This window comes from Urocampus carinirostris, chromosome 11 (assembly GCF_059441175.1).
Source record: "Urocampus carinirostris isolate Australia breed hairy pipefish chromosome 11, RoL_Ucar_1.0, whole genome shotgun sequence".
NCBI classification, from domain to species: domain Eukaryota; kingdom Metazoa; phylum Chordata; class Actinopteri; order Syngnathiformes; family Syngnathidae; genus Urocampus; species Urocampus carinirostris.
The window spans coordinates 34267566-34372511 of record NC_142359.1 but is presented as its reverse complement, the minus strand read 5'-3'; the positions used below and the strand labels follow the sequence as shown (position 1 = coordinate 34372511).

The 104946-nt window shown below is 41.7% G+C and overlaps 7 protein-coding genes across 13 annotated transcripts in view; 4 read left to right on the top strand and 3 right to left on the bottom strand.

Annotated features, from left to right (window-relative positions):
* Positions 1–3409, top strand: part of f13a1b (coagulation factor XIII, A1 polypeptide b) — a 7062-nt gene extending 3653 nt beyond the window's left edge. For both annotated transcript variants that reach the window (XM_088347771.1, XM_088347772.1), the window contains exons 8-15: positions 1074–1212; positions 1386–1489; positions 1565–1653; positions 1886–2039; positions 2113–2388; positions 2459–2619; positions 2686–2822; positions 2895–3409. In XM_088347771.1, coding sequence (XP_088203897.1) covers positions 1074–1212; positions 1386–1489; positions 1565–1653; positions 1886–2039; positions 2113–2388; positions 2459–2619; positions 2686–2822; positions 2895–3036 — 1202 coding nt within the window. In that variant the 3' untranslated portion in view covers positions 3037–3409. The remainder of the gene's footprint in view (positions 1–1073; positions 1213–1385; positions 1490–1564; positions 1654–1885; positions 2040–2112; positions 2389–2458; positions 2620–2685; positions 2823–2894) is intronic.
* A 140-nt stretch (positions 3410–3549) lies between these two features.
* On the bottom strand, positions 3550–12264 carry trmt10b (tRNA methyltransferase 10B). Of its 2 annotated transcripts, none has more exons than XM_088347773.1 (8): positions 12205–12264; positions 11905–12045; positions 9717–9819; positions 9527–9657; positions 8208–8360; positions 6469–6547; positions 6332–6399; positions 3550–4725 (listed from the first exon to the last, which is right to left on the bottom strand). In XM_088347773.1, the coding sequence occupies exons 2-8, from the start codon at positions 12034–12036 to the stop codon at positions 4471–4473; spliced, it is 921 nt and encodes a 306-aa protein (XP_088203899.1). In that variant the 5' UTR covers positions 12037–12045; positions 12205–12264; the 3' UTR covers positions 3550–4470. The 2 variants fall into 2 exon arrangements, with proteins under 2 accessions (XP_088203899.1, XP_088203900.1); XM_088347774.1 differs by having other exon boundaries at positions 9729–9819.
* Positions 12265–14414: 2150 nt separating this feature from the next.
* Positions 14415–40368, top strand: intu (inturned planar cell polarity protein). 2 transcript variants are annotated; one of them, XM_088348705.1, is made up of 15 exons: positions 14415–14636; positions 18313–18490; positions 18566–18684; positions 20134–20223; positions 20322–20399; positions 20477–20651; positions 21724–21777; positions 21851–21913; positions 24035–24214; positions 32585–32677; positions 33622–33840; positions 35024–35109; positions 35178–35367; positions 37652–37782; positions 37858–40368. In XM_088348705.1, the coding sequence occupies exons 1-15, from the start codon at positions 14614–14616 to the stop codon at positions 37967–37969; spliced, it is 1791 nt and encodes a 596-aa protein (XP_088204831.1). In that variant the 5' UTR covers positions 14415–14613; the 3' UTR covers positions 37970–40368. The 2 variants fall into 2 exon arrangements, with proteins under 2 accessions (XP_088204831.1, XP_088204830.1); XM_088348704.1 differs by having other exon boundaries at positions 35021–35109.
* ino80b (INO80 complex subunit B) lies at positions 37415–45962 on the bottom strand. Its single transcript, XM_088348706.1, has 5 exons — positions 45686–45962; positions 44721–44904; positions 44498–44652; positions 42628–42800; positions 37415–38585 (listed from the first exon to the last, which is right to left on the bottom strand). Exons 1-5 carry the CDS (start codon positions 45723–45725, stop codon positions 38115–38117), a joined length of 1023 nt encoding a protein of 340 aa, XP_088204832.1. The 5' UTR covers positions 45726–45962; the 3' UTR covers positions 37415–38114.
* Positions 45963–49434: 3472 nt separating this feature from the next.
* On the bottom strand, positions 49435–59310 carry bcl6b (BCL6B transcription repressor). The gene is made up of 11 exons (XM_088347029.1): positions 59209–59310; positions 59053–59133; positions 58808–58986; positions 57186–57407; positions 56665–56842; positions 56373–56551; positions 56225–56307; positions 55330–55425; positions 55120–55250; positions 52812–52949; positions 49435–51572 (listed from the first exon to the last, which is right to left on the bottom strand). The coding sequence occupies exons 3-11, from the start codon at positions 58972–58974 to the stop codon at positions 51432–51434; spliced, it is 1335 nt and encodes a 444-aa protein (XP_088203155.1). The 5' UTR covers positions 58975–58986; positions 59053–59133; positions 59209–59310; the 3' UTR covers positions 49435–51431.
* trip6 (thyroid hormone receptor interactor 6) lies at positions 52783–89335 on the top strand. Of its 3 annotated transcripts, none has more exons than XM_088347027.1 (11): positions 52783–52940; positions 56684–56864; positions 71595–71805; positions 75533–75636; positions 75712–75822; positions 79994–80485; positions 80596–80692; positions 82022–82191; positions 83504–83682; positions 86655–86775; positions 87241–89335. In XM_088347027.1, exons 2-11 carry the CDS (start codon positions 56856–56858, stop codon positions 87370–87372), a joined length of 1626 nt encoding a protein of 541 aa, XP_088203153.1. In that variant the 5' UTR covers positions 52783–52940; positions 56684–56855; the 3' UTR covers positions 87373–89335. The 3 variants fall into 3 exon arrangements, with proteins under 3 accessions (XP_088203153.1, XP_088203152.1, XP_088203154.1); XM_088347026.1 differs by having other exon boundaries at positions 75709–75822; XM_088347028.1 differs by lacking the exons at positions 52783–52940; positions 56684–56864 and adding an exon at positions 67757–68006 and having other exon boundaries at positions 75709–75822.
* Positions 89336–97398: 8063 nt separating this feature from the next.
* LOC148357155 (uncharacterized) lies at positions 97399–102402 on the top strand. Of its 2 annotated transcripts, XM_088348248.1 has the most exons (17): positions 97399–97483; positions 97556–97599; positions 97670–97759; positions 97841–97965; positions 98024–98161; positions 98223–98291; positions 98869–99039; positions 99226–99322; positions 99392–99582; positions 99672–100016; positions 100076–100193; positions 100264–100469; positions 100547–100664; positions 101591–101763; positions 101821–101888; positions 101967–102262; positions 102328–102402. In XM_088348248.1, exons 1-17 carry the CDS (start codon positions 97461–97463, stop codon positions 102357–102359), a joined length of 2304 nt encoding a protein of 767 aa, XP_088204374.1. In that variant the 5' UTR covers positions 97399–97460; the 3' UTR covers positions 102360–102402. The 2 variants fall into 2 exon arrangements, with proteins under 2 accessions (XP_088204374.1, XP_088204375.1); XM_088348249.1 differs by lacking the exon at positions 102328–102402 and having other exon boundaries at positions 101967–102267.
* Positions 102403–104946: the final 2544 nt, after the last annotated feature.

Here is a 104946-nt window from a genome sequence, read left to right as displayed (position 1 = left end):
GAACGAGATAGGTTGAATTTGTTTGTAAGTTGTTTCAGTGCTATATTTTGTATGGAATGTATGTTTAAGGTTTATATGAGTATCTTTGATGCTTGTATAAGTAACTTGTATTGTTTTGTACTAAAAAAATAAACATTTCATAAAATAATATACTCTATAAAGATGAATAAAGTTCAGTTTAACTTACTTTTGGAAAATGAACTTCAAGAGTTAGGCGACTTCCTTGGTGGTAAAAAGTGGCCAAAAAAAAGCGATCCAACCATTTTCTCAACAGCATCAAGCTTGAATATTCCACTTTCATTTCAAATGAAACGGCTTGTCTCTTCTTTACACTTTCTACCAAACATATTGATATATAGATAGATAGATAGATAGATAGATAGATAGATAGATAGATAGATAGATAGATAGATAGATAGATAGATAGATAGATAGATAGATAGATAGATAGATAGATAGATAGATAGATACTTTATTCATCCCCGAAGGGAAATTCACACTTCCAGCAGCATCCCTGAGCTGAGAACAGTACAATAATAAAGCCAAAACAATAAAATGTCAAAGTTCTTAGCGCTGGAGATACAGCATATAATGTTTACACACGAACTAGGAAGAGGAAGCGTATTTCTTCTTCAGGGTGGATGCTGGGTGACCTCTCACAGCGCCACATGCCGGTTGCAGCAGAAAGAAGCAGTACAGTACTGTCCTGTACTCGGAGAAAGGTGCAAACAATACAAAATCTAACTTACAGCAATGTCCGGATATTTTTCAACATTCCGAAAAAAAATGTTCGTATCTACCGTTTTTCATAGGTCGAATGGTCGTAAGTATAGGAGCGTCTGTATACTTTTATTTCGGGTCAACTTATCATGTAAAATTGCCTTTCTTTCATAATGTTATACTTATAAAAATCTAACATCTAAAGTAATAATGTTATGTGTTTTAATACACATGTCATTGCAAACAAGACGCTCCATGTTGGTCGTTGTAGCGGTTTTGCTTCCCTGACAACTTTTTGTGAGGCCAGAGATGGATGACATTGACCACATACAAAACGCTGCTTTCCTACTCAGTCCTACGCTGCCTTGGCATCCCGTCACGAGTGGTCACCAACTATTTCTCAGCCCACGACAACGACGGGAACCTCAGATCCGACATTATCCTGGATGAAAACGGCCGGATCGACCGTGGGCGGACCCGCGACTCCATCTGGTAGCTCTCCACTCTCTTCCTATCTCAAATTGTAGCGACAGTTCTGGGAAATTTCAGAATCATAACACAGTTTACGATATAAAATTGCTAGATTAAGGTGTCAGAAGTTAATCACAGGAATATGCTCTGCTCTGGTGTCCATGGATCTCTTTCTTTACCTTTGCTGGTGCCAGGAACTACCACTGTTGGAATGAGTGCTATATGTCTCGACCGGACCTCCCGGCGGGCTTTGGAGGCTGGCAGGTTGTGGACGCCACCCCGCAAGAAACCAGCGACGGTACCCACCGGTGTGTGTAGTCACATGTAACCTTCCATTGGTGACTCTGGTTTTGCTCCCGCTACTCCTTTCAAGGCTTGTACCGCTGCGGCCCGGCTTCCGTCCGCGCGATCAAACACGGTGAAATCTGTTTCCCCTTTGACGCTGCCTTTGTGTTTGCAGAGGTGAGTCGCTCACTGACTTTTCAAAGCTTGATGCTGAGAAAAAACAGCACCCAAATAAGTACACACGTGAGACTGAATATTCTTATTTGTCCGGAAGAGTCCACATCCTGGACCGGGTTTTCCCAAAAATCACCAGTTGAACTCTGTTTCCTAGAGGGGTCCACTCAATTTTGTTACCAGCTGTATTGATTGAGATGGTTTTGTAGCCAGTGCCTCTCTGATGCCCTTGCAGGTGAACAGCGACATGGTGTTTTACTCTCGAAGGAAGGACGGCAGCATGGAGCCGGTCAAAGTCAACCGCACCCATGTTGGTCGCTTGGTTCTGACGAAGGCTGCCGGAGGCTCGGGTCACCGTGACATCACAGATATGTATAAGTTTCCAGAAGGTGAGGAGCAGCTGCCGCTTCCTGTTATCTTTACCTTCCCAATGACGGCTCGCTGTTTTATATTACTGGAAAGGCAGCGCAGAAGAGCGCACGGTTCTGGAGAAAGCCGAAGGTTTCAGCTGCAAACGGGAAAAAGCAAACCTGGCGTCTGCGGACATCAATCTGGTTATATCCCACATGGAAGTCGCCCTGGGGCAAGACTTTAACTTGACACTGAAGGTGACCAATCGCAGTGGGAGCCGGCGGACGCTTGAAGCATATGTCAGCGGCAGCGTGGTCTACTACACGGGCCTGGTCAGCGCCGAGTTCCTGTTCACCACTCCTACTGTAACCATGGATCCTCACGGCAGTGAGTCCACTTGGAAGGTGCGGGGGCGGAGTGGAGTGCACAGTCAAATACGATAGTTTCTCCCCAACAGGTGCCCATGAGTCAGTGAGCATCCGAGCCCAGCATTACATGAAGTCACTGGTCGAGCAGTCCAACCTGCACTTTATGGTGACGGGCAAGGTCACTGAGACAGGACAGATTGTCAGTGCCATGAAAGTGGTCCGCCTACGTGGTCCCCGACTTAGCGTCAAGGTGCAGACCCAAAGCTGGGCTTTCAATCTAAATTCCACAGGTGCATCCATTTCGCATGTTTTGCAGGTTGTGGGGCCCGGCAAGCTTAGCGAGGAAATGATGGCTACAGTGGAGTTCACCAACCCTTTGAGTGTCAGCCTGGAGGACGTCTATGTGCGCATGGAAGGGGCCGGACTCATGCTGCCTAGGACCAAGTACTACAGGTGAGGGCATCTTCCACGTGGCCATAGCAGTGCCCATGCTATATGCTCCCACCTCCACCATCTCACCTACAGGGTCATCACGGGAGGCTCCTCACTCATCTGGAGTGAGTATTTCACCCCGCATAGGGCAGGCAACAGCCGGCTGATTGCTACCTTGGACTGCGCCGCCCTCCGCCAGGTGTATGGCGAGGTCACGCTCACCATCCAGCCTTGAGGAAAGATCATCAGAAACCAGTGTTCGCCACTAGTTTCTAGGTGTGTTGTCATGTAGACCAGTTTCATTTAACGTTATTCTTCAAAGTGCGCCTGCAGCACCAACGTTTAAACCTCCTGGCTTTCTTCTGGTAGTTTCTAGAAAATTCTGCACTCAAGCCACGCCATGTGAGGACAAAATGCTCGTCTTGTCAGTACTCATTTGATCTCTTGTAAAGTACTTTAGAATCTTCCTTGTTAAATTAGAATTCTGATCTGAAGTGTGTTTCTTTACAGTAGCTATGCCTTATCTTAAAGTATTCACGCACGGTTGTTTGCAAACATGAAACTGGCATATTCCCTTGAATAAATAAAAGGCTTTCTAGCAGCTGACAGTTTTTGGGAGAATTTATGTCCCCCAAAAATCCACTTTCCCCGGGGTTTCTACACATCTGGAGTGCAGAGAAGTTCAGACTTCTATGCACTTACTTGCTGGTTGCTCTACATTCATTCCTACAAAATGTCATCACAGAAGTTAAACAACATGTCTATTTTCAACCAAATGACAAATACAGTGAAATACAGAATGAGATACAGAACCGTTCTCTTTGTCATATAGTTTCCAATCTTGCAAGTTGAGTCAAAAGCAGAGGTGGGTAGAGTAGCCCAACATTTTACTCAAGTAAAAGTACTGTTGCACAATGTGCCCTTTATCTGGGCAACAAAAAAAGAGTGCAATAAAACACAGCATCCATTTATATATAAAAAAGGCAACCTTTTGAAAAGGTAAAGTAAATAAAACATTGATCCAGGTCAAGTTTGATTTCTGTGCCATTTTTTCTCTTTTAACCTTTGGGACACACGCACACAAGTATGCGAACTGCCAGGCTTGTGACGCTGCGCCTTTAAAAGGGGCAGACCTTAGGCCGCACAGCTCGCCCTCATTTAGGGGACCCGGGAGAGAAGAAAACAAGAAAAGGAAAATGCGCCTACTTACATGGGGGGATTTCTTTTTTCACAAATCTACTTAAAGTCTATATCTATCTATTTATCTTAAGTAAAAGTAAAAAATATAGTGATTTCAAAACACTCCCAGAAGTACCAAATGGACCATAACTTATTCAAGTAAATATAACAGAGTAGATGTAACTCATTACTGCCCACTTCTGGTCAAAATCAATTAGGGGAATAGTTTTCTGGATGGTGACTAAGTACCAAGGGCATAGTTTTGGCATGCAATGATGGAACATGTATGACAAATATTATGTCCCCAACAATATCAAACAATAACTGTTTTGTTCCCACCGGATTAACTTCATGACTTTTCAGCCAACATCTTGTGTTGACCATGCACACCATTCACGCCGTAAGTCAGACAATAACAGTTTTTCTTCAACAGCAGCTTGATGTAAAAAATTAAAACAAAAACAGGAAAAAAAATATATTCAGATCATCGTCACATGGTGACAGCCTCAGCAGCACTGTCGCCGTACGGCACCACGGCGTAACCTTTCCCCCGGGGGAAACATTCGTCCAGTGCGCGTGACCAACTTCCCGTGGAGCGCATGGCCAGCAAAATGTCGAACACTTGATTGATGGCCAGGATCTTGGAGTGGAAGTTCTTGTTGTTGGGCGTCTTGCGCATGTACTCGTCTATTGGGAGCCTGGCCATGCCCACGCCCAGCTCTTTGGCCCTGGATAGGCTCAGCATCTGCACCCAAAGTCACATCAAAATGTCTGTCATCTATAGTTTTGGTGAATAAGCTGGTTCTATGAATTAGAGCAGTGGTTCCCAAAGTGGGGTTCACGGACCGTCAGAATGCCCGCGACATGTTGTCTGTGACAGAGTAATAATATATATATTTTTTTTTTATGGAACATAATTATTTATTTCTTCTGTCTTGCTATGTCCCACATCCTATCTATCCTATTTTTATATTATCAGATTATCTGGGGGAAGGAGAAACAGTCAGCTTCTTGGAGAAGTTGGCATTTTGTGCTAAACTGATAATTTCCCAGCACTTGACAAGCTCCAGCACCATTTGAAAACACAGCAGGGAGGTTTTGACCATTATTTTACACTTCATGAATTGTCTGGAAAGAAGCCTTTTGGCTTTTATCTTGACACGGACGGAGACGACAGAAAAGAGGGACTCATCGAAAACTCTGTACTTTCAGAAGCCATCAGTCAGTAATTTGACAACAAGACAAAGACGACCTTTTGCTGCGAGGGGTTGGAACTGTTTCCAAAACTCGTCAAATCAGCCATGGAATACTATGTTCCTTTTGTTACTCCGTACAAATGTGTGGCAGGGTTTTCAACTCTATTAGATGTGAAGACAAAAAAAAAACAAAATTGTCTGGAAAGTTAGGATATTATAATTGCCCTTTGCAGTGTTGAACCATGTATCAATTTATTTTGCAAAAAAAGCAAGAGCACCACTAAAATTGAGTATTTCATTGTACTAAAAGGGCATAACTGTAAAGCACTACATTGTTGACGAAAGTTGAGTTTGGGGGTCCGGAAGCTTTTTAAACGACTAACTGGGCGGCAGTAGCTCAGGAGGTAGAGCGATCGTTTTAGGATTAAGGGATCCCAGTTCGAATCCCGGCTTGTCCGTGTTACATGCCGAAGTGTCCTTGGGTAAGACACTGAACCCCCAATACCCCCAATAAGCAGGTTAGCGCCTTACATGGCTGCACAGATCACGGCCGCTATTGGGAAATGTGAAGCACAATGTAAAGCGCTTTGGGAAGTCATTGACTTGAAAAGCGCTATATAAATGCAGATCATTTCATTTCATTTCATTTCATTTCATTTCATAACTGGGGATCCGGGCCCAGGTTGACTTTTGGAACCACTGAACTAGAGGTAAGATCTTAAGCCTAAGCCTAAACCTGACCTGAGCGGAAACTTGAGTGCGCCCTAAACTGTCAATCATTAGTTCGGGTTTGGCCTGCGCTTCTTGCTCGCTGCTCTTTTAAAAAATTCTATTATCCTTCCGTCATTCTTCTTAGTTTATTTTTCTTTGTGGAACCCTGAAAGCCCTGCTCAAATATAAAATATTAAAAATCTGGTTTGCTGCGGGCTCGGTTCTTCAAATCAATTTAATTTGTCAGGCTCGGGCTGGTTCTGGCTTCAATACCTGCAGGCAGTGTCGGTCCATCTGGATTTTTTCGAACCTAGCTTACCTCTACTATGAATAATTATATATATATATATATATATATATATATATAATCATATAATTATGAATTTGAACAGGTAGCCAATATACTGTTTGCATTTACAGGACATAACATGGGTTCATTGGCACCTTTTGCACACTTTCATCCACGAGACCCCCTAGGACGTACACCTTGCCACACTCCACTCGCTCTAAAGCTGAAAGGACATGTGGACGTCAGAGCCTGCTCGTCTTGCGTTCGTTGAGCGACTTTACGAGCCAACAACCCTTTTCGGCATCAGGCGAGAGGTAAACGATACTGGCCGGGGGGAAAATGTCCAGGCAGCTTTGCTCCGTCCTTTCCATCTGTAAGAAGCAATAGCAATTGTTCAACTTCAAACGTCTAATTCTTGTCTTTGGCCTTTCTTGGCTCGAATTTACACAATACTTTACTTGAAAAGCACAAGTTTTGACGCATTAAGATGACACAAAGGAGTGCTAAAGCATTGCATTTGTGCAAATTAAGTACTATAACTCATTTTAATGGACAGAGACTCCTTGATTTGGTCTTTATTGTCATTGATATCGTGTCGTGCATTGTGTTCTGTTAGACAGCACTCTGAGGGTGCTCCGTGTTAGATGGGTGTGACTGTGTGCGCGACTATGATAGTGTATGCTGTCAGGTGAACACCGGGCGGGCACTGCTTCCGTAAACAAACTGGGAAGCATAGCACCTGCTAGCTTTTAGCAGCTCTTTACATTGAAAATAAATGCAGAAATTAAAATGGACTCGTAGAAAAGTCATACGAGCGCTACAAAATATTGATCATCATCGTGTTCTTTATGTATTATCATCGGGTTCCGGAAGTGACTGGGCGGCGTCGGTGAGAAGGCAAGAACGGTGCTGCTGGTCCGGCCAACTGCTAACAGCTAGGCTAACAAATCTCCCAAACCACCGCGGTGGACCCTGCATCTTTCCAACGCCAAGTCCATTAAGCATAAAACCGATGACCTGAAGCTACAATTCGTGGGATACTGTTACATTTGAGAGTTTTATTTTATTTATCGCAGAGATCTGGCTTAATCCAAGGACACCCAATAATAGTACGCAGCTAGACAGCCTATCTCTAAATTTCTTTCTCACACTGAAAGGACAATCCCTCCATTTTTGTTTTCCTTTCAGATATTAACAATAAAACCATTTATTCAACTGCAATTATGTGTTGTGTGTTATCATTTGTAGCTTTATACTTGTTATTTTGTTACAGTCGTAACATTCCAGTCGGTAATGACATCATCTTGAGGTAAGTAATAACCCTTAGGGGGCGTTTATGAATGTGCAACGCTACTTCACGGATTTTCACTTATCTAGGGTGGTTCTGGTCCCATATAACCGCAAAAACCGAGGGATCTCTGTAGTTCTTTACCACTTGGATGTCCAAGGTAGTAGTGCTGCACAATTTTGGAAAGAAAGCCAATTGTGATTTTTTTTTTTCAGGGCAGCATTTTGATTTAAAAGCGATTTTTGATTTTAAAAGAAAAGTGAATTTTCTGTGCTAGTTTTGTTTTTGTTATGTGCAACTTCAAAACGTTCTACTTGCTGACGCCATCTTCTGCCTGAAATAAAAAAATGCTGGAATAAACTCATTCTTTTTCATATGTTGGTGGGTTTGGCTTTGCGTTTGGACTGAAAAAGTCATTTACTTACTTTCACCATTTTCATCCCGGAATAAAAGAAAACTACAACCACATGCGTGAAAGCACCACACTAGTTAGTCGGGCACACTGGTTGAAAAATACTGCCATAATTAATCCACCATTAGCCCAATTAATGGGTAATTCTGGGTTTCATTGAGAAGATGTCTAATATCTTGTGACTTTGGCCTTGTTCGACAAAAGTTCTTAAAGGATTTGGTGGGACATGAGTAGTCACCATTTTTGGCGAGTGGCAAAACTTGGGACTTTACCAATAGAATAGGTTAAGACTCAAGACGTAGTGATTTTGTGTGTCTAGGCGACGACTCACCGCATAGTCGAGGAAGCCGGCATTAATGCGCACACACTCGGCCAGGAGCCGGCTGTCCTCACCAAGACTGGTCAGAAACAAATTGAATGGTTCTTCAGCCCGTTTGTTGGATCCATACATCCGCCGTAACTGGGAAGCCAAACGACTCGCCTCCTGCAGCAGTCCAACATAAAAGGTCTTGACCAACTAGAAAAATATTTCTAACCCCAAAACTAGGCTCATCATGGAAGCAGCAAACTTTCTCTTGAAGAAAAAAAAAATGACTCATGAGGGTCTAAATTTGTAGCCCAGGCCAAAAACGGAGTGAATGGACTCTTTCATAGCTTACGCCTAACGTCACAGTCGAAGGTGGAAGCAAAATAATACTTGCCCTGGTTAGATGACAGAGGATAAGAACGCTGGTAGTGGTCGTCAAGTTGTGTGTTTGTGTGCCAGAATCGGAGAAAAAAAACGTTAGTGATCGTAAGTTTGAAGTTTTACAGGATCCCAGCATCAAACGGAAAACATTGAATAGAAGCACTTATGAAAAATGCTCAAGTGCACACTTGATATAAAGTAAGAGAAATGAAATGTTTATAATTGTTAATATCAAGTCCATATTACTTATTATATTGACAAAATATCTAGTCATTTTCTTAGCTTTACCTAACTGTTAGTGTGTATCTTAAGTGCCAAAGGTAGCCTTGTAAACACTGCGTGGGTCGAAAACAAAAACAGGCATGCATTGCAAACAATCGTTTGGCATACAATCCAAGTAATTTATGAGAAACATTTACTTATTAATGTATTTAATATCTATTTTATATACATTTTATTGTATACTCAACGATAGTTGGTAATGCATGCCTGTTTTTACTTTTGACACACAGTGTTTACAAGGCTACTGTTGGCAATTAGGCTACTTGCTTTAAGTTTGCTAAAGCAAAGGAAAAAAAAGAAATTTTACTGATATAATAATTAATATGGACTCGATAGCAACAGTCATAAACATTTAATTACTCTTACTTGATATAAAGTGTGCCCTGCAAAGGTGAGCATTTGCATTAATCCAATCTTTTTGCTTTAATGCGCTAATCTCTCTTATTTTTATCAGGTGTGTCCGCTGGGATCCTATAAAACTTCAATTTACAATCACGAAAATTTTTTCTCTGATTCTGGCACACAAAATCACAACATGACGAAGACTAGCAGCTATACTAGTGTTCTTCTTCTGTCCTCTCACCAGCACAAGTAGTCTTCTGCCTCCAGGCTAAGCCCTGAACACAGGATACGTCACAATGTTTACAAACAAATGAAAGGGTCTATTGAGTTTCAAGCACCTTACTGGACATGAAGTGGCTCATGCTAAGGTCAATGCAAACTTTGAAGCCACTGGAGCGAGCCTCAGCCAAACGCTCCATGACAGTGGCCTTGGTGACCCGCTTGCTGAGCTCCCCCCTGTCTGCCTGGCCTGGTGTACAAACAGATAGTTAGTGATCATCAAAGACACAACGCCTAATTTTCTTTTACCAGAATGCCTACTAAGCTTTCTCCTTTCTTTCTCCTCTTTCCTTTTACTTTTCCTGGCGGCCAGCTTTCTCTGCCAGTTCCGCTGCTTCCTCAACACGTTTTTCTGAGGCATGGCAATACACAAACAAGCATTCAGCTCGGATAAGGACCCTTTGCACGTGACGTCACAGTGCATTTCCCTGAGCTATGAGTGCCATGGCAGACGGCAGATGAACCCTTGCACACAGCAGTTAAATGAACAGTTGAGTTGATACAAATATCTACAACTACGACAGAAGAATATAACCACTACTTTTAACATGGTGATGTCTTGTTGTATGATAGGCTGTGAGAACCGGCAAACTTCTAAACCCAATTTGGCATTTTATCGTATCCCTTTTGACGAAGACATAGGACGACGATGCATAAAGCAGATTCTTCAGCGCATTTTCTTTCACTCTGCAAAGTTGGATGATTGGACAAAATTTTGGGAATAATAATAATAATAATAATGTCTAAACCCCCTAGAGCCTGTGTCAACAAATATACATCTTTAAACTGGTCTCCCTCCCGCAATCACTTAAGATCCTTGAGGCTCATTTTGACCTTACTTTTTTCAAGAATAATGATTTTAAAACAAGGTGCAATGTCAGAAAAAAACTGCAAACAAAAAGTTTATGGAAGTTTTTCCCTTTAGCGCAGTGAGCGCGTGAGACAGGGGAGCGGGCTGTGTGTGCATTGCTCCGCCTACCCAATCTAAATGTTCTGTGTGATTGGCTAGTGTTTTTGTATATGAGCTTCCACATAAAGGATTCTGTAGAGATGTACTGCCAAAACGGGGTCTGTTGGGGTCACACCTTGACTATAGATAAGACTGTGCCCTTTATGTACTGATCCAAACAGTTCCAAAGCTTAGTATTGCTAGGGCTATGCACGTACATTACTCGAATTTGAGCTTATCAAAATTTAAACGCTATTGAGGAAGTTTTTCTTCAATTATCATTTTATCTCCGGGCCATATGTACTCATGAAATTAGCCATATATGTCTCGCGATCCATAGGTTCCCGATTCCTGCCTTAGCATATCTTCTGAATGTTCATCTTCTGTTTTATCCATTGAGAATTTGACAATTCAATTCAACGTTATAAGCTTGATGGTAGAGCACTTAACAGTTTTGAATACATGCATATTGAATTGATGTTGAAAGGTATAGCTTTTTGTTGTTGCCAGGGTTGGGTAGGGTTACTTTAACTTGATTACTTTCAATTACTTTTGGATTACTCCAATACCAAATATGCTAATAAAAGACAAAAGAAACTTAATATGAATAAAATTACTAAATTTTGTGCAGGCTTGGGGAGTAACGGAATACATGGAACGGCAAAAATGATGTTGGCAAGCTGTTTGGATTTATTTTCATTTTGTTTCTGTCGCATTTTATGTTAGTTTTGCCGGAGATCAAAGAGATCAAAGCCAGGAGAGAAAAATTACCACGTATTGTGAGTCATAATTTTATTCATATTTAGTTTCTTTTGTCTTTTATTAGCATATTTGGTATTGGAGTAATCCAAAAGTCATATATATATATATATATATATATATATATATATATATATATATATATATATTTATATATATACCACAGCCATATCCCCCTAGTGGGAGGTGGCTAGAGTCATTTCTGACTCTTTTAGGGAGATTGATTCAGAGGAAGGGATTCCCAGCCCCCTCGCTCAACCCAACTGAGGTGTTGGGAGGCATTAGGTGACCAAACCCCCCAATTCCAACCCCTAATGCTGAACGCCAAGCAGGAGCCAACGGGTACCAATGTTTAAGTCTTAGGTATGACTCGGCCGAGGTTTGAACCACAACCTCCCAGTCTTGGGGCGGGCATACCCCCAAGGCCACCGAGCTGGTTTAAATCCAAAAGTGATTGAAAGTAATCAGGTTAAAGTAACCCTACCCAACCCTGGTTGTTGCTGTCGACTGTTTGTGAGTCTCACCCACGGGGAAACTGTTTATTACGGCTTACTGCCGTCCGTCATGGCGTTGTCACGTGGTTAGGTCACATGTGTGCAAAGGGTCAATAAAATAGCATCAGACAATGAGAAATCTGAGGTTGAATTTCAGTCTTGTGAATTATATCGTTGGGTGGACAGTATTCGCCTAACATGCAGCTTCCTGCTGCGAATAAAAGCGAAAACTTACAGAAAAAGGCGGAGTATCTCTCCCTGGCGTGTCCTCCACATTAAGCACATCGATATGGAGCAGCTCCATCGTCTCCAAAAAGCCCCTGGTCTGCTCCTTTTCACTCGGATCGGATGCAACCTCGGTCATCATGTTTGCCAACTAAACGAAAAAGAATCCATCTCGGATAAACAATGTGCATACAAATTAGTAGAAGTGTATATATATATATATATATATATATATATATATATATATATATATATATATATATATATATACACTTTGGCAGATAACAACAAGTAAGTGAAATATACTTACACGTTCCTGGAACAATTCGAATGTCGCACGTATATGACGTATTACGCATTCCCCGGCCAATCAAACTTGTTGGACTGGAAAAAAAGTCGGGTTGTTAACCAGTTTATCTCTATTAAGAAACAAATTGAGAGAAAATCCATTTAAAATAATTCACTGGATTTACCCCGCCAAATTACATAATACAAAACTGTTTATGACCGATATTGACGTTCACTGTACATTTTGTTCCACTGACCCTGAAATTGTGTAACTCATTTATTTTGACTCTCCCCTGAGGCCAGGAGCGTTTTTAGGTTCATAGCTTTTTTTTGTGGGTGGGTGGGGCAAACTACACTTAATTGGTAAATGGTAAATTGTCTGCGTTTTTCTTGGGCTTTTCAAGTCAATGAAGACCTCCCAAAGTGCTTTACAATGTGCTTGACACTTACCCATTCACACACACACTTACACACCAATAGGGGCCATGCAGGTTCACAAAACTATATACTATAAACTATAATATTGACACACACACACACACACACACACACGTATATATATATATATATATATATATATATATATATATATATATATATATATATATATATATATATATAATAATAATAATAATAATAATTTCCTTGTATTGTCATTCTGTGTAACAATGTACACAGAACGAAATGTCGATTGCACCTGACCCGATGCAGCCCCAGCCAAGAGAGGGCGCCGCCGACCACTTTTTAAGTCTTAGGAATGACTCGGCCGGGGCGCGAACCCGAACCTCCCAGTCTCAAAGCGGGCGCCTTATATTGTTCCCATTGTCCCTTTGTGTGTCTGCAACAAAAGTACAGTAGTAAGAAAATACTACAAAATAAACTACAAAACTAAATATTAAGTTTAGTGCTTAAAAGCTTAAAAACAGGGTCTAACATATTATTTTGTCTTCAATCTGATTCGAAAGAATACTCTAGAAATACTACAAAAATACTAATACAGTAACTATATGATACAAAATCACAGTTACAGAAATATTACAACAGCAACACAAAAAAAAACCAACTACAGTAGTATTAAACAATATTTAAGAAATACTACAAAAATACTCGTATGGAAATACTTTTACATATACGACAGATATACTACAAAAAAATGCCTTGCATGGCTGACGCTACTATCGGTGTGTGAGTGTGTTAATGGGTAAGTGTGAAGCACATTGTAAAGCACGTTGGAAGGTCTTCATTGATTTGAAAATCGCTGTATAAATGCAGACCATTTACATTTACAGTAATAATATAAAAATACAACATAAATATTACAAAAATCTGAATGTAGAAATACTGCAAAAATATCACAAAAATACAAATCAAGTAATACAAAAAAAAACTAAGGATATACTACAAAGATTTTACTATGGAAAGACTCCAAAACTACATCTGCAGAAATACTACAAAAATACTACAAACAGAAAACAGCAGTGTGCCCTGCGATTGGCTGGCAACCAGTTCAGGGTGTTTCCTGCCCACTACCCGGAGATGGTTGGGATGGGCTCCAAACTATTTTGGAAAGATATTGTACTAGACATACTATATATGACTGAGAGACTTAAGTTAAAACCAACAGAAACCTTTATAGTCAATCTTATCATCACCATCATCATAGCGAAATTCTTACATTCACAAATGTAAATTCACTGATCGGAAAATCTCCATCATTGCCTTCCAATGAAGCAATGCATGCTGTTCATTAGGTTTTCCCAGAACCAGGGGGCCATCAATACCAATATTTGAAATCATTTTTGCACTTTTATGTAACTTTCCTTTTCCCCCCTGGCATGGTATTTTGGTTTGTTGTACAGTTTGATAGCATTATTTAAAAATCACTCTGTTGAATACATATATCAGCCATTGTTTAAAAAAAAAAACAAGTCTTTATCAGTTGTTTTTTCTTTTAAAAAAAACAAGTAGTAAAATAAATACTAAGTCCGTTTTTTGGTGAACCAAAATTAACCCGACCTTGAGAATTTGGACGCTATGTGTTCCACAAAGAGTTCTACTTTGTGTCAGGTTTTGATAACAACATATAAACTCAAATGATGATATTACATATTTAATATATAGTATTTTAATTTAAAAGGACCAATTAAGGGCCAATTTCCTTTAAGTGTTTTGGGAATCAATACCACCCGCCTGATGACGTCATCAATAATCGACTGTCGTTTCCTATGGCTTGGTACTGTACTGAACAAAAATCCGTTTGTTTTTTTTTTGTTTTTTACGAACGAATCGTTGTTAACAAGTTTCTATTTTTTAATTTCCCAAAAGAAACTTTGGGGAAAATTTGGTCTCGTATGAAGCGCTCCAAACACACTTTGCGGCAGTAATTTGTTTTGCTGACTGGCCGGAGTCAGAGGTCGCCAGAAAAGGCAACATGCCGCTCTTCTCATCGATCAAGTGAGTATGAACCTAATAATAACGAAACTAACCATCATTACATGTAACAAAGATAGCTGAATAATAATTCTGAACCATGTTGTCAAGAAACACTGCTTAAACGTTAGAGTTGGGGTGCATAGTTTGAGGTTTCCTTAAAAAGTTCAAAATTCAAAAATTTCCATGTAAAATGGACTGCCTTTGTATAGCGCTTTTAACCCTTAACTGCCCAAGTATCAAACACGGAGCTTGGATTTTTTTGTTTGTTATTTTGGCCATGTAAGAGTCAAAAATCATGTTATATGTGATTACTTTGGGACCTTTTTTCCAGAACAATCCAAACTTTCAATATTTTTCAATATCTACCCTAAATATGTGTGAAGACAATGTAATAACGGTTTAGAATGAAAAACAAAACAAAACGCGGACTTTGATTTTTAAACATTATAATGAAGTAGAGACTGGAACTGAACATGGACACATTGTAAAATTCAGATTCAGATTCAGATTCAGATCTACTTTATTGTCATTCTAGTACACGTGTATACAGAACGAAATGTCGATGCATCTGACCCCCACAGTTTCCTTGAATGTACAGATATAAATAATGTTGTATTGTATTTTGGCTACGTATAGTATTTTACCATAGTGCCGATAGTGCAAGAAGAGTAGCTAACCAGATGTGCAAAATGGGCAGTCAGGTTAACAAGTCAGGTACACAGTAACATTAACACTGTAACAATAACGCTGTAATTACAATAGTGCAGAGAGCAATGTGCAAGGAGTGGCAAGCTATAAAAAAAAAACTGCCAGTAGTGCAAAAAGTCAGATTAGCAGCCGTTTAGATTTAAGTTAACTATATGTTAGATTGACCATTTAACAGTCTAATGGCCAGGGGGACTAGACTATTGCGGAGCCTGGTGGTCCTGCACCGCACACTGCAGTACCTCTTCCCAGAGGCTAGCAGAGTGAACAGTCCAACATGAGCTGGAAATATGAACTGTCACACATACATGCAAAAATGATTTGGGGTCTTACTTCCTCAATTTTCCATACATTTCCACTATTTTCACAATGACCACGCGTATTATGGGCCTGTGTGGTAGATGGTGAAGCAATTCTTGGAGACAGAGACCCACATTATGCATCACCCGTCAGTAACCCAATTCATTGTCCCTTTGACAATCAAAACTAATAAAGTCATCTTCGAAGGAATTATTTTTAATAGGTTACAGATAACAAAAAATGCTTTACAAAACAAATTACTCATTATGCCCCTTCTGTGTCATTTCTTTCCTGTGATCAGTCCGTTGCCACACGCGAGTTTCAATTGTGGGAAGTTGCTGCCATGTTTGTGTTTTGGAGAACTACTTTGATTCAATGTTGCAGAGTTTCGTTAATTCAAATTGTGCTTGTTAAATGGGGGCGCTGGCGCCACCATGGTAATAAGAGGTTTTTATCAGTCACTGAAGACCTCCAATGAGCTTCACAGTGTACTTCAAACTTTACCCGTTCACCCACAAGTCAAGTCAAGTCATTTTTATTTGTATAGCCCTAAATCACAAAGAGTCTCAAAGGGCTTCACAGATTATTACACTATATTACACAGACTATTTTTCAGCCGACGAGAAGAGTAGGTTATTCATATGCTATGGAGTAGAAGTGAGTTTTAAGCTTAGATTTAAACATTTCCACTGAGGTTGCAGATCGGATATCAGGGGGAAGAGCATTCCACAGCACCGGTGCCCGGATGGAGAACGCTCTCGAACCAGCAGAACACTTCTTTGCTCTTGGGATCACCAGAAGACCGGCACTCTCAGATCGTAGGTTTCGGACCGGGACATAGGGGCAAATCAGATCTGAAAGATAAGAGGGAGCAAGTCCATGTATGATTTTGTATAATACTAAGAGAACCTTGAAATCAAATCTAAGGCTAACTGGTAGCCAATGCAGGTTAGCCGAAATCGGTGTTATGTGATCGTACTTTTTTGTCCTAGTTAAAAGCCTCGCTGCAGCATTTTGTACCAGCTGAAGAGACTTGATTCTAGACTTCGGGAGACCAGAGAGTAGTGCATTACAGTAATCGAGACGGGAGGTAACAAACGCATGAATTATAATTTCCGCATCCGACCGAGACAGTATTGAACGGATTTTAGCAATGTTACGAAGATGGAAGAAAGCGGTTCCAGTAATTTTCTTTACATGCATTTCAAAGGATAGATCAGGGTCAAATATGACAACAAAATTTTTAACTGAGTCACTCTGTGTGATGTGACATTTGTCAATGTTCACAGCAGTTTTTGAGAATAAGTCACGGCATTTAGATGGACCAATGACTAACATTTCGGTCTTTTCAGAGTTAAGACGCAAGAAATTGAGTGACATCCACTCTTTTATCTCAATGAGGCAGGCCTCCAAATTTCCACAGTTAAGTGTGGGAGATTCCTCCAACGGAAGATATAGTTGAGTGTCGTCTGCGTAGCAGTGGAAGCTGATATTGTACTTGCGAATAATATCACCTAATGGAAGCATGTGAATGCTGAAAAGAAGGGGGCCAAGCACTGAACCCTGCGGAACACCACAGGTAACATTAAAGGGCTCAGATGTCATTTCACCATATTTAACACAGTGCGTCCTATCTGAGAGGTAGGATCTGGACCACGAGAGGACGGTTCACACCTGCACCAATTGCCAGAGGCTTCCATGCCCATTGTGGCCTTATGGGTTCAGTGTTTTGCCCAAGGACACTTCAACATTAAACTCTGAGGACCCAGGGATTTAACCTGCAACCTCTTGGTCACAAGATAAGCGCTCTACAACCTAAGCTACTGAGCTTCTGTGTTGACAATGCCCATCTGAGTTCAAAGAGCCTTTGTATATTTTTTCCTACTGCACCTATCTGCTTTTATCTCACTTTTATAATTGGTGTTCCGGCCACAAATCGCATTATGCCAGAGGGAAGGAAGCAGGGGAGATTGGGAAGATGAGAGTGATTCCACGCATGTGCTGGCGGTTTTTGCTTTCTTCCCGGATGAAAATGGTGAAAATAAGATAAGCACCGTTTCAAATACACTCCAAATGCCAACCCAAATAATTTTTCCTACTTGCACGCGCAATAAGATGGAGTTAGCAAGAAGAATATTTTGAAGTTACATACGGAACCTTTAATGATTAGCACATTGTTAGGAGGTTACTTTAATTAACGAGGATCGCTTACTAAAAGGAAATGTATTACCCAAAAATCCCTAGCATGCAATATCATGAATATACAGTGTAAATGGTTTAGGGCACGCACCTTTTTCAACCACTAAGAAAATCGTTTTTCTAGAAAATGACTATAGTGAGCTATTTTCAGAAAAGACCTGTGAGAACCATAGCTGAGGCTAGAGGGCATCCTGCGGCTAGCAGGAACTACGTTGAAAAGCCAGTTTTGGGTCAAGCATTGACCCTAAAGAGGCATAGTCTATTTCGGCACAGGCAGATTATTTGGTTCTTGGGTCCTTAAACTGCCTGGGTCGTTGAGGCACCACTTCCTGTGTTATGTCTTGGGCAAGTGCAGCCCATCCCCTCCAGGCTGTTGTTTTGGGTTTTCTCCCCTCCATGAAACACTGGTTTCCGTGTTCACTAGTAGCAAGAGAATCCTCCTGATCTGACTCAGATACAGCACCTTTATCATTCTAAACTTACTTTATTCCAGTGATCAGGAACCCAAATGGTCGGACAACGTCCGAAAAAATGGCAACCGAAAGGAGAGCAGCATGGGAGACAAGGTTTACGTGGCCAATGCTCCAGTTGAGGCAGGATCAGAAGCGCTTACGCCACATGCCGTCATGTACCGGTCACTTCAAATGGACACTGAAACGCTCCAGGACGAGGTGTGTACAGAGGTGCCTCCGCAACAGAGTTTTGTATTTGGTGAATTGTGGCCACCTTTGTTGTGATGTGTGCAGGAGGAGATCCTGTACCAATACCCAAAGTCAGGAGCAGCTGCCCAGCTCAAGGGGGCCAGAGGGATCTTCTTGACGCTGTGCGATATGCTGGACAGTGTAACGGGATCTCATGTGGTCAGGTAGGGAGGAGGAGGGCACCTTGCAGATGTCGATCAATTACCAGGCAGGCCGATTATCGGCATCAATATTTGGGAATTTGTCGGGTATCTGCATTTTTATTTATCCGAAAGGCCGATTATTTAGTCTCAGATGCAGTCGAGCCTTTCTCTTACTTTCTTCCCTCCCTCTGTCTGGGACCCTACCCACCCCGCGGCTTCTGATTGGATTAGCGATCGGGGGCAGAATCACTGAAGCAGGAAGTTAGAGCAAACAGAAGCAGCTCTTCGAAGTCCTGAGGCCAGACATGGCTGTGAATCAAGACCACTGATAATATTGAAATTTTAAAAAGTGATTAAGAGATAGCATGAAAAATATAGGTAACTTGTTTTAGGGAAGCACGTCCAAGTGGAGACTGATATCTTAGCTCTTATCATATCATTAGTTTATCAATTAAGAGTGTGTGTTTTGGATTGGGAGAGAGCATAAAAAGCCAGCTAAAGTGGAATGCTCAGTGCTTAGCTGTTTACACAATATTAGTTTGTCAATTTGGCTCTTAAACACAATATGTTAACCCATTTTATAACAATGACACTAAAGTTATATTCTATTCCAAACAGGAGTGCCCACACTTTTTGATTTACCAGCTCGGTTAAAATTTCAATGTACTTTTTGTTTTAAGTTAATTTAAGTCATGATGGTTGTATTGACATTTTTATTTATTTATTGTAAAAAAAATGGGGAGCTATTTAAGTTTTTATGTACCTTTATAAGAGTTGTTGCTAAGCTTAATTTTATTTCTTGCACTGTAAGTTTTTGGTGTGAGTGAAAGTCATGTTTGCTGTGTTGAAATTCTAATTAATTTACTGTTAAACCTTTCAGAGAGCTATTAAAGGTTCATATGAGTCAATAAGGGCAGCACGGAGTCGAAGTGGTTAGCGCATGTGCGGCACAGTTCATGTCATGGGAACCTCCTGCGTGGGTTCAAATCCAGCTCCAGACTTCCTGTGCGGAGTTTGTATGTTCTCCCCGTGCTTGCGTGGGCTTTCTCCAGGCACTCCGGTTTCCTCCCACATTCCAAAAAAAATGCATTTCAGGTGAATTGGCCGGTCCAAATTGTCCCTAGGTGTGAATGAGCGAGTGAGTTGTCTGTCCCTGTGTGCCCTGCATTGGCTGGCAACCAGTTGAGGGTGTCCCCTGCCCACTGTCCGATGATTGCTGGGATGGGCACCAGCACCCCCGCAACCGAGGATAAGCGGTGCAGCTAATGAGATGAGATGAGATGAGTCAATAACAAAATTTTCTTTGTTTCTTTTGGCATTACTGAAATTCTTATGCCAATTTTTAAGCTTTTACAGCAATGTATATTAGCTCCAAATATCTGTTATCGGCTTCCTCTTAATACTCATAAACCGTATCATTCGGTCCTTAGCATTCTTGCTCTCATCCGACCCGTTCTTTGTGTCTTTCAGCTCGATCCTGATGCTGGAACAACATCTTGTGCATGTGGGCTACTGGAAGGAAGACCACGCTCTACTGGTGATCGGAGTTCCTGCCCAGACGTGAGCGCTTCTTGAAAGGCTTAAACCATTCATGGCGGTCGGGTGGATGCTTCCTTTTCGAAAGGCAATGTCTAAGAAGATCTCAAATGTCCTGCCAGGGTTCCGTTGTTGTGTCTGCAGTGGCTGATGGCTGACACCGCACATACGTTACGAGTCATGTACGGCTCGCTGAGCAGGTGGACAGGGCGCGTTGGACGGGTGGCAAGCACTCCAGGCGTCTGGTGATACCAACCATGCCTTTTATCATTCGCAGAGCTTTTGGAAAGACGGAGCATGTGCCACAGCTGGACCGCTTCTTCCGCTCTTTGTTTGGTCGGCTGATACGAACACCATCCTCTCTCACAATGGCACTACCCGACATCTCCGATGACGTCTTCTTGGAAAGGCTTCCAGCTGTGCGCTGGCTCACGCTCCCAGTGCCAATCAAAGTTAGTCAAGACCTCGCTACACCATTATTTTTCAATGTGATTTTCATGATGTCATTTTGAATTGGGATTACTGTAATCCCTTGCTGAATCGCTGTTCACTCATCACGGTTTCGCCGCTTTGAGGATTTAGAATAGTTAAACCAGGGGTAAGCAACCAAATATGTTGAAAGAGCCATATTGGACCTAAAAAAACCCAAATTAGACCAAAGCCATAAAAAAATAAAAGCCTTTTATAAACTTTAAAATGAATAAAACGCATGCTGTATGTACCCATATGAGCTATGTTAGCCTTCTATCATAATGACTAAGTTGGATGCAACGCATCCTCTGGATAATGATGCACCACGCCGTAGGATATCACCTCAAGTTTAACTTCATTACAATAATAATGAATTACAGGATGCTTTGTTGCTTAGACAAAATTTAAAAATGCAATAAAGAAATCATCACACGACTCATCACAGGCAATTGAGTATTCCGGCACTAAATATCCTTGATTTGCTGCCCGGTGATGTGGTTTGCCATCTTTTCTATGTTAACGGCCTTTTCCTTCACTGTCTTAGTGGAGGGAGGCAGTAACAAAAAAAAATGCTCGTCCACATGATGGCGACAAAAAATCAACCGGAGTAAAAACGGTGGCATCCTGAAATCATTTCCATCCTTAAGTGTAGTTTATGCAACATTACAGTTTTTTTTCCCAAAAACACAAATAAATAGATAAAAATAAAAAAAGTTTATGAAGTACTGTAATTTTGATCCTGTAAATTGGGTGTGTTCTTTGCTTTTAATGTATATTAGAGCATTAAATAAATCACTAAAGGTTGTTACTTGACTGGTTTTGCCCCCACTGCGAAAAACAAGGGATTACTGTACATCCTAAAAAAAATAGCAGGCCTCGCCTGACAAAATAGTCATGAAACTAACAATGCATGACCTTATTGTCATTGAAGCCAATTACCGTACAAGGTATTTCAACTGTCTCCTTTTATTGGCTGATGTCATGATGTCTGGTGACTATTGTTCATGGAAGCATGAAGTTGTATGAAAGTTGCATCAGCTATTTTCATCTCAGACAGATTTTGACTCCATTCTCACCGACATTGAGGCCTTTGATTTTGGTGCATTGGTAAGCCACACCGCCTTTTTTCCATGCTCAGCGTACACTTCTGCTTGACCTTATCGCTTTTATCACCTGCCAGTCTGAGGACAACTTTGGCCTGAGGCGTTTCTATTCAATTCTGGGCTCCTGTGTCTTCTACCAGGTGAGTTTTGCCCCGCAGTTTAAAATTGTTTTAATGAGAATCTTTTTGAAGTGTAGAAAGCAATGTCCAGTTTATGTTCAGAAACAAAGAACCAAGAAAACTGGATTGAATCAATTGAAGTCAAGTCACGTTAATTTATGTACCCCTAATCACAAAATGTCTCAAAAGACTAAACAGGCCCAATTCCACCATCCCCTGAACTGAAACTGGCATATAGGCTAAGGAATAACTCGGTTGAAAAAGTGGGGAATATGTAAATTGTTCAAGAAGTTGGGGACAGCAGGCGACACCGCTTCCCATCTCAGCCAGCTAGTCAATGCAGATGATGACACACTTAATTTCCAGGTGCTGGTCTGCTGACGCATCCCGATACGTCCCTCTCCCTCATTCTGCCACCAGCCAGGCAGTCGGAAAGGGCAGGGAAAGAAAAGTATGAGGTCGGCATCAATTAAAGCTATAGTATAGAAGTGTATCTTAGGTCAAGTTTTGTGGCAGAGCATTCCACAGCACAAAGGCCCAGATGCAGAACTCTATCGATCATACAGATTTCTTTCTGGAGTCAAAGTAGACCAGCATTTTCCAAGCAAAGTCCAAGCAGGAACATACGGGGAAATCAAATCAGAGAGATAAGAGGGAGAAAGTCCATGCAAACCTTTTGTATGTTATTAAGAGAACTTTAAAGTCAGATCTTAAACAAACAAGAAGCCAGTGCAGGTTAGCTAAAATTGGAGTGATATTTCTTGTCCTAGTCAAAAGTCTTGCTGCCACATTTTGAACCAACTGCAAACTTTAAATGCTTAACATTGAAAGACCAGAGATCAATACATTGAGCAGTGTTTTTCAACATGTTTTGAGCCAAGGCACATTTCCATCCATCCATCCATCCATTATCTGCACCGCTTATCCTCCGTAGGGTCGCGGGGATGCTGGAGCCCATCCCAGCTATCTTCGGGCAGTGTGCAGGGGACACCCTGAACTGGTTGCCAGCCAGTCGCAGGGCACACAGCTCATTCACACCTAGGGACAATTCAGACCGGCCAATTAACCTGACATGCATGTTTTTGGAATGTGGGAGGAAACTGGAGTGCCCGGAGGAAACCCACGCAAGCACGGGGAGAACATGCAAACTCCACACAGGAGGTTCGATCTCACGACCTCAAAACTGTGCCGCACACGAGCTAACCACTGCCCCGCCGTGCTGACCGTTTCGAGTCAAGGCACATTTCTTGCATTTAAAAAAAATCCCGCTACACACCACCTGCTGAAAACCTAAAAAAAACTTATATTAACAATATAAATGTTTTTTAACATTAAAGAATGACTTAATATTTTAATTTCTTTAACAGGAAATCAAATAAATACAAAGAGTAAAGTATTTTTTTTATTCTTTGTAAAAGTCTGTCATTGCATACGTGTTAAATATTTTTCCATGAGAGCCTGTTACACTCCGTGTGTCCATTTATTTATTATAAAAGTATTTTATAATCATATTTCATATTTATACTCAGAGTGAAACTTGGGCCTGTTTGGATGAATACAGTGCTGATATCCTGGCAATTGATGAAAGACACAATTGAAACTCCACAATTATCAGTCTGTCACTAATCTGCAATTAGCTACCTGCTGCTGTTGCTGCCGCTTATGGTATGGAAGTGTACCACATGATTACTCTGCCGGGCTCGAGACCGCGCATGCACACAAATTGGATAATTTCCCACGGCACTCCTGACAATATCTTATGGCACACCAGGGTGCATGGCACAGTGGTTAAAAAACATTGAATTACAGAAATCAAGCCGAGAAGTAATGAATGCATCTCAATTTCGGAGTTTTACTGCATTTGGCGAATCTTCACAATATTACGAAGGTCAAAGAAAGCTATTCTAGTAATGTTTTTGACTTGTAACTGAAACAACAGATTAGGATCAAATATGACACCTTTATTTTTGACTGAGTCACTCTAGATGAACTTACATTTGTCTAGATTCAGGGCAGTCTTGTCTAAGTTCTGAATCGATTTCTTTTCAACCAACAAAAATTGACTTCTTTCATTCAGGGTGTTTGTTTAAATCCAGTAAATAAAAAGGATATTCAGGTTTGGCTTTGGTTTGTCGCTACCAGTCCTATCTGATTGCCAACCACCTGGCCAGAGAGGACCTGCTGGATTTGTGTGTGTACATACGGCATGAGCGTCTGCTGCCTGCCTCCTCCCGCAGACGAGGATGCCGGCCACTCCTCTGGCGGGAGCTCTTTCTTTCCCGGCCCCTCCCAGGACGATGTTTCCTCCTTGTGGTCAGCCAGGTAAGATTCAATTTCAAAATTTGGGCCTAATATGCCAAGAAACAGTGGATTTTCTTCCTTACAATACTAATGTAACCGCGGTGTGCGTGTCCCACCAAAGATCCACATTCACGCTGGACTGGATGATGAGGTTTTTATTATTACAGTTTCTGCAAATGGATGAGTCACAACATTAGCTTTTTCTGCTGGGTCTGATCTCTTTGATCTCTTTGTAGTACTCTGGTAAAACTGACAACAAACCCCGCCTCCTGGTCACATGTTAGAAGCCAAAACCAGACCCCACCCCATACCAGCAGATGGCACTGTTGGACTCAGCATTGCAGGACATTTACCAAAAACTATACACATATTTTAGCAGGAATTTCAATAAAATAAAAGTTATTATTACACCCGTTACATACACCCCCCTGAAATTCTGCTAAATATGGGAGTGCTACACTAAACAGAAAAAAAAATCACAGCCAAAACGGCAAATACTGATGAAAAAGACACGAAAACTGGTACAGTATTACAAGGAACAAACTGAAGTGCATGTCAGTTCTAAAACTCTCCCAAAAAAGGAGTGTGAAAAGAAAGGAGGCGATCAAACTCCTATCTAAGCACAGACTCAAAGATGCCTGTTACATCTCTGAAATATCAAACATTGTTCCTGTAGTTGTAAGTGCTCACATAGGCACAATTCTTGTTTCTTACTCAAGCTTTGTTACTTAAACTGAAAGTGTATCTCTACTGAACTTAAATTAGGAACTAGCAGATATTGCAGACAGAGGATTGTCACCTACCAACTGGTCATTCATCTGACAAATTAGACGACTAGGAGGCCTGATGGACTGGCGGACCCTAAGACCATAACGGTCAGGTTGACCACAATTAACCTGAGCTTGAAGGTCTGGGACAGTCAAGTCTAAACAGTCAGTATCAGGGGAGTCTGCGTCCGGATGTTCAGGGTTCAATGGGGTCTCGTCTGGGAGACCCATACCCAAAGGGATCATGTTTTCAGAGCACTGTGATGGGCTTTCCGTATTGTCACTTGAAGTATGGTCAACATCTTGTTCGGGGATGTGCTGACTTCCTCGACTGGATGTATCAACACTGCGAGAGTCGGACTGGGCATCAGATCTGCTGTCTAGTGAGTTATCCTCTACCTCTGGATGAACTTGCTCTTCACCTGCCTGTATCACCCAGTTTACTGTACGGACATCAGTGTCTTCAACCGCGTCAGGTAAATCAGGGCATACATCACTTCCATGCATAGCAGCGTCAGACTCTGAGTGTTCAGATTCGCTGGCCAGATCATCCTCTAAGGGCAAGAAGCTAACAGAGAGCAGCAAATTCCTGTGAACTACCTTTTCTTTGCCCGTCAGACAATCCTTGACTCTATAGACATTGAGATCAGGCTTGAGTGATATGACTTCATACGGGGTCGACTCCCACTTGTCTGCAACTTTGCGTTTCCCCGGGACACCTCTGTTGGCGATCAACACACGGTCTCCCACAACGAGGGGTGATCCTTTGGCCCTACGGTTGTACAGCTTGGCATGACGAGTCTGTTCTCTGAGAGTATTCCTCTGTACAATCTGAGCAGCTTCATGTAGATCTTTCTTCAGATGGCGTACAAAGTCAGAGTAGCTGACAACAGCATCATTGGTATTAGCATGTTGAAACATGACATCGACAGGGAGACGAGGGATCCTACCAAACACTAGGTAAAACGGTGCAAACCCTGTTGTCTCATGCTCTGTGCAGTTATAGCAGAATGTGAGCTGCTGCAGCATTTGTGGCCACTTTGCTTTGGGCTGAGGGGGAAGGGTTCTGATCATATCTCCCAATGTTCGGTTGAATCGTTCTGCGATACCATTTCCCATGGGGTGGTACGGAGTCGTATGGGATTTCTGCACCCCTGCCATCTCTAGAAGCTCTTTGATCAGTTTGCTCTCAAAATTAGCTCCCTGATCAGAGTGGATACGCCGTGGGAAACCATAGACAAGGAAGAAATCCTGCCACAGACGGCGAGCAACTTGTTTGGCGGTTTGATTCCTGCAAGGGAAGGCGTGCGCCATCTTGGAGAAATGATCAGTAACGACCAGGACATCTACAGACTTGTTCTCTTGCTCAGCAGTCCAAAAGTCTATACAGACCAACTCCATAGGCTCAGAGGTGACTATGTTCTTGAGTGGTGCACGGTTGTGTGGTTCCGGTGTTTTCCCTACTACACAACGCTGACAGGATTTGACATAATTCACAACATCACGTTCCATGCCATTCCAGAAAAATCGTTGCCTCACCAGAGACAAAGTACGGTTCTGGCCTTGGTGACCTGCTGAGTCATGTAAACCTTGAAGGACTTTCTGTTTCAATGAATCAGGCACCACAAACTGGAAGATTTTCTTGGCCATGTGAGGATCTTTCCTTATTTTGTAGAGCATGCCATTCTGTATGGTGAGTCTGCTCCAATGTTTCAGTAGTTTCATCACACTAGGCGACTCGACAGCTCTCTCACGCCTGGTAGGTCTCTTGTGTCTATGCACAAAGTACATGGTTCTGCTTATTGTGTTGTCCTGTTCTTGTAAACCAACAAGCTGACTCTGTGGGAGTGCCGTTGACTGATCTCCCTTCTGCAGAAGATTGAGGTTGGCATCTGTTCCCATCACTTGACCCACGCCACCAGTGGACTGAGCACTGAAGACAGCAGCAACTTCTTCTGATGTCACAGAACCATTGGAGCCTGATGGAATTGCCCTTTTTACTGACTCGTCTGATGTCCCAGCAGTCTCGTCTACAACAGCGTGACAATTGTTGGATACTCTGAACACCTCTTGCACAGTACTGTTGTTCACCCCGTTGACTTGGTCCAAGAGCGAAGTATAGGGCTCGGTAACAAGGCGATGACCCACACATGACCGTACAAATGGCTCACGGCTCAGAGCGTCGGCTACGATGTTCTTTGGGCCGGGAATGTACTTCAGGTCAAAATTGTATGCAGCAAGCTTCGCTACCCACCGCTGTTCACACGCATCAAGTCTTGGTTTGGTCAAAATGTATGTCAGTGGGTTATTGTCGGTCCACGTGGTAAAGTGTCTTCCTTTCAACCAATGGCTGAATTTATCACATACCGCCCATTTCAAGGCAAGAAATTCGAGCCTGTGTGCAGGGTAGTTGAGCTGGGAGCGAGAGAGCGTCTTACTTGCAAAGGCGACTGGTCTGGCTACTTTTCCACCAGGTGGCAGCTGTGACAGGACTGCTCCAATCCCATCAAAGGATGCGTCGACAGCCAGAATAAACGGGGCATCAAAATCTGGGTGGGCCAGAGTGACACCTGTCACAAGGTCGTGCTTCAGTGTTTCAAAGGCGTTCTGGCATGCATCGGACCAATCTGCAGGCGTCAGCTTCACTTGACCTTTCTTGCGGGCTCTCTTGCGCTTATGCTTGTCATCAGATTCAGATGTGAGCCTGAACAGAGGTTTTGCCTTCGCAGAACATGCTTCAATGAAGCTTTGGAAATACATCACCATGCCTAGAAAAGATCGGATTTTACTAGGGCATGGCGTCTTGCCATCCGACTCCATTAGATCAGCGACTTGTACGTCATTTATCGCTCTCACCTTCTCGGGGTCAGTCCGAATTCCATCCTCACTGATGACATGCCCAAGAAATTTCACAGTCCGTCTGAGGAAAAAACACTTTTTGGGTGCGAGCTTGAGGTTGTGTTCCTTGAGGCGAGTAAACACCATCTGCAGGCGTTGGAGTGCAACTTCCTCTGTGGGGGCAAACACCATCAGATCGTCGAGGTAACATAATAGGCTCATGAAATTCTGATCACCAAATATCGACATCATCATCCTCATAAATGTTGCTGGGCTGTTGCAAAGTCCCTGAGGGAGCCGGTTGTACTCGTGAAGCCCGAATGGTGAGGAGAATGCCGTGTACTTTTTGTCGTCAGGGTGCAAGGGGACATTGTAGTAGCCTGACGTCAGATCCATTGTGGAGAAAAAGGCATTTCCCCCAAGTGCGGCCAAAGCATCAGCTTGATGCGGTAGTGGGTAGGCATCCTTTATGGTTCTTGCATTAAGCCTTCTGAAATCAGTACATACCCTTAGTTCTCCATTCCGCTTCCATATGAGAACAAGCGCAGATGCATAGTCGCTAGTCGACTTCTGAATAATTCCTTTCTCTTCCATCTCGTTCAGAGTTGTCCTCAGTTTTTCATACTGACTTGGTGGTATACGTCTGTAGGGTAGACGGAACGGCTTATCATCAACAAGGTGGATACGATGTACAAACTCTTTGGCCTCTCCACAGTCCATCTTATGGCGAGAAAAGATTGACTCGAATTGTTCGATGATATGAAGGAGCTTGTCTTTACACTGCAGCGAAACCTCACATGACTTCAGGTCAATGTCTTGCAGTCCCAGAGCTTCCAATGTACGCATCATGTCCTCTTCTGACCTGGGTCGGACCTCTTTGCTCTGTACACTCTGCACGTTGCACTTGACCTCCTCTGCATTGGGCAGGTCTTCCGCTGCGATACAAGGAGACACATCTGCAATTTTCCTGTTTCTCCTCAGCACCACAACTCTGTCCGTGGGATTAAAGACTTTAACAGGCACCCATCCATCTCCCCAGAGTGGAGTAACAACTCGTCCGACAAGGACTTGTCTGGGCCCAGCCTTTGATTGGGTTGGCTCAACGACCACTGTACTTCCCGCAGACGTCCCGGCCAACTCAGGTAACTTGCCCCAAATAACGTACTCGGTCCGTGGATTCAGCGTCACGCAACTCTTGATTTTTACTGTCCCTACCTTGTCTGGAATGCAATCACCTCTCCATCTCTCTGTGTTGGAAAGCATTGACAGGAATTGACTGTGGTTATCGGACAGACCGTTGTCAGGAGTGGAAACTAATCTCCAATAGCCATCAGTACTTTTCAATTGAGTCAAAATATATTTGATGGCATTGCTGCCAAAGATCATCTGTTCTGTCTGGCCTGGCACCACCATTACTGGTATTATCATTTGGCACCCGTAAACTGTGACGTGAATGTCGTACATATCTCTGGGAGAAACTTGGTGTCCACCGCAGCCTACAATGACATAATCATCGGCCGTGTAACTCATCATATCAGGGAATTGCTGCAAGAGGGACTTAGCCGTGTCCTCACTTACTGTACAAGCCATCGACCCACTGTCCAACAGCGCTCTGAAAGTGGGGCCTTCTTGCACAAGTACAGGTGTGTAAAACAGTTCGTCAGTCTCCGCTATTCTCTGAAACCCCTGAAAGATCAGCTTCTTCGATGGAGGTATCTTGTTGCTATACATCTCATAAATTGATTTATTATCTTGCATGTCAGGCTTCACATTAGTGGTGGGAGGTATACTCAGTTGATCTGCACTGTTCTCCCCTAAGCGCAGATCAGTTAGTTTCCCTGAGGCAGCGGGACAACTTTCGTCACTGGACAATCACGTCGAGAATGCCCTGGGGCATGGCAGTGAAAGCAAACGTTTTTGTCTCGGCAATGAGAGAGAGCACTGTGTTCGACCTCTTTGCAAATGATACATGGCTTGGCAGTGAAACCATTGATTCTGGCTCCAGGTCGCCTGGTTGGAGCTCCCCCTCTCTCTTGAAACTGGTTCGAGGTAACACGTATCAGAACTTTCTCCAACATACTAATAACGTCCGTTAGAGAGACATACTGTGGGCTCGAAGTCTGAGGTGGCTCGTGCACGAGGGTTGGACCATGGTTCACCTCAGCTTTGTGTACTGCAATTTCCGCTCTATTCGCAGGTTGTTGTAGGGAATTTGCTTTGTAGCTCTTCTCAGCGTGGTATTCATTCAGCACCTCTAGTACCTCACATGCTGACCACTTTTCGATGGTTTTTGATCTGTAAGTGAGTGCCAGTTCCTTGCATGGGCAGTTCCTAATAAACATGCGAGTAACCTCTATTTCAGGGTTGTCAAATGTTTTGCCCTGCTCACTCAAGCACTCAGAGGCAAGGTCAGCTGCTCTGTTTAGTCTCAGCCAGTAGTCATAGGGGTCTTCCTGGTCTTTGGGCAAAGTTGAATAAAAGTCAGCTAAAGGGACAGCAGAGTACTTGGTACAGCTAAAGTATTTCCTGAGAAGACTATAAATCATGTCAGGGCGGGTATAGACGTCTATATTACTGTTTCTAATGCCAAACCTAACTACATCTTTAGCTTTTCCTCTCAAATGTATAAGGATTTCCTCTGCTTGCTCTTCAAGTCTCACATTACTCCTTTTAATAAATGTCCTCATTAGATCTTCCCACTCATGTATTGTTATTGAGTCTGAGCCATCCCCAATAAATGACGGCGGTTCCTTAACCTTTCTCTGCGTAACCACCTGACTCAATCTGTTTGCTACATCTTGTGTGGCAGCAGCGTTAGGAGCTACTATATTATGTGACTGAATATTTGAGAATATGCTATCAGCCAATTTATGTCCTATCTCCTGAATAATATTTTTCATCTGATCAGCTACACCCTCAGAAATGTCACTCGTTCTCTGATTAAACATGTTTCGAATATGTAAATGAGTCAAAATCACAAAATAAATCAGTAGCCTGAGTAACACGTCACTGTATAGCAATTTTAAATACTGTGAGCTGATGGCTTCATGAAACGATGTGGCAGGTAGGACAGTCCTCGGTTCGGAGAGTTTGAATGAAGTCACGGGTCACGGCACCAATGTAACCGCGGTGTGCGTGTCCCACCAAAGATCCACATTCACGCTGGACTGGATGATGAGGTTTTTATTATTACAGTTTCTGCAAATGGATGAGTCACAACATTAGCTTTTTCTGCTGGGTCTGATCTCTTTGATCTCTTTGTAGTACTCTGGTAAAACTGACAACAAACCCCGCCTCCTGGTCACATGTTAGAAGCCAAAACCAAACCCCACCCCATACCAGCAGATGGCACTGTTGGACTCAGCATTGCAGGACATTTACCAAAAACTATACACATATTTTAGCAGGAGTTTCAATAAAATAAAAGTTATTATTACACCCGTTACACTAAGATAAGTTTTATTCGTCCCAAAATGGGGAAATTTCTTTTGTTAAAGCAGTAAGACAATGAATAACAGCTAGGAACATCAACAGTATAAACAAGTATTTAAAAATATAAAAAATAAAAACCAGAATATTTCCAATAGCAGGTGTGCTGCTTATTATATAGTCTGACGGCTGCAGGAAGGAAGGACCTGCGGAACCGCTCCTTCACACACTTGGGGTGAAGCAGCCTGTCACTTAGTTACATTTTATGCACACTTATAAACCCTGTTCTGAGAACAGATTAGAAGGACCAATGAATATAAAAGACACGTAACAGGGGTGGGTGGGTCGATCAACTAATTGGTTTGGATCAATCTTATTGCTCTGGGATTGATACTTCACTCCGCCACCAATTTCCTTGAATCATGTTTCCTTGCAAAGTTAAAATACTCCCTTTTCTCTCTCACCCAGCACCCTCTGAGTCTATGCCTGAGCAACTGAGGCAAACCCCTAGCTCAGGATCGGAAACCTATAGCTTTCAAAGATCACATATGGCATAGGGCTGCGGCATTCTCCCTGACAGGCAGAGACTGTCAGCTTCAGAGTGAAAGAGCAGCCAGATTGATCCGATTAACCAAATTAAGTTAATATTGACTGGCAAACAGGAAGCGTAGCTAAGTGTGGATTCTTAAAATGTTCCGTAACTGTGGCGAAAACAGAAATTTACATAAACACTTGCAAAAACGTTCACCCTACAGAGAGCAACCCAAAAATATAAACATGCTTCTATTTCTGACCAAAAACCTGTTAATCCGATTTCACTGTAGCAAAGGAGCCAAACCGATGAGAGCCAAATTACACTTTATTTGAACGACTTTAATTTCAAAATCTATTTTAGTTGTCTTATTGACATTTTATTAAGGATTTGTGTTTTTGTTTCATTGCGGCCTTTTGTTGTTTTTTTCTTGTCTTGACTTTTGTTTTGAAAGTTGTGGGAATGTTTTTTTATACTATTAACATTTGCTTTGTAGTTATTTAGTAAAAAGTCAAATCATTTTAGTGCCTAACATCTTTGTGCTGTGTTTATTGTATAATAAACTCAATGAACAATCTTGACATTTATAACCAAAATGTATCTGTATGGGATCAGTATCGAGCGATGCTACCGCTATTTACTTGAATCAGATGTAAACCAAAATTACAAGTAATTCTAACCCTTAACACATAGTCAACAAGAATAGGACGGTATCTCTTGAAATGAGCAACTTACTCAAAATGTTCTGTTGTTTTTTTATTTTTTGTTTTTTTAAAGGCAGAACAAGCAGAGTTAAATTGGAATTGTGTGTGTGTCCTTTGACAGAGATTGTGGACGCTATGCATACTTTTGGAGGCCAAAGACTGCACGGCATCATGCGCTGCAACTCCAGGACCCGACTGCGTTTATGTAGCTCAGGTGTGGTGCTTGCAGGTTTGGGAAGGCCGATTGTCAGGCGGACAGATTGTCAGGCGGGCAGATTATTACGATATTCTGGAATTTGACGGCTCTCCATATCGGCATTTTCATTCATTCAACGGGCTGATTATTTAGGCTCAGATAAAGCGAAGTCTATCTCCCTCTCCTGCTTTCTGTCTCACATGCTACCCGTCCCAACCCTTCTGATTAGATAAGCGACCTGAAGTAGGGAAATAAAGGCGGCTCTGCTAGCTCCTGAGTCCCGACATGCCTGACAATCAATACCAATAATAGTATTGAGATTTTAAAAAGTCTGTCGTGGTAGAAAAGTCTGTGATTAAGAAATAGCGTAAAAAGTGTAGGTAACTTGTTTTAGGGAAACATGAGACTGATATATTAGACTGATATATTAGCTCTTATCTTAACATTAGGTTGTCAATCAAGCATGTGATTGTGGTGAAGTGGAAGGCTGAGTGATTAGCTGTTACCACAACATTAATTCGTCAATCTGGCTCTATAACACTTTTATATTCGTGAGCTTTGTTAAAATTTCTATGTACTTTTAGTTTTAAGTTTATTTAGTCATTTTGTTTCGTTGACATTTTATTTATTTGTTATGAAAAAGGAGAAAGCTATTATGTAGCCTACCTTAATATGAGTGAGCCATGTTTTATTTCCTACACTGTTAGTTTTTGGTTTAAATGAAAGATTAGTCATGTCAGTTGTGTTAAAATTCTAATTTATTTACTCAAAAACATTTCAGAGAGCTATTAAAGGCGTATTTGAATTTTCTTTTTGCATTATTAAAAAAATCTCACGCCATGTTTCAAGCTTTTGCAGCAAATGAATATCTGCTCCAAATATCTGTTATCGGCCTCCTCTTAATACTAAAGCCCGCATTTGTCGATCCTTATTGCGCAACCTTAACAAAGGCTAATTTATAGGTGAAAAACACGCTGCGACGGCTGGAGAGCATGGAGGAGGTAATTGAGGAGCATATGAGAGATCCCGCAGCTTTGCGTTCCTTCTGCGCAGACGAGTTCTTGCCGACCGCCCGGTCTGAACCCGGGATCGAGGGTCACCCTGAGGGCCCCTCGGGGTCGCCAACCAAGATTCCAGGAGGGCATACGGATTCTTCAGACGCCAGGGGAAGCATCTTCAAGGTAATAAACCATGACCCGCAAATCGGGTCCGTGGAATGCTCCGAAGCTCAAACAAAAGCTTTGGGCATCACCCATGCATTTGTGTTGAACTGGGGTACATCATGTTTGAGTGTGTAAATAGGTCAAGTGTGATGTGCATTGTAAAACACCTCCGTGACCTGTTAAAGAGCTATATAACCACACATATTCTCTCTCGGGCAGCACGGCAGCGCAGTGGTTAGTGCTTGTGCAGCACAGTTCATGTCATGGGAACCTGTCGTGGGTTCAAATCCAGCTCCGGACATCCTGTGTGGAGTTTGTATGTTCTCCCCGTGCTTGCGTGGGTTTCCTCCGGGCACTCCGGTTTCCTCCCACGTTCCAAAAACATGCATTTCAGGTGAATTGGCCGGTCCAAATTGTCCCTAGGTGTGAATGAGCGAATGAGTTGTCTGTCCCCGTGTGCCCTGCAATTGGCTGGCAACCAGTTCAGGGTGTCCCCTGCCCACTGCCCGGAGATGGCTGGGATGGGCTCCAGCCCCCCCGCGACCCTAATGAGGATAAGCGGTACGGCTAATGAGATGAGATGAGATATTCTCTCTCCTTTCTTTCTCTGCTGAGCTACCGGCACTGTAGGGCTGGGGCGTGCCGCTGCCTGAATCACTCATCTAGGCTCGGCTCAAAATAGGATAGATAGAATGTGAAACATAGTGAGAAAGAAAAAAAAACTTGTTCTTTTCTCCAGAAAAATATTTTTTTATGACTCAAAGACATCGTGTCGCAAACCCCCCGGAAAGACGTTTTTCACCTCCTGGGAGTCTGTGGACCCCACTTTGGAAACCACTGGTTTTGGCACAATTCTCTTCCTTAAACACAATCCGGCTTAGTCGTTTGTAGTTATGCCTCGCAAAAATCAAAATGAAGATTGTCAGTGCACTAAATATTTCAATTACGTTGAAATGCTTTGTTTTTCACAAAAAAAGGTTGAAAGTTGGATACAAATTTGTAAATGGGAATCATTTCATTTTAACAAAAATTGCCAGGTTGCATGTTAATTAAATGCAAATGTGCTTCTGATCGGGATTGTTTTTGCTCCCTGACCAAGAGAATGCTTTATCTGAATCCAAAAAACATTACCCCAGCAAGGGTGCGAGCGGATCTCGTTCAACAGACTATCCGAAAACAGACTGTCCTTTTTTCCTAGCAGAAAAAGTACTTCAAGCCGTTCCCTCTTGGCACCCTGATGAAGACTCTGAGTTGGAAGGACCAAGATGTGATGTCGGACGCCAGCAGGTTTGAGCGTCCCCACGTTCCAAATGTTGCTGCTCTGAGATGATGTTTTTCCTTGAATCATGTGACAGAATGAGCGCCGGTGCTGAGAGCATCCTGTTTCACTACGTCCTCATGGAGACAGTCCAGGGAATCTTTATCCAGCCCATGGCAACAGAAGAAGCTCAACTCGACAGGGCGTTGCGTCCATCGCTCCTCAGCAACTTTTACCGCTGCTGCCTCTCCATCCGGGCCTTGTTCCGTGAAGACATTGCGTCGCTGGTAAGTGGATAACGGTTAGGCTCAATTTAACTGTGGTGCTTGAAACATTTCTATTCAAGCCCCTATAGACCATTTTAATTGTTAGTAAATATTGGGATTTATCCGGTGGGTGGGGCTTAGACTGGAGGGGAAAAAAACACTTGTGCTCGTCAGAAGACGGGAAAAGAACGCTGTCGTAGCTGCTAGCTGTCGTCATGTGTGTTAGTGTGCCAGAGTCGGAGAAAAAATATTAGTGATCGTAAATTAAAGTTTTACGGGATCCCAGCGGACATTCCTCTTAAAGGAAAGAGAATTGCGGATTAAAGCAGAGACATTGGACTAAGACACGAAGCAAAAATGCTCAGGTTTACAGCGTACACTTCATATCAGACAATCCATAAAGACGGGGTTCCCCGTGGTCTTAAATTTGATAACCGCAAATCAAGGCCTTAAATATGTCTCAAATTTTGTTTACAACTCTTAAATTTTGCTTTCAATTGTCTTAGTTTTTCCGACTTATCTGTGTGATCCAGCTAATAACTCTATAATAAGTAAAACATGGAACGTTGTGTCGTAAATTATTTTTCATTTTCTCCTACTTTTTAGATCTCTGACCAATAAATGCTATGTGTCGGTCAGAAAGTCCAGATTTCGGCATTTTCGAAAATGCATCATTACATTGGAGCTTTATGTAGTCAGTTTCTAACGCGCTGTCCTCGTCGGAGTACTGAAACTTGTTCCTGTCTTATGCAGTTATTCTTAGATTGACACATTCTTTTGCATTGTTTCATAAATGTATGCCAAAATAGGTGCAAGATTAGTCTTAGATTTCATTGGATGTGGTCTTGAAAAACTCTCAAAGTCGTAAATTTGAATGGAAAAATCCTGGGTAACCCTGTAAGTGAAATTAAATGTTTATGATTGTTGCTATAGAGCACATGTTACTTGTTATATCAGCAAAGGATCTTATTTTCTCAGCTTCAGCCAACCGTGGGTTGAAAATAAAAACAATTGTTGGGCACACAATCAAAGTCATCTATTATATATCTTTAATTATTCGTGTCATTATTGTTTTTTTAGATATATATTTATTGTATGCACAAAGATTAATTGCAATACATTCCTGTTTTTATTTTCAACCCACGCAGTTTTTAGCGGGCTACCATGGGCATTTAGACTACACGCTAACAGTTAGCCGAAGCTGAGAAAATAACAAGATATTTTGCTGATGCAATAGATAATATGGACTTGATAGCAACAATCATAAACGTTTAATTTTTCTCACTTGACTTGATATGAAGTGTGTGGTGCAACCCGAGCTTTTTGGTGAGTGCCTCCATCCAGTGGTTTTGCTTAAATGCACAACTCTCTTCTTTTTCTTCGATCAGCTTAGATACTAATGTCATGTTGGCTATGCTAGGGTCTATATTGCCTCCTTTCCACAATATCGGTTCTGCTGCCTAGAAGCCAAATGTTGACAATTCCATTTAACTCTTTCCTGACTAAAGTTTTCCATTTCCGAAGTGTCAGACATCATTATTTTGCAACTATCGTGTGTTCGCGCTAGAAAGTGGGGGCTTTGTTTAGCTATGCCATTGGTGCCATTACATTGTTTTTTTTCCTCCTGTGTTTAATTAAATATATTTTTTGTATGAATGTTAAACCGCGGCCACCTGCTTAATACTTTTCTCTGTAAATTTTAATGACGAGGCTTAATTCAGTCAATATTGTGCTGGTTCATCTTTCTGCAATCTCAAAATGTTAAGAGAGGTTAAATATAATTACCAACACAAAAGGACAAGACTCTTCCCATCAATATACATCTCGCTGCCTCTCCATGCTAGGCATTGAAATAAAGGCGACAAATATCATCTTGTTTAATTCATTCAACGCCAGCCAGCTAACTATCTCTAAGCCAGCCTACTCAAAAGGAAAATTTATGTCTAAAACAGTCTATGGCACTAAATTTAAAACGGATCTTTCACATCTACAGCCAGTATTGGCAGTGAACGAGTTAATGTAAATGAGAAAACAGAAAAATTGGCCATCCAAACGTGTTACACAGGTCTCTCATTTGCATTACTTTGATTTAATAGTTGTAGAACCGAAACGAAAGTGGAAATGATCCGGCCCACAACCTGTATGGCGCCTGTTTTGGCACTTAACTGGTACTGTCGAAAAGAGGTATATTCAGGCTAGCAAAGTGGCAGTTACCAGGCGTAAGTGAAGACGGAAAATTGGATAAAGCAAAGAAGCACTTAGATTTAATCTGCTCATGATGTCACTGTGTCTGTCCCCTTTTCAGGGACAGCTGGGGACTGAGCGGCCTCAGAACTTTGGCCGAGTCAAAGAGCATGGAGTTTTGTTCCAGTGTGCGCCTGAAAATTGGACAGAGCAGAAAAAAAACGCTCCCCCGCTGACGTACTGGGTGGTCGGGTACGTCCACAGTGAGGAGCAGGAATAAATCCGTCCGTACGTACTTGAGCTTAACTCTATGACTTGGTCTTGCAGGAGATGGTCACAGGATCCCACCCCTCAAGAGTTCTACGTTTGCTTTCATGACTCTGTATCCGAGATTCCAGTGGAGATGGCCTTCCGCCTCTCCTTAGCTTTGGCCACTTGACACCTCTCACCAGCGAAAAGCTTGGGTAAGCCAGGAGCTAGCTAAGGGACGGTTGGAAATTCAACCTGAAACCAAAAATTTCGAAACATGGATTGAATTTGGATTGCACAACTCTTTACTCAAACTATTGTTGTGCAAACCCTGCCTAGTGATTAGCCCTGCCTAGTAGCTGGCTGTTTTTCTTGTAGCACTGTAGGCTGCAGAGCGGAACGCCTGTTTTAGAGCAGCTGTATCTTTTTGGGTTGCTGCAGCCACTCACCCCGCACCCAGCGGGGAGGGGCGGGGGCAAAGGGGATGGAGCAGCAGCAAATGGAAGAAGAACACCTGGCGGGAAGGAGATTGTTAGGCCTCGGATGGAGTCGCTGTAGCGGACGGTGGGGCGCGGGCTGTGCTTGGCCTTGCGCTCGCGAGCGCTTTTCATTTTGGCCTTGCTGGTCTTAGTGAGCCTCTCAATGGTCTGGTTCTTGCTTTCCTCCGCCTTCTTGGCAGCCTGCAAGCGCCGCTTGCGTGCGCGCTCTTCGCGCTTTTGCATCATTTCGGCGGTCATCTCCTTCTCCTTGTAGCCCATTGGGAGCTCCAGAAGGGGCTGGATCTGCTGCTTATGGAGCAGCGCTTTCTGAAACAGTGAAAACCTCAGTCAGGGCCAGTTTCATCCTCCCTTTTCTCCACCCTACCCCACCCAAGGTTTAGTCAAGATGTTACAAATACCACATTATGTGAGGCAATAAGAAATAGCAAAAGGTCAGGCATTTATGTCATTTGTTCAGTATTAGCACGCTTAGTCGTGTAATGAATTTCATCACTTTGAGTCTAAATAGGATACGTTTTTTGCCATTGTGAGAATTATGACTTAATAATTTCAGAAATATATTTTTCGACATCTACATAAAAATACACGACATTCTACCATCTCCAGATGAACATGTGATGGTCAACTATATGCTGCTTTTTGTCATGTGTATAGAGGAAATTACTTTATTTAATTAGTTTAGGATTTAATTTACTGGTGACCGAATCAATCAGGAGGTGGTGCTGAATATTCAACAGAATTAGTGTTAAACAGATAGTTTGAAATAGATTTATCATCAGCTCGATGGTCTTTGGGTATTGGGCCTACCCCGGGACTGGGAGGTTGCTGGTGCTCCTCGGCTAAGTCATACCCAAGACTTGTAACACTGGTATGCATTGCCCCCCTTCTTGGTGCTCAGTGATAGGGCTTGGAATTGGGGGGTTTGGTCACCTAATTACTCCAAACAACGGGTATTGCGACACATCGGTTGGGTAAAATTATCAATGCATCATTTACCATACAAAGGCCGCATGTGTGTATGGCAGCCGACCCGTGATTGATCGGGGTAGAGGCAGGGGAAAATAAATAAAATAATAATTTATCATCTCATTTATCTCTTAAGTAGCATTTCTTCAAAACATGTCTGTGGTATTTTAGTTTTAAGTTGGGAATTTTGCAGTTCATTGATTTTGATATGAATGACCAATCCAAAGAAACACTATTGACACAACACAATAAATTGTAGTTTGTATAGAATCAAACTATGTTGTTTGCTGACTGGCCTAAGTTGTTAGTGGATCAAAGTCAATTAACTGCAAAATGAATAACTTAAAAATAAAAATACCAGTAGAATGTTTTGAGGAATTGCTCCTTAAGAGATAAATGAGACTACAGTATTTAAAACTAATTCTGGTGGATCTTCAGCACCACCTACTAGTTGATATGGATTACTTCTATCCTATGGACATGGGTTTTAACGCACAAGAAATGCGTGTATTCAAGGAATTTTAACTCCTTGCCCTGAAGATTTCTCGTGCCGGCGTAATGAAGGGGCCCATCGTGGAGGAAAAGCCGGAGCTAGCGAAGCGGCTAGCGGCGTTATAAGTCTTCGGTACCATCCGTAATCATGGTAAATGCAAACTCACGACCAAATAAGATCATCGAGTGCTGGTGGAAAACATCGAAGCGCACAGGGAGCGCAGTTGCTGTGTTTTGCGGAAACGTGGCTCACGTTTAGCATTCCGGACGCTAACGTGTAGCCACCCGGAGCTACCCGGAGCAATCCGGCTTCAACGCCGCTAAACAGAGACGAAAGCCGGGGAGAATCGGAGAGGAGGCGGACTTGCTAACACAAGGTGGTGTATCCCTGGATTTTCACAAAGTAAAGTTTTCCATCTGCAGCAGGGATGTCGAATTTTTGGACTGGCGTGACGTCATCCACTTCGCTACAAGCACCCCTAGGGCATCATGTTCATCTGTTAATAAACAACAGGGTAGACTGCTAGAAGTGTGAATTTCCCTACGGGGATGATTAAAGTATCTATCTATCTATCTATTCAGTCACCAGCAAATTCAGTCCTAAACCAATTAAATTAAAATTAAAAATCTATTTCCTCTTCACACATGTTGTAGTTAACTCTCATTTTAAGAACCCTTAGGCAAACCCGGGATAATATTTGCATCCTCCAGGATTAGAATTTACTTGTTTAACATAGTGAACATTGCTTACATTAGATGCGGCACCACAGGATAAAGATGTAATAACGACTTAAAAGGGAAAAATAACAAAGAACATTAAAATAACTAGGTGAAAATATTAACAAGGTAGTGCTTGGAGACTGGCCGAAGTTTTAAGTGTATCAGAAATCCAGAGTTTAACATTGCGAGATGTAACGCTGCTTTAGTGAGTGTTGCTATGACAGGATGCCGGTTCTTCAATGATTTGCAGGAGGTTATCGTAACGCACAACTTATGAGCAACAGTTAGGGCCCTCATCCATCAAAGCGTTTTCCTGCTTTGATCAAATTTTCTTAAATGCTTGCAGTGGCAGCGCCACGTTTGTAGGCTATGCTGCGTGGAACACTTGGCACAAACCTTTTTTTCCGATGACTTTAAGTTGAAAATGTTCATATTGGGGAAAATGTGACGCTCCTCAATGTCATATTTTACCCAGCCGTCTTATCACATTGTGCACCACATTGTGCACAACGACCGCATGGGGGGGTTGGGGTGACTTTATAAGATTCCACATGACTGACAAATGAGTAGAGAAAATACACACCCTTCTGTTTGCGATCATTTAATCCTTTTTCGAGGCAAGGTACACTTTTTCATTAAAAAATCTCAAGGCACACCTGTCAAACATGTCTGAAATTAATTACGGCACCACTTTCAGGGTTTTTAGGTTTCTGTATTTTTTAAGCACAAGTCATCATGTCACCTATTTTTACATTATAACGTTGATTGTATAATTTCTAGTCACCATGTTCCAAGTTATTCATTTTGGTTTACGATTTTGCTATAGTCTTGGATTTTACTATATTTTAACAAGTTTTCATGTTTGACTTTATAGTTATCTTGTTTTTCTAGACTGAAACAACAAGTTAATAAAGATACTTTAAAACGGCAACAATTGGCTGACATTGGATCAAAATGTGTTTTTATTATGTTCCAACTTTTTATTTATTTACTTTAGTAAAATATAAAAATAGGTAAATTAAAGTTTTACTTTTCATTATCTTATTTTCTTACTTTTTTGAAAATCTCAAACAGCCTCATTAGGAATATAATATTATATATATATATATATATATATATATATATAAAATCTTCATTTATCCATTATCTGCACTACTTATCCTCAGTAGGGTCGTGGGGGTTCTGGAGCCCATCCTCGGGCAGTGGGCAGGGGACACCCTGAACTGGTTGCCAGCCAGTCGGAGGGCACACAGAGACAGACAACTCACTCGCTCATTCACACCTAGGGACAATTAAGAGCGGCCAATCAACCTAACATGCATGTTTTTGGATGTGGGAGGAAACAAGAGTGCCCGGAGGAAACCCACGCAAGCACGGGGAGAAGATGCAAACTCCACACAGGAGGTTCGATCTCATGACCTGTGCCGCACACGCACTAACCACTGCGCCACGATGTTGGCCATATATATATATATATATATATATATATATATATATATATATATATATATATATATAGGGTACAAGCCGATATTCGTATATAAATAAAATATCTCCCTGGACAACCTCATGAGCTGAAAAAGGCCGTTTTTTTGTTTGCTTTTTACTCAAGATCTATAAATCCTGTTTTGATAAATACACACGCAAGATTGAAAATCGCCGATATATTTGGAGATCTACACAATACACCGGATTTATTTTAATGGTACTGGATAAAAAAAAGCTGGCACCTACTGATATGGATGAGTGTTACAGTTACCCAGCTGATCAAAATTGGGCATTTTTCTGCGGCACGAGAGAGAAGGTCCCACGGCACACTAATTGCCCTTGTTGAAAAACACTGATTTGTAGCATGAGAAATCTAGAATTTATTTTGGTAACTATATGATCAGTATTTTGTGTTTTCATTGCATTCGCGCCCCATTTTCGCCGGTGGTCGGGTGGTAATTACGGTATAAATTATCAATTTTTATAGAATGTTTTTCTTAGCGTAGCAAAATTATATGACGATGATTATCGCTGTCGTTTTATATATATTTCAAATATTATTTTATTTTTAAATAGTACACATTTGAGACGCTCGTGGGACATATTATACCTAGACAGCCTGCCAGAATCATCTTATGTATGGGAAACACTATGATATTTGGAGAGCGTCCTCAGTCCTCACCTGCCGGGCTGTGAGCAGAGACTCATCTACTTCTTTCTTGAGCTCGCCATTGTCGTCAAGCTCTCCCTTCTCTAGAGCATCCAGCCACCTCTCCTCCTCGTCAACCGGCATCCTTATCGAGGGCTCTGAGTCGGCGTCAGGCAACGGAGACGTGGCCATGTTGCTGTCTTCATCTGAGACCGACAGAGGAGACAACGTAAGCGGGTAAAACAGCAATACTGGTTGATAAGTTTCGTATTTTTTGAACAACTGTAGGCAACAGAGAGGCCATAGGTTACATCCCTGTCTAATGGTCCAAACTGGTACAATTTGGTTTCTAAGGTATTCCCATACAGACTTTTTTGTGTTAATCGGTTCATTGGTTAATTAACATATTTATGTATAATGTAGTTGATTGGATGATAAATATGGTGCGCTCCTTAGGGAGGTTGAGGACGGGTGTGGTGGGGACATATGTCAATTGACATAAACCCAATGAGTTATCTTTCAATATACAGTGAACTTTTACCGCCTGTTAAATTATAGCATTTTTAAAACTCTTAATAGACAAAAATGATAGTTTGGTAAGCATGTTCTTTATGCTAGAGTTATCTAAATGAATTAATATGTTACGTCGTTGCTGATGTATTCGAGCATGTCTAAGATATGCACGTACGTGTAACGTCAAATACCGTACACTTATACGGCCTGTTCTCTATTTTATTTTAATTTTAAATTTCAAAATGACATGTATGCTTTTGGTTTTGCATTTCATCAAATAAATTTCCCCACAAATGCGACTTATACTTCGGGTGGGACTTACATGTGTTTTTTTCCTTCTTAAAGGTGGTGTATGTAACTTCAAAATATTCTACTTGCTGACACCATCTTCTGGCTTTATTAATCATAGCAGTTAGTTAGTTAGCACTGAGCCGAGACAACGAGACGATTTCCGATGATTTTTATGTGAAGATTATTGGTTGAATAAACTAACTAACTAGCAGCCTCTGTCGAGCTATTTGTGTGCCGCGTGCACGTTCAGATGTCTCAGAGAGCTCGAATAAACTCTTCTTTTTTAACTTTTCAGGGGGGATTAGTTTGGCATTTGGACTGTATTTAAAACAGTCCTGTTCTAACTTTCACGATTTTCACCCCCAAATTAAAGGAAATAACCAGCACACGCGTGAAATCACCCTCAAACCCCCTTTCACCCCTGCCTTCTTCATCCCAGCGTAACGTGCTTTGTGGCTGAAAACGCCGATGATAAAAGCAGATAGGAGCGGTGTAAAAAATCTATAAAGACTCTTTGAACTCAGCCACGCATTGTCAACACATACTTTATGGAGCAAAATTTTAATTTTATACTTTCACGGACCCCTCAAACTACGCACCGCACGGAATTTTAAAACTGCAATCATGACTTTAGGCACGGGTAAACTCTTCTACCCTCATCATTTGTAGTGTTTCTTCTGCCCCAAACAGGCCTAATAAAAGTAAGATTAAAGTAGATAGGTGCAATGGAGAACAAAGCTTAAAGGCTCTTTGAACTGAATTGGGCATTGTTAACGCATACTTTATAGAGAAAATATTTAACTTTCAACTTTTTAAGGGCACCTACAACTGAGCACCCCACCGTAAAGCATGACTATTTTGACTGGTGACTTATACAACTTTTATTCCGGAAAATAGGGTAAATATAGAGATTTTATGCAGAAACATGTACCATTTCCTCACATTTTGCATGTTTGATAATTCGGGATTACCCTTAACGCTCCCAACTGGTACAATTCCTCAAGCTTTTGTTGTGCTGCAGTGCCCACACCGCTCAGTGATTTTCATGTATTTGTTGAGTCAGAAATCTACAATATGAGGTTTCCATGTAAATTCTCACCCAACCAGGCCCGATACTGCTCCAGGGGAACAGAAGGCTCGTCATCGTCATCATCTTCGTCGTCTTCGTCAGAACCGTCGTCGTCGTTGTCGTCTACGATCATCAGTGGGGAGGGGGGACAAGCCACACCGGGGTGCACTGTGAAAGTTGGAACGCTAGCGGGACAAAGAAGCACTTAACTAGGAGTGTATGACATTGTGTGCGGCTATTTCATGCGACTCACCTCTTTGTCCCCAACGTTTGTCCCCCAAGTTTGATCTTAAGTCGCAGCTGCGAGGGAGGAGGTGGCCGAGGGGGAACGACTGGCTCGGGTACATCTGAGACGCCGTGATGCTTCCTCTTATGCCGCTTGTGCTTTTTATGTTTGTGCTTGTGCACACCGGGCAGACCCCCGACATCACCTTCACCTAAATGCCAAGGTGTAAACATGTTTTAGCAGTCGCTTTTCCAAATTGACAAGCTTATGCACCTAGGGTTTGTAAAGGTGCTTGAAATCCTTGAAAATACTTGAATTTTGATTTAGTGTTTTCATGGTTTAAATAGTGCCCTCATTTTGGGTGCAGTGCTTGTAAATGCTTGAAATTGTTCCCATGTTTTTCTGCAGTCTAAATCAATAAACCACACACACTAAATAAAAACAAGTCTGCATGAAAATGACGCCGACACTCCTGCTTTGGTGGGTTTGCTTTGGCATTGCGTTTCTTCTTACATCTTAATTAACAGCAGCTGTCATTGGTTTGTGTAACATTGTTCTATATAGTGTCAAGCCCCCCAAGAGGACAGGTGCATACTATACCTTAACAGGGCACTATTAAATGCGTATTAGTGCAAGGGTTACATAACAATAATGGACTTTTATTATAGGCGATGCAAAAACCTGAAGTAGCGTTTCCTAAAAAATTGTGAGCCATTTTGCCGTCATTTTTATCCAACACCTATGTGGGGAAGGATTTGTCTCAAAAATACAAGATCCGTTTTTTTGTTTGCTTTTTACTCAAGATCTATAAATCCTGTTTTGATAAATACACACGCAAGATTGAAAATCGCCGATATATTTGGAGATCTACACAATCCACCGGATTTATTTTAATGGTACTGGAGAAGATTGAATTTTGATTTAAAAGTTCTGATTTAGGTTTAACGAACCCTATGCACCGTATTTGTATCGCAACCAGAGGAAATACTTACAGAAAAATGTGGAATGAAGCCCGTCTTTCCGTTTCCCCATTGAAGTCAATGGAGTGGTCGGTGCATGACACTAAACACAACACACTGTGGTCCATAAAAAACTGTTTTTTTAAGTGTTTGTTTAATACGTCAGTTATATTTGTTCGTTTCCACAGGGTTGGGTTTAAGATCAACGCACAAGTGTAATGTTATGGCAACAACAAAAATGGACGGCTCTTCGTCGACTTCCGCTAATTTGCATTACACTCGTTCCATTTGATGTTTACTGCTCCCTTTCTGCAGCGTGCGGTACAGCAACTAGTAATGAGAATTCTGGCTCTTTTAGACACTGGTTCTTTCGGCTCGGCTCACTGAAATGCGCGTGCTCTTTCGTCTTCCAAACGGCAATTCAGATTTTGTTTTCTTTAATCCAGCGGCCGGGAACCCTACTGACCCAAAGAGCCGTAAAACTAAAATATTTTGATTTTTTTGTTTTGTTTTGAGGAAAGCCATGTTAAGGATGTGTGCGGTTTCCTTATGTGTGAGAAGATAAGCAGGTGCGTAATGACGTCACATAATGGAAAACGTCTTACCGCAATACCACGAGTAAGAGCTCTATTAAATATCCATCCATCCATCCATCCATTATCTGCACCACTTATCCTCAGTAGGGTCCCAGGTCTGCTGGAGCCCATCCCAGCTATCTTCGGGCAGTGGGCAGGGGACACCCTGAACTGGTTGCCAGCCAGTAGCAGGGCATCAATATTAATATACCCCTTAAAATTCAACTCTCTCCTACTGTTACTTAAGAGTGTTGGGGTTCATTTTGTCTGTCATATTTGTCCTAAAAAATGGTTTCAAAACAAAGTGCAAGCAAAGTTCATCTCATCTCATCAGCTGTACCGCTTATCCTCATTAAGGTCGCGGGGGGGGCTGGAGCCCATCCCAGCCATCTCCGGGCAGTGGGCAGGGGACACCCTGAACTGGTTGCCAGCCAATCACAGGGCACACAGGGACAGACAACTCATTCGCTCATTTACACCTAGGGACAATTTGGACCGGCCAATTCACCTGAAATGCATGTTTTTGGAACGTGGGATGAAACCGGAGGAAACCCACGCAAGCACGGGGAGAACATACAAACTCCACACAGGAAGTCTGGAGCTGGATTTGAACCCACGACAGGTTCCCATGACATGAACTGTGCCGCACAAGCGCTAACCACTGCGCCGCCGTGCTGCCCCGCAAGCAAAGTTATTTTATAAAATGTCACAAAATACTGCAAACACGGATACCAGTGTACAGTACTTTACCTTAAGTGCAGACGGCACTGGAAAAATGAGAAGTGCACACGGCCTGTCCTGTGTATAGCTGCTCCCATCTCCATCACTCACTCAATCATATTACTCTGGGTGTTTTGCTAGTGCTTTTTGGTAAAACGTTTATTCACGGTTAATGTTTGTTCTGTGAGTTTCCATCATAAAGTGTCTAAACAGTAAACTTAAATTGTTTAACGGGCTTCCATATAGAGGATTATTTAGTGATTTACAGCTCTTTTCGAGTCAGGTGTGCGTGGACACTCCACAATCGACGTTCTGCAGCCAAAGTTACACAGCGCTTTCGACCGTCAGTACAGGTAACGGGGTTGTAACGGCAGGAAAAAGTTAGATTCCCGCATTGCCGAAATAACGCCATTGCGTAACGACGTTATTTATAACAGTGTTATTTCCAACGCTGGCTATGACACAAGCACTTTGTTCTATTCTATGCTCTTCTTGCCATATATTTTTCTATTAAATAAAGAGTTCTTCAAATATTGGAATATCTGAAGCTTATTTGTAATAATAGATCACATTGTTACAACTATCCACTAGCAGTGTTACAACTGTACCTGATACTGGGTGCGGTTGTAACAATGTCTCTCTGTTGGACAGTCTGCCACAGACCTTCGGAGCTACTTATCACCCTACCACTGATCTCATCTCATCTCATCAGCCGTACCGCTTATCCTCATTAGGGTCGCGGGGGGGCTGGAGCCCATCCCAGCCATCTCCGGGCACTGGGCAGGGGACACCCTGAACTGGTTGCCAGCCAATCGCAGGGCACACAGGGACAGACAACTCATTCGCTCATTCACACCTAGGGACAATTTGGACCGGCCAATTCACCTGAAATGCATGTTTTTGGATTGTGGGAGGAAACCGGAGTGCCCGGAGGAAACCCACGCAAGCACGGGGAGAAAATACAAACTCCGCACAGGATGTCTGGAGCTGGATTTGAACCCACGACAGGTTCCCATGACATGAACTGTGCCGCACAAGCGCTAACCACTGCGCCGCCGTGCTGCCCCCCTACCACTGATGTCTACTTTTAAAAGACAAATTAAGGTACCATGTATATGTTTGTGCGGACTAGTTGGCCTCTTTTGTTTGATACCACAACCAGGTCAAACCTTCTTTGAAAACATAATTGGGAGCTTTTTAAAGAATGGCGTTGACCGTTTTGGGAAGGAAAACATGACAACAACAAAAGATAGATAAAGTTGAAAAAGGTTCCCCTTAATTGTGTCATGATTACTTATTTGGACCACCTGTGCCCGCTCATTTGGCACCAGCCGCTGCGGGCTACCTGATTGCTTCCCTGTCCCTTTTTAAGCCCAGTCCTGTCACTCTCTTGTTGTCAGTCCGTCAGCAAACCTCTGTTGTTACAAAGCAAGCATTTTTGACCCTGACTCCTGCCTGTTCCGTTTTTGCACCCGTTTTTCCACCTGTCCGTTCTTGATCTCCCCGTTTGTCTCCGGCTACAACCTGTTTTTGATCCCGCTGAACGTCTGCTCCCCCGTCCTGGCTTACGACCCGTTTTGGATCCCGACCACATTTCGCTCTCCTGTCCCGGCTATCGACCTGTTTTTCCGTCCCTAAAACTGCCACTACGGAAGATCCACTTCCGATTTCGGATCAAGATTCGATTGCGAGAGCGACTTGCTTACCGCGTCCACCGAGCACCGGATTGCGGGCGCTGCCCTTCTTCTTTCTATTCAATAAACTTGTGGTTAAAGCTACGCATTTGGGCCCGGATTCCATTCTGGTCGTGACAAATTGTCCTATTTTGTAATTTCCGACCTATTTGAACATGATTGTGAAGGACCAATCCTGCCATTTGTAGAAATAAATGCATAAATAAATACGTACACATATCCATCCATCCATTATCTGCACCACTTATTCTCAGTCGGGTCACGGGCGTGCTGGAGCCCATCCCTGCTGTTTTCAAGGAGTGGGCAGGGGACACCCTGAACTGGTTGCCTGCCAGTATCAGGGCACACAGAGACAGACAACTCACTCCTTCATACATGCAAACTCCACACAGGAAGGCTGGTAGCTGGACTTGAACGCAATACATCAGAACTGTGCTGCGAATGCCCTAACACTCAGCCGCCGTAATACTTAAATCATAGGACATGATTGCAATGTATTTTTTCGTGTATTTTGTAACAAAATATGCTATTCAAACGAGAAAGCAGTTCTGTTTACTGATATTTTCACCAATTGATTGCTCAGTGATGAACAAATTACACAGATTAACCAATAAGTCAAAGGCTCAAACAGTCGCCCCCCTCATTTGAAAAACACTTTATTGTGACAAAATACACAGTGAAACAAATACTAAGATAAATAAATGTCAAAATGCACATGTCATGATTACTCATTGCACTCACCCGTTTGAAGCCAGCTGCTGCTGGTTACCTGATTGGTTCCCCGTCCTATTTAAGCTCAGTCCTTTCACTCGCCTGTTGTCAGTCCGTCAGCGAACCTGTGTTTACACTGGGCAAGCATTTTGACTCTGACTCCCGTCGGTCCCGTTTTGTCACCCGTTCCCACTCGTCTGTTCCTCATTTCCCCGTTTGACCCGTTTTTTACCCCGACCTCGTCTGATCTCCCGGCTAACGACCTGTTTTTTGACCCCGACCACGTTCTGATTTTCTGTCCCGGCTAACGACCCGTTTTTCCCGTTTGACAACGCTACGCTCTCCCACTCCGGAAGATCCACTTCCGCATTCCGAACACGCTCCGATTCTGTGAGCAGCTTGCCTCCCTCGCCCAGCGAGCACCAGATCACTGGCGCTGGTTTTTCCTCTTTTCTCAATAAACCTGTGAGTAATGTTACGCCTTTGGGTTTTCCATTTGTTCTGGTTCTGACAGCATAAATATATAAACACATTGAATTTGTGTCATATATTCAAGTATTAGGTGGTTCATTTATATGTTCATTTATATATTCGGTATATATTTGTAGGTATTTATTAATTTATACATTATTCATACATATGGCAGGATTGGTCCTCCATACATAATATCTTCAATTTGTGTCATTAGAAAAGATAGGGCACATGTTTTCCCGACTTCAATTTATTCCATATACAGTAGCACCCATCACATTTGTCCAGCAAAGTCAACATATTATCGTCATCCTGACTGATTACAATTGCTTTCATAGTTTGTTTTATATAGAGATAGAACATTTGCAGTGGTCTGGCTGCAGAAATAATTTAAAAAGTGTGTGCAGGGCGCCAGGCCTTACACGATTAGACTTCATGAAACGGGAATGTGCGATTGCAAAAAATGCAGCTTTTTTAGTCAGTGACATGTGACTGATAACGCGTTTTGCAACTTTCTCCAAACCGTCTACTGGACGTGGTGAACCTTTGCCATTCATTCGCTGAACGTCGTTAATAAGAATTCCCAAATATCAAACAACACTTTTTTCATTAGTTTGCTCAAGGCCAAATAATGCCACCACAGTTTAAAGTAGGCCTTAATCCATACACAATTTTAGTTCATGGTTCGTTTTAAGTACGAGATGACTTCGGGCTATTTCAGGGATGACCAAACTTTTCAGAAAGCGGGCCGGATTTGGTAAGCGGAAAATGCGTGAGGGACAACTATTCAGCCTGGCACTGTTTGAACAGTCTTTAGAAAATTCACCTTCCGTGAAAGACTTCCAGTTTTTGGCGGTCAGCGTTGTGACCTCGTAGCTCACCTTTGTAGCTTTTTCATTTGACCCGCAGGGTCTCGTAAAAAAAGTGCTACTGTGCCGTTAAAACAGCTTCCAGTTGCCTCGCCCGTACACGGCGTTCGTTTCCATTTAGCTTTTTGTAGTCAGCATGTTTTGCCTGGCAGTGCCTTTTGTTATCATATTATTTGAAAACAGCCACAGTCTCTTGGCAAATTAGGCAGCTGCAGTTGTTTTGGATTTCAGTAGAAAAGCATTCCGAATTCCACTTGTCCTCATAGTCAACTTTCCTTTTTTTATTTATAGTCACCATGTTGGAAATGGGGTGGTCAAAAATTCTCACAGAAAACCAAGGGCAAGCTGGCTAAAGGGCTTCAGCCATCATCTGGTGAAATGAAATGACATATTTAAAAATTTTATGACAAAAGACCTGGGCCAGTAAAAACTTGATCACTGTTTGTAACTAGCCTCCAGGCCAGATCTTAGACATGGCTGTGTGTGTCCATCGCCTGCTACAAAGGTAGAGAATGTGCTCTGGCTTGTGAATGGCAAAGTTTCACTTCTCTTACTCCAACTTGACCAAATCCTTCTTACGCTTTTTTTACTCCACTCTATTCCTCGCAAACTCTTGAATGCGTACCAAAAGGCCGCCTCTCATTACAACCTTCTCATCCAACTTTCTTTCTCACTCCAAAATGCAACACTTGCAGTAAGTAGATACAATAGCCCCTTTTGGCTGTGCAGTGCATGTTTTTCAGTAGGCTTGCAGAAGAGGCAGGTGGTGCTTATTCCCCATCTGGTAGCGGACCCTGGTGTTGGTGATGGCACCGTGTTTCTGGCGCAGGTGAAGGCGCAGCTGGCTCTTGTGGCGGAAGTGCAGCGCGCACTTTTCGCACTGCCCAAAACACACAAAGGTTAGCGCTAAACACGGGAGTAACCAGCCCGTTTTTGGGGGTGTTCAAGCAGCTTCTAATTCAACCCAAACACCCTCCAAAAGTTTTAGCATTTGTAAAACTCTCTTCCCCCCGATAAAGGACAGGATAGGTTTAAATATGGCGAAAAACGTGAGATTATTTTTTTTTTTAAAGTAAAACAGAACAAAATATGAACAACGCGGCGTCAGAAGTACTCCAGTTTCTTGAAATGGTTTAGTCCATTTTATTCCTTGTCCTGCTTTCGATATTTAGTTTTGTAGTATTACTGTAGTTCTATTTTTTGTTGTATTTTTGTAGAATTTCTGCAGTCACACTTTTGAAGTATTTCTGTATGTTTGTAGTATTACTGCAGTTGTATTTTGACAGTATTTTTGCTATTGTATACGGTATAGTATAGTATAGTGTAATAGTATTAGCATAGTATACATTTTTGAAGTTTATCTGTTTTTTTTTACTGTAATTTTATTTTTGTAGTATTTCTGCAGTTGTATTTTTGTAGTACTTCAATAATAGAATCTAGTATATCTGTAGTATTTTGTAGTATTTCTGTTGTTATACTTCGGTGGAAGTATTTCGGTAGTATTTTTGTTGCGATATTTATGTACCAGTAATTTTGTAGCATAGTATTACTGTAGTGGTTTTTGTAGTATTTCTGTAGTAGAATTGTTCCATTGTATTATATTTTTAGTATTCTTTAGTATTTTTAATATTAATCTAGTTGTATTTTTCTAGTATTTCTGTTGTAATATTTCTGTAATGGTATTTTAATATTATAGTATTATTGTAGTATTTCTAGAGTATATTTTTTATTATCAGAATCAAGACAAAATATTGTACAGTATTAGGTCCCTGTTTTAAGAACTAAATTTGATATTTAGTATTGTAATAATTTTGTAGTATTTTTGTAGTCATATTTTTGTTGTAGACACACAAAGGGACGAAAGTAGTGGACAAATTAAATATTATTTAATTTGTAGTGCTATATTTATATAATATATAATATAATATATACTGTGATTATGTTTTGAGCATTTTGGTTTGGTGAGCCGGATGAAAAAGCCTGCGGGCCACATGTTCCCCTCGGGCCGGAGTTTGCTTGCATCTGCTCTGAGTGCTCAGCTCCCCCAAAACTCTAATGCTATAATCGCCCGAGGTGCTAACCTCGGTTGGGCGCAGGGCGCTTTGTGCCGCAGACTCACCGAGTAGGGTTTTTCGCCGGTGTGGATGCGCAAGTGGCTCTTGAGGGTCTGCAGGTGGCGGAAGCGACTTCCGCACGTCTGACATGGATACGGCTTCTCGCCCGTGTGGATGAGGACGTGGGCGCGCAGGTGAGCCACCTTAAATTCAAAGACGTGTATTTCAACATTGCTTAGCTTTGAAACCTGCTAGACATTTGCTAATGCTAAGTAGCATGCACGAGGAGGTTCTTTGACTTTTTAAGAAATGGACTCTACAAAAAAGGTATAAAGGACAACGTGACAACATGACAACATATGAAAGCCAAAATTAACATACTCAGTCTCTCGTATATTCCTTATCCTCTGCAAAGAATATATAAGAGTAATAGTTTAGGTCAGGGGGTCGGAACTTTTTTTTTAAAAATTAAAAATCCACAAAAGCAATATATTGTATTCATTAATTTATTTTTAAGGCCACACCATGTATGTTTAAGGCAAATTTCAATAAATCCACCTTAACCTCGCTAATTCTTCAGCACCTTTTATTTCACTGTGTGACGTTTGATGATTTGATAAGATCAAGGAAATAATAATAACACCTCATGAACAAATATCCATCCATTATCTGTACCGCTTATCCTTAGTAGGGTCGCGGGGGGTGCTGGAGCCCATCCCAGCTATCTTCGGGCAGTGGGCAGGGGACATCCTGAACTGGTTGCCAGCCAGTCGCAGGGCACACAGGGACAGACAAATCGCTCGCTCATTCACACCTAGGGAAAAGTTGACCTGACATGCATGTTTTTGAAATGTGGGAGGAAACCGGAGTGCCCGGAGGAAACCCATGCAAGCACGGAGAGAATATGCAAACTCCACACAGGAGGTTCGATCTCATGACTTCAGAACTGTGCCGCACACGCGCTAACCAGTGCTCCGCCGTGCTGCCCTATGAACAAATATACCACTTATAAATAGTCTGACTTTGTCATAAATAATGGTTTGAAACAAGGTGTGATCGGAGTTGTTTTGTAAAGATGTCACAAATAACTGCAAACAAGAAGAATACCGATGTGCTAAGATCTGCCCTGAGTGCTTGGTTGACGTTTTGGGTGTATACAGTTTGTTCTGTGGGTTTTCACCATAAAGTGTCTCAACTGTGAACATAGATTATTCAATGAGCATCCATATAAAGAAGATGTTTGGAACCTTTTTGAACCAAAGAGCCGAAGTAGCAAAATATTTCAAATTATTTGGGAGGAGAGAGCCACACCATATATTTTTAGACAAATTTCAGCAAAACCACCCAACCTGTTTTCTAGACAAAATCTGATTTTTCAGCGTATTTTATTTATCTTTGTGACGTTAGATGATTTGATAAAATAGATGAAATAAAAAAAAACCATTGAGACTTATTTTGAGACTCTTTTTTCATAAATAATGGTTTTAAAACAATTTGTAAGCAGAGTTCTTTTGTAAAAAAAAGACTAAATATCACAAAATACTTCAAACGAGAAAAGTGACGTATTTACCTTCAGTAGAGACAGAGCTGGGCAAAGAGAAGTGCGTTGTGTACGTGGCTCTGCCCACCCCAACCAAACACCCCATCATATTGCTCTGTGTGTTTGGCTGGGGTTTCTGGGTGATTACTTTTTCTTATGTGAGTTTTCATCATCAAGTGTCTCGGCAATGAACTTAAATTTTTCAATGTGTTTCTATATAAAAGGATTCATAAGTACAGCGTACAGCCAAAACGGGTCTGTCGTTGTGACACCGTGCCCTTTTTATACTGAACTAACACGTTCATTCCATTATGGCTAAGTCAGCTATGTGCGCACTCGACTCGATTTTGCGCATGACAGAATCTGAACGCTGTAGAGGAAATTTGTATGATTTGGATTTTATCTCTGAGCCAAATGTACCTATGAAAAGAGCCATATATGCCTCACGAGCCTTAAGTTCCAACCCTTGATATAAAGGATTCCTTAGTGATGTACAGCCAAAACAGAGTCTGTTGGTGTGACACCCTGACTGTAAACTGTACTTAAAAATGTGCCCTTTGCATAGCGACTGTAACCATCAGCAAATTCAGTATGGTTTCGGCTTCACATGCACTACAATAAGCTTCGCTTGTGCTAAAATTGAAACAACATGGAGAAAATTTGTATGTTTTCAATTTTGTCTCCGAGCCAGATGTACTCATGAAAGCCTATAACTCGCAAGCCATAGTTTCCCTACATCTGGCTTAGGTGATGATCGGACAGTCAATCTCCTTTTCTATCTTTAACATTTGTGCAAGCGTGGAAAAACGTGTGACAAGGCAGAAAACCCTCACCTGAACGAATCGTGCGCCGCAGGTGTCGCATCGGTACGGCTTCTCGCCTGAATGAATCCGAGCGTGCGTCTTCAAGTTGGCCGGACGGTTGAAGTGCGCGCCGCACACGTTGCAGCGGTATGGCTTTACAACTGTGGCGGAATATAGGAGGGGGATTTTCACCCTGCATGTTACACCATGAAACATGCTAAAGAAGAGGAGAGGGCTTACCTGAAGGGCTGCTTTTGCCTCCTTTAGTGTTCCCCTGGTAACCGCAAGGCACATGCTCATGCTCCCTCTTAATGAATTCAGGTCTTTGTGTGGTTTCTGTGAATTGGGAAAAAAACAAAACGGGTAAGATTCTTCATCGTTTTATGGCGGAAAGGTTCGGTCAAGGTCGGAGAGATTTATGAAAGGATCTTTCCAGAATATGGACATTTTACCGCAGTATTTCTTTTTTCGTCTTTCCTAGGGTTTAGGTTGGATTTTGGACTATACTTAAGGCAGGCCCTTTCTCACTTCCACCATTTTCATGCTACATTGACAAATAGATGAAAATAAAATCCTGAGGGACGAGCATGAGGTCTCTTTCTAGCACTCACCCCCACCCCTCATCTCTCCTACCAAATGTGTGCCGCCCCGAACAGCTTTGCTAAAAGTAGATAAAAACAGACTTGTGCGGTGAAAAACAAAAGCATAAGGGCTTTTTGAACTCAGTTTGACTTTGATTAATACATACTTAATAGAGAAAATATTTAACTTTAAACTTTTTAAGGACACCTTAATAGATGCACCCCACTTTTAAGGAAGAAGGAAGAGGAATGGCGGAAAATAATCTAAAACTGAGATTGGGAGATAAACAAAAGGATTGAGAGATTTTACAAATATGAGAAGGAATTGATTATAAAAAGTAGATTTGAGGAAAAACCGATGAAGACAATGCACAAGAGGAAAGTTCCAGACGGAAAATCAAACAAGGAGGAAATGTCTTTTAAATGTTCTTCTCCATATTTATATTATGTAGATTTGATAATATTTTCTTTTTTCTATTTAAAAAAAATACCCACTGTAATTTTACCAATATGATTGATAATGATTAATAGAATGTGTGTGTGGGGGTCATCACCTGTTCCCTCCTGCTCAGGGGCGGTTATCACAGTTTGGAGAAGGGCTCGGCCAGAACCCTGGTAGCAGGAGGCCAGCCCCTGTCTGAAGAGCACAGAGAGGGATGAGAAAGCCTTCACCTTACCTGCCACCATTTTCCACGCTCTTACCTCTCAATCTGACCGGGCACTTCTCCAGGCCATGCCTGATGCACGGGCACCACCATGGCACTGCGTTGGGGCTCCTCTTCCTTCACGGAGGTGCCAGCAGTACACAGCGGGTTGAGGACAATGTACTTGTATTTTTTCCAGTTGCATGACTTAGGGTCCGGTTTCATTTTGCTTTCACACTGCCGGGAGCAACAGATACAATCAAACTCGAGAAATTTCTGATTCCTTTATTAAAATCCAGCTTTATTGAGTCATTTTTCCTCATGTGGAGAATTCATGGCCTTGAACTCACAATGACATTTTCGATGCAGGTTTTAGACTCTGCAGGGGAGCTGGGCTGACAGCCGGAGTGCCCGGGGCTGTCAGGAGATGGCGGGGGCGAAGCGGGCTCCTTCTTTAACTCCTCTGATTTGCGCTTTCGGGGCAGGCACGCTCCCGCCATGAGAGCACAGGCAGCCTCAGCGGGCACCCTTGAAAACAACCATGTTCAAGGTAAGCTGAATCGTAAATGGTGAGACGTTGTGAAAACATAAAAGTCTATCCTGTCAATTAAACAAGCACTGAGAAAGAAGTTCTCCTCCTACACATTTGTCTCAATTATCTTTTGGCATGATAACAGTCATCATTCCTCCTTCCATAAAGTCAAGTCACATTTATTTGTATAGCCCTTAATCACAAAAATGTCTCAAAGGACTGCACAGGATTACAATTACACCCTCAATTGCCCATGCTCTCAAATCAATAAGGAGTCATAGTAATTCAAAGGATGATAATCAACTTCCTTTTGGTTGGATTATATTTTTTTATATTTACCCATGCGGCCACATAAACTCCCGGCAGGCGTCAGCTACGTGATCCATGCGCAGATAGGCAGCGGCAGCCAACACCCCAGGGGCACTGGCAGGCGTGAGGTGGAGACGGGATGTGTACATGAAGTCCAGCAGGAGGGACACACTGGTGGGCTCCAGATGGTTAGGGAGGGACACACTCAGGGCTTGAGGCTGCTGATTCATGCAGAGTCCATAAAAAAATCCACTGCAAACACAACAAAACAAAGCCCTAAAAATCTCATCCTAAGCTCTTATTTTGCTGCCATCTTGTATTGTGACATCTCAAGCAAAGTCCAAAAGAGCTTCCATGTGAGGGGTCTCAGGGGTTAAGGGGGTGTGCGGTGTGTGGGTCCCTCCCACTCCAAATATCCTTTGTGCCGACAGCTGACAATTTGAATGAAAACTTTTTCAGTGCTGCAACGGCCGCAACTGACGTAAAGCGTAGGCTGGTATTCCACAGGTTTGCTCTTTTTGGACTATAATTTGGCTTAAGTACTAGCAACCCGAACATACTGATCACAAAACTGGACACCCTAGGCCTCCTCCGCCTTACAGGCAGCTGGATCAAGGACTTTTTGACCAACATGCCCCAGACTGTGAGACTCGACTCCCGCCTCTCCTCTTCCCGCACTCTGAGCACTGGGTCACCACAGGGCTGTGAGCTAAACCCTCTACTGTACTGCCTCTACATCTACTACTGCAGTCCGGCCCATAAGGACAACCTCATTGTCAAGTTTGTTAATGACACCACTGAGGTTGGGCTGATCTCACACAGTGGCGAGGCAGCCTACCGAGAGGAGGGCCAGAGGCTGACGACCTGGTGCTCTGAAAACAACCTGGCCCTGAACTAAAAAAATTATCATCGTGGACTTCAGGAAAAACAGGAGTGACCTGCCCCCCTTCTACATCAACAGTGAATGTTTGCAAAGGGTTCACATATTCAGGTTACTCTGGGTCCTAATCCAGTCCTTAGGAACAACCTAGAAAGAAAGCCGCTTCTGTCCTTGTACCTCTCATCCATTGAGGGCCTGCTGACGTATTGCGTTTCCGTCTGGTACGGGAGCTGCACTAAGGCGGACCAATGGAGGCTGTAAAGAACAGTGAAAGCAGCGCAGCCCACTTTTGCCCACCATCTCCCCTCCTTCATGGACATCTGTTCCACTCGGTGCCTCAGCAAAGCCCAAAACATCCTCAAAGACAGGTTACATCCGGATGCCAAGCTCTTTGACCTGATGCCGTCTGGAAGGCGCTACAGGCGCATCAGAGCAAGAACAAACAGAATGAAGAACAGCTTCTTTCAATAAGCCATTACCACCCTGAACTCCCATCTACAGCGTTCATGAGCATAACGTTCTCTACAACTGCCTCTATGAAAATGCATCTTTTTAATTTTCATGATTACTATATTGGTTTTTTTTTGAACGTTTTTATTCCTCTGTACACGTTTACACTTTTAATTTGTCTTACTTGCACTGAAAGGAGAAGCCCTACATTTTTTTTATTCTTGTATGAAAACAATAAAAGGCCTTTATTCATTCAGGTTGGTGGAAGTGTTCAGAAAGGGGAGTGGCGGCGGTCAGTCAAAAATGTACAGGGGACACCTACCTACAGGCCACTAGCACAGCCGAGTGAGCCCGCAGGCGCACATCGCCTACCACCAGGGTGGCGTCGGTTAGGGTACCGCGATGCCGCAGCTCGTTCAGGTTGAGCAGCACGTCGCCACAGTGGCGGGTGAACTCCTTTACGTAGCCGCCTTCTGCTCCTGATGCCATCGCCTCCTACGGCTGGCCGCAGAGGGGGAACATTGGCGTAATGGTTGTCAGACAACATTAAGAGAGAGAAAAACTTACCCAGGTGGAGCTTTTAAGTAAATAAATAGCCACAAGTGTGCCGGACACTTGTGTTAGGTGAGACCAGCTCCCTACTCGTACCTGCAATGAAAATCCCATACTTTAGCTTTTTTTGCTTTCTTTTTTTTTGTTCCAGTTTGTTTGCCCCTGACTCACCCCGACCAGCGGGGACGAAAAGCGACGTGCCCCTTCGCCGACCACGAGCCCCTCGCCACGGCCCGCTTAGTAAAAGAAGATAATGGCACCAGGCTGACTTGCTGATGTTTGCCGGACAAACAAAGAGGGGGCTGCTTTATCACGTTGCTTGCTTGCCCCCCTCTATTCCGATATCCTGCCCACCCCCAGCTTCCCTTTTCCTGAATGGCCCACGCGCAGGAAAAGACTCGGGCCAGTATTTTGTCTGGACTCGGATGTAGTATTGAAGCTTGTCATCAAATTACGAGTGGTGGTTTTCAACTCCAGCAACAGATTTTGGAGAAAATGAAAGGCCCCTACAAGCCATGTCTCTCTAAGGCTGTGGTCAGCAACAACTAACCTGCGGCCCTGTACCAGGCCCAGGGTCGTTTGTTACCCTGCCACACAGAAATAAATGAATGTTGCCTTATTTTAGAAAAAAAGTTTCCTCATTCTTTGCTTGTATAATGCAATTTTTTGTTTTTACCCCAAAAAAAGAAGAGTTTCGGTGTGCATTATACACAAGGCTCTTTGGTTGAATGTTACGGTAGCTGAGCAATGATTGATCAGTCGAAAGATACCGCTGACCACATTTGCACAATATTGGATGCAACGGGAATGAAACCTATTAATGAAAGCGCTGAATCCTAACCTCTAGACCACAGGGGATGTAGATGACATAGGAAAAGGCATTATATTATATGTCATCACACTGTTTTTACCCACTACTACGTTGTTGAATGTGTGGAGCAATGAATATACTCATTTATTGAAAATGTAAACAATTACCACAATACCGACATAAATTTTCTTCAAAGTCAGATTCATCATCAGATGCACCAAAGAGTTGTTTCCTTCATCATGCTTTTTTGCGTTTATTTATATCTTTCAGGACAACAGTTTTCTCGGTTCTTTAACATTTGTCTCTTGTACCTTGAGTAAAAATTGTGTAATGATGAGATCAAATCTAATGCCTCTGCCTATGTCATCTACATCCCTACTGGTCAAGTGATTACGCCGCAGATTTAGGCTTATAATTGTTTATTATATTTGTTATTATAACTACTGTTATTTCTGAGCCTGGCTGCGAGAATATTGTCAGACATTAAACTAGGGTGTGGTACAGAAAATTTGGGGGACAATTGTTCTAAGGTACACTGTTCATTTTGATTTAGATAGGACAGTTCTTGTTTGCTATCAGAAATACTGTGGGATGAAACTTGAGCTCCTGTGGGACTATTGGAGATCAAACCAAAATCAAGCAAATCTTCGCCACTGCAGAGCCGGTAGCAAGAGAACTGAGAGGAAGGAACTAAAACCTCGACATTGTTTGGCGATGCTGGGGGTGGGTTGTGGGGTGGCGCGCTTAAAAAAAAAAAAAAAAAAACCTTTTCCCTTCTTTGAGTGAAATAAAGGCGACAGATGTTTAGGAAAACTCTTCCCCTCGGCAACAACACACACACATTCAGAAATGCATCCTGCAAAGCTGCTCGGACACTAAAACGCCTGCACAGGACATCCGTCTTTAATAAAGCAGACAGCAGGGGGCGGGGGTTGTTGATCACTTTACACACGTTTAGGAACAAATCCTTAAAGGCGCATCATTAACCACTTCATGAAGGAAAACGTTTGAACAAGAAAATCATTGCAACCAGGAATGCCAGATATTTTTGTGATTTCTGATTCTCCTTCCTATAAACTTGTATTGTCATCTCCCTGAACAGTGGTCCCCAAACTACGGCCTGCAGGCCGGATACAGCCTCTATATTTGGTCTCCAGAAAAATAACGGAGAGCATTTTGAAGCATATTTTTTTTTACCTAAAAAAGAACTCAGAGTATGGATGTGCAATTTTGGCTGTAATGGAATTCAAACCCGGGTCAGGATGGTAAGAGCACTAGACTCTTACTACTGGACTACAGGTGCTAAAAATGACATATAAAAAGGCATTGGGAATGATCTCATTATCACACTATCTTTAGTCACGATACCAGAGACGAATGTTGACTTTGGTTAGTGTTTCACGTGTTACAATGACAAAAAAATTCACTTACAATGCCTAGAATATAAGAGAATAATAGAATAGAATTTATTGTCATCGTAACCTTTTACATGCATAACAAAATTAACATTTGTCACTGGTACCGTGACTTAAAATATTGTGATAATGACGATTTAGATACTGTCTTTTTGCAAATAATACACAAACCAGAATGGAGTCTCGGACCCAATTGCGTTCGTTTTAAAAGGAATCTTTATTGGATTGAGCTGACAGAGCTTGCTTTGGAAGCCAATGGTTGTTGGTCGCTAGCAGCGGTGGACGGAATGGCAACTCCGTGACAGGTAGGCAGAATCGATACAGCTTAGCGGGCAGGTCGGTGGCCAGGGCAAGAGAGTAGATCGTAAACGTGGGACAGAAACAGGTCGAAACCGGAGGCAGGCAGGAATCAAGCAGAAGTCTTTGGTACTGGTAATCTGGCGATACACACGGAGAGACGCAAGTACGGTCTGACACTCCCCTCTGGGTGCTGACAGCGTAAGAGAGGAGTGCCAGCCAATCAGAGAGCGCACTCCTGCGCGCCAAACGATTGCCCCAGGTGTCTTCATTTTGGCAATCATGACAGTCCAGTGCTCTTACAGCTAAGCTGCCCATGAACCTGTTTGCACAAAGTTTATGTTCCATAGACTTTCTTTTGTGGTTATTTTTTATTTCCTAAATAGTATTATTTCTAATTTTCTGACTTTTGTTATGTAAAAAAAGTTGCGTTATTGTGGCCTTCTGGAAAAGGGCGGGGCACGTTTCTCAAATTGATAATAATCTCACATGTTATTGTTGATGGGTCTTTTTTTTACATTTAGGCACTCTTGCAATCGTCATACTTTTTCTGTTACGATCTGACCCTGACCCCTCGCCAGATAAAGGAAACGTTATACGACCCTCACAGGAAAAAGTTTGGGTACCCCTGCTCTAAACGGTGCCACAATTGGTTGATAGAACATACCAATTGTGCAACTTTAGATTTGAGGATAGCTTTTACAACTTCATTAACTTCCCAAAAGTCTGGAAGTGATCGTTGGGTCAACACAAACAGAACAAAAAAACTAGAGAAGGTCTCGGCCACTTCCAGCCATTGTTGGGACAAATCCAAAATGGGAGGAGGAGGTGGGGGGACGCTTTGTTTTCTGGGATAAGGAAAAGTTAGGTCAGTCCTGCTGGGCGGAAGCCAACGAGTCTGTCATGTTGGCATAGCTGGGGGTAGCAGGGGGGTTTCCCAGTCCCCGCATGTTTTTCAGTGGCGGCAATCCCCAACCGTGACCCTCATTCCTCAAAGCGCCACCCACAGCTTGACAAAAAACAAAGACTTCCTGCAATTTGCGGATGGACATAGATGGGCAAACAACTGTCGGGCTGGGCCGAGACGGTACATCCCAGGAGACCTCTTTCGTAAAACAGTTATTCTCAATTTTTGGGAGGAAAACATCTTTTTTTTGTGATTCTACAACAATGATCTCAAAATGTATATATTTTTTGGGAAAAGCATTGGCTTTTTTATAAGAAAATGATTAATGTCCTAAACATTTAAATTTTTATTCAATTAAAACATACCAAGTATTCATAACGAAGCACATCACTTTATTTTTGCAAAAAGGAGATTTTCAATCCTGTTTAATATTTTGTAATATTGTGATTTTATTTGTTTATCTAAAATTGTAATAGAATGTAATCCTACTCAATAAATCAGTATCATTTTTAGCTGTAAATGTTTTTAGCAACTCCCCCCTAAAAATACCCTTTTTTTTCTTGCACTTACAGTGGCTTGCGAAACTATTTGGCCCCCTTGAACTTTGTGACCAGACTTTAAACATCAAGATATAAAACTGCAATTTCTTGTGAAGAATCAACAATAAGTGGGACATAATCATGAAGTGGAACACACTTTATTGGATATTTTAAACTTTTTTAACAAATAAAAAACGAAAAAGTGGGTGTGCAAAACTATTCAGCCCCTTTGCTTTCAGTGCAGCAAACTCTGTCCAGAGGTTCAGTGAGGATCTCTGAATGATTCAATGTTGATCTAAATGACAAAAGATGATAAATGGAATCCACCTGTGTGTAATCAAGTATCTGTATAAATGCACCTGCAGTGTGATAGTCTCAGAGGTCTGTTTAAAGAGCAGAGAGCATCATGAAGAACGAGGAACACACCAGGCAGGTCCAAGATCCTGTTGTGGAGAAGTTTAAAGCTGGATTTGGATACAAAAACATTTCCCAAGCTTTAAACATGCCAAGGAGCACTGTGCAAGCAATAATATTGTAATGGAAGGAGTATCAGAACACTGCAAATCTACCAAGATCGGGCCGTCCCCCCGAACTTTCAGCTCATACAAGGAGAAAACTCATCAGATATGCAGCCAAGAGGCCCATGATCACTCTAGATGAACTGCAGAGGTCTACAGCTGAGGTGGGAGAATCTGTCCATAGGACAACAATCAGTCCTTTACTGCACAAATCCGGCCTTTATGGAAGAGTGGCAAGAAGGAAGCCATCTCTTAAAGATATCCATAAAAAGTGTCGTTTAAAGTTTGCCACAAGCCACCTGGGAGACACCACAAATATGTGGAAGAAGGTGCTCTGGTCAGATGAGACCAAAATCAAACTTTATGGCAACAATGCAAGACATTATGTTTGGCGTAAAAGTAGCACAGCTCATCACCCTCAACACACCATCCCCACAGTCAAACATGGTGGTGGCAGCATCATGGTTTGGGCCTGCTTTTCTTCAGCAGACAGGGAAGATGGTTAATATTTATGGGAAGACGGATGGAGCCAAATACAGGACCATTCTTGAAGAAAACCTGATGGAGTCCGCAAAAGACTTGAGCCTGGGACGGAGAATTGTCTTCCAACAAGACAATGATCCAAAACATAAAGCAAAAGCTACAATGGAATGGTTTACCAAAACATATCAAGGTGATAGAATGGCCAAGTCAAAGTCCAGACCTCAATCCAATTGAGAATACAGGAAAGAACTGAAAACTACTGTTCACAAACGCTTTCCATTCAACCTCACTGAGCTAGAGCTGTTTTGCAAGGAAGAATGGGCAAAGATATCAGTTTCTCCAAGTGCAAAACTGATAGAGACATACCCCAAGCGACTTGCAGCTGTAATTGCAGCAAAAGGTGGCGCTAGAAAGTATTAACTCAATGAGGCTAAATAATTTTGCACCCCTACTTTTTCGTTTTTTATTTTTAAAAAAAGTTTAAAATACCCAATAAAGTGTGTTCCACTTCATGATTATGTCCCACTTATTGTTGATTCTTCACAAAAAGTTACAGTTTTATATATTTATGTTTGAAGTCTGAAATGTGGCAAAAGGTCAAAGTTCAAGGGGGCCAAATATTTTCGCAAGCCACTGTTTTTAACCATTTTTTTTTTCTTTTTTTATGCTTTTCCATTTCGTAATATCACCAAATATATATTTTTTGTAAATACATAGCATATGATATATTTATTTTTGAAGCTCTTGTCCTAGAAACATTCAGCTTTGAAAAAAAGAGTTTGCAAAGCTATATAAGCTTCTGTCTGATGATGCCATTGTTCTTTTTCGATTTAGTGTGGAGTTTTGATTATGCATGGGTCGTTGCTGGATTTGGATACATATCTCTCTCTCTCTCTCTCTCTCTCTCTCTCTCTCTCACTCTCTATAATATATAGATATGTATATTTATATATAATATATATATATGTATATATAATATATAGATATGTATATATATATATATATATATATATATAGATATATATACTACATGTATATATATATATATATATATATATATATATATGTATATATAATATATACATATATATATATATATATATATATATATATATATAAAATCATCTGCACTGCTTACCCTCAGTAGGGTCACGAGGGTGCGGGAGCCCATCCATGCACTGGGCAGGCAACACCCTTAACTGGTTGCCAGCCAGTCAACTCAATTTCCCATTTATGTCATAGGGACATTTTGGACAGGACAATTAACCCTACATGCATGTTTTTTTTGGAATGTGGGAGGAAACCGGAATGCCCAGCGGAAACGTACGGGGGAAAAAATGCAAACTCTGCATGGGAAGGCTGGTAGCTGGATTTACACCCTTGACCCCAGAATCGCTCATATATATATATATATATATATATATATATATATATATATATATATATATATATAATATACAGGCAGCACGGCGGCGCAGTGGTTAGCGCGTGTTCGGCACAGTTCTGAGGTCGTGCGGTCAAACCTCCTATGTGGAGTTAGCATGTTCTCCCCGTGCTTGCGTGGGTTTCCTCCGGGCACTCTGGTTTCCTCCCACATTCCAAAAACATGCATGTCAGGTTAATCGGCCGGTCCAAATTGTCCTTAGGTGTGACTGAGAGAGCTAACTGTCTGTCCCTGTGTGCCCTGCGACTGGCTGGCAACCAGTTCAGGGTGTCCCCTGCCCACTGCTTGAAGATAGCTGGGATGGGCTCCAGCACCCCCCGCGACCCTACTGAGGATAAGCGGTGCAGATAATGGATGGATGGATATATATAAACTGATTGTTATGCATTTACGTTTAGTATCAAATTAAAAATAAACATTATTTTTGTAATCAAACTAGTTTTGAAATAAATAGGTCCTAAAATATCCTCTTAAGACCAATTTTGAATTGTGAACAGTTTTTAGAATGGGTTTCATATCACGGTTCACGGATCCCTTGACCGCATGGGTTGTCTCAGCACCAATGAAGATGCTCACAGTCCCTGGCTTGTTCATGTGTCGTGGCGAAGTTGGCACCAGTCAATTTACTTAATGTTGTCGGCCCAGTTCTTTTTCGGTCTTCCTCTCCTTCTTCCCCCAGGGACTGTGCCCTGGAGAATTATCTTGGTGAGTCCTGATGATCCTGTGACTTGACCCTACCACTGAAGTTTCCGTCCGCGCACAGTTGACAACAGTTTTTCGTAGGGTCTTATTTGACCCCGATGGTGTTGCGCACTGTTTCGTTTGTCACATGGGCTACGTAGATGATGCCTAAAAGTTTCTTGTAGCATCACATCTCCATGGCCTGGATTTTTTCAAAGTAAACAGCGCTTGCATGAGTCTAATCCTAGATTTCCATGCTATGTCCTTGTCCTTCCAGATGGGTTAAAGATTAAGTTTCATATACAGTGTTAAAATGTCAATGCAGTTGTCTGTAGCTTGTATAGTCATGTTGAGGTTTTTGAGTTTTTCTTTGCCCTCATGTAGGTTTTAGATCAGGGGATGGTGTAAAAATAGTCTGTAGTTTGCAATAATATGTGGTCTGTACAGCCCTTTGAGACTCCTTGTGATTATCTGAACATTGACAAATGTAATATCACCCAGAGTGACTCAGTCAAAAATTTAGGTGTCATATTTCTGTCCTTTCAAACACACGTTAAGAATATTACTGGAACAGTTTTTTTCCATCTTCGCAACATTGCTAAAATTCGCTCTATGCTGTCTCAGTCGGATGCGGAAATTATAATTCATGCGCTTGTTATCTCCCGTCTCGATTACTGTAATGGACTACTCACCGGTCTTCCGGAGTCCAAAATCAAGAGCCTTTAGCTAGTACAAAATGCTGCAGCGAGGCTCTTAACAAAGACAAGAAAGTTTGATCACATAACCCCAATTTTAGCTAACCTGCATTGGCTCCCTGTTATCTTAAGATGTGATTTTAAGGTTCTGTTGGTAGTATACAAAGTCATGCATGGACTTGCTCCCTCATATCTTTCAGATTTAATTTCCCCCTATGTTCCGGTCCGGAGCCTTTGCTCTGAAAATGCTGGTCTTGTGAAGAGATCCGCAGGCTCGAGAGCGTTCTCCATTCGGGCCCCGGTGCTGTGGAATGCTCTGCCCCCCGAGATTCCATCTGCAACCTCAGTGAAAATGTTTAAATCTAAAATTAAAACACACTTATATTCTCTGGCATATGAATAACCTATATTTTATGTTGATAAGATTTATTATTTGCCCTCATGTAGGCTTTAGATGATGGGATGGTGTCATAATAGTCTGTAGTTTGCAATAGTCTTTAATCTGTGCAGCCCTTTGAGACTCTTTGTGATGAAGGGCTATACAAATAAACATGACTTGACTTGACTCTAGTTGATCATAAATTGTTTTTTGTTTTTGTTTTTTAAACAAAAGAAATAATCGTATTTTTTACATAATAACAGCACTTTTTGACGTCACCCAAAAGTCACACTCATGAAAATCGGTTGAAAAATGACCACGTTACGTTTTGTTTTCAATGGACATACATTACCTTAACGAGGATTTTTTTGGTTTGAACAAATTTATTGACACTAATAACAGAAAAACAATCATGACAATCTCAACAGCAATTAAGCACATTCACAATATTGTATTTCAATATGACTTTTTTAACAGCAAGCACAATGTGAGGTTTGAACAACCCTTCTCGAAAATCTTAATAGATCTTGACCCGACCAATGAGGCCGCCACTTGGGCATGCTAGTTACCGCGCTGCGCAGGTCCCCATTCTTGGTCGCGCGCGTACGCCACTGTACGTCGTGTGACGTCGCAGGTCGCGAATGCCGCGCGAGCTCTGGCAGACCAGAGCCCCAAAGTAGCCTAGCCTCGCTGGCTGGTCTCGGCCACAGATCTATCCGTGGTGGTCTCGCCCCCCCGAAAAAAAACATAACTTAACGTATGCTTCGGTTTCATGGGAGCTCTCTACGGCTTTCGCGGTGGTAAGTGGACATCGCTTTTGCACCGTTCTCTTTTGCATCGCTTTCGTTGTGCTGCCAACTTGGACGGAGGGCGTTGTCGGTGTCAAAACAAAGTTTGGTTTTCATTTACTTATTCCTGATACTGTAATGGAGCCCAGCTCCTCTTGCATGCCTCGAGTGTTTTGTTGGATTTGACAGACGAAGCGACGCTGCGTGCAGCTAGCTGCTGCTCCGCTAGCAAAACAAGCTTTTAGAATCAAATTGCAATCCGATTTTTTGCACGTGTATTGCCTAAATTGCATCGAAGCACACGACGTATGGAGTAGGGATCGACCGATATGGGGTTTTCAGGGACGATGACGATACCAATAATTACTGAACTTTATGTTCTCCGGTGGGCCAGATCAGTAAACTAAAGTCGACGCCAAATGTTTAGCTTTTTTGTATTACAACGTATTATCATTCACATTATGTTAGTGGCCTACCCTACCAATTATAATAATTGGTGAAAAGGTATTTTCTAAGCACGACACATTTATTTACAAACATCCATCCATCCACCCATTATCTGCACCGCTTATTCTCAGTAGGGTCGCGGGGGTGCTGTAGCCCATCCCAGCCATCCTTGGGCAGTGGGCAGGGGACACCCTGAACTGGTTGCCATCCAGTCGCAGGGCACACAGGGACAGACATTTCCCTCGCTCATTCACACCTAGGGACAATTTAGACCGGCCAATTAATCTGACATGCATGTTTTTGGAACATGGGAGGAAGCCGGAGGGAGAACATGCAAACTCCACACAGGAGGTTCGATCTCATGACACGCGCTAACCACTGCGCTGCCGCGCTGCCCTATTCACAAACAATAGCAAACTATTATTTTCATGTTTGGTATTGATTGTGTTAGCAAATTGTTTTATGTAACAGTTGAATAAATGCAGATTTATATCTGAACCAACTCACCACACTAAACAAACCCACGTGTGAGCTATGAATGTAAATATGCCTGCCTCAAGTGCCTTTTCAAGTGCATCCATACTACGGATCGACGTATACGGGTTTTTCGAGGCCGATACAGACACTGGTTTTTAGTTTAAGAGGCGGCAGATAACTTGATTTTTTTTTTTCACCAATATTCATTTGCTGTAAAAGCCTAAGAAAATGGCGTAAGATTTCTTTAAATAATGCAAACAAAATAAATAATATTTGTTATAAATTCAAATAAAATTTCAACAGCTCTATGAAACCCTTTACAGAAAATAAAATACAATTTCAACATAACTAACATGACATCTTTCACTTAAATCAGAAACTTAACAGTGCGGGAAATAAAATTAGGCTTCGTAGGAACTTGTATAAAGGTATATAAAAACTTGAATAGCCCCCTAAACTGTTTTAGAATAGCTTAAATAGCTAAAATACAATACAACCAACAGGACCTGAATTCATCAAAAACAAAAATTGCAATAACTTTTAACGTTGCTCGCAAATTGAAAAGTGTGTGCACTCCTGGTTTAGAGGCTGTTTATGAACTAATGTTATGGTAAGAGCTCATCACTTCTTTTTGTTGTTCAGTCATTGTTTTTGACCTGTTTTTGTTTTATAATGTTCGAAATGAAGTTTTCATTCATTCACTTCCACTTTAGCGTGCTTTTAATGCTTTCTCTCAATCACAAACAGACACGCTTGATTAACGAACTAAAGTTACGATAAGAGCTTATTCTCCACCTCACTGTACCTCTCTAAAACAAGTTAACTACACTTTTTACTCTTTCATTTATTGCAAGCACTTTTCTATCACGGATGCATGCATGAAGGGACTAGCTGATCTGCTGCTTTCTCCTGTTTCAGTGGCTCCGCCCCAGGTCACTTATCCAATCAGAAGGCGCAGGGTGGGTAGCAGGAGAAGGGCGGAGGGGAGGTATAGCAGCTCGGTAAATCGCACCAGATGGCTGGACCCTAATGCTGCTTGATATTAGTTTTGTTAATTCTTTTCACTGGCACCCTTCTGAAGCAAAGTTTGCCGACCACTTCTGTATTTTGGGGCTTACCACTCTCTCGGTATTAACCCAATATTTGTCTGAAATACTGAAGTGGTGCGTGGTTTTGAAACTAAAAGTTGTGCCACCATGATGACCATATAAGAGTGTAGTTGTTTTCTGCTTCTACTATGCATTAACGTCATTTCAGCCAAGGGTGATCTAAAAAGTTGGATGGAAAGGAAAAAAGATGGTATTCGTGAATGTGTAAATCAGTCATATTCGCGACAGCCCAACTCTGAGCAAAGTTGTTCAGGGCAGTATACATTTGGTTTGAAATACAGGCGCTGGGGGGGGAGTGCTGCAGTGTGATGTCATGCTCGTCCCGCAGGTCCCTTAAAATTTATTTTTGTCAGTGTAGCATAAAAATGGTGAAAGTAAGAAAAAGCCTTTTAGTTGACCCCAAACACCTACCCAAACCCCCAAAAACATGAAGAGTTTTTGAGCACGTCTAAGAAATGCATGTACTTACACCCGTATCATGAATGAGCTGAGTAACAAAGTTCTAAATTCCGTACAGCTACTTTAAGTTTAAAAATGCTGACGTTAAGAGAGACATAGGCGCACCACATGTGAGTGCAATTGTATTGCATAAATTTAAACAGCGCGTCTGTCACTTCAATTTTAATTAAAATAACAGCGAAATGGGTGTTTCATCAAATGATCACAAGTTGTAAATGTTAGCCCACAAATACAGCTTCAGTGGGAGGTTTTCTTTGGAAGTGACGCCTAGCTTTGGCGATACAGTGGAGCTTTGAAAACTGCTGATCATTGTTTGATGTGATGACTCGTTTTTTTTCTTGTGCTTCTCAACATTGTCCCGCAGGCTTCTAGTAGATTCCAAACACCAACTCCAAGAAAGATGAAAAAAATAGTTTATCTGAGTGTGTCTAGGAAATGTAAGTACTTTTACGCGCATCATGAATGAGCTGACTGATGCTCCAATGATGAGTTAAGATGGCGGCAGAGAATAACAAAGTTCTAAATTCTGTACAGCTCCTTTAAAAACAATGCAGTTTTTTAATTCTTTGTGACCAGGAGTAAAACCTTTTTTAGTGTCAATAATCAAGTGTATTGAATTTCTCTTGTCATTTGTTTATGAATTTTGTTGAGACTCAAGCTATTTTTTTTAATGTGCCTTCCTGAGCCGCTTAGCAATGAGGATTTATGACTGTTACACGACCTCAATTCTCTCAGTCTTCCTGTGTGACTTCATTTTTGGGGGAGGGGGCAAACTCTCAATTGGAGCCCGTTGTAGATGCTTGTATTGTTTTGAGCCAGGTGCCATCATGACACAACACTTCCTATTTTGGAAGAGCTCAGCATATTTCTGTAAACAAGCTAAGACAATAAGCATTGTGGGTGGCGGGCAGCGCCGGCAAGGTTGCGAGCGTAGCAGCTGCAAATGTGTGCTGTGTTTTCGGGGGGCCCACTTCTGGAAATCCCCAACCTGTACTGCCTTCCTGCTCTAAAAGGCCATTGTTTATGCGGTCGTTGCTACGGGAAACAAGAAAACGGCACAGCATCCTTTCCGGCGAACTCATTGGCCTCCTTCTGTATCAATCGGCAGAATCCCAGCATGTCCCGTCCTACCTGGCTGCCGCCCGGGACTCTGGATTGCCCAGAACCGACCTTGACCCAGATGGCCCACTCTACAAGTTCCGCTGTCTACCGAGGTCCAAACAACAAGGCCGTGCATGACTTCCGGCCCAAATACGACAATTACGACCATAACGGAGGAGCAGGGGTTGCCACTCGGTATGTGGCAACCGGACACACAGGTAAAAAATTATTTTTCTTCTCGCTCTCTGCAATGAGTCCCAAGGTATCTCCCAAAGTACATTTTTTTCCTGACTATAAGGCGCACCCAAAAATCCCAAATTGGTCAAAAATTCAAACATGCGCCTTACAATTCAGTGCGCCTTAGATGCGGACAAATGCATTCCTGTAATTGTGCAAGTACATCAATATAAAGAAAGTGATTAAAACTTTGTATAAAATTCGGTTTCACTTTTTCTCAGCCCAGACTAATCATTCTAAGTAATGTTTTGAATACCTGCGGTCATGTCAAGTCATGTTTATTTGTATAGCCCTTAATCACAAAGTCTCAAAGGGCTGCACGGATTATTGCAAACCACAGACTATTATTAAACCATCCCCTGATCTAAAACCTACATGAGGGCAAGGAAAAACTCGAAAACCTCAACATGAGGAAAATGAAGAAACCTTGAGAAGGGACCGCGCATGAGGTAATCCCCCCTTCCAGGATGACCAGGCTGCAATGGTTGTTTCAATAACAAATAATACACAGATATTGTCAACATAAAATATAGGTTATTCATATGCTATAGAATATAAGTCAAGTCATATTTATTTGTATAGCCCTTAATCACAAAAATGTACCAAAGGACTGCACAGGATTACAATTACACTATCGCCTGATCTTAAACCAACAGGCAGGCAAGGAAAACCCTCAGCGTGTGTTTTAAGCCTAGATTTAAACAGTTCCGCTGAGGTTGCATCTTTACCTTTTAGGACGACCAAAGTACTTCCCACAATGGCTTTCCCTCCATTCAGTTCAGAATCACTTGCGCTTCGTTGAGACCTGGCGGGTCGGCGATACAATACTTTAGATCACCTATCCCCGATCTTTTTCTGGCCCATGGACTGGTTTAATGTCTGACAATATCCCGTCCCGGCCAAATAATGACATCCATAATTTGATACAGTCACTAAATATAGTTCAGTGATTAAATTAAATTAAACCAATTGCCTATTTGTATGTCGTCTGTATCCCTAGATATGTTCCCAGCCGCTAGTGTGGTCAGTGATATATTCCGACTGATCAATCAATGCACAAATACAGGAATTTTTGTGCAACCCTAGCCCATACTATTTTAATGTCAAGCGTCTTAGTCTGTTGTGCTTTATAAATGATATAAATGTATATAATACTATTTAAGGGGGGTGCCCCTAGGTCTAGGCAATAATACGCTAACGATAATTGGCGTTATAATCTTTGCCTCGATTAAATGATAAAAACTGTAACAGCAAAAAAGCCTTTAGCATATATATGACATGAAGTTCATCTTTTGGCCAACACACTCGATTTTATGGCCATGCATGCACTTTGTGGCTCTATAGGTGACAAAAGCACGGGTGTCGAAATTTACACGTGTAAACTTCCACAAGGGAGAAGGTCTCTATTGCTGATTTTGGGAGGCCAATTTCACCCAGGGTTGCCATCAAAGCATCCGTTGGGAGTAACAGGCCAAAAACATTCTGTGACGTTTGCATTCATTACGGCAAAAACGTTTTTAATTTTAATTACTACATTTAGGCCTGGCTGATCAAACAATTAACGATAATTACCTTTGTATAATTTTTGCCACAATAGATAATAAAAGCGTTCTGTAAAAGTCGATCACTTTAACTGTGATTACCAATTGACCCCTGAAAAAATTGCGTCGCTAATACAATAAAAACGTAAGTTCCACACTAACATTCCTCCTGAATGTTGAAGGTGATGAGAACCAGACAATCATTTTGTAGGAATAGCGTTAGTCACAGCGGCTCACACAGAGTGAAAGCAAATGGCTACTGCATGCCGTGTTGAACATGGTCAAAATAAGCAATAAAGAGACGAATAATAACAGCAAGCATAGCCACTCAAAACATGCTAAAACAGTGGTAGACAGGAGAGGCCCCTCATCTTCAGTTGTTAGTAGTTATTTTCGTTAAGGGTCTGGTTAAATATGCACTGCAAACTGCCAACCAAGACGGGAAACATGACAAACTTATTCCACCATTTTAAACAGTATTGTCCTCTAGAATACGCTGAAGGAAAAACAATTCAGCCCCAAACGAGTGCAAGCGGACAATAAACAAGCGCAGGGCCCCACAAAAAAAAAGAGTGAGCCAGCTAGCAAGGCGCTACCTGTGTTTCCCTGCAACCAGCTCCCCCTCTGAAAAGGTTTTCACTATTTTAACCCCTTAACCTTCAGACGGCCTTCTGATAAACGAATACGTGTCTGCACTATGTCAGCAGTCACTGAAATAGGTTATACCACGTATCATTGGAAAGGTTTAACTCTTGATATTCAAGATATGCTGACTACTCATCACAGAAATCTCAAAATCAGTCTTAAACAAGATACCTGAAAACTATAAAGCCGGGATAGCTCACCAATAATTCCCCTGGTATTCAGCTAATGATATGATTCTCTGCAAACATGGACTCGTTACATCGATGACTGTCCTGTGAATCCAACCGTGAAACATATCTACTTCAAAACACACGATAACGTGGACGGATTAAAAAAAGATAATCCCCTTAAAAGCATTTCTGCATTGTTGGACATTCCTTCTTGCAATCTCTGTTTCGCCGCATAATTCACGTTTACAAATTAACAAACTCGCACAGCCAGCCTTGACCTAAAGGGGCCTGTATTGATAAAACGGAGATCGCTTCATTTAGCTCTGAGTATCTTTAGCCAATAGTAACCTATTCAAATGACGATTGACGCATTGTTTAGCCAGGGAAATCCTGAGAAGAATGATACATCGATGTACGCAGTGTATTAAACCCCTAAATTAAAGTGCGCAACACCACTCGTGATTCATTTTTATGCACCATTATTACGCGCAAGTGTGCACAATCATTGATTGAGTTCTGGAAAGATGGGTCAAACGTTTGCAACGTTTGCAACTGTCTAAAAATTTGGCCAAAGTAAAATACACAGTTGCAGAGGTTTTATAGCTGTAAACTGGTCGTCTCCAAAAGGCCACTTTTGGAAAAGCCTAAACCTACCCTTAGAATGATGTGTGAAATAGAATGTTTAGCTTTTTAGATTGGGATTAACTTTGACCTGGGACCGGGTAAGGCTTCTTGCTATTGTCCCAGCCCTTTTCCAGCAAAGATGCCCATGTTACACTCACCTGCAGGTATTTGATTGCATAAAGATACAGGCGAGTATAAAACCTTCTATTTCTGTGTGTTCCAACTCAGATTACTCAATGTTGGTAGCACTTCTAGTGATTATTTCAGTTAGGGACCAAACTTCACAGTGTTATATAGAAACCAAAACCGACCATATTTTCCAAACTGTTCAAGAACAGCATTCCCTGTACTTTGAGTAGGTTTTAGGACTATAATTTTACGCAAATTTTACAGAGACGTTAAGGGGTTAATGTTCCTCATATTTGTAACATGCTGTGAAATAGTTTTATCTTTGTTCTAACATTAAAGTTTAGCTAAAGCAGCATCGGATTTTGTCAACTTTCACTCTGGGGCAAAAATTAGTTTTAAAATGTGAAAGACAAAAAAATGTGAAAAGAAAAAATTATTGACACTTACTTAGAAGGATTTTTTTTTATCGTGAAAAAATTATTTGTCATATCGCCCAGGACTAGGTGCTCCTTATCCAGTAGCCCTTACCGTGCCGAAAATACGGTACGTCCCTTGACGAAAGAGTTTGATTTTTTTATATGATCTCAATTGCATCAAAGGGGGCCTTGTTCATCATTCGCCCACTGACCGCTACCGCCCGCCAGGGCACGGACCCCAAGACGAGCGCCGATGGAGCCCCCGCGGGGACGGTTACCTGCCGTTGGTCAGTTCTTTGTAAACCGCCCCAATCCGACCTTAGCGCTCCGTTTTTTAAACTAGGGTTGCTTTCTTTCAGCAGCAGCGAGGCCCCGAAAAGAGCGCCAGCCACCGCTCCAAAATCGACGCCGACATCGACTCGCTCAGCGCCATGCTGGCCGACCTTGACGCTCCGCCCGACTCCAGCGCTCAAGTACGTTCAGCAGGCGAGCATAAAAACGCGGGGGGAAGAAGTGCACATTTGAACTTTAATTTTGTTTTACTTTTTAGTGACGGTGGATAGAAAGCAAAATTTCAATGTGAGAAAGTATAGCTTTGTGTTTTGACTTGGACAGTTCTTTCTTTTTCTTCGCATATTAATTGGTTTATCTGAAATGGCTGAGGTTTTATATACCCAGTCATCTGTTGCTGTAGCGTTTCAATGAAATAAATACTAAGGTACTGCTTTATATGAGCACCTCTAAACATGGATTTCACTTTACAAGTTTTATTTGCAACAAACATCCTGCTAGCAACACATGGAAAAATCCAGTTGATGAGCAGTCCCAGAGGCGACCACTCGAGACCGCTAAACTGCTTGTAACTGCTTACTGTTAGCATCATCATCTTGTTTGCGCCAAAAATTGTACTGTATACATTTTTTATCTGTATGTTTATTTAAAGTTATAGTTAGGCCTGGACAATATGACAAAAAATGTTATCACGATAAAAAAAATCCTTCTAAGTCTGTGTCAATCATTTCTACGATGCTTTTCACATATTTTTTTCTTTCACATTTTAAATGTAATTCTTGCCCCAAAGTGAAAGTTGACAAAAAACAGGTTCTGCTTTAACAAATCTTTAATGTCAGATCATAGGCACTTGGTGAAAAACTACTACACAACATTACACAAATATGAGAAACATTAAAACAAATTAAAAGTGAACGCCCCAATGTTTAATATTTGACCACTAGATGGCACTGTTATCGGGTACAAGCAAGGGCCAGTGATACACGGCAGAGGGTGGAGGCAGGATTTCGGAAGAAAAAGGCACCGATCTTAGAAGTGATTACATGGTGAAAAGGACATACAAATTTCTTAACCTATAATTGATCCAAATTAAAACTGGTATGATAGTTCGCAGAAGTAAATGGAAGGAGACCATGAGGAAGGCCGCGATTGACGTGGATGGATGGTGTTATGAGTGCACTGCAGGAAAGATAAAATAGTGGGAGCTAGAGCTCTTGTTGGTGATAGGACTGAGTGGAGAGGTGTTGTTAAAGGATAGTGGGATGTTAAGACACGTTCTAAGGCAGGGGTCGGGAACCTTTTGGACTCAAAGAGCCATAAAAGCAAAAAATATTAATTTTATTTTGGGAAAGAGCCACACCATATATTATGAGACAAATTTACTAAATTGCTAAACCCGCGCCCCAGACAAAAGCTTAGTCTTCAGCACATTTATTTTTGATGATTTGATAAAAATTATGAAAAGAGAATAATGCCAGAGCCCCTGTCCCAAAATCAACAAACATACCACTTTAAACTTGTCTCTTTCTTGCAATTACTCAAGATCGGTTAAACTCATTTTGACCCTTTTTTTTCATACATATTGGTTTCAAAACCAGATGCAAGCAGTTGTTTTGTAAAAACGTGACAACATTCTGCAAACAGGGAGCCTGATGTGCTTACTTTTGGCGCATACGGAGTGGGGCGAGAGATGGGAGGGAGTGCTTGCACTTTTTGCATAGCTCCACCCATCCCTCCCACTCACCCAATCAAATGACTAAGTTCTCTTCCGGTGTTTTGGCGTATTTACAGTTCTGTGGATTCATCATAAGGTATCTGAACACTGAACACAGATTTTATAGTGAACTTTTATAGAAAGGATTCTTTAGCGTTGTACAGCCAAAACGAGTATTTTTCCCCCCTTTTTTGTGTGACACCTTGACTGTAAATTGTAGTAAAAACGTGCCCTATATATACCGCGAGGTAATGCTCTTACATTTAATATTGGTTTTGCTTTGCGTGTACCTGAGAAGAATAGACTTCTCAAGTTTTGAACAGGATGGAGAATTTTTGCACGCAAATTGGTCTCTGAGCCACAGATACTCATAGAAAGAGCCATATATGGCTCGCGAGCCATAGGTTCCCGACCCCTGTTCTAAGGGATGGACAGGGCACCTGTATGATGCAACAGGGGTAAACCAGTGAAAGCTGTCAGAAGAGTGTGTTGTGTCACTCTGACCAGAGTGATATGGTCGCTTTCTTGTGTCCCGTTTCATCTGGAGGGACAAAAGCATGACCAACTTGTGTGCCGAGGTGCTTAACTTGTTTGGGTGTTTGGGCGTTTGGGTTGGCCATGGTCCAAAAATGTTTGTGTGGGTTTTTTGCTACTTTTTCCCTTTTTAATTTTTTTTTAATTTTCTTTGTTTTTGTTTGTGTTTATCTTGCTGTCGGTCACCCTTCTTGAGGGATATGACCAGGGTAGATGGATAGATAGATAGATAGATAGATAGATAGATAGATAGGTTATAGTTCATGTGTTTTTGCTTTGTTTTTAAATTGATGTTTGTTTTTTAATGGATCAACATTTTTGTACTACTAGGAGGCACCAATTATTACACACTATCCGTTCAACAAAATGAAGTAATCAAAACAAAAAACATTGCATGTAATCTGTGGTAGACTTGCAATCCCTCAAAATTAAATAACCATAAATACACAAACTAATTTTAACTCACACTAATCAAAATGCTAAAGTCTTAAGGTGTCTGACAATGTTAACAAAATAATTAGACAAAGGAAAATGGTCAGTTAAAGAAATGTTACAAGTAAACAAAACAGCCAATGCTTTAAATGTTACAGGCCAGGAAAAATAGTCTGTTCACAGTATCAGGTTGTAATGCTGCTCTGTGTGAAGCCACGATATTCCCCCCTAGTTGCAGGGACACACAGCTAGCTAGCCGTTTGTTGGCGTTCGGGCTCAACACTCACTGGCCTGGTGCTTGTTGAATGTCCGCTAGCACTCGTCTTTTGATAATTTTTCCTTCAGTGTATTTTAGCGGGACACATTGTTTTAAATGCAATAATTTTTTCGTGCTGCCCTTCTTGATGGGCAAAGTTTGCAGTGCATATTGCGGCTGTGTTTTTTAGCTGAGCCTTAAGTACCCAAAATACCTCCAAACAAGTGAAGATGAGGGGTCTTTCCTGTTTACGACTTTTTCAGCATGCTTTGAGTCGGTAGGCTTCGTGGTATCCTTCTCTTTATCGCTCATTTTGACCACGTTGTCGTCCTTTTCGCTCTTGCGTTTTCATCGCATTAGTGTTCCATTTTTCCGGTGGTCAGGGGGTGTTATTACAGCTTAAATGATCGACTTTTATCGAGCGTTTTTATTACTTATGTTGGCAAAAAATTATATTATATTATTATACGTCACCCATTTTTGGATCATGACACCATTCAAAATGGCGACTACCTTATAGTTAGCCGTTATGTAAATAGTTTTACCAACGTGCCGAAATAAAAGGTGAATGAGGGCTATTTGACAGCACAAATGCTGGATGCGATGCCAACAGATCCGTGACGTTAGCGAAAGAAACCGCTATATGAGCTTGCTCTTGGAAGCGGAGGTGGAAGACGGGAGCCGGCTACCCACCATTTAAGAGCTGGTTCCCTTCAAGACGTTATTTTTCTCTTATGATTGGTCAGTAACTTTAATTTTAAGTGTACAGTAAGTGCTTACATATCAACAGTCTCTCCATCTCATACCTGTCGACCTCCGCCAAGGGCTTGTCGTATTAATGAATGCAAATCCTCCTTAAGCTATAATAAATCCTACATTCATAACATGGCACATACTCGCTGCAAGACAGGGTAATATAGATTACGTGACAATATTAGTAATCTATGTTGTCATTGTGCACAATTTGAAATGATCAAAAAATGTACAAAATACATGTTTAAGTTGACAAGTATGCAATCTCCGTCACTCTTGTAAACGCTCCGCTCCTTCCTCCGCACCTTCGAATGATAAGTGCTCATAATAAACTCACATTTTATTTTGTTAATCGCCTTATTTATTTTATCACTGTATTTTCTTATGTTTAATTACTATTTTGAATGTGTTCTTAGTTGTCATGATGATGAGTGTTACAGCCATTTAGGGTTCACTTTGATGCTTTTAGAAGGATGGGAAGGTGCCAACTAGTTGTTAATCATTTCATATCAGGAAATGTTGCTTGTTACACGAGCAATATGAGCTACGAGCATGATCCTAGTATGAATTAAGCTTGTGTGAAGAGGTACCGCTGTGCATTTCTTATTTTATGGTTAACGGGTGTTATATGTAGATGTTAAGCGTTGTATTTTGTTTCACGCAGCTGTACGACAATGTGCCTTACAACAAATACCTCTCGGGGGATCCCTACCATTCAGCTGCGCCGCAAGGTTGGCCCAGCATGGGGTACCCGTCGGTGCCAACCTCTTCCCCTCACCCTAACGAGCACCGCGCGTCCCCTTACCAGCCGGAGTGCTACGCCCCCAAGCCGTACCCACAGCCGACGCCGGCCTCCTACAGCACGGCCTCCACCCCTACCGGGCCCCGCTTCAGCGTCCAGGTCAAGACGGCCCAGCCCGTGGCCTACTCGCAAACGGGAAGGCAGGCAGAGCAGGCCTACGCGCCGCCATCACGCCAGCGGGCGCCACGCCCGCCGCCCCAGGTCGGCCTGCAAGACTGGTATCATCCAGTGCGTCCTGGAGCACCACATTTGGAGGCACACAGAGGTAGGGCGGTCCAGGCCACCTCGACCGACAGAGGGACGGAAAACCATCTCACAGGAGCCCAGCAGAGTTCCGCTTACCACTCGGCCAAGGTGGGAGCTGGTTTACACAGTTGGTCCAAATAACTTGTTTTTCATTTGATTCACAAATCGTTTTTAGAGATGACATCGTTGTCATGAACTTGTTTTTGTCGGTCGTTCAGCATGTGGCGGCCACGACCCGTCCAGAAGAGGAGTTGGAGCGTCTGACGAAGAAACTGGTGTACGACATGAACCACCCGCCAGCGGAGGATTATTTTGGTATGAGCTGTTTGCATCAGGGCTGCAACTAAGAACTATTTCCATAGCGGACTAGTCCAGTGCTTCTCAAATAGTGGGGCATGACGATAAATAATTGAGAAGCACTCGACTAGTCACAGACATCATTGAAACGATTAGTTGAATAATCAGATAATTTATTAAATAAAACCAATACAGGGTGTTTCAAAAATTAACTATTGTAATAAAGACATATATTTCCCTGTCCTAACTCACGAGCAGAATTTGAATATAAAAAGAAAAAAATAATCGGCTGGAGACTGTTACCCAAGATGTGCTTTAGCGTGTTTGGCAGGAGTTGGATTTACAGACTCGAGGTATGTCAAGTCTCAGGCGGTGCGCATATTGAATATTTGTGAAATTGTTCACATAATCCACATCCTTTTATAGTTCTCATTCAGATTTGGAAGAGTAAATCTTTTGATATTCAAAATCAATAATAAATAGTTTGCCTTAATCATATACATTCTGTGAAAAGGATATTTAATTTTTGGAAACAACTGTATTATGTGCGTTTTGTTGAGTACATTTAGTGGTCAACTGCAAAATCTGCAACAAAAGTACTGATTCCCAACAGTTTGATATCAAACGGATTATCAACTGACGTTTGTTGTTTTCAACGTTTCAACTGGATGTATTTAAATTCAAGTAGGTTTATCGGGCACAATTTAGCAATAACCCTTAAGCTCTCTTTTATAGCGAAATATACATGTAAAAACGTACACTGCAACTAATGAAGACTATTTGCTTGAATGTTACCTGAATTTTACCATGGTAAGTCTCAGCTTTGTTTAACTGTTTGACTGTTCACTTTAAATGTTCATGCATCGCCAAATTATTGCCATGATATACAATGTCTGCTTTGCAATTTTTGCAAGCACCGTATTTTCCGGACTTTATGTCTCACCAGCCAAGAAATGCATTATTATGAAGGAAAAACCATATATAAGACGCACTGGATTATAAGTCACATTTTTTGAGGAAATTTATTTGATAAAACCCAACACCAAAAACCCATGTCACCTTGAAAAGCAATTTAAAATGAAAGAACAAGTGACTGAATACGTTCGTACGGTATATGAATGTCACATGATGGACATGCCTGTTAATTTAAAAAAAACTACGCACATATTAAGAGTTATTTAGATAACTCTATCATAAATAGCATGCTTACCGAACTAATTTTCAATCCAAATCACTAAATCCAACAACATTTTCATCCTCGGCTGGTACGAATTGTACTCCAAAGCGACTTATAGTCCAGTGATCATTGCAGCCATAGTTGGAAGTTTGACCCCTTTCAACTTGCAGGCCGCTGCGCCCGCTGTGGTGACAACGTGGTGGGTGACGGCAGCGGCTGCGTGGCCATGGAGCAGGTCTTCCACGTCGAGTGCTTTACCTGCGTGGCGTGTCAGGCGCGCCTGCGGGGCCGGCCCTTCTACGCGCTGGATAAGAAGAGCTACTGCGAGAGTTGCTACATCGTGAGTAGCAACTCCCTCTAAAGCCCCACACGCACATCTGATGCCAACCACATGGGGAATTTGGCGCTTTTGGCTGCAGCACGCCAACTGCAACGTGCCGCTGCACACCTGGCGCTGTTTTCAGTGGCGCGGTTTTCCACTTTCCTACGAGTTGTTTGCGTCACCCATTTTTGGATCATGACACCATTCAAAATAGCGACTACCTTATAGTTAGCCGTTATGTAAATAGTTTTACCAACGCGCCGAAATAAAAGGTGAATGAGGGCTATTTGACAGCACAAATGCTGGATGCGATGCCAACAGATCCGTGACGTTAGCGAAAGAAACCGCTATATGAGCTTGCTCTTGGAAGCGGAGGTGGAAGACGGGAGCCGGCTACCCACCATTTAAGAGCTGGTTCCCTTCAAGACGTTATTTTTCTCTTGTGATTAGTCAAAGGGCATTTTTTTCTGTGATTCTGTGCTTTTAACTTTAAATTTGTTGAGTTTAAAAAGGTTTAAGTTGTTTCGTAGTTTGAATTTTTCTTTGTAGATGTCTAAATATGTTTAAGTGTTTAATGTTTAATTGTTAATTTTGTTTGTTTTTCCCCTTTATAAGTTATTTATAATAATGCATAATACATTTTAATAAATTGATAAAACCAGTGGGGTTTTTTTGAGCCAAAGCTTAATTCTTTCATATAAAAAATCCCGCGGTACACCAGCAGTAGGTGCCATTCTTTCTCCGGTGAAAGTGAATCCAAATGCAAGGAAGGTTTCACTAAACCGCTCAAGCAAAAAAATTGGATTACTTCCAACGGCATGGTTCGACAATCAATTACCGTGCTGCGGCACAGTAGTTAAAAACACTGGATTACACAACAAAAAAAACCTGAATAGACATTTGGGAGCCGAAAGAGACGTCTCCTTTTTAGTGAGACGAACCGAAAAAGCCGTTTTTCTAAAAAGAGTCGGAATTCCCATCTGTACAATGGACCATTCGCTTCTTTGAGGACAAAATTAAACTCCGGTCAAAGACGTCACCGCGGTGTTTAGTATTTAGAGCATGCGTCAAGTCGCCGTTTTCCTCGATACCCAACATACTTGAAGAATTTGGCGACCGAGCACCAAAATGATCAAACATGTATGATACATGGGGTCGCACCGTTTTTCTCAAAAAAGCACCTACTGGTGCCCACCTGACGCCAGAGGTAAAATGCTGATCGCCAGTGGCGTCGCAGACGGTTGTTGCCAGCTATGTGAAGGTTTTAAGCAAGTCACTTTCCTGTCTAAAATGTGGTGCCCATTTTTGTCTTTTCCTTCCCTGTTGTCAGAGCACACTAGAGCAATGTTCCAAATGCTCTAAGCCCATTTTGGACCGCATCCTGCGCGCCATGGGGAAGGCATATCACCCTCGCTGTTTCACATGCGTGGTATGCAACTGCTGTCTAGACGGCGTGCCCTTCACGGTGGATGCCACCTCGCAGATTCACTGTATTCAGGACTTTCACAGGTACGTGTGCTAGTTCGTGCCTTCCCGCCTTTGCTGAGCGCTGCTGACTTACAACTAGTGTTGGGCATGTTACTATAAAAACAGTAATTGGTTACAATTCCTAGTTACTGTGTTTAAAATGTAACTCAGTTACCCCACAGATACTATCTAATTACAAACTACCGTACGTGCATATCTTAGACATGCTTGAATACGTCAGTCATGGCGTAACCTCTTAAGAGTTCTTCAGATAACGCTAGCATGAAGAACATGCTTACCAAACTTTTTATACTGTTAATATTCTTAGCTGTTATTCATTGTCTTACAGCTGTAACAAAAGAAATGTCCCCATTGTGGGTCGAATAAACGATTATTTTATCTACAAAAATGTCCAACCACAATAGGGTATCGTTGAAATCAACACCGTCCTAGAACGGCTTCTCACAGTTTATAACTTGTAAAATTATATACAGTACCGATAATAAAAATATAAATCTCATATAATATTGTGTTTATTATTTCACATATAAGTCTCACAGGAATATTAGTCGCACCCTATGGCCAAACTATGAAGAAAAAAAAATTGCGATTTATAGTCCGGAAATTACGTTACCCGCATGGACGCCAACCCAGTAAAAATGCTTTAAAATAGCCTCACAAGAAAGTACAAAATGTCTACAACAGCCTTTGAAAGCAGTGAAACCTTCATATTTTGGGGCTTCTGCAATTTTGAGAGTTTGCAGAAGGACAAAGGCTTCCGCAGTTCTTTGAAAAGTCTAAAAAGGCATTGAATTCATTATTGTAAAAATAAGGCCTCAATTGGCATTTAAATGTCTAAAATTCTAATTATTTTAAGTCTTAAAAATCTTAACACCTTGTTTGTTTGAACCAAAAAGATTTAGCAAAGTCATTTTTATGCACCCTGATCAAAATGCTTAATGAATGTAGAAGAAAAGTTCTTTGGATTTAGTAGTTATCTGCCAGTTTTGACTGAAGATCTATGATGTACTGCAAACATCATTTTTATTGGTTTTCCACATCTAAAACTGAAGAGTGCTATGTTTTTCAGATGGAACTAAACCAAATTAACTAAACCAAAATGTGATTTAAGAAATAAAATTAAACATTTTTTTAAAATTGCCCCTACTTTATGTGGTGTTTTGTTAGTTTCTAATGTGTTTTTTTTCTGTCGTCACAATCTTAGATTTATTTCAAAAGGCATTATACAGCCCTTTGAGACTCCTTGTGATAAAGGGCTATACAAATAAACTTGACTTGACTTAATAAGTCTTGAATTTAACTTGCCTTAGCGGTGGAAACCCTGAAACACCCGGGGAACTCCATATCGATTTTGTCCCTGGGCTTAAAACGACATAAAGATCTTCTCCAATTCTGGGTGCTGTCGAAGTCTTTTTATTACTTTTTTCTCCAGCCATGGATTATTTCAAAAATAATCTTACAAAAAAAAACCCCACCAAAATTAAGCACACTTTTTTTAATTCTGTCCTTACGTGTGCACCATTGAGTTAGTTGGTTTTCCCAGTATCAGCCATGCCCCTCTCAACACAACCAAATATGTGCACATAAGATGACCTCATGATTTGAGTATTTTATTTTATCGTTGTAAATTTGAAGTCCTTTCGTTATCGTTGGGGAAAAGAGGGAAGACGTCTAGTGCACGTTCACAATTGCCATCACAACCCAAATCTTGTGATCCCGTCACCGGAAAAATTGGATGCTAAACAGTTCTTTCAAAGTTCATGCATAAGTTCAGTGTTCTTGAAATGAAAAGCCATTTTTCTAGCAAAGACCCCTTGTATTTATGGAAAGAATTGAGTAGATATCGGACGTATTACACATTTATTTAAAAATAATTATTCAGTAGTCGGAAAACATCGCAATTCAATATCTGCATTTAATAAGTAACGCAGTATTTCCCTATGTACCGTATTTTCCGCACTATAAGGCGCACCTAAAAGCCTTTATTTTTTTCAAAAGCTGACCATGCGCCTTACAATACAGTGCGCCTTATATATGGATCAATATTAAGTCGCAAAGTCTTGCAACTAACTTGCAGCCCAGCCGCCGACTAGATTTTCCCCCGAAAGCAAAGTCGGCCGCCGTGTATGCTGGGATTTATATACCGGCGTTTCATTTCCTAACCAATGTGTCAATCATCATTTGAATCAGTCACTATTGGCTAAAGTTATTCGGAGGTAAAGGGGGCGGATCCTTTTTATCATTTACCGGCTCGCAAAGGCTAAAGGGGCGAAACAAAGCCTGCAATTGGCCGAAAAAGATGAATGTGAATCACATGTTGGGTTGCACTACGGTATAGAGAAAACATGTTTTACTATTTTGTATTTGTAAATATTTTACTCTCCTGGATTTACTACACTCACGGTTGTAAGAAGACCATGGTTACGTATCATTAATGAACGTGAAGGCTGCAAGAGAACTTAGGTGAGCTATGCGGATTTATATTTTCCCGGTATCTTGTTTTAGAACGATCTTGATGTTTCTGTGATGAGTCTATTTTTAAACTAAATTCAATTCAAAGTGGTTATTGTCATATGCTCAGTAAAGAACCCAGTTTCCCTGCACATTAAAATTCTTACTTTGCTTTGGTGACATCGTACACCGCATCTGCACGTGTCTATGACACGTATTTGCTTCTTTGCAAGCTTTCGGAATGTTAAGGGGGTAATAAGTTTGACTAAACTATCTGACTGTTTTTTCGACATTCCCATAGTAGCGCCTTATAATGCGGTGCGCCTTATGTATGGAAAATATAGGACCAAAAACTATTTTTTGGGGGTGCGCCCTATAACCCGGTGCGCCTTATAGTGCGGAAAATACGGTAGTAACAACAGTTGAGTTACGGAATTGAATAACTCTTTACAGTACTCATTACCTAAGTACCTGTAATTACGTTCTTCTTTTGTCACGCGTTGGTCCCAACACCGCTGACAAAAAAACAAACTCATACACAGGAAGTATGCGCCCCGCTGTTCGGTGTGCGGTGAGCCCATCATGCCCGAGGCAGGCCAAGAGGAGACGGTGAGGATTGTGGCACTGGACCGAAGCTTTCACGTCAACTGTTACGTGTGCGAGGTGAGCCAGACTAAAACGGTCGCTGTGCATTAGGGCTGCACGATTATCCGAAATTGAACCGATATCGTGGTGTAGTGTGATAGTGTAATCGCAAGGCACTGCAGGTTTTTTTTTTCAAGGATTTATAGGTTATAACACATTTTTCTAAAGATATGTCAGGTTAATTGGCCGGTCAAAATTGTGAATGAGTGTGAATGAGCGAGCGAATTGTCCGTCCCTGTGTGCCCTGCGACTGGCTGGCAACCAGTTCAGGGTGTTCCCTGCCCACTGCCCAGAGATGGCTGGGATGGGCTCCAGTAGCACAGATATGCACTCATCTTTTAAAATCTAAAACCGCATCAAAATTTCAGTACTGGTCTGAAAAATCGCAATTTATTACCCCCTCCCCAAATAAATCGTGCTGCCCTACTGTGCATACTGGTCTCAGGCCGCTGTTCTGAGGCCCGCCCGTCTTGTTCCGAGCAGGAATGCGGGCTCCTGCTGTCATCGGAGGGTGAAGGACGCGGTTGCTATCCGCTGGACGGCCACATCCTCTGCAAGGGCTGCAGCGCTCGAAGGATCCAGGACCTCTCTGCTAAAATCTCGACGGATTGCTGACGGGTGCTTTTCAGACCCTTTTTTGTACGTGCGCCTTATTATAAAGCGTTCCCGCTCATGTTACTTTTCAAGATTTTATCCTGCCGCACAGGTACTTGCACACTTTTCTCAAACTCAAGTGTGAACAGTGTAAAAAAAAAAAAAGACTAATCTGCCTCAAAATAAGACAACTGTGACAGGTACATTTGAACAAGTCGTGTTGTGATCTGCTCAAACTTTGCCTATAAGGAATGTAGTTAGGCTTGGGCGATATGACAAAAACTGTTATCACAATAATACATCTATCGGTCGATATCGATAATTAGCGCGGTGGGTATCACGTATTTTTTTTCCCCTTTTACTTTTTGAGTAATTTTTGCCGCGAGTGAAAGTTGACAAAATCTGATGCTGCTTTAACCAATATTGAATGTCAAAACAAATACACAGTGTGACAAACTACTACCCAACACTTCACAAATATGAGAAACATTAAACAAGTGAATACCTTCTCAGAGGCAAAGCTTGCTAGCTGGCTCATTCATGGAAAGTTTTTTCATGGAGCCCGGTGTTGTTGAATGTCCGTGAGCACTCGTTTGGGACTGAATTTTTTTCCTTTATCGTATTCTAGTGGGCGATGATGTGAATGGTGTAAAAATGGGGGAATAAGTTTGTCGTGTCGCCCGTCATGGTCGGCAAAGTTTTCAGTGCGTATCGCCGTTCGTTTTTTTTTTATCAGACGCTTAAGTAACCAAAATACCTCCAAACAAGTGAAAATAGGGCATCTCTTCTCTGACTCAGCATGTTTTCAGTGGGTATGCTGGCTGTTATCCTTGTCACCCTATTGCTTATTTTGACCATGAAGCCGCTTTGGCTCTAACCCTCTTCTGCGAAATGATTGGCTAGTTCACGATACCTTGGTCTCCTGAATGTTCGTTTGGAACTTAGGTTGTCATTGCACTAGCGCCCCATTTTCTTAAATGATCAAATTTTATTGAACGTTTTAATTACCGTTTTCGTTTAATCGCCCAGGCCTAAATGTAGTATTTTCAATTGAATTGTTTTTTGCCGTAATGAATGTGAACATCACAGAATGTTTTTGGCCTGTTACACCCAACGGATGCTTTGATGGGTGAAACCCTGGGTGAAAATAGCCTCCAACAATCAGCAATAGAGACTTTCTCCTTTGTGGACGTTTACACTTGTAAATCTGGACACGGACCTGTACTTTTGTCACCTTGAGAGCCACGAAATCCAGTGTGATGGCCATATGATTAACTCCATGTCACATGAATGCTAAAATCTTGTTTGCATCTGGGAAATTGTCCGTTTAGTCATACATCTAACATTCAGTTCAAACTTAATATTTTGTCCTAAAAGAAGAAAAAAGTGCAACAATGGTAAATGAATGGCATTTATCTAGCGCTTTAACCAGTCAGAGGACCTCCAAGGCGCTTTACAATACTTTTTACACTTTACCCATTTACACATTGATAGCGTTGTCAGCCATGTAAGGCACAGTTTGAATATATGTGGGAGCAAGAACATTGTGGCCATAAATAAGTATTTTGTGTACATGTTACCTGAGGTTGTGACTGGGAAAAAAATACTACAGTAATAATCATCTTGTCAGACCGTCCTATGATTGCTTCTGTGTTCGAAAGGGCTACATTTAGGCCTGTGCAGGCCCAATGTGTTAAGTGCTATCAGAAGCCCTTTGTTTGTACCTTATATTTTCCTTACTTGTGTGTTGTACTAGCGGAAGCCTTTTGTTTGTATTTTTTTTTTTTTGTGTGTTTTCCAGTTGACACAATGGGAATTTTGTTTCCGGTTGCACAATCTGCCGTGTGGCTTTGGCGACGTACTATGATTTTTGGGGGTTGTTTGTTTTGGTTCTGTTTTGAAATGCTGTGAAGTGTAGCTCCCGGTACTGTGGCATGTCCCTTTGTGGTGACTAAACTAAAGAAGAAAAACATATTTTCAAACACTAATGTCTGGTGACTCGTTGACAAAAGTTGAAACAAGACAATTTAGGTTTAACATACTGTATTTAATCCACATTTCATCATCAAATGTCGACATATTAAAGGGGAAAGTGTTAAAGTGTGACACCAACATCGTAATGTCATAGCTGTGGTTAAACTGGTATTGAAAATGTCTGCACCCCTATGTGACACTGTATGAGGGTTGCTTTGTTAATTGAAATTGAAGCAGCTACTTTTAAGGTGTTAAATTTTAGCATTAGCAGCTCCCCAAAATTTGACTGGTCTAAAATGTGTTTTGCAACTCCAATCCAACCAAGACTTATAGAAAAAAAGAAAGGAAAATAAATATCACAAAAAAAGTGCAATCAGAAGTTCACCAGCATGTACAACATTTGGTACTCTGGCTGATGAAATGGTGACGTCAGTGCTAACATGAGGTAAAAGTCTTCCAGAAGAAATTGCGACAACCTGCCTTGCGCTCTCTTGGCACCTGCGCCACATCGCGCCTCCTCAACAGCACCAAGGCACCCGCTCTCTCTGGTTGGGAAAGCAGTTTCAGCAGCCATGCACCAGTCCACACCTAAAACAGACATAGCTTAGCATCCGTATGGGTGGCATTGCATCACTAAAATAATTCTAGCGCTAGGATCAGGAACCTATGGCTCACAAGCAAGATATGGCTCTTTTTATGTTTACGTATAGCCTGAAGATAAAATGCTACGTGTGCAAATTTCCTCCGTAGCGTTCTAATTCTGCTTTGCCCAAAGTCGAATTTGGTGCATGCGTAGCCGAAGCAACCCCTAATATAAGTTGTTCGCTCAAGTATATGAAGGGGCACAGTCACAGTGAAGGGGACACCAACAGAGCCTGTTTTGGCTGTATGTCGCTAAGGAATACTTTATATGAAACCTCATTAAATAATGTTTGTTCACTGTTGAGACGCTTTATAATTAAAACCCCCCAACTAAAAAAATTGCAAGCCAAGCACAGAGCAATTTGATATGTGAGTCATAGGGGTGGCAGGATCTTGGCACAAATGGCATGCTCACTTCTCTTCCACGATCACTGCGATGAATGGAAATACACCCATGAACCTTTCGTTTGTAGTTTTTTTGTGACATTTTAAGACAATAATTCTGCTTGCACCTCATTTTAAAGCCATTTTTCAAGGGAAAAAAAAATGTAAAATGAGCCTCAATGATCTTAAGTAACGGTAGGAGTTTATATTTTGCAATTATGGTTCTGGGTCAAAAAGGTTCCTAACCCCCTGTTCTAGCAGAAAAAAACACAATCGTTAGGTTCCTAATTAATGCAACGGTCAGTCAAAAAAAGGGAAACTCCATTGCTGTACAGTGAAAGTTAAAAGAGCTGTACATAAACTCGTTTTGGGGGGATTGGGTTGGTGTTTGGACTCTACTTGAGGTGGCCCTTTTCTTACTTTCACCATTTTCACGCTCCACTGACTGAAAATTAAAATAAATAACCTGCAGGGACAAAAATGATCTTTAGCACTCCCCTCAAGCTCCCATATCTCAAACCTTATGTGTTCCACCTTGAGTAGTTCTGCTAAAAGTAAGATAAAAGCAGATCGGTGCAATGAAAAATAAAGCTTAATGGCGCTTTTAACACAGTTTGGGTAATGTTACACATAATGGAGAAAATATTCTATTTGCAACGTTTTTGGACGCCTCAAACGACACACCCATCCCTTTAAATAAATCCAAATATATGAAAAAGGAATAAAGTATGCTGCTTTTATATGTACACATTAAGTAGTCACATTAAAAATGACCCAAGAACAGACATTTTAAAATCAATATAAATGTGAAAATGTACTCTTGAATACTTTGAAACGGCAGTATCAGACCCACCTTGTCCAGTGCCGCATCTGTTCCTAAGGCCGAAGCAATCCGATATGCCGCCTCCTGGGAGCTATCGGTACCGGTGCTGACCCGCACAAGCATGCCGGCACACAACAGTATCGCCAACAGAACTTGCGATCGGAGCATCTTTTCAAATTGGTGTGACAGCTTCTTGGATGCACTTCAACTTATTAAAACACCACGCCTGGCCCCGCCCTGCCGCTAGCGGATACCGACGTCTGATTGGCCACCGAAGGGAACTCTAGTGCTCAAGACAAATAGCACTGGGGAGCTTGTAACTGACCTGACTGGATGTTTTTGCCTTATCTTACTTGGGATTAGAGGTAGGGAACCTATAGACTGCCAGCTCATTTGATGATCATCATCAAACCCCTGCAGAGCTTGTTGATGACATGAAAAACATGCTGGACTCTGCAAGACCTATGTCTTCCTCCCTGGGGTTTATAAGATGCTCTTTATACAAACACGCAATCATTCTTTTGCAGAAAAAAGGTTTTCCATAGTAAATTACAATCAGACCAATGATAACATTTGTTAATGTTTTATATTCTTCAGAATAAAGTTTTAGGGCTGCAATTAAGCCTTATTTTAATAATTGATGAATCGGTTGATTATTCTTTTGATTAATCCAGTCATGTTTATTTGTATATCCCTTAATCACAAAGAGTCTAAAAGGGCTGCACAGACCACATTATTGCAAACCACAGACTATTATGACACCATCCCCTTATATCGTCAACATAAAATATTGGTCATTCATATGCTATAGAATAGAAGTGTGTTTTAAGCTTGGATTTAAACATTTCCACTGAGGTTGCAGATCGAATCTCAGTGGGAAGAGCATTCCACAGCACCGGGGCCCGAATGGAGAACGCTCTTGAACCTGCGGATTTCTTCTTGACTCTTGGGATCACTCGTAGACCAGCATTTTCAGAGCGAAGGCTCCGGACCGGAACATAAGTGAAAACTAAATCTGAAAGATATGGGGGAGCAAGTTTAGCATTATTTTGTATAATCACATTTTAAGCTTAATCTTATTTATTTTTTAAATCATTTTTAATTTACTCATATAATCAAATGTTGAAGTTGTGGACACAGAAAAATAGTGCACAAAGCAGAATACTCTATATTATAAAACTAAAACAAATCCAAGTGTATATCAAATAACTTAACAATAACCAAAAATACATACAGAAGTATGCTATACACCTTCAGATGTGCGAGATACTCCTAATACCACCTTATCCAAAGATCATATTTCATTTAGACTTATAGTCAAGTCAAGTCATATTTATTTATATAGCCCTTAATCACAAAAAGGTCTCAAAGGACTGCACAGGATTACAATTACAAAATTGCACAATTACCTGATCTTAAACCAGCATGCGGGCAAGGAACAACTAAAAAACCTCAGTGTGAGGAAAAAAAAGAGAAACCTTGAGAAAGGACCTTACATGTGGTAATCCCCCTTCCAGGATTGACCACGGTGAATCACAATTAGCATTACTATACACAGAATAGTAAACACTAGCTAAGATGTTAAATGTCCAGAAAGAGCATGACATTAACGACGCCCCCAGCCTGTAAACTAGTCCAGAAAGTCTATGACAACAAAGACGCAGCTTCCCATCTCTGCCAGCTGGTAAATGCAGGGGTTGGCATGCTTCAGGTCAGACTCTGGTCCGCTGACTCATCTCCAATCATCCTTCTCCTTCGTATCAGCCAGGCAGGCGTCGGAAAAAGACCGGACAAAACAGAATATGAGGTGGGCATCAATCATATGCTTTGGAATAGAAGTGTGTCTTAAGCCTCGATTTAAAAACTTCCGTTGAGGTTGCAGATCTTATCTCCGGATACAAAACAAAAAATGAAGGAAAGAGCAATAAGTGATGTTTCATGGGTAGCTAAATAAAAACTTTAAAAATGTACCAACTCACTTTCAAAATGTCAACAAATCGGTTTTTGTGGGTTGAATCTTTGAATATGATAAAACAATTCCAATGTGCGAATGATATATAATATGCTTAAGAATCTCCCCCTTGTGTTATTTTTATTTTATTTACATTCTTTTTTTTTTTATTCCTTTGAAAATTGTTAACTTTAATGTAGTAGTGATCCATAGGTTCCCAACCCCTTTAGGACATGGTATCACTACCGTCATTTTTGAGAGTGGTCTGCAAGGTGAATGAATGGTCTGCATTTATATAGAGCTTTTAAAGTCAATGAAGATCTCCCAAAGCGCTTTACAATGTGCTTCACACTTTCCCCTTTTACTACTTATCTAACCGATAGCAGCGTCAGCCATGCAAGGCAACCTGCTATCTGGGGCATGAGGGATTCAGTGTCTTGCCCAAAGACACTTCGACTTATAACACAGAGGAGCTGGGACTCGAACCTGCAACCTCTTGATCCCTAGACAAGCAAATGCCGACTGACTTGTATCTACAACAGTGAGATGATGTTTTTCACCAGGGGTGGCTATCCCGGTCCTGGTGCTGTATCCAAGTCAGAACAGAAGGCTTCTCCTGATACTGGTAACCTTGGAAACCAGTACTATCTGTTTCATGTGGGGGAGCTAATCCCTACCCACAAAAAGACATGGAGGGGGATAGGCGCTTTCAGGCTGTACTTGACCAAGACACACCACAGGAAGTGGTGCCTCAATGACCCAAGTGGTTAAGAGATCTGTGAACTATGAAATCTGAAATAAATTAAAAACTCCCTCCAAAAAAAGAAATAATTATTCCCATATTCAACCTACAGGTCAAGACGAAACTATTGTGTCCATAAAAGTGCCCAACCTATACAAGAGGGGTCGCAAACCCATAGATAAAATATAACTTTAGCAGTGATTTGATTAATCACCTACAATATGAGTTTGAACAATTTTTGATTGACACTTTTATTTTAAGCGTGCTAATGTAAGTCGGTGACTATTCAGTGCAACAACAAATTAACTATGTAATACAAAAATAAACTTTACATTTTTTATGTAAAACACATTGAATTAAAACACAGGAAACATAAATTCAAATATTAACAGATGTAAAATAGATCTAAATACAAAACAATTTTAACCTTTTCTATACCCAACAACACAAAATCCCTGGGAAAATAGATGTCGTTTGCGAACGAACCGGCTAATTCAGACTGGAGTCTAGTGTAAACCGCACGTACTTATGAGGAGGAGATTTAAGTAACATCTTCAATGTAGCCTAATGTAGTGGAGTAAAAGTACATTTTCTTTATCACAAATCTACTCAAGTAAAAGTAAGAAGTCAAATGATTTAAAAATACGCCTAGCAGTACAAAATGTCCCAAAACGTGTCAAGTAAATGTAACCGAGTAAATGTAATGCGTTACTATCCACCTCTGGCTCTGGGCGTCACGAGCCCAGGCGGGAGTCCTAGCCTACCGGGAGGTCAAGCAGTGACTCAAATGTTAAGGTCAGGCCAAGCTTCCTTACCGCCTGCTTGAGTCAACCAAGTGAGTGTGAGCTGGCAGGAGGGATTGTTATGCAAATGTCAAGCGCACCAGTGAACGGGTAGCTCACAAAGGTTCCTACCCCTATGCCAACACACTGCAGTAATGCCGTAATGCAGGCATGTCCAAAGTCCAGCCCACGGGCCAGTTATGGCCCATGGTCACATTTTTACTGGACCGCGGCCTCTGTCATTAAATTAATAATATGTTGCCCGCCAGTAATAGAATAGAATTTACTTTTATTGTCATTCTTTGTGACAATGCACACAAAATGAAATGTCGATACACCTGACCCGTACAGTTAAACTGTAGCGAGCTGATGCAGCCGCAGCCAAACAGGGCGCTGCCATTTTAGACCCAACTGCTGTGTTGGGAGTCATTAGGTGAACAAACCCCCCCCAATTCCAACCCTTAATGCCGAGCGCCAAGCAGGGAGGCAATGAGTACCAATGTTGTAAGTCTTAGGTATGACTCGGCCGAGGCTTGAACCAGCAACCTCCCAGTCTCGGAGCGGGCGCCCTACCATCTAGGCTGCCGAGCTGGTGTGACCACTATATAAAATACATTTGTACGAAAAAAACAAAACAATAATTCACCATTTCATCAGATGATGGCAGTGGCCCTTTGGCCACCTTGCCCTTGGGTTTCCTGAAACTTTTAGCCCAACCCATTTCTGGCATTGCGACTGTAAATAAAAAAAAGGAAAGTTGATTGTGAGTGCTGCTGCTTCCAGGAGTCTTTTTTCACTGTAATCCGAAACAGCTGCCAGGAGACTGTTAACAAAGAATATAATATCAAGAGGCACTGCCGGATGCTGACTACAACAAGCGAACTGAAACCGAACGCCGTGAAAAGGTTAAGCAACAGGAAGCTGTTATAATGGCACGGCAGCCCCTTTTCGTAAGAGCCTGCGAGTCAAATGAAAATGCTACAAAATGCAGTGTCTTAATTGTGGCGGTCCCAAGCCCAAAGAAATGCAGAGGGCGTTCCCTCTCCAAGCTTTTTTAGTGCCCACTAGCGCCGCAACAACTAATCGATAAATGGATTAAAATCGACTATTAAAAGCTTTGGCAACTAATTAGGTCAACAATTCGTTGTATTAAGTGATTCATGAGTCACTAAGTACGTCAAATCAATGCAAATACGATTGCACACAATTTATTTACGACGCTGAAAGTTATAGTACACAATTTAGTTCGGAAGAGGAAGCCAAGGATGTTATCCTATTTTGCAGTATTTATGTAGTATTTCTGTAATAGCATTTCTGTAGTTTTTCTACTATTTTGTAGTTTTTCCATAGTAGATTTTTTGCAGTAAATCCTTAGTACATTTTTAGTATTACAGCAGTTGGATTTTTGTAGTATTTGTATAGTATTTTTGTAGTATTACTGTAGTTTTATTTTTGTTGTATATTTGTAGTCTTTCTACAGTAGTATTTTTGTAGTTATTTCCCTGTATTTCTATTGTATTTCTGTGTTAACACTTTTGAAATAGTATTTTTTATTCTGTTGTAATATATCTGCAGTAGCATTTTTGTATTATAGTGTAATGGTATTTTTGCAGTATTTCTGTGAAAGTATTTCTGTAGTGTTTCCGTAGTTGTATTTTTGTAGTATGTCTTTCGTATTTATTCAATGTTAGTGTGGTTGTATTTTTGTCGTACTTCTGGTGTATAACTTCTGTAGTTTTTTTTGTACTGTAGTATAGCTGTAGTAGTATTTTTGTGGTATTTTTATAGTATTTTTTTCAATTCAGAATGAAAGCAACGTCATATTTCAGGTCTCTGTTTTCAAGCACTAAATCTGATATTAAGTTTTGTAGTATTTGGAGTATTTCAGTAGTAGTATTTTTGTTGTACAGACACAAAGGGACAATGGAGACAAAGTTGGCAGCAAAACACACTTTCTATTATCTATCCATCCATTATCTGCACCTCTTATCCATACATTATGTATTTGCAATAGTATTTTCTTGCTGTTGGCTGTTGGCACAATCGTTGGTGATTTACCGCCTCCTAGCTTTGTGAAAGCGGTAACGTTTCTCTACGCCTTTATGCAGGCCCATTTGAACCAATCTAAAATTTAACTGGCTAAACCGACAGCGATATTACAGCTAAACTATGCTGCAAGACGCATGTACATGAAATATTGAAGGCGTCTGAGTAGATTCCTGAGCCTAGCAAAAAGCAATCCAAAATGTGAGTGCTTAATTGCTTAAATATGGAAGCAGCGCAAGCAGGGGAGGGGAGATAAAAGGAAGCCGTCAGACTACTTGGAATTATTGTATGTATAAATTGTGGTTTTATTTAGGGACAGCACAAAAACAGCATCAATCATCAATTGAGAGGTGTTGATAGACACGATATAATTAAAATCACATGATTCAGATATTTTAGGCCAATAGATAAGGCCTGGCAGGCCCTCAAGGCCCGCCACTGCTGTAACCAGTTGCTGTTGAAGGGTGTGGTCCCATCAACTCATCGAGGGGCTGCTTGTTTGGAAGTTTTCTCTCCTCTATCACAGCTGATTTAAGCAGTGCTAAGCTCTGCAGAAGCTTGAAAATTATGATGACTGGATATTTAAAAGGGTCGTGTCATTTCAGCCCCAAGTTGCTGTTCAGGAAATGTCCTGCGGGAGGAGACCCGAAGACAAACTGCTGTTGCTGATTATAAACGAGCTTCAGCCTCGAGCATCACAACGAGGGCCTGCTGTCGGCCACTCCCTTTGCTCAAAAAGGACCATTGAGCTGTCTGTCTGTGACCATGGCACCAATCTTTTTTATGTGGTAAGACTGTCCTCATAAACGCCACACAAGTCTCAAATGTCTTACTTTGTGTCATGTGTTTTTGTCCTGAAGGATGTTGTCGCTCATGTCCACATGGGCCCATCCTGTTCCCGATGGTATGCATTTAACCTCCTGGGCAGAAACTCGGTGTACCGTCTGAATCCTTTGCCATTTTTATTTTGTCAGGAGTCCTGAAAATGGAGTGTCACGACCGCTCGTTCGTGATAGCCGCGGAGCTCTCGTTTGCCGGGGAAGACGCTCGCTTTGAGGCAGTCGGAAAGTCTACCTGAGCGCTGCCGCTGTTTCAACTGCTCAACAAAATCTCTGCTGAAGGTTTCTTCTTGTGATTTTTCACAGATGGAACTGGCGAGTACAGCATCAGTGAGTCGTACGCGGCCCTGTGTGGCTACAGTGTTAACGTCTCGCCGTTGAGTGGTTTGCTGAAGCTCCGTGCTTCCTACTTGAGCTGTCACACAGAACGGGTAAATGCTAACTTGGTTTGGATGTAATACCGGTGCATTGATGTTGGGGGGTCCTTAGGATGGGCAGGTGTTCATGTTCCGCTTCAAGCTACTCTCGAGGCGCCAGGGCCACTCTGTCTACACCCTAAACAAGAACTGCTCTCAGACCCTGGACTGGTCTCCTCGAGAGGTTTCTTGCGAGCTCAATTACATGGAGGTATGATTACAGCTTCAGTTGAGTTGCCTTCAGGTGGACAGGTGCACTACTTTGTCTGCAGGTGTCTGTGGAAAGTCAGGACTCCTGCTATGCTGGGGAGGATGACGCTGGCCTCAATGTTCGTGGACACGTGAGTCTGTCTTTAAAGAATTTTTGGAATCATTCTTTGCTAAATTAACCCACTATTTGAGGTTTCACTGGGTAGTGCCTCAGTTGACCAGATTCTTGGGCTTGGTTTGTTTGGTGTCACTATCAAAATGGTATTTAGGAGCAGTTCCTGGAAATGTAACAGTATTTTCTTTTTTTTTTTTTTTTTGGGACGTAGGTCAAATATATTAAAAATCCCTGTCTTGGATACACTTACCCGCACAGTAATTCCTAGCTGTATCGTGGAATTTAATGATCATTCTGATTGGGTAAAATTTACCAAGAACAATGCTTTTTTTTTTGGGGGGTTGAATGTTTGCTCTCGATTCATTGTATTTGAAAACAAGTAATGGTTTCTACTTTCTGTATTGACAATCGCAGGATCTTTTTGCCACTGAGGGATAACCAGATATAGTTGACCAGTTGCTGCCATACCCGATACCCTGTGAACCTGAAATAAGTTTTTGTCTTGTCCGATCAAAGCTGGTGGCATCACTGTAGGATTGTTTGGCAAAATGTAACCTTGAGTGACCTTTATGATGCTCTTGTGTCCTGCACAGGCACGTCACTCTTCCCTTTGGAACTGGCAGGTGGTGTTCCACAGAGATGAAGAGCAGATGGAGCCAATGAACATCTCATTTGCCCGTCACCAGGGCTATGCCTTCGACCTGAGCCACAACAGACTTGTGTTTCGGTCTCCCTATGGACAGCCAAATTCCTTCATGGCCATGGTTAGACTTCCAAAAGTATCAAGATCCAAATGTTGGTGCGGGTTTCAATATATTGACATGCAGTTTGCAAATAAAACTTGAGTATCTGTTTCGCCAATTATCTCTGCTGTACTGAATCACTTTTTACCCCAAAAAGCAGTTTTTCCATTTAAGACGGTTAAGGGTTTTCCTGCTATGTCTCCTCAGGTGAGCGGCATCCCTGTGGAGGTGGTCCACGCGACTTTGTTCTCCAGGCGAGGCTGGCTTGTCACTATGCTGGACCTGGTGGCGACTTGCTCAGCATGTAAAGTATCTCTTGTTTACCACAGATATTTTTCGTTTATGTGCACCTTGTCACCAATCCACCCTACAGACCCAGGCGTTTACAATGACCCAGGCTACATGGTTTTCAAAACACCCGAAGCACTTTATCCCAATCCGGATTCCACACGGGTCAGTGTTGGGTTCTTGGATGGTCTTTTTGAAGACGGTGGCCACACGGTACAGGCAAACGATACGCTCCAAATTCAAATCCCTTTGGATGCAGAGGGTGGACTCAGGAAGGTTTGCATTCGGCTTGCCAAAATCTGATCTAAGTACTCGTCTTTTATTTCAAATATTTGCACCCTATTGACAATCTTTGCTTCCTGTAGAGCTTTGCAAGTAATGACCTTTACGAGTTCTACACCTTCCATCTCTACATGGAGCAAATGTTTGGAGGTGGTGCAATGGAGACCAGGCTCCGCCTTCACCGTTTGCTGAGCACACCCTTGCTGCCACGCCCACTTTTTACCCAGAACCAAAGCGTGTCAGAAGATCGCCTCTTCCAGGTCTACCTGGGTGATGTCCCTGAGGACGTGCATTTGGTTCTGCTCCGGCTTAATGGCCGCGAGGCACTCTATACCAATTCATGTTCTGTGGCAGAGGTAGCACAACCCACCCGCGGTCACGGCTACCTTCTCAAAGTGTCTTTTGATGATCCTGCAGTCACACAGGAGGTATGCGCTGTCAGTGAAACTGGTCACTAGAAGTCTCACTTATCAGTTTTCTCCTCTAGTACTATAAAATGTATGCAACTGTTCAATACAGTTTGGCAATCAACTATACACTAAGAGTTATGCCAGACAACGATCTCTACTACTACTCAGTTGGCGTCACGGCACTGGCTGGCCCCTGTGAGTCCGTATTTCCCATGATTTGTTTTCATCTCTGGTTACTCACGAATGGTGACTTGTCTGTTTGAAGCTCCTCCGGCTCTGGATGCGGTTTGCTCAGAGTCTGGTATCACCTTCACAGCAGACCACTGGGGCTTGGACTTATTGTGGTCTGTGGCTGTTGGCCCAGACACACTGACGCCCGGGCTGGCACTGCAGCGGGGTTATAAGATGAGCAATGAAAGTCATAAACTGCAGCTCGATGTACCAGTTAAATCGCAGGGCTTCCGCTACCAGGTTTGGCTCGGTTTAGATTGTCTCGGTGAGGTTCGTTTAATTTAAAGGAGTTTATTTTATTATTATTTTTTTCCTAGGATATCACATTGGAGAGTTTCTTGGGCACTTTTGAGATCATCCTGAATGATCGACAAACTGGGGCTGTTGCAAAATCTGCAACCAAGACTTGTCCCTTTGTGACCTCTGAACTAGTCGGTAAGCATTGTTTAGCAAATTACTGTAACAGTGGTTTTTTTCAAAAGTTCATTGATTATTCAGATTATTGACAAGAGTAGCGCTTTGCTCTGAAAGTAATTAGTTGGATTGCCGTATACTGTCACTGAAGCCAGCCTACTAAAACTGATTTAAAATGGGTGCATTATAAAATAAACTGTCTATACATATATCTATTGAAGGTTTGAGCCTTCATTTTTTGGGGAGGATGGGGGTGGTGGCTTGTGCAATTTGAGTTGGCAAACTCCATATTCATTTTGTCTCTGGGCTTCAAGCTAGTTTTATTCATTTCTGAGTAGTCATTCTTTTCTTAAGCATGATGTATTGCAAAAACTTGACCATTACAAGTCTACTGATATTTGCCAGTCTATTTCACTGTTACTGTATAAGCCACTTTGCCAACTCAAGCTACTGTTGAAAAACGACAATGTGCATATAAACAAACCCCTGATGTCAGCATTTTATTCCTGGCTTGTAAATACCGCTTGGGTGTGAGTATGGTGATTCTCCAACATTCTCATACTCCGTGCTTTAGAGGGTGCCACCAAAACTGTATTCAGTATCTTTAGGTAAAAATATGCCCACCCTTGTGTGTTGCAGGTGGATAAAGGGGTAACCTAATGATCAGAGGGACAATTGGAAATCAGTTTTAATAAGTAGGGGTGTAATGCACAATGTTGTGATGACTGTTAACTTGGTTTTAAATAAACTGGTTACTGAAAACTAATTGTTTACCTTCTAAGTCCCAACACTGTCAGTAAGTGGTTGTCTTTCTAAATGGTCAACCTCATAATTGCCGAATTGGGTCCCAGTTCCAGCATTCGGACATTGTTGCACCCCTGATTGGCTGACGCATGTGGGAAAAAGTACTGGGCATTGTTGAATGAGTGCCTTCCCTTTTGACTTAGTGTGTTCCACTGATGGGAGGATGACTGTGGTGGCTGACTTGTCTATGATTACCCCAAGTGGCGACAGCCCATTGAACAGCCACCTTCTGAACTTCTCCTGCAACCCTGCGGAAGCGGACGATACCAGGGCACTTTTCTCTTTCCAACTAAATAGCTGCGGTTCCAAAATCAAGGTAATCATCTCAGTCATTCATAATGAGTGTTACCACATTTTCCCCTAACTCCTTCAGCTTCGACGTGGTCATGTGATCTATCAAAATGAGATTTTCAATGCAAATGGCTCAGAGAAAGTTGAGAGGTTTGTCCCACTTGTATGACGTGGAAATTAAGTAGTTACCTGAATCAAATCTGTATCTTTGACATCACTTTTCTTCAGGTTGTTCGTGCAGTGCATGTATCCACTAGAAGGCCTCCACAGGCTCTTCTCCTCATACAGGTTTGAGTCTGATGAGCCAGGTGTGGGTCGTGTAACGTCTAAGCAGGTCTTTTCAAGAGTCAGTACAACGGTTCCAGGCACTGCCGCCCCAACAAAAGGGGCACTGACGAGTGCTTCAACAACGGCTGTGGCTAGGACTGATGCTTCTCCACCACGCAAGCGTTCACGCTCAAATCCTGCAGTGCGGTATTTCCGGGTGTCTAAACATGGCAAACCTCACCCAAATGCCAGAAAAGGTTGACTCCTGCTCAAATGTTTTTTGCCATTCTGCAACCAACTCTTATCTTTGATCTCTTTACAGGTTTCAACAGATGGAACATGGGTACAATTTAGACTGAATTTTAACTGGAAATTTAATAAATTTGTCTTAAATAAACTTGTTTTGGGAAGGTTTATTGCAAGTGAATGCTCAAGCCATCTACATGACACAATGAGAGTTCACTTAATATAGCCAAGATGAACTTGGGGGGGTTCATCTTGGCTATATTAAGGCAGGGGACATTCTGAACTGGTTAGCCAGTCGCAGGGCATTGAGGCATAAAACTATTCGTATGTTCACTTATACCTAACCTGCCATGCATGTTTTTTTAAGAACTCTGCACAAAGGAAATCTGCATGGAGAGAATATCTAACCTGCACTGGGATGCTAGTTTGAACTCTGGACCTCTGCCCTGTGGGGCTTATGGGTTAACCACTCAATTGCCAGGCTGCCCCATGCTATTTGTTGCATAGAAAATCGCAATAATTGAACCTTTCCCCTGATTCACATTTCATAACTGTCAATTATTTATATATTCACAATGAAAACTCAACATTCCTCTAGTAGCATTGTTTCTGAAACAAAGTCAAGAGGACCAAAATGGCAGCGATGTAACATAGAAATGCTGTAAAACAATATGTAAAATCTGGACTGAAAGGCTCACATAAAACCCTCAAATTTGCAGTATGCCTTTAGAGCCAGAAATGTAAATACACTTAGAAATGCATAATTAAAATCAAATGCTTCATAAATGGTAACTATTTATAAATGAATCAAGGTATTAAAATTATGACAACAGATTCTCGAATTGGAGGTCAAGAACCTTTTTGACCAAAAAGGCCATAGAAAAATCATTTTATTTTCACCAGGGTGCCTTATGTTGGTAAAAATATGCGATCTTTCGACTCCATATCAACATAGTGATAATTAAAATAGGAAGTCAGAATGGATCCTAAGACAATGGTATCAATCCAATTACTTGCCCAGTGTTGATTAATAAATCTGGATCAATCCACCCACCCTTACAACGTATGATGAGCAACTCAACTTACTCAAAGTAGAGAAAGAACTAAAGATGCTGAAGGAATTGTTTATTTTTAAACAAAGTATTTGTTTTGTTCCACATAGTCTGTTTTTCTGTGAGTAACCCAACTTTGTCAAATATGCTATATGCACAACATAAACAACTACCAGCAAGTTTCTTTTGTCTTTATTTCACCCCAAATATATAAAAATGTGTTGGATTCGAAATTAAATACGCAATAGGTGCTCCGTTGTATTTGTCAGGTTTCCCCTAACTTAAGGGAAATTGCGTTCATTATTTAGGAGAGCCATTGGCTGAGGTTGACATGTATGGACGGCAATCACTAGGGGCAGCCACCAAGAGTACTTAACTTTTTTTGGTGCCCGTTGTAACTTTGCGCGTCCACTCAAAAATACTTCTACAGAAATAGTAATCCCTCGGTTATCGCAGTTACTAGGGACCAAAACCACCCGTGAAAAGTAAAAATCCACGAAGTAGCGATGCCCCTTCAAAAATGCTTAAGAAAAAACTTTTTAACTTTTATTTTATTTTATTTTTTTTTTTTTTAGACCTGCGAACGTCGAACCGCGAAGTAGAAGGTCCCACTGTACAACAAAAATACTACACAATAACTAAAAAGCTAATTATCCAATATAGGGTTTATAATGGGGACCTCATTATTTTTTCCTTCATTTTAAAAATATAAAAATATACATTTGCTATAAAAATAGTACTACAGTAATACTCTATTACAAAATTATTGACATCGAAGATACTAAGGAAAATACTAGATATTCTACAAAAATACTGCTTTGGAAATGCATAAATTGTACTGCTAGTCAAGTCATTTTTATTTGTATAGCCCTTAATCACAAAGTCTCAAAGGACTGCACAGGTTATTACAGACTATTATTACATCATCCCCTGGTCTGGAACCAACATGAGGGCAAGGAAATACTCAAATCTCAACATGAGGAAAATTGAGAAACCTTGAGAAGGGACTGCACATATAGCACCCCCCTTTCAGGATGACCAGACACCAAAGGATGTTGCAATCACAAATAATAGAGATATTGTCCACGAAAAGTATGTTATTCATATGCAATAGAAGTGTGTTTTAAGCTTAGATTTAAACATTTCCACTGAGGTTGCAGATCGGATCTCAGAGGGAAAGCATTCCACAGCACCGGTGCCTGGATGGAGAACGCTCTCGAACCAGCAGAAAAGCGGGAAATCAGATCTGAAAGATATGAGGAAGCAAGTCCATGTATGATTTTGTATATTAAGAGAACCTTGAAATCACATCTTAGGCTAACAGGGAGCCAATGCAGGTTAGCCAAAATCGGCGTGATGTGATCTGACTTTTTTGTCCTAGTTAAAAGCCTTGCTGCAGCATTTTGTACCAGCTGAAGACTCTTGATACTGGACTTTGGGAGACGGGAGAGTAATGCATTACAGTAATCGAGACAGTAACAAACGCGTGAATTATGATCGCTGCATCTGACTGAGACAGTATAGGATGAATTTTAGCAATGTTGCGAAGATGGAAGAAAGCGGTTCTAGTAATTTTCTTCACATGTTTTTGAAATACTAAAAAAAATACCGATACATAATACTATACTATAAAAAACTACTAG

Excerpts from the sequence above, each read along its gene's own strand:
- bcl6b (XM_088347029.1), bottom strand. The coding sequence starts at position 58,974 with ATGGCATCAGGAGCAGAAGGCGGCTACGTAAAGGAGTTCACCCGCCAC. Across the intron at positions 57,408-58,807 it reads GCTGTGCTAGTGGCCTGTAG|TGGATTTTTTTATGGACTCT; the intron begins GTAGGTGTCCCC and ends TTGTGTTTGCAG. Across the intron at positions 52,950-55,119 it reads GCGGCGCACGATTCGTTCAG|GTGGCTCACCTGCGCGCCCA; the intron begins GTGAGGGTTTTC and ends TTTGAATTTAAG.
- ino80b (XM_088348706.1), bottom strand. The coding sequence starts at position 45,725 with ATGGGGAAACGGAAAGACGGGCTTCATTCCACATTTTTCT. Across the intron at positions 42,801-44,497 it reads GCAGTATCGGGCCTGGTTGG|ATGAAGACAGCAACATGGCC; the intron begins GTGAGAATTTAC and ends TGTCGGTCTCAG. Across the intron at positions 38,586-42,627 it reads CTCTGCTCACAGCCCGGCAG|AAAGCGCTGCTCCATAAGCA; the intron begins GTGAGGACTGAG and ends TCACTGTTTCAG.
- intu (XM_088348704.1), top strand. The coding sequence starts at position 14,614 with ATGCCGCTCTTCTCATCGATCAA. Across the intron at positions 35,368-37,651 it reads GTGAAGACATTGCGTCGCTG|GGACAGCTGGGGACTGAGCG; the intron begins GTAAGTGGATAA and ends TCCCCTTTTCAG. Across the intron at positions 37,783-37,857 it reads CTGACGTACTGGGTGGTCGG|GAGATGGTCACAGGATCCCA; the intron begins GTACGTCCACAG and ends TTGGTCTTGCAG.
- trmt10b (XM_088347773.1), bottom strand. The coding sequence starts at position 12,036 with ATGATGACCGAGGTTGCATCCGATCCGAGTGAAAAGGAGCAGACCAGG. Across the intron at positions 9,658-9,716 it reads AAAGCTTAGTAGGCATTCTG|GCCAGGCAGACAGGGGGGAG; the intron begins GTAAAAGAAAAT and ends TTTGTACACCAG. Across the intron at positions 6,400-6,468 it reads CTCGCCTGATGCCGAAAAGG|CTTTAGAGCGAGTGGAGTGT; the intron begins GTTGTTGGCTCG and ends ATGTCCTTTCAG.
- LOC148357155 (XM_088348248.1), top strand. The coding sequence starts at position 97,461 with ATGGCACCAATCTTTTTTATGTG. Across the intron at positions 97,966-98,023 it reads TGAGCTGTCACACAGAACGG|GATGGGCAGGTGTTCATGTT; the intron begins GTAAATGCTAAC and ends GGGGGTCCTTAG. Across the intron at positions 99,323-99,391 it reads GGTGGCGACTTGCTCAGCAT|ACCCAGGCGTTTACAATGAC; the intron begins GTAAAGTATCTC and ends TCCACCCTACAG.
- trip6 (XM_088347026.1), top strand. Across the intron at positions 75,823-79,993 it reads CGCCCGACTCCAGCGCTCAA|CTGTACGACAATGTGCCTTA; the intron begins GTACGTTCAGCA and ends TGTTTCACGCAG. Across the intron at positions 86,776-87,240 it reads TCAACTGTTACGTGTGCGAG|GAATGCGGGCTCCTGCTGTC; the intron begins GTGAGCCAGACT and ends TGTTCCGAGCAG.